Here is a 144,179-nt window from a genome sequence, read left to right as displayed (position 1 = left end):
ATGCCAGATTTTCAAACTGGTTTCAGAAAAGGCCAAGGGAGAAGTATCATTATTGCCCTTACACACTGGGAATTGAGAAAGCTAAAGAATACCGAAAAGAAGTGAATATGAGTTTTGTTGATTATAGAAAGGTCTTTGATCATGTCAAGCTGTGGAATGACTTCAGGAAAATGGGAGTCCCAGAACATTTCATTGTCCTTGTGTGAAACCTATTTACAGGTCAGAAAGCCACAATCCAGATGGAACATGGAGAAACCAACTGGCTCCAGGTCAGCAAAGGAATGAGACCAAGCTGTATTATCTCTCCTTATTTATTTAGCCCATATGCCGAATTTATTTATTTATTGGAATAAATTTAAATATTGGAATTGGAAGAAGATAAGTGTAGTTTTAAAACTGGAGAAAGAAACATCAATAACCTGCACCATACTCGATGCTACTTTGAGAGCTGAAAATGCAAATGATCTGGAAGCTGTAATAATGAAAATCAAGGAGCACAGTGAAAAAATGAATCTTGGAAAAGATATTCAGATGCCACGATGTGTCTATATTTACAAAGATCAGAATCATGCAGGAAATGTTTTTCCCTGTGATACTCTATAAAAGCAAAAGCTGAAGTAGGAAAGAGTACTGATATTTTTGAACTTTGGTATTGGAGAACACTCCTAAGAATATGAATATCATGGATAACCAAGAAAACAAACAAATGGTCATAGAACAATTAACTCAGAGTTCTCATTTGAGGCAGAAATGACCAGGCTCAAATTATTATATTTTGGACACATTATGCAAAAACCTAGCTCTCTTGAGAAGTCTATTATGTTGGGAAAGGTGAAAGGAAAGAAAAGAACAGGGCAACCAGGAGCAAGGTGGATGAACTCAATTACAACAGTAATGGACACATGTTGGAAGACCTGAAGGACCAGGTTGAGGGCAACTCATCCTAGAGAAGGTCTACCTTTGTGGTTGCTACGAGTCAATACCATATTGATGGGGCATAATTAATCAATTCTTAGTTAGTAATTGGAATACACCTGATCTGTTTGCAGCCAACCAGCTAGCATACCCTTTTCCTGGATACAACACTCCTCCACACTATTTAACAATTTTTTCCAGCTGACTTCCACCTGATGGAAGTAATGGGTAGCATATTTATGCATATTTTATTTATATCAGAAGTGAAAAGCTGGAGGCAGATTCAGTCCCCCATCTGTGCTGGAGAACTGAATGGTATTAGTGGCTGGGGATGGAGACTTTCCTAAGTCAAGCTCTACTCTTGAAGTCATCCATTGGTCCAAAGAGGTAGGAAGGGGTTGCTCTAGTACTAAGAAAAGTATTCTGTGTTTCACCATTATGCACTTTCTCCTTGAGAAAAATGCACAGTGGGCAAGCCAGCAAGAGCTGCCCACATCTTCTCCAGATGGGAAAAGCAAGGAATGTCTTCTGCAGGGAGATGCTCATCCATCTCATGCTTTCTCTTATCAGTGAAATATGCACTAGAAGAACCAGCAAGAGCCACCCTATACTTTACAATTTGGGGGATTCAGAATGTCAGAAAACGACAGACACGGGTTCGGTTGTCCAGTAGACAGAAGGTGGGTCCCTCCCGTAGCAATGGAGGAACCCCGAAGCAAGGTCTGACAGGTTTTTATACCCCCTATCTGTCCTCCCCCTCCTACGAGGGCTTGGCTCACAATCTCACCTTTTTTTACTGCCCCGGAGCGCCGCTAATTAACCGCAAAACCGCAGACATTCCACTTTCCAAATCCAATCAGCGCAATACACATTCCAATCCCCACTTGACCCGACAGCCGCCCCCTGCCGTTTCTCTTCACTCTGGTGCGAACGTGCCTCTTGCCTGCAGTCTTTCCTCCCTCCTGCCGTCCCTCTCCACTCTGGTGCGAGTGTGCCTTCTGCCCATCCTCCCTCCTGCCACCCCCCCCAAGGCTGCCCCATGGTGCACAGTGCTCTCCCCTAGCAAACATGGTTCGTTTGAGGCCCTCACTTCTCCCTGCCTTCTCACAAGAATGAGGACAGACAAGGGCTTGGAGACTTCGAGGTCAAAATGGACTTACTTTGACAGGCCAGATTAAACTCACAAGCCAAAGGCTCCCTGTTGGAGAAGCAGAGAAGGAGATCTAGGTTTACATGTATAGATATGGATGTATAGCTATATAAGTAGTTTAAAATATAAGTAACTGAAAAACATTGGACGATCAGCACCAGATGGTAATCACAAGGATCAAAATACAAAACAGGCCTGGAGAATATCAGCATCTCAACACAAAGTAATAGTTGTTTCCCCAGAATTATTAGATTAACATTAGAAATATATAAATGTCTAAATTTACTGCACCTATATGTCAGTTAGAAAATGGTTATTGGCATACCACTCCACTAAACATAGGCAGTATATAAGGATGTGACACTTGTTGCCAAGTTGAGTTTCATACCTGTTCCGAAGAAGCCAGCAACATGGCTAGCGAAATATCACCACTTACTGTATTTGTTGTCTTATAAAGCATTGCCCAGAAGTCTTTTTACCAATATAGATAGATATAGGTGATCTGTTATGTGCCCACAAAAGATGTAACCATCTATCACCTTGGCTGATTTTAAAAAAAAGCCAGATTGGACCTGGTCACACTCGACTGGGAAGCTGAAAAAAGCTCCCAATAGAAGGCTATGGTAAACCACAAGCATACTATTTGGACATAACCTTGAAGTCAATCCCAGAGACTCTGCACTTTTTCATACCTATATTCTGCTCAAAATCTCTTCTGCATTTCCCCTTTTCATTGCTTCATATGGTTCTTGAGTACATTTATTATGAAAATTCACAAGTAGTTAACGATTCTTCACTGTGTACTCCAGGGAACAGGCCTAGAACCAGGGATGGGAACAAAAGAATATGTCTAGTACTGGAAGATATATTCCGGTTTGTAGTGTTGTTCAAAAATGCCAGACAGCTTCTGCCTTCAGGAAAGACATATGAGCAGAGTCTGGTCACCAATCTCTCAGTAATGCTGTGTTTGCATCCTGCACTGCAGATCCTGCACTGAACAGTGGGTTGGACTGCACTGAACAGTGGGTTGGAGCTGGACCATAAAGAAGGCTGAGCACCAAAGAACTGATGCCTTTGAACTGTGGTGCTGGAGAAGACTCTTAAGAGTCTCCTGGACTGCTAGGAGGTCAAACCAGTCAATCTTAAAGGAAATCAACCCTGATTGCTCATTGGAAGGATTGATAATGAAGCTCAAGCTCAGATACTTTGGTCACCTAATGCAAAGAGAGGACTCTTTGGAAAAGACCCTGATGCTGGGAAAGATTGAAGGCAAAAGGAGAAGAGGACGGCAGAGAATGAGATGTTTAGATAGCATCACTGAAGCAATGAGCATGAAACTAAGCAAACTGAGGGAGGCAGTGAAGGCCTGGCGTGATATGGTTCATGGGGTCACGAAGAGTCAGACACGACTTAACGACTGAACAACAACAACAATGCCCAGCAACCTCAGCCAGCATAGCCAACAATACCCAACATGCTGGGAGCTATTATTTAGCAACATTGTGACAGCTAGACTTTGTCCATTCTTGATGATATCTAAGGTCCTTCCCAAGTCAGTGACTATGAATTTGGGATAAGGTTAGACCTCTTTGCCCAACAAAATGGTTTTTATAATCATTCTCCATTCTCATGCCACTACCTTGAATAAGTGTAAATGACATTTTCTATTCCATTTAATATGGAGTATATTATTATGGAGGAAATACCTACTTGGCAGCTGTGATGTGCTGAGGATGGAGATAAATCTTCTAAAATAAGAAGCATTCTTTCTGAGAGGGAGAGAGAGAGGCAGACAGGGAGAATCAGAGAAGCTAAAGGAATTGCCTAGAGCAGGGATTATAGTAAGCATATTGTTCATAATGAAAAACTCTCAGTTGGAGTTGCCAGAATTAATTTGGAAAGGGAAGAAGAATTAATTTAAATAATACTAATAAAAAACCACAAATGCAAGGGAGTGTTTAAAGAAAAGAAGAAAAAAAGACATGTAATTCTACAGAAACCACATATAAGGAAAAGAGGAAATCCCAGAAAAAAATGTCAGCTCTTGTGTTGGTCACTAGTAACAGGAGGAGGCCAACCATAGCCTGCATTAGAACATGGCACTTCTGAAATTTGGAAGCAAGTCATCAAATCATAAGTGGATACATTTCTTACTATTTGCTATGAAAACTAAGAAAATAAAATGCACTAATCCTGCAGATAAGATTGGATCATCTAAAAGCATGAGCGTATCCGCATGATTTTTGTTTGTTTCTTTTGTTTAATATGCCTCTAAAGTGATCCTGTCCACTGGGGTGACATCACTCCCCATCTTTTCAACCCCAGGAAGTGACAATATCCCACTCAAATGTTTGTCTTCAAAAAGTTTATCCACTTTTGCTTTGGAATATAATGGGAAATGAAGTTGTAGTCATTGGGATTCTGAGTACTGGGGCTTGGAAGAGGGAAAATTGAGCAAATTTGGTTCATAAAGTCCTAAACAGAAGACAGAGGCCTGTGTGATATCGCTGGGAAGGTCAAGGAAGACAGGCTGGTTTCCTATTTGGGAAGGGCAGAGAGTACAGAAGAGGAATGACTCCAAGGGGCTTTTTATAAAATAAAATGCTTCAAAGAAACATAGATACTCCAGCATTCATCCTGACAGCTATAAAAAGAGCTCTATTACTCACCTGACCAAAAACAAACAAACAGACAAACCCTAATTAAGGGACTTGATTGACAGTTTTAGCTGATTGACAAATTAAAGCAAAACAAAAAAATAAGCTGAAAGTTATGAACTGAAGAAAACTGCAGGCAGATTCTCTTCTTGTCCCAATGTATCCAGCTTCATTACTGCAATAAATAATATATCAATGTTATCCAAGTATTTAATATACAACAAAGATTTCTCTCCCTGAATAATGTTCTCTGCTATCTATTCCCTCTCTTGAATTAGTTGTTCAGCATTGACAGAAAAGGCAATAGCCTGTATCTCCAGATCTCTGGTTTCAGATGTGGTGTGATTTTCTGATCAATAAACTGGGAACACATCCTAATTCAGCATAAACAATTACGAGCCAGATCTGCAGGCAAAAGGCAAAACATTCTTATTTTCTTTGCATGATGACAGCAATAAAGATGTTGACAATGAAGACAGGCTTCCAAAAATTAATAGGATTAATCTAATTGTTTGCATCGATAAGAGTCTTGTGATAAAGAGACTACAAAACGACTTTATTTTAAACACACACCAGCAACAATAACCCTGCTGTTTGCAATGTAATTGTTCCATGGCCATAATGCTGGTCAGGAATTATACAGGTTGTAATCCAAAATGTTTGGAGAGTGTTAAGATTGTTTTTACTAGTTCACAATGATGCTGTAATTGTCAAATGGGAAGGTATGGGAAAGGGTCATTTTAGACTGTCCAGTCTACCCTCTGCTAAATGCAGAAAATCTGAGGGTAAAGCATCCCCCCACAGGTTTGACAGCTTCTAATGATAAGATGCTCAGCTACTCTTGTAGAAATTAAGATGATTGCCCTGTAAATGTATTGGAGCCAGGAAACATATTTTCTATGATGGCATTATATATTCATTGTTATTGCGCTGGTGTGCCCATCTGCACATTGCCTTGTCACAGTTCAAAAGCATGGTTTTATAATATAACCCACACAGGGATTATAGGTAATCTATACCACATAAACCACGGCTTTATTTATTTTGTTGCATTTCTAGGCCACTCAACCCCGAGACAACTCTGGGTGGCTTAAAACCACATCGTTAGCTCCCCCACCCATGCTCAAGCAAACCACATTTTGGATTAACAGAATGCGCACTCAGGCCTGAAGACTGCGTTTTTAACATAGGGACTCGCAGCCAGTTTCATGTCTTTTCAAGCCTGACTTTGCAATGATCGCACTTTCCACATTTAGGATGTCCTTTTGCTTTGCGCTCAGTCAAGCAGCCCTTGTGGTGAAAGAGAGAGGGGGAAAAGGCTTAAAGCTTAAGACTTCGGGCAGGTTTTGATTCCGCTGGAGCCGAGTCAGATGCCCGGTGCGTTTCCCCGCCAGCAAGGCTGGTCTCCCCCGCCTGCCTGCTTCTCTCCTCTTCCGAACTGCCTTCGCAGGCCCTTCGCCAGGCCTCGTTAGAGAAGAAACGGCTTCCAGGGGCTCTTATCAGACAAAAACACTGACAGCCCTTTGTTAAGTAAATCGTCTTTTTACCCGCCGAAAAGCGCCTTGAACGGCTCGCTCAACACCCTGGGCCTTGATTATCTCCGCAGCCTTTTGTCTCGGCCCTGAATGGCCGCTCCCCGGCTGCGGCTTCCACTAATGAATCCATCCAGCTTGAGGTAGCGGCAATCAGGCTGTCAAAACCTTGTCTCCTCCCCGCTTCCCCTTCTCTTCCCCCAGATTGGCCAGCCTGGGTTGGCGCCTGTCAGGAGAAGGACGGTCCGGATTTTACCCTCCCCGCTCGTCCCCCCCCCCCCCCGCCGCCTCCGCCATCTGGAGATTGCATCTCCAGGGCTTGTGAAGGGACGTGATTAAGAAGAGAACGGGACGGCTTCAATTGCCAGCCTCGTGGGCGCTCGGTGAAAAGCCTCTCAAACCGCCAATTTCCCCTTCATTCATTCCTTGCCAAGCGAGCGCGAAGCCCGCGCCTTCTGCTGATCGCCGCCGCTCCCCCGGTTCAGAAGGCTCCCGCCACCCCACCGCTCCCGGCCGCCGCCGCCGCCGCCGCGCGTCATTTCTTTGCCAAGAGACGCGACCTCAAGTTATTCAGTGTCTTTGATGCCAGGTTTGATTCCCCCCACTCCCCGCCGCCCTCCTTTTCAGGGGATGAAAAGCTGCCATTTTCTATTTGCATGTGATTTTAATATTTTAACATCTCTAATCGCCTCATTTACGGGTGCTGAGGGGAAAGTTTTTACAAAGAAAGCGAGGGAGAAAAACACCTGGCTATTGCCAAGCAGCCAAGAGAGAGCTGTAACTCAGAAAGCTGCTACAGCAGGCTGGCTTTGCCTGTAGAAAGTCCCCGGTGGGGTGGAAAATTAGCTCAAGAATTCAGCTCAAAAGACTATAAAAATGCACTCAGGAGCGTCTTTCCACAACTTGCGGATAGCCACCTGGGTGATTTATAATGTCACCCGGTTATTGCTCTGGGGTTGTAGCAAGAAGGCAGACCGGGACTGTAATGCTACAGCAGTGCTTGGAAGATGCTATCAGGTAAGTAGCGATTCCCACCTTGACAAGCCACTTTGAATGGCTGGATGTGAATGCCTGTGCCACCCAGTGGCATCCACAGGATCTTGCTACTTTCATCAGAATAACGAAAGCAGGATTGCAGCCTTGTGCTGCGAGCTCCACCCTATCGGGGGAGTGTGCAACATCATGACATCCAGTCAAAAGTGGGGGGTCTTGCATCAGGACACAGCGACATTGCTTTCATCAGTTGGACCCCCTTTGCCCTGCCAAACACCACTGCACTGATACTATCTTTACCCTGTTCCGAACCATGATGTGTGGCTTTTTTGTGATTAAATATATTTGTGAACCCAGAGCAGCCACCATTTCTGGTCAGCACAGATCCCAGTTTGAAACAACTACCGCAGGTTTCAAACTGAAATCAGCACTAACTAGAAACTGCAGGACTTCCAGGTTGGAATGACACACCTAGCAGTAGAGAAACATCCAGCCTTAGTGAAGGAACTGGACAGGAAGGAGGTAGAATGGCTGCACACAGATTCTCATCAACCACCCTGAATGGATTAGTAATGAGTTTTATTATTTATGTATTTATTTACAGGATGTATATGCTGCTCCAATCATGACTGACTGAGCAGCATACATTCCCAACACCTGTAAATCAGGTTAAAACAATACAGTAATTGCTATAATAAATAAAACCTGGAACAAAGTACAATAACACCTATACACCTTTAATATACTTATACACCAAGGAACTTAAATCATATTAATCAAACAAATGCCCCACTCTGAGAGAGAACAGCATTGCAACATCCCGGATCCTAAAGACTGCTCAAATAGACAGTTTTTATGGTTTTTGAATTCCAAGAGGGTTGGTGCCATTTAAATCTCCAGGGGAAGGCTGTTTCACAGAAGTAGGGTAGCAACTAAAGAAGCCCTCCACCATACTCGGGATCCAGAGGGAGCCTATCTTCTAGTTCTCATTGGCCAGGCAGATATAATGGGGAGCAGATGGTCCTGAAGATACCCAAGTCCTGAGCCATGAATAGCTTTAAAGTGACAGCCAACACCTTGAATTGCACCTGGAAACTATCAGGTAGTCATTGCAGCTCTCAAAGTAAGGATGGGCAAACTGAGATGCACTCATAATAGGGGAGCACAACCCCATCCATGACTAAAGGTAAAATCTTCATGGAATCAGATGACTTATGAACCCAAAGCCAACCTATCTTGCTGGGACTGAGCCTAAGCCTGTTTGTTCCTATCCAGACTCAGCTTTAGGGGCCAGAACAGCACCTGAACATTAGTTTGGCCCCTGATCATCTATTTCTTCCAGGATTGTCTGCATCTGTAGCTTTCTCAACAATCTTTCCACAAAAAGGGAAGACTGGAGGCAGGTTTATAATTGATTAGAATGTCTGGGTCAAGGAGTGGTTTCTTGAGGAGGGGCATACACTGCCCTCTTCAAGGCAGACAGCAACACCCCCTCTCTGAAGGATGCATTTATTGACATCCTGACCCAGTTGCCAGTCACCTCCTTGGAGGCTTTCTCTAAACAGGAAGGACTGGGATCCAGACTAGAGATGGCAGAATTGATTTCAGGGAGAATCCTGTCCGTAAGACTTACCATCTCAAATTCATTCTGGATGACCCAGCAAGATGTGGCCTTGATCACCTCACAAAATGTGGCCAGCTGGTATCCAATTCTGAGCAAATCACTGGGATGCTATCTTCCAGATGCCTGCAGTGTTCCTCAGAGCTGCCCTAGAGATGTTCTTCTGACCCATCCTTCCTTAAAAAGTTCTGGGTCGTTTTAAAAAGGGCAATTAGTCTGCATTCTGTACATGCAATAAGAGCAGAGAAATATTGACATTTAGCTACCATGTAGGCTTGAATATGAGTTCTTACCCATGTTCTGTTGGATTCACTCTTTTGCCAGTCAATGTTATGAAAGAGATTTGTAGATTTCTCTAAGTTATAATGGGGTTTTCTTGATTGTGGTTTAATGTGATGTATGATTTGAGCTACTGTTGTTTGTAAATTATAGTTTAAAAATTAACACTATATGTAAACAGGGCCAAAATGCCACAGTTAAACCATGATTCAGTACCTAATGGCATAGTATGACAGGTGAACCCAGTAGTTCCTTGACTGAGTTGAGGTAGTGATGAACTTAGATGGCTTTGAAAGGAGATTAATTATATTAATGGAGGAAAACAACAGTGACTAATCATGACAGATAAATAACAAGGTCCCCACATTTTACAGGGAATGGAGACATGTGGAATTTTGAAAGCACATAATGGGTGCTCTCACAAAATGGTTACCATGATAGATGAGGTCAGTTAAAAACACATACATTTACCAGGAGGCCAAAAAAAAAAAATATCCAAGGACTGTAACAATTCACCATTTTATTTTCTACAAATGTTTCTGAGATCTAAGCTAGGTTAGAGGCATTGTTGAAAATACATATTACGTTGGATAGTGGTGCTTTATTGCTATCATCATCATCATCTTGACATCATTAGCTAGGGCAGGGAGCTTGCCAGATGCCAGGAATCATGTTTGTAGGCCCACTGGTGCCCTGGGGGGCCAGGCTATATAATGGTGCCCATCTCAGAGGCAGCATGCCTCTCTGTACCAATTGCAGGGCAGCATAATTGGCCTGCTCTTGGTTATTTGCAAAGATCATTTGGGGAACAGCATGTGAGTCTGGATGAACCTTATGTTGGAGACAGTGGGGCTGTAATGTTCTTATTTGACAGTGAGCTGGTAAACCTGGAGGCTTAGAGGCTGAGCTACAAATCAGAAAGTTCCTGATTTGAGTCTTACCCTTCTCATGAATTCAACCTGTGACTGTAGGCAAGCTGTACTTTCACAGGTTCTGTCTGCTTTGAGCACCTGAAGCAATATAAGCATAAATACATCTTCACCGTTCCTGCATTCTATGAACAAGCAGTGGGACAGCAGACAGCCTCTTTGGGGCATGATTTGTGCTGCTGTGTGAATAAGCAAGCATATTGCTACAGGAAGGGTTGTTGGTAGCAGAAAAAGAAAGCGATTGAGTGATTTTTAATGCTAAGCTCCACTGTGTTTTGGTCTAGGTGTATCGGTTTAGCATGTGATGTAGAACCACTCATTGGGAGAGAGAGGGAGAGATGACAGATAGATAAATAGATAGGACAGATACAGAGAGAGAGAGATTATAGATAGAAAGATAGAAAAAGATCGGATAAAGAAAAGGGTGGCCGTGCAATATGTGACCTGCAGCCAGTAAATTACTAGGCAGTTGTGTATGTATCAGTTCAGATGTAAATCCTGTGTAGTAGACAAAATGGTCCTCATTGCCTCCTCCTCCCCAAAGCAATAAAAGCAGTAAAATGTTCTATTATGTGAAACCCCTTCTTAGTGGAGCCTCCAGTGCACACATTTGGGACACAACCAGCAATACACAACTGACAGAACATGGTTCTCTTTCATGACTGAAACTGACCTTCTGAGCTTGCATCTCTCTCCACGGACAGCTCGCCTGTTTGGCACTTGTTCCTTTTTTGCCCACTGAAAAGTTTTGCCCAGCAGTGAGTTGCTCGTGCCAACTGATTATGTCTGCTTCTTTCAGCTGTCTTGCACTTTTCCGCCCAAAATGAGTTAAGTTAGGGTTAGGGTTATTGATTGATGGTTGACAATTACTCTGTGAATGTATGTGCCCATGCTATAATCACGGCAAGGATATTGTGCCAATGAATTACATTCATGGCAGGCAAAAGCATTTTGGGTATGAGCTTTTAATACTCCTGGTGGGCAAAAAAGGAAGAAGAGCTATCTGTTTTTTAAATACAAGTGCAACAGCCTTTCAAAAGACTGTTAAACCCATTTTAACAAACAGGTCTAGCACTGTTTTCAAAGACTGATACCCATGTATATAAAGAGACCACATAAGACCTGACAACTGCTTCAGAATGTGCCAGTCAGGTTGTTGAATACTTGGAAGTATTTGAAGGAGGCTCAGTCCAAGTCTGGGTTCAAAATAAAGAAATATAAAGGGAGAAGCGGGGTTGTATTATCCTAGACCCTTTTCTTCCAGGCTGATACAAATGGACAAAGAGAATTGGACTAGGGAGAAAAATGTAACACAGAAGAGCCCCAGTGTGATAGAGTGGTCCAGGTGTTGGATTGAGAAGATCTGCACTAATCCATGAAGCTCATTGGGTGACCTAGGGCCTTCCGTGTTATTCCAGCCTGGCCTCCTTTGCATGGGAAAAGAACATGCATGCTGCCCTCATTCATTCACTTATTTTAATCACACGCATACATACAAGCTGCTTTATATTGGACATGTGAAGCTACATGAATAAGCAAATAGCTGCTGCCCCCCGTCACATCTGCTGTGGATCTGAGGCTGGATGTGCCAAGCTATTCCAGCACTGACTCCTGAGATACTTAGAACTAAGACTTCTCCTTCAGAGAACAAGTGACCTGAGGAAACACACAGCTTCTAGAACACTGAAGTTCTGTTGCTGGGGTAACACAATAAACAAAGGACTGGGGAGCACAACAGACCCAGGTGGGTGGTTTACATTAGGTCTATTATTTATTTATTGCATTGATTTAGACAAGCATTTCTGTGCCACCTAATCCATAAATTCCAGATGGCTTCCATTTGCCAATCAAGAACAACAAGGAAAGGATGATGAAAAATTGGGAGACTTAAAAGTGCTCCAGGAAACAAGGGAAGATCAAGCAGTGTTGGAGAGAAGCTATCCCAGGGGTTGCCAGAAGGGGCAGGTAAGCAGACAGGCTCCCCCAGCATGCATTTGGGCTATGTATTCTGTTTTTAAGTTCCTGGCTGTTGTTTCAAGTTATTATCATTATCTTTCAAGCCCTAGCTGCTATAGATCGTAGTGGCTAAAAATACTTTCTCATGGATGTATTCCTTAGGTCTGATCTTCTAAGTGCCTCTTAGATCAACTTGTGTCCCCTTGTCCATAGATGTCTAAATAATGGTGGCTGAGACTAGGGCCCTCTCTTTGGTGATTCCTGTGTCACAGAGAAACCTGCCCTGCATATCCCCTCCCAGTTTTTCCCAGAGAAGTCACTTTTTAAAGAAAGACTTTTACCCATTCATTGAAATGCTGGGTAGTTCTGTTTCCCTTGCTGTCTTAGCCACTAATTTTAGCACCTTTATTTTATTATGACATTTATGGTGAAATTTTGTGTTGTTATTATTAGATCAATGTCATAGCCATTCTAAAAGCCTACTATTGAAGAAAACTAGTGAGGTAGAACAGTTAGAATGAATGAATGAAATAATAGCTGTATTTTTCTCCCTTGGAGAAAGCTGAGACCCAGCCCTGGAGACTGGCAAGGAATCTGTTATAGCCCATGCACCATCCTGAGGCCCATCATCAACCAAGCCCCATCCTTTGATGCCAGTGCAGCCACAGATGGCATCCTGCTGGGTAGCAATGCTGCTTCGAGTCCTTCCTTCCTTCCTTCCTTCCTTCCTTCCTTCCTTCCTTCCTTCCTTCCTTCCTTCCTTCCTTCCTTCCTTCCTTCCGATTATATGTCACCCTGGACAAAACCCTAGGACATCACAAGAGATGTTGCTACCAGTGAACAGAGAACAAAGAATGGCTGATAGGAAAAATTTCTGCTCCACCTCCTACAATATTAAGACTATTCTGCACATGATAAGCCAAACCAACATTAGCCACTTTTTAAAGCTGTAGTATAATTGGGCAGGATAGTCCTAGGACAGGCCAACACTCACAACTCTCCCTGCCAGATCTTGCTTATACGCTAAACTGGATGAAAAACAAGGAAGCTTAATTTAGCTTGAAACAGATAAGGTATGATACTGTTCCTGGCACTGTATATGCATGAGTGGGTGAAAAATTCACTGAATATTGTGGAATTGTATGCAAAGTCTTTCATTGGGGATGTGAAAACTAAGGAAATGGGGAGAAAAGGGGGATGGAGAAAAGCACCAGCGGGGAAAAAGTGGGGGAAATGTTTTATACTAATATTTTTCAGAACTTTTTCTAGACGTTCATTATCTCCTGTGGTGTAGATCTGTAAGAACTTGGTATCCATGGACAGAAATGAGATGGAATAAATAGCCGGTTGTCACAAGGCCAATACTGCTATGTCATTCTAACCTTTCCATCTTGCTTTTTTGCTGTGATGACTCTAGTGAAACTTTTTGATTGAAAACCACTTTACTTTTGATAAAAGATCCCAGGTACTTTTAGAAAAATACATACAGTATACTATGTGCAGTCAGCCACAGAGCTGTGGAGGAGGACCCACAACAAGAAGACATTTGTTTTCTCTCTATTAGCTAGCATCCTGACTTCCACTTCTTTGACTTTTTCTATATATTAAATGTGGCGCTGCAGGCTTTCATCAATTTAATTGGCAGATTAGTAAACTAAGCTTGAGTTGATTGATTGGTGGGGTTGCAATTTTAATCAGGAAGGGCAATTTTTTTAAATGCATTTTCAGCTATTTTGATCAGCTGGTTTTAATAACAGGGACTGAAAAAAAATCAAAGGTTGAAGATGACCTTTCCATCTTGTAAGGAGCTCAGCCTTTTATTTATAAAATATTAAATTCTCTCATACTTCATTGTAGGCAGCCTACAATTCACTCTTCCATAATGTGCAAATCTATTTAAATCTAATTGATTAATCAACCAATCATTTTTAAATACAAATGCTTAAGGCCAAACTGGACAAAATTGCAGGTGTGTGGGTAGGTGGGTGGGCGGAATCAAAGGATTCAGAATGAAAAGTGTATAAGCAAAACTATAGGAAAAGTGTACCAGGAAACATTTAAACCTTCAGAGCTGATCATATTAATTAAAGATTTTTCCAGTTTTCTCAGAAAAAGATTTTTTTAACCCAAGACTAATGAAGAGAATTGTTTACAGCCTTCTCCTACACTGGGGCTAAGCAAATTGCTACCTGCAATGCTTATTCAGCTTCATTTTTGCAACCCCCAGAAAGAACCCAACATTGCATTAGTAGAATTAGCAACAAATCATTGATTTTAGGGTCTTAAGATTGGTAAGAGGGATAAAATAAACATGGTAAGCCTCGGCACATCTTAATGAACCTATTCGGCATTAAACCCTCCCTCTCCCAATACAAAAACACAATTTCCCCAATCCTAAAAAGGGTTAAAATTTCAATCTCTCTAAAGACATCAGCCTGGCACTGGCCATTACCCCTGAAGTTTTTAAATGCCTAATAAATAAATCCCAAAGAAAAGTGCTCTGAGACAGTATGTGAAATTGTAACTCTAATCCTAACAGAGATATTAATATTAACTGTACAGTATGTTGACTCAACAACAGTTAACAAAGGAAAATGGTTCCTGGCCAATCAAGTGATACCAGGAGATTCTTTTCTACTGGTTTCCTCGTTATTTTTTCATTAACATCCATTAAGAAACATTCTTTTGCAATTTTGTGTAGGTAGGTCAAAACTTTGTAGCATAAAAGTTATTGAACTGACAATCCTAATTAAAGCAGATCTGAATAACCATATGCCAACATTGCACAGCATCCTCCCTATGAAAAGTAATTTGCAGATTTGCACAATCGGCCTTTGGACATTGTTCATCCTTTGTGTGCCAATCAATGCACAGTTGGAATTAAAGTGCTTCAAAATGTTTAGATGCTGTGTGTCAGTGGAGAAGGGGAGGGGGAATGGTTATACCAGTCTATTCCAGACTTTTAGCATGCTGATGTGTTGGACTTCATCTTCCATTATGGGACTTAGAGTCCAAAGGATTGGTAAGATATCAGATCTTTTACAAATAGCAATATTCATATCAGTATGCAAGCCCTTGCTACCTACTGCCAGTGGGTGCTGTTATGTGTCAAGTCAAGCTCTGATGGATCTCATGCTTTATATACTGAGTGCTTCTGAGAATGGTTGCAGTGCATGGAGAGAGTTCGGTATGGTGCAGTGGCATTTCCATGGTGGAGATGGAATATGCTCTGGTTCCTGGACTAGAGATGGTAAAGGAATCTGGCCCCTTATAGTAGCTCTCCATTTAGCTGTTGGGTACTAACATTGCTCTCTCTATCCAGTAATGCTATGTTCTTTCAGGGAGCTGATATCAGTATGTGAGTCAGGTTCTAGCATAACTTCAAGCAGTTCTGCCTGGTTCTACATCCCACCCTCCTGGACTCTCAAATAGTGCCACTCCCACCTCAATAATGATTGCCAGAGGGGGCACTATTTTTAAGCACACCTAGATGATACCACCCTAATGGCAGAAAGTGAAGAAGAACTAAAGAGCCTCTTGATGAGGGTGAAAGAGGAGAGTGCGAAAGCTGGCTTGAAACTCAATATTAAAAAAACTAAGATCATGGCATCTGGACCCATCAATTCCTGGCAAATAGAAGGGGTAGAAATGGAAGCAGTAACAGACTTCATTTATTTGGGCTCCAAGATCACCGCAGACGGAGACTGCAGCCATGAAATTAAAAGACGCTCCTTGGGAGGAAAGCTATGGCAAACCTAGATAGCATATTAAAAAGCAGAGACATCACCTTGGCGACAAAGATCCGCATAGTCAAAGCTATGGTTTTTCCAGTAGTTATGTATGGCTGTGAGAGCTGGACCATAAAGAAGGCTGAGTGCCAAAGAATTGATGCCTTTGAATTGTGGTGCTGGAGAAGACTCTTAAGAGTCCCCTGGACTGCTAGGAGGTCAAACCAGTCAATCTTAAAGGAAATCAACCCTGATTGCTCATTGGAAGGATTGATAATGAAGCTCAAGCTCAGATACTTTGGTCACCTAATGCGAAGAGAGGAGTCCTTGGAAAAGACCCTGATGCTGGGAAAGATTGAAGGCAAAAGGAGAAGAGGACGGCAGAGAATGAGATGGTTAGATAGCATCACTGAAGCAATGAGCATGAAATTGAGCAAACTCAGGGAGGCAGTGAAGGACAGGAAGGCTTGGCGCAATATGGTTCATGGGGTCACGAAGAGTCGGACACAACGACTGAACAACAACAACAAAAACCCTCACTGTACGGTAACCTTATCTTCCTTTTCCTTAAGCATACTGGCACACTTCCTCATTCCCTGGGCTCATCCATATAAGAACAGGTTTGGTCAAGGAAGGGAGTCTTCTCGCTACAGTTTGCAAGGACAAAGAATGTCAATAGAGTGTACTAGATTAGTGCTTATAAAGCATTCAAAATTTGCATTTGGGAATAATATCCTATCTCTCTGACTGACATGCTGAGTTCACTGTACTACATAAATTTCCTCTGCTATCTCTTTGAGTCTTTAAATGCTCATCAATATCTCCTCCAACTTAATTTTATAGCCTTCCTTCCTATTCAAAATTTCAGCTTAGTATTGATCAGGATGAGCAATAAATAGTTTTGGAACAAGTCACCTTTCTCCTCACTCCACCAGGCTATTAAGCCCAGACCTGTAGATAACAATGTATTGAGTATCTTTGCTCAAGTACCAAAGGCTCTACTATGTTTGCTTCAGATAATCCCCTTTCCCTTGCCCGCCACCCTAAGCCTTTGTGGCAGTACTAAAAAACCTGGGCTTTGAATTTGGTGAGTGAGAGACGGATGCAGAAAAGGAAGAACACTGACTGCATAAAATCTTGTGTATTCTTCTGAAACATTGATCTTCCCCTCACTTCCTGGGATATTTTTCCCAGTACACTTTCTTGCCACTAGCAGGTTCCTTAAGGACCTTTCAGTCTCCCTTATTGTTGTGAGGGCATCTGCACCATTGCAGTACCAATAAAACAGAGTACTGTATGGCTAGTTCAAATGATGCTACTGGAAATCAAACATAGTCAGCTCACAAGACAAACTCTGGTTAGCTCTCAAACACAGAACGAGCCTTCATTTTGTCCTAGTGGGTATTGATCATGAGTTAATTTATATTTTCTGCACAAGTACGTTCTCTATGATTCGAACTCCCAAATCTGCCATCTTTGGGCATTCTCAGATATTGATTTCTGTAACAGAGGCATTTGGTAACAGCCAATCAAAGGAAGTATGTTCTCTGATGCATTACATTAGGATAAGCAGGGCAGAAAAGAAAACCGTTACAGATGCCGCACTTTCAGGATGCACTTTGGTGCACAAAAATCCATCATCATCATCACCACCACCACCAAAGATAATTTAAACATTTGTTTTAGCAAGCAGTTCTCACCCAAATGTATAATACTGGATTTGGAATGGGGAAGCCAACAGGAAATGATTATGTGATCCTGCCACTAGAATTTGAGTGTGTAAAATTCTAGCTCCCAATTAGTTCAGTGGCCATCAGAAAGACTCCGGCCTGCCCTCCATCTTCCTGCTTTTAACGTCTCAGCTCCTTTATGTCCCCAAAGTCACTCTAATTTTTCACCAGCTCCTTTTATTCCTTGGCTCTTCCTTCCTTCGGCTTTCTGGCTGCCTTTATGAAGCTACGCGAAGCAGCTCGGTTCATGCAGTATTAATTAATCTATTCAGGCTTGGGATTTTGAAGAGGCATTCTGTTTCTCTGTCTCTAATTGCTACGCCTGCGTGGTATTATAGCTGCTGAGCTCCAACTGGGAATGGCAGGTCATTTTGACTTCTGTGCTCCTTTTCTTTTCTTCTTCTTTTTTAAATGAATCCCCCCTTTTTCCCTCAGAGGATGGTACTTTTTCAACACATTACTGACTCTTTCCTGGACATTGTAGTGTTCTGCGGCATCACAGCGGTTCCGCTGATGACTTGGGGAGGGGAAACATTTGTAGGCACCAAATTCGAGCTGGGGTAGGGAGGAGGGGATAGGAGGCTTTTCACCACTTCTGCAAAAATACCACTCAAGGGGAGGGCAACATTTTGTCTCCAAGCAGATGCAGCGTCACAGTGGATTGGAAGCCATGGGCACAGCTAGTATGTGGCCTACTTCTCCCCCTCACACACAGGAGAGAGAAAACCTCCTTTTTACCATCTCTCCCTTATACACATGTACTACATGCATTCACACAAACAGAAAGAGGCAAACACACTCTGCAGAGACAGACTTGCAAACCCTGTTCTTCCTTCTGGGTTTCAGCATACAGGTCGGGAGAGACTGAAACCTATATCCTCACTATGCCTATAATATTCTTTTGAATCCCCCAGCCCACCACTTACTTACCAGTTAGACTTACATCCCATTTCTCATACAGGAGCTCATACATACTTAACATACATACAACTCCCACCTCCTGTTTTTCCCCACAATAACCCTGTGAGGGAGGTTGGGCCAAGAGAACGCGACTGGCCTCCAATCACAATTTAGTCCATGGTGAGAAGGATTAAACCTGGGCTCCCAGCTCCTGGTCTTATGAGGAGCGTCGGTGGTAGTGTGAATCTCCCTGCATGCTATCCTTCCATTCTGGAACTCCAGCCTGTCCATCAACTCTTCAGAAGGCTTGAAAGTGGAATTTATGGGAAGGAGGGGGTGGCACTCCCTGGCTTCCCACCTTCTCCTTTAAATTGGGCTCCCCCACAACTCACATGCCATCCTCATCATCACAGGTACTGTACACACAGCTTGGGCCACCCAAAAGCTGTGTGTTGGCCTGGTGCAAGCGTGTTTGCCCAGGGGAGCCCAGTGCTCAAGAAAGTAAATTCCCCCCACATTCCTTCCCATTAGTTTTGCTTCCCACTTCACAAGAAGGAGTTGACAGGCTGAGGCAAGGACAGTGTGGTACATTCAAGAGCTCCGAGGACTGCACAGGGCCTCCTCCCCCATTTTCCCACCGTTCATTAAACCTTCCGGCGTCATCTCTTCTGCCCTCATCTCTTGACTGGCCCAGCTGGGCAACTGCTTGCATTTGTACCATTGCCCATCCCCTCTTCTCTTTGTTATCCCAATCTAGACCACTGCGAATGGGTGTGGCTTCTTTTCATTCCTGGCGCTTGAGTGGGGTCCATTCATGTTTCAAGAGGGATAAATAGGAGAAAAGCAAACGAACAGCACAGAGTGAGGAGCCAGGATGGTTGACAGAGGGCCAGTTCCTCAGCATGGGCCCATCCACTGCTGCACCATAGTCGATCTCAGCAGTTTTGAGAACAGCTGAAGGAAAGCAAGAGATGTGGGAAGGTCATCTCCAGCCTCTTCCTTGCAAAGCACAAGAATGGACAGGCTGGGCAGGGCAAGGGGAAGTGTTTGTTTCTGCCAATCCATTGGTGTACACACATGTACACATGCATGGCGGCTTGCCACAATTGGCCAGGTTTAAATTCCACAGGGTTCTCCCACTCCTGGGCTCTCCCCCTCATGTTCCTGGTGGCGCTAGGCACCTTGATAGCATCTGGATTCCTCCACTTCAGAATCCTGCACTCCCAGGCCTGCCCTTTTATCCTACACCTTCTCCATCATGCCACTCTGAGCTTGCAGATGAAGGGAAAGCTATCACACTGCCCAGGAAAATAAAATGTAACAAAATGGGATCCACTGGGACTATGACTGAAGCAGCAATACCTTCTGGAGAACTCCTGGCTAAGAAAATGAGTTGCCTCCTAATTAACTGGAAATTAAATGGGTCATTAATGGGTCGTGATATTTGCACTCAAGGTACTCCTGGCACCAGAATCAAATGAGGAAGACAGTGGCAGGGTGCAACAGCAGGGTAGGTGTCAGATTGCAGGATGAGCCTATGCTTGTCAGTGCCTAGACCTTGGAAGCCAAGAGATCCCTAGCTCTGCTTCTACGTCTCCTTCTCTCTTAGGTTGAGGAGGTGGAGCACCAGGCTGCCTCACCAATTCATCGCTTCCATAAGCAAGCCACAACAGTACCTGATGGGGAAAGACGCAACCACCAACCTGCAGAATGTATACTGGGGTGGATTTAGGACCCCAGACACTCCTTCCAGCTTCATCTCGTTGCCTCCTCTGCCCTGTTGGCGAGTCAGCCAGAATTTGCCATGGGGGGGGAGGAGGTCAGATGGATGAGGCTGAGAAGGAAGAGCAGCCTATCTTTGTAGGGATCACCCACTTCCCTTGGAATTCTCCCCCACCCCCCGACAGCGAGGAGGCCTGGGAATGCAAACAGAAGCCTGAGCGGTTGAGTTTTCTCCAAAGACGGTACTTTTTATTCTTAATTGATATGTGCAAAATGCCTGCAATTGTCTTTGACCAGACTCTTTATGCCATGGAAGTGACGTGATTCATCGTATTAAGGCACAGAGGCATCAAGGTGCTTCCTATCCCTCCAGGCCTCATGCGGCAGCTCCGTTCACTGCACAAGAAACCTCTCCTGGTTCTTGGAATTGCAGGAGGAAGCCTCAGAAGTGAAGCGAGGTAAAGCAAAAGCAATGTGGGCTTTGCACGAACCTCTGTTAAAGCAAAGCATCCCTTTGCACAGGTCTAAGCATTCCTATACAGAGGCTGTCTCTTAAAAGACACATAAGAAGACAGTCAGGGCCCAACTAGATAGGGCAGGGAACAGCTTCAGGAATGGGCGGACATGCCTGTCATATCCCCATTGCAGGGTTTGCGTGTTTTCAAGGAAATCTGCAGAACAGCAACAGAACAGAGGAGGGACAGATCCAATTAGAGGAACTGATGCAATCGCACCGATGGCTTGCTTGAGCCCCCGAGGCCAAGCAGCCTTTCGCCATGTCAGTCTGCTTGTATTGTCACCCTGTCTGAGCAGTCTCTGGGCTTGGCCACAGTCCCTTCTCAATTTCCACCCAAATTTAATACTGTGTGTATTAAAAAGAAAGAAAGAAAGGGGCGTTTCTAAGAATCCAGGCACATCTTTGAACATTTCATTAATGTTTAATAGCCTGGCTTTGGAAGTGAAAAGCTCTCCAGATGACAGCAGGAAAGGAAGATGTAACACAGACTTTCATTTAGAACAATCTCTGCCTCTCTTGGCTTTTCTTTTCTTTTGTTTCTCCCCCACTGTTCCTATTAAGGGATGACATGAATGGGAGGAGGGACAGAAATGAGAAAGAAAGGTCAGAAAGATGGAGGAAAGAAAGGAGCTAGGGAGGCAGGAAGCTAGAAGTAACTTACTGTGTTCTGTTTAGCTCAGACATCCTACAAGAAGCTGAGAAGTTAGCCCAGAGGTTAACACCTGGATGCTTCTACTCTCATCCAGCCCCTTAGGGGAATGCCAGTTAGACCCATGTAGTGGGCAGGGGGAATGGCCTTGAAGGACAGGAGGAAGAGCTATTACCAAGGCAACAGAGAAGCGGGGCTTGAGCCTGGGCCAAGAAACCAATTTGAGAAAATATCTCAGACAAGCCCCTCCCTAGTTCACACAGAGATAAAGTGAGGGAGGGGGAAACACATTCAGACTTGCAAGTTTCTGTTACTATAGCTGTTACAGTAAAAGTAGTCCTGACCTATATGGCATTAGTTTCTTAGTCTGATCTACCTTGTAGGGCTGACAACCAACCACTGAGTGAATCGAGCGGGGGGAGGATGTAAACGATAGCCCTATACAGTATGCATTCAAGACATATTTATTATTGGTAATGGATTTATATACTAAAGCTTTGTCAGTGTACTATCAAACAGTGTTTCTTAATCTCAGGGGTCCATGAAATCAAAATTATTAGCCAGATATTGAAGATATTTGCAAAAATTTAAAACAATGTCACTCTTCTCATTTTTTATTTGTTAAAAAAATAGGGTTTTTTCATGAAAAAAATATGTTAATATCTAATGGGTTTAATATTGTTATTTTTACATGATTCAATAAATAAATATTCTGTAAATGCATCCATTTTAATGTTTAATATGGTAAATATCAGTAAATATAACCCATACAAACAAAAGTTCTTTTGGGGTCCTCCATAACTTTTAAAAGTGGGAAGGGGTTCTGAGAGCAAAAAGTTTAAGAAACACTGATCTAAACTATCTAAAAGTTAGGCTAGGTGGGGGGAAAGCCGTTTATCTCATGAGCCAAGTTGAAATCAGTATCACTGGCAAGAACAACACTTGAGCCACAAGATTACAAATGAGTAAGCTCATATTACTATTTTTTATTTTATTAATATATTCTATGTTTAACTTGGCCTTTGTTCAAAGAGTTCAGGTAGGTATGAACTATTTTTAGGTCTCCAGCTGACTTTCACAACAACTGTATAATGTTAGCTAGTAGGATGGGAAATGAGTGATCCAAAGTGTTTCTGTGAATTCTATAGCTGAGATTTAGAGAACTGAGAAATGGCAACATCTCCAAGTTGTTGTTTTCTCATGCCACATCCTAGAACATCAAGCTTAGCTATTTTGGCTGGCTTGAATCTGTGTATTGCCTTGTGTAGAATGATGGTGAACAGCTCCAATGTTCATATGAGCTCTAGTTGTATAACTGTTTTAAAACCACCATGCCAAACACATTTTAAAAGGTTTCAAAACATACATTTTCAAAAATCTATATAATATAGGGTTTATATCTGTTTAGCCAAATGGATGGCTTGCAGCCTTTCCTGCTCAGGCTTCCATTTGCCAAAAGGGCAAAATATACCTGATCAACCTTACAAAGTTGATGGAAGGATTAGTCAGGTGAAGTGAGCAAAATTATTTTTATATAAACGCTAGGTATCATGATTACTGAGACTTAGCAGTGGGATGGGAAAATTGTCCTTCTTGTAGCAGGATAAAAGTTAGGGACCACCATTGTTGAAAATCAAACAACCTTTCTATAGCCCTAGGAGATGATGGGGGAAAAGCTACGGTAACCACATCTATACTCAAGAACTCAGTCATGATTCAGACGGACTTCCTGCCCCAATACAGGTAGTCTTCACTTAACGACTGCCCTGTTTAGGGATCGTTTAAAGTTATGACAGCGCTGAAAAAGTAGCTTTGTGACTAGTCCCTGCACTTACGTCCAGCGCAGAGTCCCCACAGTCACATGATCAAGGTTTGGGCACTTCACAACTGGTGGGCGTTTATGACCATCGCAGTGTCCCTGCAGTCACATGATCGTCATTTGCAGGCTCTTCAGCCAGATTCCGACAAGCAGAGTTAATGGAGTAAAATTGAAAGTCAGTCACCTGATGTGTCGCTTAACGATCACAAGTGATTTGCTTAATGACCGTGTGGAAGTGAGGTCGTAAGTCTGTTGTGATCACATAAATGTCTCACTTAACTACCGTGTTGCTTAGCAACGGAGTTGCTGGTCCCAATTACAGTCGTTAAGCATGGACTGCCTGTATTCTGCTGTGTTGGCTTTGGATCTAAAGACTTCAACAATTCACAGCTTTTGTCCCCCATCATCAAACTATGAACTATTTTGTGCAAATCAATCTCTCCCTTGAGCCTGCCTCTCATTTGCCAATATTTAGAACTGTAAAAGGATAAAAATACTTCCTTGATGCCAACTTCTCCCACTTGGAAACCTTCATGTTTGGGCATAATTTGGTTTGATACAGTCATAGGGTTTCTAATTAGCATTTTTTCTACATAAATAGCGAAGAATCAAAGTAAATCAAGACAGTTTTCCTTGGATACCAGAAAGTTATCCAGCAAAAGACTCACCTAAATGCAGATGAATGAGGTGATTCATATCCAGCTCATTATGCCCATCAATACTTTAACACTGTATTTATTAACAACATTCATATTATTCATATTTATTATCTTTAATATTGCCTCTGAACAATACCAATGTCAAACATATAAAATCTGATCTGTACAAATCATCCTACAGCAGGTTTTGTTATTTAAATACATTTTATTTTATGCCCAGAGTCACCTTGTGTGAGATGGGTGGCCATGTAAATTTGATAAATAAAATAAAACACCACAGTAGGGAGGGAAGGAGGATTTAGAGGTCACTAAATGTCTCCTATAATCAGTGTGATCCCCATGTTTAGGATCAGGGTCAGCTCAGTCACAGGGAGTCTTAGTTTTCCTACTCACTCCATATAGTTCTTCCTATTTGCTGTCAGTCTTTCATTCTCAGCAGTTTCATATTAGTGTCTTTTCAGACCTGTGTTATGTAGCTGACCCTGGTCTAGAGACAGATTTAATGAAAAGGACCTGCAAGTTAACCCCTTGGGTTCCCCACAGCATGGACTACTATTACTACAAATCTCGTCACATATTGTCCCATAGCCAAGTTACAGGTATTTAAACAAGAAAGTAACTTAGCTCAAACAAACGGTATGCCAATTTTCTATAGATTTTTCTTCAGCCCCTCAAACCTCTGTTTTGCAAAGTCCTGCTCCGCTTCAGGGCTGAACTGAAGGACGGCCATTTCTGGAATTTTGGATCAGCCCCCCCAAACCAGATTCGATAGTCTCGGCTCACCCCTAATAAAAAGCCTAATGGAAGTATTGCTTTGCTATGCACCTCTGCAATGCAATAACATCCCATCATTTCAAACTCAATGTTTATTTTAGTTCTTGAGTTAATTTCCTCACTTGTCTACTGGCTGTGCACTGTGCCTCTCTTCAAAACTTCCCAATTTCCTCTGTCAATTTATTAAATGTGTATAGATGGGGGTTCACATACAGTATATATGCAAGCAAGGACTTGTAGCAATGCAGTACTAATCTAATAACTTAACCATTCCATCAAGCTAGCTCTCCCAAAATGGATTAGATTCTATCGGTTCAGCCATCCATCCTCTCCCCAGAAAATTGTAATCAGACCCAGCAGCTCAACAGAGCTGTGGCCTCCTCCAGGCTTAGAAATTATGACCTCAGTTGGTCTTCTGTGTGACCCTGCGTTGGCTGAATGTTGTCGCCTGTTGGGAGCAGGTAGTGGCTACCCAAACCAGCAAGGTCACAGATATGGATGGGCTGCCCTCAGCCCAACATCCTGCCTCACTGATTGCAAAGCCACCACCCTGCAGAGGCTTTCTTTTCCCCTGATGAATCCACTGCAGTAAATAGGCTTGATTAATCGCGGCTGCACCTGACAGGCTTTGAAGTGCGCTTTTTCTGCTGACACCAATCCAGCTATAGCTCCTCATTTGCCTTTGAGGTCTAATCAGTCAGAAAGGAGGCTCCAGAAGCTTTGCGAGGGGAAGCCAGGTGGCCACTCTGAAGTTCGGAGCTGCCAGCTCACAGCTTTCAACAAAGGACACCGATTCTTCATCCTGAGGAGCTAATTGCATGCGATTTCCTCCCAACTGATTGTTCTGGATCATTTGTCCTCTCCAATTAAGGAGGAAACAGAAAGATGCTATTGGACAGCCGTCGTCCTTCAGGAAATTGAAGAGTCAGGCCGTGAGGCTTCTTGAGCTGAAAGAAGGACATCTAGCTGCTTGGTAGAGGGAAAAGGAGGGGATATTCTGTAGGAAAAGATGGATTCAGAGAAGGACTCTGTATTGATTCTGCTCTGTTCCCCCCGCTAGGTTTACTGAGAGGTGTTTCTCAGGGGGTAGCCCGCATTTATAGAACTCTTCCTGAGTTCTATCAACTCTTCCTGATTTCTTTCTAACTGCAGGCTCAATCAGTTTGGAAATACTGCAAGTCCTGTTCATAAAACCTTCAGACATGGTAGTTAAATTAGAGTAAATTAAATGTTATCCTTTGATCTTCCATCAAATTTGAATAAGCTTCAGTTGGACAGAATACAGAATAGTAGATTGGATGAATGAATGGCTAGAACAGTAGGTGAACCATTATTCTTTTGGCCTCAGCCTCCACCAAGGGCATCTACAGAGGATGGGCAAAAAGTCAAGATGGTGGCCCCAACTGCCATCTTGGCTTTTTGCCCTGATCCCTCATTGGATGCCCGTGATCCCCAACCTATCAGTCTGTTTTACTGGACTTATTTTATTTCAATCTTTCAAATATGTTCAGGAAATTACAGAGATTCAAATCATTTCCTGCTTTTGGATACCCCTAGCCATAATAAAAACTAAATATGACAACTAGTGGAAATAAAGCAAGGTCCCCACAGTCAAAGGGTGTTGTATAATTTGCATACTTTTTACATTTCTTTTTTTAATAGTACATCTAAATTTGATACCCTTTTTTGGCTGGAGGCCTCAGACAGGTGGCCTTTCTGCCCACCCCCATTGCCCCATATCAATTTTTAGTACTGTTGTTGTATTGGCCCATAGACCTGCTTGTATACATCAAGATATTGTATAGAAAGCTCCATTTCTAACATGAGTAATACGTGTCATGCTTAATGAGATTAAATTCTGGCAACATCAGCTAAATTCCATCTGTAATTCTACCTCTTGTCCTGGAAGCAAAATCTCCATGCCCCAGTCTTATCTTCTTTTCATTTCTCTACTCCTCCCATCACCCGAAGGAATTTAATTGATTTTAATAAAAGAGGATGCAAGAAGGATTTATTTATTTTTTTTACTGGTTGCATGTTACTGTATATGGGTATTTTGTACTTTGGCTCAGTATTTAAAACTGCTGTTTGCTATTGCTCAGTGTTGCATACATATCTGTGTGTACAATTTTGAGCAGATTTGCCAGAAGAACAATGCCTCCAGGGTCACTGGTTCTTCACCTTTAATGCTAATGTTCATGGACAAACATGCAAACAGGTTCTTCTTGGGAAAGTGTGGAGTGAAAGTGTCTCGCAACTGAGTAAATGTGATAAATTAGTTTAATCTGAAGCCTCTGTGTTTGCTAGTTGTTTGACATATTGCCGAAAGGGTTCTATTGATGATTGCCTGAACCCCCTCAGCAGGTGGTGGCTTCTTTTTCTCTTGCTACTTGTTTACCCGCTTTGCCCTAAGACTGATATTTTAATTAATAGTATGTGTGTATGTATGCATGTGTGTGTGTGTGCGTGTATATCCATCCATCCATCCATCCATCCATCCATCCATCCATCCATCCATCCATCCATCCATCTCTCTCTCTCTCTCTCTCTCTCTCTCTCTCAACTGGAATTCAAACCTGGACATAGGTTACTAGTCAATTTTGCTGAAACAGTCATACATTATAGTAGAACAATACAAGTCCTGCACCCAAGAGAAAAAGAGGGGAGAACTTTCATCAAATTACAAAAGAAATGGTGGACCTCAAACACCTCCAAGGGTAATAATTTTGTCTGTTTCAAGAAGCATTCCAGTTATCTGTCACATAGTTAATTGTTTTAAGCAGTGTAGATTCTTTGGGGGACACCTCTTTTCCCAAGGAAGTAGGTTTTGGTACAGATTTTTGACTGGAGAAAGGCAGACAATGGCTGACTTTCTTCAAGGCCACAGAAAGTCAGTTTTGACAGATCTCATATAGTCCGTCTCACTGACCCCCATGGCAGATTCTCCCCTTCATTCACGCATCAGAAGTGATAGTTGTCTCTTGAAGAACTTTCTTTCTTCTTGGGGGTATTGAATGCTTTTCCAAAGGATACACTTTCTTAGGAGCCCAAAGCAGATCACTCTGTTTGAGAAACAGTATGCTAGACTTGTGCTGTGCAGTATGACATTGCAGCAGTTCTGTGGATAAAAATAGCACTGAGATTCATTTCTAGGGGAAATCAGCTTGCCCCACCTTCCACTGAATTGGTTCCTGCAAATCAAAGAAATTCACAGATCGTGGGGGTAAAAAGGGAAGCCAAGGGCCATCTATGGCTCATCAGAACACCTTTTCTGATCCAGAGCAATGTGGGCATTTCATGTTTTGCAAATGCTTATGGATTTTACCATTAAGAAAAAAACAAATCTCCCGAAAACTCAGGCTCATATTAGATCATAGCCCCACCCACATTTGGAATGTGGCCTTCAACAGTATTAACTCCTGGTATGGCCCTCAACTCGACAGAAATTACATACTTCTGTTATAGAGAATAAGTTCATAAGGTGTTTTTAGGTACGCTAAGAAAACGGAGCTTCCAGATTCAGAAGCAGTACCATTCCCTCTGTTTCTAAGGCTCAGGTTGTACGCAAGAGAGAGAACAACAATTCTGTAGGAACTTCAAAGGTCATTGAATTACTGTAGATACACATTTAGGGAAATAACTGCAGTTTAATGAGGACTGGGACTGGCTGATTAGAGTAGGAAAGGTAATGGAATACATTGTCAATATTCTGTGCAGCAACATTTTGCTCCTGGTCTCCCTTGTACTATGAAATTCCAATTGTGCAAGAGAGAAAAAGAAGTCACACTCCATCTGTTAACTTCCAGGAAGAAGTGCAGAGGCAAAACGCTAGGGAGGATGGGGTTTGGTCAGATCTAGGGAAGCCCTTAAAAAGAAGTTCTGAAGTTGCACAATAGTTTCATTGTCCCTTGAACTGGAAGAGGGCATGTATGTGAGCGTTCTGAGGGCAAATCCAGGCGAGGAGTTTAAAAGAAGCGGCATTAAGTGAAGTTTTTGGGAAAGGGCAGCACCTTCCTTTGCATGGGTTGTGTCCCCTCTCTGTCCCTCCTATTGCACAGTTGTTCCTGGACCCTTGTCTTACCAAGTGTCTGTTTTTCCTCCCGTTCCCCCCTCTTTGTTCCCAAAGTTCATGGAATTCTTTGTTTTACTGGGATTGCATTTGCTGTATTAACAACTATAAAAAGACAAAGGGTGGGTGGGTGTTGGAAATTACTGTGGATAATTTCCAGGTGAGTTTGCTCCCAACACACTCTTAGCCAATCCCTATATCAGATCAAAGCAAGCACATGCACCACGCATTAAAGCTAGCCAAATGTTATTTATTAAACATCAGCAAACATCAGAAACAGTTAACTGGCAAAACAGGAGAAAATACAGACGACAACAGGGAGAGAAAGAGAGACAAGAACAATGGGCGAGAAATAAAAAGGACAGAGGATGTAATAACAGCAATCTACACTATCTATCTATTTATCAAAAGGCACAGAACTTTCCAGAGCCACTGAAAGCAATAGTGTGGGTAATTAGCATGGATATTCCCAAAGGGACTTTCCTTAGTTCAGCCTCTCCCCTTTTATGTACACAACAACAGCAGGATGGAGATGGAAGGTAGGACTCCAGATGCTTCTTCCTCTGTCCTGCACCATGAAGAACACACTTTGGTGGATGGAGATGCTGTATCCAACAAGGGGAAGGCTGTGTACCTTATGTGCAGCTATGAATCTTCTCCATGGGAAGAAACAATTCCTCTTCAGGAGGATATTGATGAGATTGGGACTGAGATCTTTCAAAAAACTGTTTTTCTAAATGAAGCCAAGAGCAGGCCTCTTGGCACCCAGCTACTGAAGTAATTGTTTGAATAGACCATTTGGCAGATAAACTTCCTTAGGAGAGTAGGTACAGAGGCATAATTTTATTCTGCTGCAGATACTGTAATAGGCATGCTGGTCTTGGCCAAAAAAGCAGAATAGGACATCATTTAGGTTTTTCATATCTGTGAGATACCCACACACACCCTGACCCATTGAGAAGCATCAAGACTGTAAGCAACAAGGAAAATAAGAAATCAAAAGAATTTGCTTCCTCTTGAGACCCACTGTTCCTAAAAGGTTTTTTTTAATTTGTAGGGTGCATTTCAACCGAGATCCTGCAAGCTGGCATCCTCTAAATCAAACACTGTTTTGATCTATTACCTGACATTTGTGTCACCCAACTCTGTTTCCTGGATACAGTCTTAACTGGTGATAAGAGGGAGGTCTTCTCCCCATTGTAGGCATGTTGTGATTTGTGTGTGTACATGTGTGCATATACCTCTCTCCATATATATCCTTCTTCATATGTTGGAGGGGGGAGACTGCCCAAGGGCATGATAAGGGCATATGCTGTATCTTTCCTCCCATTTGTTACCTTTAATCTTTCTATATTGTCAGGAAACGTCTGTAAGGAGAGTATAACTAGATTTCAAGGAGCGATTGCAACCCTCCACCCAAGCGCAAACCTTGATTGTGCTGGGTTCATGCTCTTGAAGCAGATTGTACATAAACATGTTTTGCTCAAATATGGTTATGCCTTCCCTGAAGACCAGCCTATCGATATGGGGAAATGTAATACCCCAATCATTTGTTTTTGGTTTGTTTTCTCTTTGATTTTTCACAGAGTCACAGCAAGGGAGTGGGACTGTGGTAACACCCAAGGTTAAGACAAAATTTTAAACTTTTTTTTCCCAGAGGACAGGTCAGGAGATTAAATTGTCACAAGCCCATTAAAATGATCGGAGGCTTAATATAGCTTTGTTTTTGTTTTAATGCCAGCAAAACTCAGGAGAAAATTACAGTATCTTACCTAGCAATTTCCTGCCAAATTCCAGCTGGGTGATTTTGGAAGACTTTTGCTTTGATTTTGTCCATTTCCTCATGCTAAGCAAAAGAAGCCAAAACTTCAGGTGACCCAACAAGCAAATAACCTAGCACTTTACAGCAAAGACAGAGCTTTCTGTTTTTGTTTTGGATGGTGTCTATGTGTGTTGGGTGTGGGCAGTTTGTTCCCTGCCAGGACTCCCTCAAGCACAGATTAGTGGGAGCTGAACTTGAATGTCTTCATCACACACACACACACACCCCAAATTAAACATTTCAGACTTCCGGGGAAGAAATGGTGAACTGAAGGCAGCTCTTCTAAAAACGGAGCCAATGACTGCGGCAGAATGAAGAGCCGGAGAGTGGACCTCTTCATAATTCCTCTCTGAAGAAGGAGAGGACTTGAGATTGCCCACAAGTGCTCCAGACAGTTGCTCCTCGTGAGGAGACTGCACAACAGTGGTCTCCAGCGGGTTTAGAGCTCTGGGAGATGAGGGAATAGTCATCTTTTTGCTTAAACCATGGCCAGCACCTTAAAAAGGCCTCTGGGTTTGCATACTTCCTTTTCTAATCACTTTCAGAAATTGCTTGTTAGTTGCTTTTCATCTATTAGGAACCTTTGGATCAACATGTTTTACAGCACCAGGTGAGTTTCCTTCAATCCTTAGCGAAAGAAGTTTTAAATACAAGTTGAAGGACTTAAAAATATTATTTTGGAATAAACAGCAAAAGGGTGATTAGAACTTTGATTCTGGAAGGTTACAAATGGACTAAGGGTTCAGATGGATTTGAGATAATATTTTGGAATTAATTATAAGAATCCTTTCTGTGGGAAAATGCTTTTGTTTTGAATTATCTTTAAAAAAAAAAGATAGGATGAGACATTGAAGGATGGACACTAGAAAAAAACAGAAGGAACTAAAGATTAAAAGAGAAGAACACTTAAATTTAAGTTACTGTATTTATTGGTGTATAACATGCACAGGCATATAACATGCACCTTAATTTTAAGAAGGAAGTTTGAGTAAAAAAACTTAAATTTAAAATAAATGACTTGGAAGCAAAATAAAGTGGATGGGGGGGGGACAGTAATTTATTATTAGGGTATGCCTCGTCCGTTTGCAGTCTTTACTAACATCACCCACATGGTCCGGCACTCAGTGCATCAGAGCAAAGTGCCAGTGCTTTGTTCTGACTCATTGCTACACGCCGGAACACTGCAAAGAGAGGAGGGAAGCTCGTGGTACTTTAGTGATATCACCTGCACAGTCCAGCACTCAGTGTGTCAGAGCAAAGTCCCGGCACTTTGCTCTGACACACTGAGTGCCGGACCACGCAGGTGATGTCACTAAAGACTACAAACAGAGGAGGCATGGTTTAAGTGCCATCAATTGGAGGAGGGAGGCGGTGGGAAGCACGCGGTTGCAGCCCCGGTTACAGCCCTGGCTCAAATGAAGGCTCCACTCTCCCAGCCCTGCCTCTTGAGGTGAGAAGCTGCTGGGATTATACAGGGGGTTATACATCAGCATATAACATGCATATGGGCGTATAACATGCAGCTAGCATTTCAGCCCCAAATTTTAGGGGGGAAAGTGCATGTTATTTGCCGATAAATATGGTACTGTACTGATACAGAATGGAGCCAAATATTTTAACATTGGACATATTAAAGGATATTTTTGAAAATGGACCCAGAAGTTAATTTTAAGAGTGTCTGCCTCTATCAATAGACTATGTTTAAAAGATGTTATGGAAGAGGAACAAGTTTTACCAGACAAGACTGATCTGAACATGGATTTAACAATGACAGGCTACAAGGATGATATGAAAAAAGATGCTACACCAGACATACGACTGAAACCAGTTGATGTTTTAATAATTAAAAGGGATATACAAATAACAAACCAAAAGAGTGACATGGATAACTTTCCTATACTGCATTTACAAAAGAGACTTGTTAAAGCTTTGAAGAATTTTGTGAGAAGGGACAAAGAAAAAATGAAAAGAAATCAAGTTCTCAGACATTATTTGAAGGGACTAAAGAACAAGATTGTTAAAAGTAAACAGAAGGAATATAATGTAGATTTATTTGATCAAGGTTAAAATAGACATGTTATTCCTAGTAACCCTTAATGGACTTTTGCTGATCAGGACTGAATGATGAGGCTTTCAGGATTTGTTTATAGGTAAGAGATGGGATATGGGGAAAAGAGATCATTTGTTGTATTTTAAGAGAAGGTGATAAATTACTAAAATTGTTTATACTTGTGATGAAGGAGGAAGTAATTTCTTTATATATTTCTTTTCTTTTTCTTTACTATATTTTTTCTTTTCTATTTTTTTCTTTTCTGCACTTTCTATTTTTTCTTTTTTTTTCTTTTTTCTTTAAGTACGTATTAGTTTTTATCTTTTTAATTGTAATTTTTAATAAAATTACTATTAAAAAAAATTAAACATTTCAATTAATTGATTTAGCAACCTGAACATTGTCTAATTTTAATTGCTTGCTCCACTACTCAGGGGTCATTTAGTACAGGCACAAGAAAATCTAAGAGACTATGATTTGCCTTGGTTTCTTTTTATGTAGGACTTGGCACTACGAGACCTCTCTTGCCAGCCTTGATTAAGTTGTCACCAGAAATTTAAACTGAAATTGCATATTGAAAAATTAAATGGTACCCTACAGATTATTTTTCGGTTTATGTAAATGGGTGCTACCAGTCCTAGTCTAGAGCTCTTTTCATCCAGGATGTTGTATCTCTAAAGAACATCCTATGAACAGCCACATTATTACTTCTTTCATCCATTCTAACTGTATTGTGATTGCCTTCTCCTGCCCAATCAACTCCTTTAGCTTAGTCACTTTCTCCCAGGTGTCTTCAGAAAATGGTAGCCTTGCCAAAGACCAATGGTCAGATTTTTCTTGGCCAATACTGGAAAAAGAAGCTTCACAGGCAGTAATTCAAGGGCAATGCTCTTTGAGAAGTTATGCTTATTGCAACAACTAGAAAGGCTATTAAAGAAGAAATCTAGCAACTGCCAAGTATAAAACGCAAGCCCCATTCATAGTGGAAGCAAAGTTCAATTTTTTAACCTCTTTCTCCTATCTGGTGAAAGCTTTCTGCTTTTCAGCAGGAAGAGTGGTTGACATCTGTATAGCCTCTGTTTGCTTTTGATTTTGCCAGATCCTTTGTACACTGCCAGGAGTCTGGTGATATGGGTGGTATAAAAGTCCCGTCAATAAATAAAATAACAAAATCTCACACCAATGTTAGGGGAGCAAGAATTTAATGCACACTATATTGGACCATGGCATACTGTAAATCTATGCTGGAGGAGCAAATAAGGTAGCCTACTTATCCAATGGCCTATAGACAGATTTGCTGTTCAGTCTAACAATTAGGCTGTTTATTTGTTACTGACCTCTAAAAAGAGCCAGTCGGTGAAGGCTACTCCAATTTGCCATCAACATCCAATCCCAGCTAAGTTATTCCCAGTGGTATGGAGAGTTAGGGGAATCATATGTAGCAGAATAGTAACTAAGTCCATTGATGGGTGGAGTGGAGCACCAATTCATCCTTGGCTGTCCAGGTGAAACATGCATCGCCTCTGTTACCTTAAGGCTCCAATCCTACAGTATAACTGCTACCCTAAGTGTCAGCCCCCACTCAACTTTAGTTTACATGCATACAGTCACTTGGCAAATGAATGAAACCCTTAGAACCCACATGCAGTCACTTCATTGGGTATTTCCAATGCCTCCTCATTGCTGCCATACAGAACACAATGGTCATCCTGATCCCACTCTATTCCCAGAGCAGGGAAAATTCTGCTCAATGGGATTAGGACCCCATGATAAACTGCATTTTTTCTTCTGCCCACTGACCCTTAGGAAGGAGAGAATTGGGATCTAATACATATTGCTTTCAAACTGACCCCTGCTAGGCCTGGAAAATGACTTTGTGTGTGTGTGTGTGTGTGTGTGTGAGAGAGAGAGAGAGAGAGAGAGAATATACATCTTTGGTTTGAGACAGAATTTAATTATCATTTTATATTGTTTATAGTATCAAGACAAAACCATTTATAAATCTATATTTAATTATAAACCAAAAGAGAAACAGACCAAAACTGAACACACGTACACATACACAACAATAGAGATGCATTATTCTAATATGCTGAGAGCTGAAATAACAGAAGGAGGGGGGAATCACAGGCTTGTTTTGTTACAGAGATAATTTTCTACAGATCACCCTCACCCAACCAAGAAATCTGTTTTCATGCTCTAATTCTAACAGTCCCATCTCACACGATTTCCTTGAAATATATTGTTATCTTTTAAATTTACGTTGGTGAGTAAACACATTCCAGTCGTCTGTGCTGATGATAGTTCCCTGATCTCTAAGAGTACATATTTATTTGTAACCAATCAAAAGGGCTACAGCCCTCTTTTCTGATAAGCTATCGTCATATCTGGTGTTGAATTATTGTTTGAAGGCTCCAAGTTTAATGGGCCAATTGAACACTTATAAGAAGAGGCACTAATTGGCTTAGCAGAAAGCAGAAACAAGGCTGGGTTTCCATGCTAAGCTCATTCATTCTTATCAATTTGGTAGCGCTGACAGCAAAAGATGATTTGAGGCACAAAAGGCTATTAATCATAGCAGTTGCGGCTTTCACAAACACCGGGAAGGACCCAGCAGAAATAACTATCTCAGAAAAAGCTGAGAAACACTGTGACTTCTTTATTTGTGTTTTCTGGAATATTCCCTTCTCTCTCTCTTTCTCTCCAGGAATATTCTTAAGTTGTTTGCTGCTGCATTCGCTTTGTAGAGAAACGCACAGGGAAAAGAGAAAGCAGGATCAGGCACAGATTGTAGGAGAAATTTCTCTCACAATTTCCACAAGAGCTCATTTAAACTAAAAAACAGCATACAATTCCGTTGAAGCGCAGATTATTACGGTACCAGAGACAGCAAAGGTGAAATGTAAAGTGGGCAGGAATACAACCCCTTTATACAGAGCTAAGCAAATTACATATACAACTGATTGGGTACAGCAAGGTAATTGATTAGATTTGATTGGATATAGCATCATCTTATAAGTCAGTGAGGTCAGATATGGGGTAAATATTATGAGGTAATGGATGGAACTACAAAAACAATACACTGAGAGAACAAAGAGGGTATTCTGGGAACATAATTGCTTTCTAAAGAGTTACAGTTATGGGGTCTGTCTTAAACTGGCTTTGATTCCCAGAATCTATGTTCACCTCCTAATATCTTCCCTGAACTTTATCAACATTCTTTAGCCTTCTAATGTTTTTATAACTAAGCTGACAGGTTCTGCTGTTTCTCAAGTTCCTAGAAAGGTAATTAGGGGATGGAGATGTTTCTGCTTTATTTCATTTGTCCCAACCAATGCCATATTTTCTCATATACAATGTCCCCTCCTAACTTGGTTGCACCAGATTATCAAATCTCTTGAGATTTTACCAATTTTGCACCAGAAATTTCAGACTCCAGGGATTTCAGGCAATCTCAAAGAACTGAAAAATAAGATTTGGGCATGTTGCACAATTCCAGCGATTTTATTTTATTATTTGTTTTTATTTAATTTTGTAGGTGGAGAGAAACTGTTCTGAGCGTGTGACAGATATGCCACATGGATGTCTCTTAAAACAATTAAACAAGTCAAAATAATAATAATAATGATGATGATGATGATGATGATGATGATGATGATGATGATGATGATGATGATAATAATAATGTGAAATAGCACAGTCTTCAAATCAGGCTTTTTTTAAAAAAAACAAAGATCCAATCCAGCATTTTATCAAGCTAGCCATCCTCCTTTTCTCATTAATTCAGAGACCGAGCTGCAGCAGCTGAGGTTTAAACAAATACTTTTCCAACATATTTTAGCTGTCCTCCATTATATCAAGAGCCATATCTGGAACTGTCCAATTACTTTTTACAGATTGGACTTTGTAGCATGAATTACCCAACTTAAGGTAACAGATAAAGTATGATTTACTTAGGAAAATGAAAGAGAAGTTGAATAATATAGCATCTAAAACAGGTGAGAAACAGGGATGTCAAATTGGGGCTTGTAGTAATAGAGAGGATAAGGACCAATAAATGCAAACGTAATTTAGAAAAAGTAGAGATATTGTTAGTGTCTGGCTACTATGTCCAATAAGTTGTGTTCAACCTGTTCTGGAAGATATTGCACTCCCTCTAAGGAATCAAGTTTACAGTTTTTACTGATCCATCATTATTATTAGAAACAGACTGTTTCAATGACCAAGAGTTAGCGTTTCAGCTTTCAACAATGCTGCATTTCAGAAATCACTAAAGAATCTCACAAACATGCTCAAAATTAATCTTCTGAAGTCCTATTATAGATCAGAGTGTTATCTGAACAGGAACCCAGATTTATCTTTTAACTTTTCAAAGTACCCTTTATGCATTGCTGCGATATCTGAAAAGCATTCATGGAATCCCAACTTTCATATGTTCCCGAAGTGTAAGAAAAACTGAACATGATTTTTTTTTTTTAGCATTCATTATTATTTTTACTGTGTTCCAAAATGAAGAATAATCACTACAGTACCCCAACATCTATTCTATACTATTTGGATATGAAGGAGAGATTGAAAACCTGGCACTGACTTTCAGTTCAGTTCATGATAATCAAGGCAAATCCACTAATTACCATCTGTTTCTTTACACAGGTCATCAGTGAGGAAAACACAGAGTGGAACCCATTGATAAACACATTGTCCATAAGTCGTACAAATAGTTTTTAATTTCCTGATAAAATGATGTCAGGACTGCTTGATAGTCTTTCGATTCTGAACATGACTCCCAACCTAAACTCATAATCATGCTGTCTATTGTGCTTAGCAAAAACTCCTAATTCTTTTGTATCTCAAGGTGCTTCCACACAGCCACCATTTCACTCTGTGGACCCTCAGAAGCATTTTTCAAGTGGCTTATACATGTCCTCAGTGTCACCCTCCCTCCGCATGGAGAGCTCCAGAGGAGCACTGTCTCCTGGACATTAGCGGGGTGCAAAACTCAGCATCCAGCCAGATTCCCACCCTGCCCTCCCCCCTTGGTTCTTTCCATGTTGATTTCCTCAATGAGTTCAAAATTGTTCTGCTTGTTGTGAAGTCACGGTGAAATTGTGTCAATCTCAGCATAAAGGCAGGAGAACTGAGAACCCAGGAGCTGGGAAAAAGCAAGAGCTCGTGGCACTAGTCCTGAAGCACTAGTATGCACGCTGCAAATCTAAGCAGTAGGTGCACAGCAGAGGAACTGAACCACCTCTGATCCCCAAATGAGACAGAGGTTTCTAGATGCAGGTATAGAGTTGATCAAGAAGCAGCACAAATGCCACACATGGAGGGCTCTTCATTTCAACAACCTCTTGTGTTCCTTGCATGTTTTCATGGTTGCTATGGGCTGCTGACTTCTTCAGAGGAGACCTGAAACTGAACATGGCAACAGATGTCACGTCCTTATATGCTGCCTGTGTTCAAGGAAGCAGAACGCCCACAACCAATTGCTAACCGCCATGTAAGTGATCGTGATTTGGAGAGGCTTATACATTTCTATTGCCTCTCTAATCATTCTGGGGAAATCTCTGTTAGTAATTAATTAATAATTAATAATCAGTTGCTAATTAAAAATCTCCAGAACGAGAGGCAGTAGAAGTTTATAAACTCCCAATAATTTACATCTTCTGTCATTTACATGGCAGTTAGCAAGGGATCTTCTCTGGAGATGTGAACAGGACAGTGAGCAAAATGCCAGCTTCTATTCCTCACAGCCTCACCCCCAGGTCATTTTGCCAGTCTGTTATGTTGGTGTAATGTGATCTAAGTCCCCTAGAGAGATTTCATCGAGATCATTTCTTCCAATGGGATTCCTTCAGTGACAAAGCCCCAATTCATTATTTCTACTACCCAATTATTCTAACGCACTGCCTTTAAAAATACAAATTCAACCATTTGTAAGCAGTTAAGCAGAGTGTAAGGAGGAGGGATAATATTGTTTTAGCCCAGTAGAAGTTTTTTTAAAACCCTTATTTGCTGCACAGGTGTGCCAAGGCTGGAGGAGCTGATCTTAATTTGACGGACAATTTTGTTGCATTTGCACTTTCACCACCCAGTGGGTCAGAGGGTAACAGATAACCAGTGTCAAAGACTGCAGGCTCAAGAATTTCACTGAAGCGTATCAATCTATTTATTGATTCATGATGCCTGAAAATAATATTACCTCTCTTTGGAAATGGCAGAGGCCATTTAAAATAACAATATTTTAATAAAATAACAAATAACACCCTTACAACTTAGGAAGTATTACAAAGGGTCAACAGGCAGTATAAGAAAGCAATAGGGATCAAACCAACAAAACTTCAAAAAGGATTGAAGGTGGCATAAAAGTGATAGGAGAATGTCACTGGCACATTGAATGCTAACTCCAGGCTGCATCGCTTTCCTAAATGCCCCTCCAGCCCATGTAATGTATTTCTTGGCTATTTGGACTATTTAAGAGTGACGATAAACAAGAAGCATAATATCATGTAATAGCTACATGAGAGAATGGAGAAAATGTTGGAGAATAGAGAAAATCCAGAACAAAGAAGAACTAAGATACATAGTCCTTAGTCATAGCAATAGCTGGAAGGAATAGCAGTCCTTGTTTGTCTACAACACCTTTCTAGATTAATGTTTCTCCTTTTATGTTAATTTAATATGTGCCTATCGAACTGAAATGTGTATAGACCCTAAGATTCCATGATGGGTCAAGTGGGTGGACTTATGCATGAGTTATTTGGCATATTTCAGCACAGTCTTCCAAATAATCTAACAGTGTTTATAATTCTACTTCCTTTGTGACCCTGTCAGCCCTTCAAGGCAGTCCAGACCAGGAAACCAAATCATGAATAATAGTACTGCTTTTATTATAAGGTTACAGTAACAATCTTGCAAGTCTGAATGCACTTCTTCCCCTCCTGCCTTTACATTCCAAAGAACTAAGGAGGGTTAGTTCTGAGATGATTTCCACACTCTCATTCCTTCTGTGGGCTGAGATGTCTCTTATCTGAGCATTGTTTTGGTTGCAGCTCCTCCTGTCCCTCAAGGTTATTCTCACAGCTCATTACAGATCCTTATTTTGTGTGTTAGCCTCTTATTAGAGAGGAGATGTGTTCAGCATCACTAAGACTTTATCAGCACCACAGTGTTACCCAAGTTGCCAAAGTCTCACATTGACAGAATGATTAAGCACCTTATCCCAAAACAGAACTTTTCTACTATTTCCTTCTATTTTAGTCCAGCACACTTTTACTTATTTATATTTATTATTATTTATTATTTAATTATTAGGTGGCTCCGAGGCACAAAAAGTCCAAAGATAATATTTGAATTATCTTTCTTCCTTTCTCCCTACTTATTCTTGTTGATCTCTTTCTGCTCTTCCACCTCCCCCATTTCTCTGAAGTTCATACACCTCCCTCCAACGCCTTTCCTAGTTCCCCAGCCACAATTCTTGACCCAGTGCTCCTTCTCCAGCCATTCCATCACTTTCCCTCTCCCCACCCATCCTGCCACCTTTCTGCACTGTACTTCTACCCACCCTGTAACCTCTTACTCTCTCCCCCTTTACACCTGTATCACCATGTTTATCAACTCCTTAGTCCTATATGCTCCTTTCATAACCTCCTGCTCTTCTTTCCCAGTTGTTCCATCACCTTTCTCACTCATGTTTCTCTCAGGTTCCCCAGTTTATCAGATCTTGAAGCCTTCCCTGCTCCCCCTCCTACACTTTTTCTTCCTGGTTGGTTGTATCAGAATTTCAACCAGGAATCATCAGCCATTTTTTCTTCTTGAGATCTTTTTGGGGTACTATGGGACCCAGAGGACTTGTGGGGAAATGAAGATGACAGTGGCTGGAACCCAAATGTCTCTATGAAGCAGTTCCAGCCAACAAAGTGGGGAAGGGGCTATAAACATAGGTGTCCACAGCTAGTCATCATGATACCAAAATGATGAAACATGCATTGCAGGGTCACAATGCAAACTGTGCCCTTTCATAAATGCATCAGGATACCACATGCAAGACCTAAGTCTTTGCATCATAATATTGCTAATATTATGCATAATATTGCACCTTCTTTCACTTGTCCCCTTCTCCCCGCCCCCCCAATGGATGTTCTTGGCTACGAATTGTAAATAGCAGGTTGGGTGTCAAGCTCTCTAATAATAACTGGGAAAGTTAGATTCCTACAACATCTCATTAGCCAGGTTTATGGCAAGGAAAATGAGGGAGGTTATTGAATCTATCTGTGTGTACTTCAGTTCCCTTTTATCAGCAACAAGGGTCCTCTTGGATGCCTTTGATCCTCCTTCTATCTCTCTTTTGATTCTAGGCATTACTGGTAGCCATTTATGAGATACGAGCAGAATGGCCATTTGTGCTTGTTACAGCCTTCCATTCTCTTTCCCAGGGTCAGAGATCTCTATTACATTGGGTGCCTCGATAAATAAAGCAGGAGATATGCAGGGACAGACATGCCGGGGCTGATCTTTTTGAAGGACACGTTTGGTTTTTTTCACATTTTGTTTCACAAACTCACAGCTGAGCCACCTTGCAGCTGAAAGGCAAATATTTGAAGCCACCCACATTTATTGATACAAAGCTAACATTTAGGTACAAGCATGTCCTATACCAGCCAATGCAAAGCAAGAAAGCCAGACAAATACAGATTTGAAAGGCTTTATTACTGTGTCATAAACTTTCTGGTAATAACCAGGAACTAGGTGAATAATTAGCCAGAAAGCACTTAAGGCCAGAAAACTTGCCCTGGGAGTTGGGTAGCATATAGATTTAATTTAAAAAATTATTGCTACTGTTATTGTTATTGTTATGGTTGGTCGTGCAGTCAGCCACATGTTTAGACTCGATTTGGCATTTTTATCCACCTATCAAGTCCTTCCCAAGGACCTGGGATAGGCCGATGTTGTTGATTATTATTATTCCAACAATCCATAATTTGCCTTGTAACATGAGTTGTTGGTGGAGAGGCAGAGGCAGAGACATGAGAGTTGCCTGTAACGATCCAGGGGTTGGACACCAGAGAATTCCTTGAGCTAATTCAAATGTCAAGTCTAAGATCTAATGCAAGGAAAGGAGCAAGAGCAACAGGAACACAAGTGAGGAATCAGAGCTGTTTCCGATAGAAGGACAAGGAGGCTGCTCTTACACAGCCACAGGGGCTGGTATGACTCAGTCCAGACGTTGCATCTCTCTCTCCTCTCAAGGCGATATGCTGGTCACCTTTGCTCAGCCCTTCATAGTGGCCCGTGTGTTCTTGGGCTGCGCATCTTGCAAGAATCTGATCCCTCATTCTCTGAAACGGATCACACTTGCGTAGGCTCAGGGTCTCTCGATATTGCTGGTCCTTCAGGCTGACAGCCCAGCTGGCCTGCCTCTTCAGCTGACTCACTTGGAGGTTTCAGATAAGACCATAAGAAAGAGCAGCCATTATTTTGCTGATAGTTTCAACACCATGGGGGTGAGCAATCCTGGCATACAAATAAGGAAAGGGAAACAAGAGCACCAAGGGAACTATTATTCCCTGTTTGTTGTAACATGAATGTTTTGCCAGTTCATGAAGTAGCACATCCCAAAGTGCAGAGATAAAGCAGAGTCAATAAGAGAAAGAATAAAGGGCCTTTTTCTACTTGCATCTAAACAGCATGAATATGTCCTGTCTCCTCCTTATTTCTGCCGTGACGTTGCTTTCATCTCATCCCCAACCCGTGCCAGAGACAGTTTAAAGTGATCCTTAGCGGCATTTTCCTCTTTAATCAGGCAACCAACAATGGCATTTTTGTCATGGTTACAGTGCTTCGGTCAGGTGATCCATGGGGCTGAGATCAGCGTGGCACACATTGACCATTTTAGGCTGGCGTAGGCACATTCCTTCCCAACAAATTGCTGGATTCAGTTCCACATCCATTTTCCTTTCGGCAGCAGACAAATCTGGCTCTTTCAAACTGAACTCTCCCCTGGAGCTGCTCTCTCAAAGCTAGTCCCCAGCTTGGAGAACTGGAGTAGTCTGAAAGAGCAGCTGACTAACAGTGGTGGTGGTGGTGATGGGCAGGACTGAACATTGAAATGGGAGACGGAGAGAAATGGCTGCATGGTGCAACACTCCCTACATCTGCCAACTGTTGTTCAGCCTGCTTTTGGACACAGGTGAAATGCTCTTCTGGAATAGAGCTAAACCATGTCCCAAAGGAACCAGACTATCAGCTGATATCTAGAATCTCATATCACTAGTCAGATTCCTTTGAACACACCCACATAAAGTATTTGCATAAAATGAGAACTAGTTTCCACAGACGGCTAAACTCCCTGGTCTAGCCATCTGTCAAAACTCCCTTTCTCCCCAACTCCAGCCTGTACTAAGAACGATGGGTCAATGTCTTCCCACTAGCTGGTAATGTTTGGTGGGAGGGGAGGGAAAAGAAAGGCAGGGGAATGCCCTGCTCTCTGTACACCATAAATAAGGACAATAGTATTATGGAGTCCTTGGGGTTCACCTCTATTGGTACAATAGTATTAGTTGGCATTGAGCCTGTAGCAGAATATCGCCAGGAAGGGCAGCAAATGTTATGCCTTTTCTGCTAGTGCAAGGCCTGGAGGATAGCACTTTAACTTAACTGTGAGGAAGAGCCCAAAGCAACAGAAGTTGTCAAGAAAGCCAGAGAGAAGCCTTCAATTGGGAAAAGCAATAACAACCAAGAATGCCCTACTATTCTTTGGTCTAAAAATAACACTGAAATCAACCAATATCCATCCACCTGTAGCATTAAAATAATTCATTTTGCTTTGACAGGCTTCTGAATGTGTTGTTCAGCATTCATTATCCTGTCTCTGCATCTGATTCTGTTATAAATAAATAGTTTAGTTTGGGTGAGTAAATTGGCACTTCCTGATTAAAAAAAAACTAATGATCAGTCATGACAGCCTAGTTTTAAACCAGGGAAAGTGCTAAATTAATTGTGTGAAAGGATTGCTTCTCTGTGCAGATCTTGCAACTAAAATAAAGTAAGGGGAGGCTCAAGGATTTTTAATAGTAATTTTATTAAACATTACAATTAATGTTTAATAAACAGATAAAAACTAATACAAACTAACAAAAATTAAAGAATAAAAAGAAAAAATAGAAAGTGCAGAAAAAGTGAGAGCCAATTTGATCTAGTGGTTAAGACCTGCCTTAGGCATGAAAGCTGGCTGGGTGACTTTGGGGCAGTCACTCTCTTTCAGCCCAACTCACCTCACAGGGTTGTTGTTGTGGGGAAAATAAGAGGAGGAAGGAGTATTAGGTGTGTTTGCTACCTCAACTTATTTATAAAAATATTAAAGATGGGATAAAAAAAAAATGAAAGAAAAAATAAGAATGTAGTAAAGAAAAAGAAAAGAAATACATTAAGAAATGACTTTCCCCTTCATCACAAGTATAAACACTTTTAGTAACTTATCACCTTCTCTTAAAATACAACAAATGATCTCTTCCTCCCATATCTCATCGCTTATCTGTAACCAAGTCCTTAAAGCCTCGTTGCTCTGTCCTGGTCAGCAAAAGTCCATTAAGGGTTACCAGAAATAACAACATGTCTATTTTAACCTTGATCAAATAAACCAACTTTATATTCCTTCCTTTTACTTTTAACAATCTTGATCTTTAATCCCTTCAAATAATGTCCGAGAACTTGATTTCTTTTCATTTTTTTCTTTGTCCCCTCTCACAAAATTCTTCAAAGCTTTAACAGGTCTCTTTTGTAAATGCAGTATAGGAAAGTTATCCATGTCACTCTTTTGGTTTGTTATTTGTATATCCCTTTTAATTATTAAGACATCAGCCAGTTTCATTTGTATGTCTAGTGTAGCATCTTTTTCCATATCATTCTTGTAGCCTGTCATTTTTAAATCCACTTTCAGATCAGTCTCAGTCTTATCCAATAAAGCTTGTTTCTCTTTCATAACATCTTTTAAACACAGTCTGTCTATAATGGCAGACACTCTTAAAATTAACTTCTGGCTCCATTGTTCACAAATATCCTCAATACGTCCAACGTTAAAGTATTTTATTCTATTCTGTATTAGTAAGTCAATTTTAAGTGTTCTTCTTTCATTATAATCTTTAGTTCCTTCTGGTTCCCTCTGGTGTCCATCCTTCAAAATCACATCCTATCATTGTTGCTTTTTTTAAGTATTCAAAACATGGATTCTTATAATTAATTTCAAAATCTTATTTCAAATCCATCCGGACTCTTAATCTGTTTGTAACTTTCCAAAATCTATGTTTTAATCACCCTTTTGCTGTTTATTAAAAAAAAAAAAGAATTTAAGTCTTTAAACTTGTATTTAAAATTTCTTACACCAAGGATTGAAGGAAACTCACCCGGCTCTATAAAACTGTCATTCCAAGGATTCCTAACAGCTAAAAAGCAGTTAACAAGCAATTTCTAAAAGTGTTTCAAAAAGGAAATATGAGAACCCTGTGTCCATAGAGGTGCCAACTGCAGTTTGGGTGAAGATAGTGTTCCCTCATCTCCCAGAGCAATAAACCCTCCAGAGACTACTATCTTGTGGTCTCCTCATGAGAAGCAACTGTCTGGAGCACTTGCAGGTAATCCCACATCCTCTCCTTGTCTGGAGAGGAATCCCAAAGAGCCGGTTCACTCGCCGGCTCTTCATTCCGCTGCAGTCGTTGGCTTCACTTTCAGCAGAACTCTCTTCAGTTTGCCATTTCTTCCCCAGATGTTCAAGGATTTTGCTGTGTGGGCATTATGGACATTTTTAGAGGCAACAGGCTTTTCAGGCTCAGCATCTAGCCAGTTACCTGGTTGACTTCCATCTGCTGCCTCTGTGTGGTGTTGGTTATAAGAGGAATCTGATCCCACAATGGAATTATTACACTCAGGGAGACAGTGCAGCCCCAGGATGAAGAGCCTCAGCGTAAAAGAAGTCATTTGCATTTTTAAAGATAACTTACAGTATAACAGCCAAAGGAAACTTAGGAGAGATGAGCCCTTTAGTTTTTCCTTGTTCCAGACCTGAAACCTGATCTATCACAATCACTATCTACATATCTTTCACCTAATACTTCATTATGGTCTTCGTATTTCAATGATTTGCAAAGAGATATCTCCACCAGCTCTCTATTCATCCACTTTAAGTAAACAAAATAGGCAATCTAATCTCAGGGGCCTTCTGGTCTCAGACCTCAGACTACATAGCCATGAGATACAGTAATACCTCAGTTCACGAACGCTTCTGTTCACGAACAATTTGGTTCACGAACAGCAGCATTCGCAAAATTTTGCTTCTGTTCGCAAACTCCGCATCGGGTGATGAACACGGCCCGTGGCCATCTTCCCTGCTCTGACATGTGGTCGTGGCTTCCTCTAGGCGAGATCGTGGTCGCAGACAGACACTTGCTGTGAAGCTTTTTGGTGTCGCCTCAAGCAAGGTTAGTGTTCTCTCTCTTCATACTGTACTGTACTGTACTTTGTTTCATGTAAAAAAAATACATATGGTTCAGAACGGATTAACCTTATTTACATTGAACCTTATGGGAAAATTTGATTCGGTTGGCGACCAATTCAGTTGGTGACCACATTCGTAGGGGTCAGAATGGATTAACCTTATTTACATTGAACCTTATGGGGAAATTTGATTCGGTTCGCGACCAATTCGGTTCGCAACCAGAATTGTGGAACGAATTAAGTTCATGAACTGAGGTACCACTGTACTCCTTTTTTGTAAGTTCTTTTATACCTTGATGGTCCTTTAATATACTGTAGTTCAATTTTCTCCAAACGAATTAGGACTACAAATCCCAGAATTCCTCAGTCAATATAGCAGTTGGAGATACCAGCTGGGTATTCCTTGAACTTTGTTGTTCCAACACACATTGATGGAGAAGGTTACATCACTGTTAAACTACAATGATCAAGAAACTCAAGTAGGTATGCACTACATGCTGAACTGTTGAACCAGGATCTTGCAGACATAGCCATCTTAGCCTTTCTCAACTTAGACACACTCTAACTGTATCAATATCAACTGTCACTTTCCCCAACCAACATGGCCATTGCTGGCAATTCTGAACATTGAAGTCAACATATTTGGAGGGCACCCAAGTTGGGGAAGGTTAGACTTGCCTTCTAGGAAATAATTAATTGATCTGCAAGACTAACAAATGGCAAAGTCTCAACTTGTTTTCCCATTTCTTTAACCCCAAGAGCCACATCCAACTTACTTATCCTCAAAAGACTGTATGAAGAAGGATCATGGGAGTTGAGTTCCAACAGGGCTATGCTGGAGCTTTATATGAGTAATAATCTCATATCTGAATTTCTGTATCCATATCAGGTTACTTTCTGGAAGTAGATGCAGATGGATTGACTTGAGCAGACTTTGGTAGCATAAGGAGTTAGGGAATCCTTTGCTGTTGCTAAGTAACTGGAAGAGAAGGTTTGCTGATGTATTCCCCATGGTTGCTAGGCAATCACAATGGACCTCTCCCACTGAGGTGGTCAGGTCTGGTTGAAGATGGCAAAATAACAAGAAATAATCCAATTGTGTATGTATGTAGTTTAGAAGGAACTGGTGGACTCAGTTTTCAAATTTTAGGCACTTTTATATTGAAGAGCCACTCCAAAAATTGCTGCTACATTCTTAGAATCAGAGTATTGGAAGGGGCATTGAGTTCAACCCTTTGCTTACCGCAGGAATTCAAATTAACACATCCCCAACAGTTGTCTGACCAGTGTCTGCTTGAACACATCCTGGGAAGGGAAACTCACTATATCACTTGGTAACTGGTTCCACTGCCAAACTCTGCTTACTGAAATTCAGCTAGAATCTGCCTTCCTATAACTTAAGAGCATTATGACGTCTTTTCTTCAGGGGCCACAGGGAACAGGTCTTGAATCTCTGGATACTTGTAGAGTACAACTGTATCCCTCTTCATCCCATCAGCCTTCTTGGGACTATATATTCTGAGTTCCCTCAATTTCTCAATATAGGACTTAGTTTCTTGCCCCGGTCATTCTCACTGCCCTTCTCTGAACCTCTTCCAGTTTGTCTGAATCGTTCTTAAAAGGTGAGGCCCAGAACAGGACATAATACTCAAAGTAGAGTCTGACCAAAGCTAAACCAAATGGAATTATTACTTCCTATAATTTGAAAACGAAACTTACCATTTCTATTGGAAATCTTGATGTGAGAAAAAAAAGTATTAAATATACAGGAAAGAATCAGATTAAATAGGATTTAACTTTTTAAAATAAACGAAATAAAACAAACATTTATTTAGAGATTTATTTTTTATCCTGGAACGGCCTACTTTCTGGCATTCAGCCCTTTGCTGAAATTTGATTCAAAGGTTAAATGTGAGCCCTTGGCCTGAAAACAATGATGTACTCATGAAATATCTTTATATATCTGCACCTGCTAAAAGTATGTGCCATCTGGCTGTGCTTCTATGTATTCCTCTTTTCCTCACATGTGGAAGTGCTTCCTAATTTTTTTCAATTTTTTGTTTTGCCTTTGGACTGAACAACTTTTGCTCCTCCATTAGCATTGAAAGAGAAGCCCAGGGTGGGTCTCACAGTCTTATCACCTCTTACCCAAGTAGCTTCAGAGTCCCCTGAAGCCCATTCAGTTGCCTGAGGCCGCATAGTGATTAAGAGGTATTTGAGATGTAGCAGAGAACCTCTGCTTCTAAAATCAAGAGCATAAACACTTGACACACTGACTCACTACCCCTTTAATAGTACAACTGTGGTCTCTTGAGTGATGCATGAAATAACACATGATCTAAATTCTGTAGTTACCTACTTCTGCTGTTCCCTTCTTAGGTTAATACTGGAGGATTGAGAAGCTAAGCTTCCAAACTCAATATATTGTTTTGTAAAGTGTTCTTAAGTTCCAAAGATATTTTGAAAACGATGAAATTATCACTTCAAGATGAGGGGTTCAGTTTTCCAAATCTTGAATTATACCATCATGCATACCTTTTGACTAGTACCAAATTGTGGACATCTTCACTTAGTACAAATTCTCCTACCAGGGCCCTTATAGAATATTTGCATATAACACATTTAGTTAATTGAACTGTTTTGGATTAAAAATTTAATTTCCTATTTCCTATTATATCAATTTGAATACTGTGATATATTTCTGGAAAAATGTGATTTAATCCTTTTTTCCATGCTATACATTGCTACTATGGGGTAACCCAGATTCAAAATTGATTTTAATAGTTTTGTGGATTCTGAGATCTTTATATTAGATCAACTACTGGATGGTCACCATGAGTTTTTAGCATTTGATATGTCAAAAGATAAATATAATTTGTCAGTTGCCACCAAGTGGAATATTTACAATTACAACATTTATTGATATCTTGATTTGGACCAGTGGCATTTTCAGCCTCAGGGTCATGTAAGTTATTACAAAGGATCATTACATACTACAACACTAAGAAGCCCACAATTAATCTTTATAAATATGTTATCAATAAATGAATTTGATATGCAATTATTGAAGAGTGAATAGAATCAGGAACTGGAGACACCCATTTTGTCAAAATGATGGGAAAATGTTTGAATTTTAATACCAAAACCCTCAAAGTGTTAGACAACTTTTTAGGGAAGGTGATTGAAAGGGTAGTTGGCGCTCAGCTGCAAAGGGCCCTGGATGAAGAGGATTATCTGGACCCTTTTCAGGCTGGGTTCAGGCTGGAGTACAGGACTGAAACAGCATTGGTTGCACTTGTAGATTACCTTTAGAGGGCTCAGGATGGGCTTGGTGCAACCATCTTGGCCCTCCTGGATCTCTCAGTGGCTTTCAGCACCATTGACCATGGTATCCTTCTGGACCAGCTTTGGGGGTTGGGGGTGAGAGTCACTATTTTGCAGTAGTTCTCCTCCTCCCTCAATGGCCAGTTCCAGTCAGTGTTGGGGGAGGAGAGGTCATGCCCTAGACCCCTGTAATGGTTATTACCTTTAAAGCCCTACATGGCACAGGACCAGGCTATTTGCAGGATCTCCACTCCCTGAGGACATCTGCCGATCCCACCAGATTGAATAGGATAAGCACACTTCAGGTCCCTTCCCTTAAATGCTGCCATCTTACAGGACCTAGAAGTGTGCCCTTTCTGTCGCAGACCCTGCCCTATGGAACACCCTCCCCCTGAGGTCCACCCATCCCCCACCCCTCTTTAACCTTTCAAAAAGCACTCAAGACCTGGCTTTGCCCCCAAGGGAATAGGAGGGAATTAATTGGCTTGGGATGAGTGTGTGGTGGGGTGCATCGGAAAGTCCAGCTGTGGCACCAGGTCTTTTTGTTCCTGGTTTTACTGCCTTTATTTCATTATTTGTATATATTGCTTTTATTTTGGGGTCGTGAACTCCCAGAGTTTGGTTTAAGATGGACAGCCATGTAACTGCTTTAAATAAAATAAATAAATAAACTCAAACTTTGATGACAACTAACACAACCAAAAAAACCTGTATTTTGAACTTATTCAACCACTATTGCTCTTATGCAGAACAGGAGTGAATAAATCAACATGTTGCTAGAGATGCAACCAGAATAATGCCTTATTAAGATATATGTTTTTGCAATGTCCTAAAGTTATTGGGTTCCAGGCAGGAGTAATTACATATATTAATCTGACTTTGAGATAAAGTTTAGTATTTCATCTGAACATATTCTTCTGGACTAGTTATCTATCACTTAGAAACTGGCAGCTAGATTACAGAAATGGATTCTCCATGCCTTCTTGTTGCCAAGAGATTTGTTCTTCAACATTGGAAAGACAAACGTATGGCCCCCATTACCCAGTGGATTAAACACTTGATGTTCCTTGCATCTGATGAATTAGTTGCCAAAAATAATTATATTTTGTTGAAACATACAGGTAAAAAAAATAAGAGCATGAGAAGCTCTTATATATACCAGTTAAGTTGTTGCAATGTTTTTTATCTCATTATTTTTTAAATACGTTTGGTCTTTTTCTTTCTCCATTTTGTTTTATTAAATAAAGAGGTCTTTTGCTGCACTCCACATTCCCAAGGGCAGCCTGTAGTTCCTGCCCGGGTAAAAGAAAACAATGAAGAAGCTAAAGAGAGAAATAAAAGGAATCTGCCCCAACTGGCACACAAGGGGATGTGTTGACCCACGCAGAGCATATCTGTAGCTTCTCTCCTCCTTCCATAGAACCAGCCGGTGCCGTGAGGAACATTGCCAAAAGCTTGTGCACACTGAGCTGCCGTGTGGGTCAGCGTCCCACGAAGCAAGGCGTCTTCTGGAGGCATCCTGAGAAGGAGGAGGTGACCTTCCATTGAGGGTGTCACTCGCCCGCCCGGTAAGTGCTCATAGGTCATGCCAGCCTAATCTACATATCACCGATCAGCATTTCAAGGCAAGCCACGTTTTGATGCCCCTTTAGGCTTCACCTTTTCTCTGCTTTCCCACCTACCGCTATTCAGCATACTTCGTTATTGAAGTCTTTCTTGGCTACCAGAGAAAAGTTTCCCAACGGATCCTCCTGGGCCAATCAAGAAGCACTAAACATTCTTCAAAGCAAGTGTGCTTCTTGTGCAGGTTTGGGTTTCTTTCAAATCACGCATTCCCAGGCTGTATTTGGAGCACACTGAGAGGTCATGGGACGGGTGTTAGAGTGTCACAGCAAATAAATAGATTAAGTAGTTAGCTGCAGCCAATCATGACTTTCAAATTGAGTTAGCCATGGGATATGCATTTGTCATCCTGGACATGTTTACCACATTACTATTGAACTAGTTTCCATAACCTTTAGTCATCATGGTTGCAGTCAGGAGTTACCAGGAGTTCAGCAATGTCTGAAATGATAAAACTGAAAAAGCCCCTTTAGAGTGTAAAAGGGTTGAGAAGATTAAACAAAATGGACTCTGACTGTAGCTATGATCTGCTTCTCGGCTGAAAGGAAATTGGTCCTAAGCTTTGATTCATGCAGGGATACAAACTGACATTTATATTAGAATGGTCAATTCTAATGTAATTCTGATGTTTCAGTATCTTAACTCTTCCCTACTGCCCCCATCTGTAGAAAACACCATTTCTGATCAGGAAGCTTAACCAAGGCTAAGCTGGCATGCAGAAAGGAAAACACAGGGAAGGATACGATGTAATTAGCAGGCAACTTCAGTACAAATGAATCTGGTACTCTGCAATCCAGCTGGTGAATCTAGACATAATCCTTAATAAACCACACAGGGAGAAGCCAATTCAGTAAATTAGATTGGCTGATGATCCAATTAAGGCTGTGTTTGTAAGGGCCTTGGAATGCACCAAAAATCCCTGGATGGACAGGACTCCAACCAACATTAAGAGCCGGCATTTCAGTGCCGCAAGATTCCTCTTACTTGGATGAAAGGGGGAGACACTCTTTTGTTCCCAGTTCTATTGAGTTGGATATGCGTTATGTGCTTCCCAAATCATGGTTGGGTAAAAGGGGTGTATGACCTAACAGGTTTGCCCTCTGCCAAATGTCTTCTTCACTTATCCACAATGCAACCAGAGTAGTGTACACAGTGTCAAGTTCTTGCTTTTTAATCAGTATCTATAGTAAGAAGTTGCCCCATGTTGCATCAGGTTCATATCTTCCTCATCTCTGGGTCTGATGAAATACCTTTGACTGAATTAGTCATAGAACAAGATGAGCACTATAACCATTGTGATTTGGGAACCACTGATGACTCATTGCCTGCTTTAGATGACTCCTAAAATAATGGGGGGAAATGCAGAAGAATGTTTCTCCAGAGCAATCAGTAACAAAGGCCAAATGAAAACCAATCTCCTAATATAAAAACAACACAGCAATGGAGCATGTGGAATCTCAACAGTGATTTATCCTTCCTCTGATTGCACCTGCTTGGGACAATTATATCAGAAGGTAGATGGATCTGAATTCTAATTTAGAACTCTTCATGCCAGTCTTCTATATTACAGTTAACAAAACAACCAAGTTAGTTTCCACCAAAGCAAACCAGGATTGTAGTCTCTCCTTCTTTTAGAACCCATCAGAACTATGACCAGATAGCTGTACCAACCTTTGCCAATTTGAGACATGATTCCAAATCCCATGAATTAGACCTGTGTTCAATATTATTATTTTTATTTTTATTAATTGGATGTATTAATATGTGCAAGAATTGATCTAAACACATAATCAAAACTCTAGCAGAAATATATTTGTTTATTAATTTTTTTGCTTTTGAGCAGCTGGGAAGTTATCAAGATGAGACTCTCTGAAGAGCTTTGATAGGACTTCTAGGTTCCTGATAAGTAAGTTTTAATTAGCAAATTCTCTTTTGCCTTTTCACTTTATAGCTAGCTGGCCATCTGGATTACTCTCTGATTGTTTCTTGAAATATACTCAGTGGGCACTTACGATTTTCTTCTAGTTCTTCTGCGTAGCATAAAGTTGGTCTCATTCACATGTTGGACAGTTGGCAAAAGAAATTCTATAAAGGGAATGTATCCTTTTCCATTAGTGCAAAAGTCTGAACCTCACAAGAAGTCCTATTTTATAGACAGGTACTAGATAACCTGCGACCTGCTGGGTCATCGTTTAAGAAATATTTCCTTACCTAAACAGAGAAACAGCATGACCAAGAGCAAAAGAGCAATGGGAGTGAAAGCAACTTACAACTTCCTGCCAGCTTCCCCATTGACTTTGCTTGTGGGAAGCTGTTAGGATTTGCAATGTCTCTGTGATGATGGAAGGGGGAAAGCCTGGAAAATCTGTTTGAGAAAATTTCAGAAGAGCATGAGAATGATCATGAACAATTGCCAGCAGCAAGAGTAAATTGATGGATATCACTTCTTCCTTCCTCCCTTCCTCCCTCCTCCTCTCCCCCATCCTTCTCATGTCTGTAACCTTCAACTGGGTGAAATGGTGCATCATAGGGCAACAGTTTTTGAACTAAGGTACCTCAAATGAGCTAGCTTACAGAATGGGTCCAAAATCTGGAACCCATTACTCCTGTGGGATTGAAATTTGGGAAATTTGTGGCCACTTCAGCACTGCTGCGCTGCCATGCCACCATGTCAGCCCAGGTCACATTATCATCATGGGCATATCCCTGACCTCTTTCCCACCTCCCTCTGTCCCCTGCACCCATTCAGCTGGCAGCAAGGCCTGACTGGTGAGCAGCAAATGGCTGCTTTGGAAATGAGGCAGAAATTTGAAATCTCAACAGCGGTGGCTGTTGAGGGAAGAATGAGGGAGCAACCTGGATGCCTGCTGGTGAGGTAGGGCTGGCAGGTGGTGGTGGTGGTCAATGGGTGAGCCTTCTTCCTCCCTCAAGGGAGATGACCCTTGGGGACACGCCCAAGGGAATGGGGAGCGGGGGTGCAGTTTTCCTCATGGTCCATGGCTCCCTTTGTTCCACCTTCCCCCAGCAAAGTGGCAGGTAGTTCTATGGGTCAGCTGAGGAGGAGGAGGAGGAGGAGGAGGAGGAGGAGGAGGAAGCTTCACCAGGGTTCTCCTGAGGGTTGTGAAGGGAGGGCAAATGGTGCAAGCCTATATTAAAGGGAGGGAGGGAGGGAGGGAGGGGTCTCTGACCCCAGCCTGCTCTTTCCTTCTCCCCATCCCCATATATAAAGATTCTCTCATTATGGATCTTAACTAACATCTTGCTGCTTGATTCCAAGCCCAGAAAAATCAATGGAGGAACTGGGGAAAATTCATAGTGAGAAGAAAGTGTTCATCATCCCTTTTGCAGAGTTCAGAGCCCCTCTTGAGGCCCTTCCGGCTTAGCTTACCTCAAAGCATGGCCCATGGCTAACCATAGCATTACACTGTAAGTTCAGAAGTAGGGTTATCGTAGCTCAGTGATTAAGTATGATACTATTTCAGTTGAAGAGAACACGTTGGGAGCTGGACTGTCATCCCACTTGCCTTCACAGATCTTGAAGACAGCAACATGACCGTCTTGTTCTGTTCCTGGCCCAAAGCAGACCCTTTAATTGCTTTCTACAGCATCTCAGCCTGGCATTACCTGCAGAAGCCTTCGCATTCTGAGACACAAAAAGTAAATCCCTGCAGGAAAGAAGTTGTAAATTTTCCTTCTGTTTCCCCTTCTTATTTGCAGTCTCTAAATGCTTTCTTGGAAGCCTGGGGTAATGAAGGGCAGGGAGGGCAGAAAGAGCAAGAGAGCATTCTGTAATATATAAAGCCATTTGCACAGACAGACAAAGAGGTGAATCATCCTGGTGTTTATACCCCCAGGAGCCCCATCGACTAACAGGAGCAATATTCCACCTGCTGTGATGATTCAAGGCCTGAGACCTCCCTGTGGAGTTTGGTATGCAGGCTTCCTCCCTGTTACAAAGTTTGGGGGCTGAACAAGGCTTGATTTTATTATTGTGGCTTGCAATTACTCACTGGAACCAACACTCAGCTATGCTCAATGTGATGGCTATGAGCCAAGGTTGAACCATCTTGAAACATACAGGATTGTCCTGAGGCAGAAGTGTGTACATGTGAGTCCTGCCCCCCCCTCCTTCTGTATCAGACAGTAGAATGCATAAATAAATGATTGGCTGGAAGGAGAAGGGGACAGATCATGTCACGGAGGTAGGGGGTCTTAGAAAGGTGGGCTAAATCCCATATAAGGGAAAAAGTAGAGTTTGAGCCAATTGTTGCTCATTTCTGTGTTCTCTTGTTTTGAAGTGGTATAAAAGGCTGATGTAATTGGTGTTCGGGGTCTCGGCTCCTTTCGCTGCTGGGACCCTTTTGCTGGAGCGCTTCAATAAAAGTTTTTTAGAATACTGCACCTTGTGTCTGGATGTCTTAATTGGCTTCGGCACCAGGAGAAACCCATTTTGGGGACAACAGATGGATAGTTCCCTCCCTGTGCAGATCTAGCCTTCTCCAAAAATACAGCCTTGTGGTCAAAGAGACATGCAGCAGGTTATATCTATAATGACGAAGAGCAAGGAAAATGCTGCACCCTCAGTCCCAGGTTGTGCTGTCAGGTCAACCGATCTGTTACCCTGCCAACAACTTCCAGGGCCCATAAAGGATGGAGTGAGCAGAGGGGAGGCAACACTGCTCTTGCTAGCTATCTCAGGAGTTTTTGATATCATCAACTACTGTATCTTCCTGGATTGGCTGAAGGACTCTCATTTGCAATGGTTCCCAGCCACGCCTATGCTGAATAACACCTTGACCCAAGTGCATTTAATATCTATATGAAGCTGCTGGGTGCAGTGATATGGTGAATTGGGGCATAGGGTCATCCCTGTGCTGATGATACCCAGCTCTATTTCTATAATGTAATAGCGGAATTGAGAAAGATTAAGGCTGTACTTGAATGCAGTGATGGAGATGATGGGGGTCAATAACTGTTGAGGGCAAAGCAGAAGAAAAGGGCCTGAGATCAGACCGGAAGACTGCCAGAAAGGGTACTTTCTTTCCTCCACATACAAGTCCAAGAAATGAACAGCAAAAAGTCGATTGTTGTCTAAGGGCAGGAGGAAGATCTAAGATTTAAACCCTGGGGCTGTGAGAAATTGAGGTCTTGATTGCTTGACTCCGTAGTAGCTGATCTTTATTATTAGGAGTTCTTGTAACTGGAATAAAAGCAACATTTCCATCTGAGCCTTGTCCTTGACCTTTCCACTGTTAGCTCCTGAATGCTGGTAGAATTTCTAGAAGACTGATTTATTGCTGTGTCCTGGTTGAAATCTTGTCAATAACTTGAAGATCAATCCCAATAAGACAGAATCACTGGGATGAGTGGCTACTGGGGTCTGGAAATGTCGAGTTCTTTGAATAAGGTTTTCCTGAAGGAAAAGATTCACAGTCTGAGGGTTCCTAAAGCCATCATTTTTGTTGGAGGTCCAGGTGATGTACATGGTTAGAAGTTACATATTGCCAGTGAAACCTGCTACGTCCCATGCACCCATTTACTGGACAGGAAAGCCTTGCTCATGGTGATTTCTGCATTGGTAACTTCAGGACTAGATGACTATAATGCACTCTATGCGGCTGCCTTTAGGGTTTGCCCAGAATGTAGCAGTCAGACTATTGCCTTTCCAGACACTTTTAATCTTTACTAAAAGTTCTACATCGTTTGCCAATGTCCTACCAAGCCAGATTGTTATTAGTAAATAAAGCTCTAAACAATTCAGGATAAACTGCCTAAAAGAGTGTTTCCAATTACATTTTGATCCTGAATAATTATTGTTCTTGGAGGAGATCCTGCTTTCTATGCCTCAACTAGCAGACTACTGATTAGTCATGAATCAGAAATGAGCAGAACCTTCTATTCAGTGGCTACCAACCCTGTGGAATGACCTCCCCTTTTGATACACCAGCCCCAGTGTTAAAGTATTTAGGTTTTTAAAAAAAAAAAACTTTTTATGATTACCTTTCCCAATCTACCTAGTATTTTATTTTTTTAACATATTGACTTTATCAGCTTTGTGATATCTCAGCTAAATATGGAACTTTGCAATATGCAACACTGATAGACTGCTGGTATGGTGGTTTTATGAAAAGGAACAAGCTATCTTAGAGGATGTTAATGTATATGTATGTTCCTGTATCCTTCTCATGGACATAAATATGCTGGGGTACTATATCCTGAAAGTAAGGAGTGAAAAGAAATCAGGGGTCTGGCTAACATCAGTAAGGGAGCTAATGAGTTGAGGTCAAAAAGGCATGGGCACCTGAGATGCCAAGATGCATCTTCCCTCTCCACCAGTCATAGGGCCCACAAAGTTGGAACACTCCCTGAAGGAGCCAATCCCAAGACTAACAGCCTGGTCTAGCAGAATAGTCATGGCGAGGGTGGACCAGAGTCAATTAGCACCAAGCTAATGGGCTTTGAAGGCAACAAGAATGTAAAACTGCTTTATTTCCACTCTCTGACAGAGGGACATTGCCATCTAGCTCCTCCTGTTTCACCCTCTCAGCTGGAAGCTTTTTTGTCTATCACTTCAATCTTTCTTTCCTAGTTAAGCTGAAGGCACTGGATATAGGCCACTTGACTCCTGGGTATATTCTGATGCTTGTAACATTTCTTGCTGTGGCCTTATAAGTTGCATGCTTGCTTTGTAAATCCGGCAGTTATTTCAGAAAGCTAAGAAGCGAGTACTTAAATGTGTCCTTTGCTTATGTCTTGCCATCCCACTGCATCAAGGCTTAATACAAGGGAGGTTCTACTGACCACTATCTGAATATGTAGGAGCATGACTGCATGTATTGGGCTGGGAGACAAAGGCACCTAAGAGCCAGAGACACCTAGATATGAGCTCTGGAACCTAGGAGTGATGTCATCTCAGATGATCTCTTGCATAAGCATTATTCACAGAAGATACAGGGTGGGGGTATCAGGGAAGTTGATTCTTATCTATATGACTGATCAGCAATAAATGGTGAAAACTTATCCAGACCTAACAGATTGGTGTAATAGAAGAATACAAGAGACTGGCAAGCAAATTGCACATCCAGTGCTGGGATCAAGGAATTACATTCTGGGTGCAGGTAATGTGGTACAGAAACAAAATGATTGACTCAAAAACAGAAATTGCAGTTCCCACCTTGTTAAGGAATAAAGAGGACGACTTTTGCCAACAAACTTTAGAGTCCTTGGGATGCCCATCCTGGGGTGATAGAGGAAAACTGGTTGCTAGGTTACAATCACACCAGCTGTTGTTTAGAGAATATAGCAATGAACGGAAACCATCTGAAAAACAAAATGTGACCTCCCTCACATACTTGTTCCAAGCTTTTGCACACAGCTTGGAGCAATGGCGTGAAGAGAGCTTGAAACAATTGATTTGATTGAAAGGGCTCAGGATTGTTTCTGGGTGGAAAGGTAAGATGTCAGAAAAAAGATTTTAGAGTCAAAGGAGGAAAAAGTGAGTTGTTTGCAATAGCCTTGCCCTGCTAACCCAGTTGGATCAGATCAATAACTTAGAAGCACACGTGCAATGGGACAGAGCTTTAAGCTATACTGCCCAATTGGAAAGGGAGTTCAGGAACTTTAGTAGAGAATCTGACATTGAGGGTATTAGGATCTGTGGAAAAGATTTGTGACTATGATTGCATTATGGCTACCTTAAAAGAACAGTGCAACAGAAAGCTTGTCAGGTTGCATGTATCACACAGGTGCCCATGGGAAAAAATGTTTTGGGACTTTGTGATGAGGAACTGTGGGAGCAGGATCACTCTCATCCAGTGGTCCAAACCTCTGATTATTGAGGGGCTGTGAGATGAAGCATTCTATCTCAAATGGCTGGAAAAACAATGGTATGATCCAGTGTTGTCCAAACTTGGCCACTTTAAGATGAGTGGACTTCAAGTCCACTCATCTTAAAGTGGCCAAGTTTGGACAACACTGGTATGGTCCACCACAGATTTTTTTTAAAAGTACAAGAAAAAATAGGAAACTCAAGGAAAAAAATAGTAATTAAAATTATTTTTGATGGGTTTTGAATCAACAATATTTTAATCAGAAGGCAAGTGTTATAACCATTATGTTATCATAGCATTCAGGATAAAAGGTGGCTCTAAAATGTATTACTATGATAAGCACTGTCTCAGTTGAAGGGAAGTTCTTGCCTATCTGAAGTGATGAATGAATTGCTGGGGTTAACGTACCACAGACTGAATCACACTATCCAAACTAGATACTCATAACTTCTTTCCTCTCTTGGTTCATGGGAAATAGTGAAGACCCAGAACCCTCTGATCCAGGAGTGCACAACTTTTTCAGACCAATAGCAAAGTGTGAGTTTTAAAGGGATGTGTGGAGAGCACACTCCAAAATGTAGGCAGGGCCATGATAGCAACCTCATTTGATTACATTTTCAATTAAATTTAATTAACATTGAATGAGATTAGTTAAGTACAGTTACAATGGTTACTCCTCATATGCTTAATAATTTCCCCCTTCTTTTACATTAAAAATTGCAATTTGGTGACACCTTTTGGAGAGGCTTTGAGGGCTAAATGTTAGGATTTGCAATGTCTCTGTGATGATGGAAGAGAGAAAGCACCATTTGGAAACCCTGGAAAATCTGTTTGGGAAAATTTCAGAAGAGCATGAGAAGTATCATGAACAATTGCCAGCAGCAAGAGTAAATTGATGGATATCACTTCTCCATGTTTCCCCATTATTGGAAGCTTTTGCTGGATTGAAAGCCCTTGAAGGTCCACCAGATCAATTTTCCAGCCTTCAGAAAGAAGAGAACACAGGGGTCTCTGTTATGTTTGTACTATACAGTACCTGCTGAGAAAGTTAATGCTCTAACTGGTGTATCCTACAACACCTTCAGACTTTTAGTGATGCATTTAATAATTCATTAAATTAGAGATGTGACGGGACAGAGGAAGATATATGTGGAGTTTTGTCCTCTGTATGAATCTGTTAGCACCGTTTCATGGATATTTTTCTTGGCACTTTCTCTTTCTTTTCTCATTCATATAAGAAAAAGTGCCCAGATTACACCAGTAAAACATATCCTGTCTTGATGCCTAGTGCTCCACTCTAGGACACCAAAGCCCAGGATGGAGTTATGGATGGATCCAAAAACATACATATTGTCTAATCACCTAGGATGTACGCTTAGAGAAAAGGCAGACCTTGCTCCTCCTTTTCGGGTAAATTACATGAAAGAGAATTAGTTCTGAAGCTGCCCCTATACAAATGAGGAACACTAATCCAGATAGTCCAGCCCTGTTGACTCGAGCGGCATTCTCTCACCAGCATCTAAGCCAGCAGTCTTTCTCAAGAGCTACTATCTGATCCTTCTCGCTAAAGATGCCAAGCATATAATCAGGCAAATCAAAACTGTATCTATTGGCTTTCCCACCCTGTGGGGAATTCCCTTCTCTTGCTCTTCACTGCTTCAAAAAGAGGCAATTTCCCAATGTGCTTTTTTTCCAATTTCCTTTTAGATCAGCCAGTAAATTCTACAAGAGGCTCAGCGTGTGTTTTGATGACATAGGTCTCTGGACCTGAACTCAGACAAAATTAATTGGATGTCACAAATTCCTCATGTTAGTAATGGTGCTGCTGCCAGTGAAAGGAATAACAACCTTGAAGTGTATCTTAATCTTGCTCAATTAAGATGAAAGCAACTCCATTTACTACCAGGCCTTTGGAGTGAAGTTGGTGGGTGACATGAAAAAATTGAGGATCGGTTCCAGAAGGGCTGCAAATGCTCCTTTCTATGAAGTTGGTTGAATGGTATAGTCAAAATGGCTAAACCCACATCAGAAGAGAAAGCAAAAGATTTGCCCTCTAAAGGTAGTTGTCCATGTGGGAAGCTACTGCATTGCAAGAGAAAAGACCCTAAGTTCAAATCTTTGCACCTCACATGAGAAGGATCCGAGAGAGGGTGAGACAGGGACAAATCTCTCACTGGTCCTGAAGAAATTCTATCCAGGCAGAAGATAAGGTAGACTGGGGTGCAGAGTGTTTGAGATTGGGGGATATTTCAGGGTGGCATGCTAGCTCTGCCCTCATGCCAGGTAAAAATGAATTTTTCTACTTTTAATTCAATTATTATAGAATGAATTAAGTGCAATACACATCATTACTCCCATGTACTGATTTCCATTCTGCCATAGTAACAATGATAACTTTCTGGCAACTTCTGGAGGAGTTGCAAAACTATGAATTGTATGAATACTCCTTTTTGCAACTCTCAATCCCATCACGTTCTCTCAGGGAAACGATATTTACTTAGATCAGTTTCCTAAATCAGTTAGGAATGACTTAGATGGGTCATGGAACTACCTTGGTTCCCAAAACTGTGGATATAGGAAATGTCTGATAACATCATTTAAACTCTTAGTTTCATTGCATCCAAATAGCCGTTGATTAATGTGGGTTTTCAGAAATCCAGATGGTGAAGTCTAAGGTTTTTACAGACTCAGACAGTGTTTAAGCAAAAAATCAATTCCCTCTGTCCCAAATCTATAGTTGTACCTAAGGGGACATGCCATTAACGTTCATCTGATGGGACACTGTGATGCCGCAAATTACTTCATCAAAAGCAGTATATTTTTCTTTTAAAAAGGCTTGACTACCTCATTTATAAGACATGTCTATTCTCATCTCAACAGAAAGTTTTTAGATTTGGCCTGCCTCTGAAGATTAATTCAAAATGGTCTGAATAAAATGCTTCTCAGTTCTGGACAATAGCCTTCAAGAAGAGAATACAAACCTATTATTCAGTGTAGAGGAGATAACCACGAGGAAGAAATGCAAGTACCATTAAGTAAATGAAAAGTCAATCCTGGAAAGGGAAAGTGTGAGAAAGAAATTCAGAACAGCTCTGCCTAGAGAGATATTTAGGCAGGCTTTCAAGATTCTGTTATTACACCCTATAATAGAGTTCCAATAATCCTTGTCTTGTCTGTTCCATGACCTGGCCCAATGTAAGGGTTACTAATGCAACTGTAAAGGCCTAGCAAATTCAGAAAAGTATGCCAGGATGGTCCTTATGGACTCTGGAAGTTTCCAGGCTTTTATGTTTTGTGAATGATTTTCCTCAATGATCTCTATTTTACTGATGCAAATGTATATAATTTCGTTCAGGGATTTCTGCCATGGGCAAGATGGGGCAGTAATCAGAAAAATCAAGATGCATGTGATCAAAGATGCCACCTTGATTTTTTTTTACATACATGCATATAGATGCCACTAATTCATTGTCACCAAAGGAACTGACATTGAAAGTTTGGTTGACGTGGTTGGGTCCTCTGAGCTTTAGGAGAAAAAAGAGGAGGCATTGGCTCTTGTGTTAACTATTGTGGAAACAGGCTAAAGGGAAAACAAAATTCACCCAATCTTGCTAGTCTCAAGGCCCAAATACTTTGGATCAATTGGTGGACAAACAGCCAAGGCCTGAATCTGAGTTCAGAGTTTATTTGAAGAAAGATTGCCCACTATGATCTTTAGGAGACACTTGGTGAATATGGTACCCTATTCCAGGCTGGCCTACTTCCTGGCTTTTCTCAGTCCAGAAAACATAAGCAAGCCCTATACTCTACTTGATTCTATTTATTTATTTATTTTATTCATTTACTAAATTTGTATGCCACCCATCTCCCCCAGTATTTGCTGACAGCAATAGTAATACTTCCTTAATCTGTCACATCCACAGTCTTCTCTTCTCCAGATCTTTTACTGAATTTCTTTGCTTTTTATCCAAGCTCCCCCAAAACAGATTGCCATATCCTGAGAGCTTAATCATGTGGCTGCAGCTGATCACAAGCCATTAGAAAAAGACAAGACCTTGGCTCAATATTTGTGAGAACAGGGGCTAAGGTCCCAGATTGTGGACATCTGCATTGATTGAACATCTGCCAGCATGCCTGGCTTTTGACAACATTAATCCAAACGTTGGAAGTTCTAGTAACCAGTATGTTCATAGCTAGACCACAAAGCCCTGGGGGAAGAGAGGCTTCAACATAGAAAAAATGGCTACCTGAAAGTTTACTTTTAAAAACTGAATTGGGTTGCTAGTCCTTGTGATAGAAAAAATAAGAATAATATTTTTTCTATTATTAGAAACTAGATAATGAATGGCTAGATTCTATATTAGTTCTTGAAGATTGAATAGGATGAATGCTTCCCCTTTCTGAGATAAAAAGGCTCCATAGCAGGAGGGAGTAAGAGGGAAAGGGACAAAGTGTGTGTTGTGATGAAAGCTCCACTTCTTTATGTACTTGTGATTCTGTGATACAAATGTGAACGGGTACAGCTTGTGTTGTGACTTTGTAATGCACATTGCAGCACTCTGGCATCATTGTGGCTACCTGAAGATGCCACTGCTTCATTTGCTGAGATTCAAACCTGCTCAGTCAGATTAAGACACTCTCAAAAACACCCAGGAGTTCTGAGTTACAACTTGAATAGCAATTGGTGTCCTTCTGTTACACCACCCAGCATTGCCACCATGTACAAGTTATGTAGCACTTTAAAGTGTTTCATGCATAATATTTGGATTATTCTTAAAATACTCCTCTAAAGCAGGAGTTTGAAAACGTGGACCGGGACTGCCAGGGTGACAAGCAACTTAGAGATTACATTAAAAAGAAACCTGATCAGGCTGGCACAGACAAAATTGGAACACTGTCAAAACTCTCTTTGGGCTTTGCTCCCCATTTTGCCTGATCAAGCTTATAGCCAGCTTGCCCAGGCAAAACAGGAGCGAGTTTTGTCAGCACTCCCACTTTTCCTGTGGAAGCAAGGCAGGTGCACTCTAACAGCTTGCCTACAGGCTTTGCTTCTTCTTTTGCCTGTAAAAGCTCCAGTGGGATGTTATAATATGGCACAGTCTGAAAGCATCTGTGATTGATTGATTGATTGACGGATGGAGAGAGAGAGAGAGAGAGAGAGAATTTGTCCTAACCCCAATGAAATAGTTTTATTCATGGGAAAGTTCACACAAACCCATTTATCATTTTAGGGCCTTGTGGTACTACTGTAAGGGTTGGTATTCATGAGAATGTGTCAGCCCTTCAAGGTAGACCAGACTAGGAAACCCAAGTCATGCATGCTAATACTACTTTTATTATAAGGTTATAGTAACAGAATCTTTGTAGAGTCCTTGGTGTTCTTTGAACTTGGTTGTTTCCTTGCAGACATTTCGTTACTCAACTTAGGTAACATCTTAGATGCACTGAAGATGTTACCTAGTTGGGTAATGAAAGGTCTGCAAGAAAACAACCAAGCTCAGAGAACCCCAAGGAGTCCATAGTTCAACCCTGAGCTACACATATTCGCTTCTGTTAGTAACAGAATCTTGCAAGTCTGAATATGCTTCCTTCCTCCCTCCCTTTATCTTCATGAGAGCTCAGGAGGGTCTTCTGAGATGTTTTCTTCTCCCCAGACTCAGGTTTCTTTATCTGACCATTATCTTGGTAGCAGCTTTTTAAAATTGATCTTTTAAAAACCATTCAAAGAAAGAGAAAATCAGTTTAGGGAGTGAAATTAGGTGTCCCAGAGGCTGAAGTACTGTGCTGTCTTTTTTAAAAAGCAAGCATATGCCTATGTGTGTGATGTCTTGTTTTCCTGCAGTGTATTGTACAGCCTTGGTTTTGTAATGTGTACTTTCTAAGGCTTTGTGTGATATTTGTGTTTTGTCTAGGACCATTCTTGCCTAGCTCCATCCTCTTTGTGTAGTTAGCTCCCTGGTTCTCCCAATGTCACAAGTTCTGTTTCGTAGAACCAATATTTGGGGTTCCAACCCCGCAAGGTAGAATTTTCCAAGTTCCTTGTCTCTAAATTAAATTACCTTCTGTAAAATGGAGCAGAAGATTATGGGTTCAGGAAACTGATTTTGTGTTTTAGAGGACAGTCAAATTTAATTTGTCAACCTTTTTCACCAAAAGTCACAAATCTGTCTTCCAGGAAATGTGACTTGCAACTTACCTTGCCCACCATGGCAGACTTCATGCAAGATGACCCAGGAACATTCTGTATTCTAAAGGTATATTTCCTCACTAGATTATCCTAACAACTTAAAAATTATACCCAGCAGAGTGATTTCTGAACCCAGATCTGATATTTGATGTATCCCCAATGGTGCTTATATTTTTTAAAAAGAAAAAAGAACATCAATAATATGTTTCAGATCTAGAAGTGGTACAAGTATACAATCAATTATTCAGTTTCTATCTTTATTTTTATATTACTTTATTCAGATGCTAAAAATTCTCTTGTTTTGCCTGCATACAAGTGACGCATACAGGGAATACGCCTTTGGAGTTAAAGTTATGAAAATACAGCTCATATAAAAATGATGCAGTTAATAACATTCATGATCCTAAGAAGGATTTATTACTATTGAAATGGGATTTAGATCCTTCTGCCCAAATAATAATATAACTGATATGAAAATATGTGACTCAGGCTGACCCAAAACTAGAACATACTAGTTTGGTTATCATGGAACAGAAACTGGGAACTTGATGTTTGTTACAAGAAAACAAGGGCTTAACATGCCACAGTGGGGGGTGGGGGGTGGATTTGCTAGAGAAATTATTCCAGCTGTCCTCACAAAAGCTTCAGTAAAAAGAAAAAGTAAGATATCCTCAAGTCCCTATTTTTCAGATTTCTGATAAGAGAAATGTTTTCCCCCCTGCATTAAAAGTGGGGGTACATTATCTTTTCAGGCCCCCTAAGGACTATTTTCTTAGTAAGGAAGGACAGAACTGCTCAGTTTTGAGATTTACTTCTGTTTGAGATGGGTCATTTTACAATACTGTGGCTTATCTTCAATAAAACTAAATGTCTATTTTGGGGGGGGGGGGTGGAAAGCTGCATTACAAATATTCTGTTTCTTTCTTTGTCCTTTTTCCTCCCAGCAATATTTCCTGGTTTTTCTCCTCCCCACCACAGCCTGCTCCTTTCCCATTTTAAACCCAAAATCATGAAAGGGGGGGCAAAAGTTGTGCCAAGACACTCTTGATTCAAGGTCACCCAGGGAGTAAGGAAAGATCGTGGTGGCTGGAGGGAGGGCTGTGAGCTGGCATAGATTTAGAGAGCAGAGGGAAGGGAGGCATACCCTGGCAGCTTTAAAAGGAGGGGGAGGGCAGCTGCCCCCATGACAAATTAAGAATGTGGGTGAGCCTGACAGAGAGAGAACAGGAAGAATGAATGTGATTGGGGAGTTCTTTCATCTCAGCCCTAAATATCAAATTAAGAATTAATCAACTGCAAGGCATCCCACTGCTCATACTTCTGCATCAGCCACTATCTCAAGGATGTCTCCTATGCCTCATGCAGAGACACTATGGGCAACCTCCCTTAAAAGCTGGCAATCCTATTAGATGGTTTCTTCCAGTAGAAACAAACAATTAAGGGGGCAGCAGGATCAGCCAGCTCCGCCTCCCACTGAGACAGATTGGAGGGAAGCAAGGCAGGGGGCAGCCAATCACAGGAGACCCAAGGGAAGACCTCCTTTGTGGGAGGAGATTGGGGTCTAGCTGTGCATTATTTCAAAGCACAGTAAGTGTGGGGATTCCAGCCTTAACCCATGCTTGTGATAAAACAATGTACAACAATGCCATTCCTGTATGAGTATTCTTTATATTCATTAAAGGTGGCACTTGGAGACAACAATCAAACATAGCTATAATTTCTAGCTATGTTTGATTGTTCTTCTAGGTAGCTTGGCAGAGACACAAATAATCTCTGCAATTTTCATGTACAACCTGCACCCTGACTTGTCGTTCTAAAGATACTTACATCCCTGTGCACTGTTCCTTTATCTTCAATTCCTAGAGCAGAAACGTTTTAAACAATCACACAGACCATGTTTTCTCTTTCTAATTGGAAAATTATCTGCCACTGAGCCCTCATTGTGTCTGTGCTGAGAGGCCAGTTTTATCCTGATCAAAGGCTAAAACTACTTTGCATGCATGCCTATGCAAAGAAAATGTATTGGAAGCTAAAGTCAGGCAGCCAGAGACCCCTCAACTGGAGAGAAAGCACCAATTGCTCTGCTGTGTTAATGACTGACGGAAGCAATTGGCTGCTTTCTCTCCAGTTGAGGGGTCTCTGGCTGCCTGACTTTAGCTTCCAATACATTTTCTTTGCATAGGCTCTCTTATGAGGAAACACCGGAAGCTGCCTTATTGATCAAGGTCAAACTGTCCATCTAGAATTCTGGAAGTTAGAGGCCCAACACATCTTGAGGAACACTGGGCTAGTTCAATACTATCCACATCACATCGATCTTTCTTTCATTGTAACTTGGACATGCTAAGAACGAAACCTTTGATTTTCTCTGTGTGATAGACACATCTACTACTGACCTATAACAAAGAGAAATGCATGTAGGTACCATTTGAAAGAGAATGTATTCAAGTCACACAAATATGTGAAACCAAACACAATTACCTTTTGGTATTGGAATAGCTCCAAATTTTGCAGTGCCAGTTTTCCATCAATACATATCATACTGAAAATAACACGCACACAATATGCATATATTAATACACCTATTAGGAGGAAGGCCCACAAACATGTACGAATCTTTGTGTGGACCTCTTTTTTTATTGCCAGCTGATATAGAAACGGAACAACCTGAAGATAGATGAGGAACCAAGATAATCCCAAACTCAGATTTGTCCACTATAAGAATCTTGACCTTTGATATAACATTAGTGATCTACTTCTCTTCTCTGAAATGTTTATTACTATTTTTTTTAAGACAGATAATCTGAAAAGATTGGCAAATCTTGTGGGCTATTGGTGCTTGTGCAAGAACACTGAATTTTAGCATTTCTGGAGTATTTCAACCATTTACATAAAGTTGAATTGTTTTTATTCAATTTTAGGGGTCCATGCATGCCATCTAGGGGGGCTGTTATGAAAGTGCTCATATTTTTTGTTTATCCAGAACTATGAGAATTTTGCCTCCACCACCCCTGAATATTATGTATGTCTCTAGGTAGGGCTCATCCTTCAATTTCTGAGAGTGCCGCAGCAATCTCATAACTGGGCAGAGTCACTGATGTCATGCAGCTAAGGAGAGCAGCCCTTGTAATGTGCTATTGACCACTGTTAGAACTGGAATGACAAATAAATACACTCAGTGTGATAGCTCTAGACAGAATAAACTCAGGTTTCAGTCCTTTCAGTGGCCCAAACCTGATGTGAGAAGAGGCTCAAACAGAAGTAGCTGTGGTCTGTCTAAAATCAAAGGTACTGCTGGATCCCTGAGACAGGCACCAGTGACACCGAGTCAGATAGGAAGGCTGAAACAGGAACTTCAGGCCTTTGATCAAAACAGTTTTAAAACCCCCATGGAACTGAAAATGAGGTTGGTGCAATTCTCCCAACATGCAACATTTGAACCTGGTCAGGTTTCAAAGTTTAGCCTGTCTGTTTTCATGCTAAATAAGCCATCAAGGGATAAATCCTCACATAAAAACTCTCTACAGTTAGGGCAGCAGAATGAAGCCAAGCAACAGAGGTTGCCATCACTTAGCATGGACTCTAACTCTTATTTCACAAAACACACCACTTCTGCCTGAAAACCTCAAGTGAATGGACACAGTGAGAAGCCATCTCCCTTCCTCCTTAACAGGAAACGAGGGCATTTTGTCATGCAGGCTTGATAGTTGGGAGATGCAGTGCAATAAATTCCCCTACTCCTAAGGTGTGCAGCTTGCTCTCTCCTTTCCTTCCCTCTTTATGTAGAGATGCCGAGACACGTTGACAATGCAGTCTCATAGAAAAGCTTCACAAGAGTTAGGTGAAGAGGACTGATTTGGGAACTAATGGTCTTCATCCTTTACTTTATCTAAATTTTCCACAGGTGAGGTTGATGGAATCATGGTGGGATCTGATCACAAACCTGTTTTTAATAAAAATGGCAACATCAGGATGAGGCTGCCTCACTTCCAGGGGAACAATGGTGGACTGAGGAAGGCTTCGTTTTCACGGAGCCAACAACCACGGCAGCTTAGAGAGACTGGCGAAAGGTCTGGCTCTTCGGAACATCTCTGGACAAAGTAGATGGCTGGATCACCCACAAGTACTCCTTACAGAGGCTCCCTGTGAAGCGATCTCCAGCGGGCTGAGTGCTCTGGGAGCTGTGGGAAACATTAAGCCCAAGCTGCGGCTCAGAGCCTTCAAAAGGTTACTAGATTTGCTTTCCCTTCCTCTTTTAATTACCATCGGAAACTACTTATTACTGAACACTAAAAGCCTTCTGAAAGGCAAGTTGCTGTACGCTGGGAGGATTTCCTTCTGTCCTGGAAGAAAGAAGATTTAAGCAAGTTTAAAGATTAAAAGGAAAATCTTAACTTTTGGAAACAGTGAAAGGGAGTTACAAATGCTGCATGGGGACAGTTGCCAGATGGATTTGAGAGAAGAGTTCCCCCCCCCCCCGGACTGTTTTAAATTTTATAAAAATACAGCAGATGATTTTGGATTTAACTGTTAGGATACCTATTCTGGGAAAGTTTGGGCTCTGAAAATAAACAAAAGATAGGTCTTTCACTTCTAACCCAGTATCCTAACCATGTTCAGGCAGTGTTTGGTGCTGATTTCTCCTACTGGATGAGGCCCTAGTATGGGTAGCCAAGAGCGATGCAATACCCAATGCATGTAGTGTAGGAAAGTGTTGGGCTACACTAGAGAGAACCAGGCTCAAGTCCATCCTTAGTCATAGAAACTCCATGGGTGACTTTGGGCAAGCAACTCTGTCTCAGTCCAACCTACTTCACAGGGTTGCGGTTGTGTGTATAAAATGAAGGCAGATTCCCATGTGAGCTGCCTTGAGTTCATGGAGAAAGGTGAGAGAGATTTTTTAAAAATCCTTGGATTGAGGTAGGCTCATCAATGGATGATAAGGACAAAGTTGAACTCCTGGATGCCTTGATGCAAAAGCATATTCCCCAAATGGAGCAGGTGATTCTTGATTCTGAGTTGGTAGCAGCAATTGTAGGCAGTTGGATAAGAAACATGGGGCTCAAGAAAATGGAGTACAGTAGTGAGGAATACAATGAGTAAGGCCAGCAGAGTTGATATTCTCAACAACAGTACCATGGGAAATCAGATCACTCACTCCACAAGCTGATCACTTGTCTTGTGGGGACCAGCGTTAAGGTTCCAGAGACATTAAAGCAGCCCACAGAGAGGGGGGGAGGCAAGACATAATAGAGTGCAGGACTTGAGGGGACTAGCTGGAGTCTTGAAACAAAAGCCTACGCTATTGAAATGGAGGAATGGGGGCAGAATGCTCCTGTATTTTGCCCTTTGAAATAGGAAACCTTGCAGGCTGCACCTCTACAGTGGCTTGTAGGATCCAGAAGGCAAGGTATCTACACCCAGGGACAAGGTAATTGTAACTAATCCACAAGATTTTTTTTTCTCTTTTTTACTACAGTATGGTCAAGTTCGGATGAAGTAGAATGTTTTAAAGTCATCCATCTCTTGCCAAAAAGCCACTCAGTGTTGAATATCTGAACAGCTCACAGATGGAGATAATTGTGGTTGGACTCAAAAAGCAGCCTGAGGTCAATGGTCATGTGAGATACGATCAATATTTTAAACATAGCAGACAATGTTTCTTTGGACTTAGAGCCTACAGTCTTCAGAATCTGTTCCAAATCTACCAGGTGCAATAAATATCTTTGAAAGGCTTGCTTAGTAAATACCTAGCAATATTTAAGCCCACCATGTGCCTAGTTCAAGGCATAAAAAAAACAAGCCTCTGTGTGCATCAAAAGTAGGAAGTTTGCTTTTACAGTATTGATACTCACATGGTGGCCTTCAAGGCCTTGGGATCAAGAGCAGTTTTCTTCATGTTTGTGTTGTCCTTCTCTTTTTCCTTAAATGTTCAGCAATGGTAAGGTGAGAAAATTGGAAATAAACGTAATGGTAAGGAAAAACTCTAAAGCAGGTAAGAGGAGCCATATGTTGGAGCAATCATGGCATATGGAAGGGGAAAATTCTCACCAAAAATCTCCAAGCTCTGGATGGTTCTGAATGATACTGCATGGCAACAGAACCCATATGTGTGAACCAGAGACCATCATGAAGAACAAACAGTTGTGTGGAATATGTTTAATAAGTGGTGAGAAAAGGTAGAAATATAATGGGTGAGAGAAGACAGTAAATGCTAGCCAGTTACAATTAAAGCTTACTTTTCATATCAACTCCCACCCCTTTTCTGTGCCTATGAAGCAACAGAGCCAAATACAATTGTGAACAGAATTCTTAGCCTGAAAGAAACCAGGTTTTACTTTGTAGTGTATGTGGATTTCTAAAATTCAAAGGTGCAAGTTTGATGGGAAATTCTGAACAATCAGGGCTGAATGTTAACTTTTGATCATTAAGTAACAGAGAATGAGGTTAAAATAAAAATGCCTTATACCAGTTCAAACCATTGATCCTCCTAGCCCATTATCATTTACTCTGACTTGCAGCAGCTCACCAGCTAAAAGATGTAAATCTGCTGAAGAAGGGAGTACACATTTGCTCCAATTTTCTGTCACAACATGAGAGATTCTACCAGCTTCCCAACCATGTACTTGGCAGGAGTGTTAACACCCACCATGGCTAGGAATTCTTAGAATCCCAATGCATTTATGGGGTCAGATTGAGGAAGGCCGGTCATCTTATGTAGCAAATTGCAGAGCTATGGTAATAACAAATGTTTCTCTCCTACTGAAGGACTCTTGTCCTAGTAACTAGGATTGAGTTTGTAAACTCGGTAGCAGCAGCAGCAGCAGCTGAGAAAAAGTCCTGGAAGCTTCTAAGAACTCTTCCTCATCTTTCAGAGGTGCTTTATAAAAGCGTGCCATTTGAATTTCCACTTGACATTCCTTTCAGTGGGGATTGCTTATATGCAAGTTAAAGAAATGTAACCACTAACTTTGAAAGAAAGTTTATCCTACTGGATAGCAAACTCCATCAAATATCCAAAGATCAGCTCCTTCTAGGAATGAAAATACATTCATAACCTACTTTTAAGGAATTACTCATCTTCCCATTTAAATCTGCCATTGTTTAATGAAAATCTTACCTTAATTTTCCTTCTCCCTTCCTTTGATCTTATTCTCACTACATCATGCTCATTTGGGGATAAATTTTCCTTTCACTTCCTTCCCTTCCCCCATGTTTCACTTGCTTGTCACCCTGCATTCCAGAGATTTATATTAAAAATAAAGAAATCAATGTGTTGCCATGGAAACAAACTTTCATCCAATGTAACTATCTCATTTTCCCTATGAGTTTGGCTGATGAAAGCAGAGGTGAAAATGGATAATGGAAATATCCCATGTTTTGAGCAACCATCCAGTTCTTTAACACTAGTTCTTTTTCAAGTGCCTTGCATATGTTGCCAAACACAATGGTCATTTTGACATAGTGAACAGACATGGCTTTACCTCTGACAAATTCATTGGGTGCCCTTAGGCAAAGCACGCACAGGCTTAGTTCAGCCTGTAAAACATGGCTAGTATTGACCCAGTACAAATTTCTAAAGTGTCTCCAGTAAGTCTTGCACATACAACAAAATGAAACACGAGACCTTGTCTTCTGGTTTATAATCCCAGCTCTATTTCTCAGCAGTGGATATGGTGAGGTAAGATCTCTTTTGCTCCCGCTGCAGATCATTCTCGAGAGCAAGTTCTCCTCCTTAAACATGTCTCCTTTTGAGGAAAGATCAATGGGAATTTGATTCTCATGCAAACGGGTAATGGACAAAAAGCAACTGACCACACAAGAAGTGGGGAATCTGCAAAGGTCCACTGCTCTTCCAGAAAGGAAGGTAATTATCCATCACCACTGGCTGAGCTAGAACAAATCAGCAAAGCAGACTGGAGGAAAAAGGAACATGCCAGAGGGAAGGGTTAAGCACTGAGAAAGAGATTTTAAAATAACAGAAAAAGAATGCTAGTTCTCTTTATTAATGCTTTTTTTTTTTTAATCTGCACTCAATCATTACCGATTCTGCGGCGACTGCCTGGGCGAGTCCCTGCAGTTTTCACGGCAAGGTGTTTCGGAAGTGGTTTGCCATGGCCTCCTTCCTAGAGCAGAGCCCAGCTGGCGAGCGCAGGAGGCAGGGGTCCCGTTGCTTCCCGCCTTTTTTGGGCATGCGCGGCTTCCGCGTTACCAGCAACTGCTCCCGTCTCCTTTGCAAGGCGCCGCCAGCATTTTTCCTCCCACCGGGGTGAGAGTCCCCATTTATCTACTCACGTAAGTTTTTGAGCTGCTGGGTTGACAGGTGCTGAGGAGGAAGCAGGAGCTCGCTCTGCTGCGCGGAGCTGGGCTCGAACCGCTGAAGTGTCGACCATTTCTGGCTGGCAACTTTCAGTGTCATTAAGCCGCTGCACCACCACGTCCCCTCCCTTATTAATGCTACCGGGCATTTATAGTAGGCAGCCAAAAGGCAACTGCCTCACCATTTTTCATTGGCTACACCAAAGGGAGTAACCCATAGTCCAAGATCCATGTGCACCCTCCCAGCACCACTGACATTTGGTGTCAATCTGGCAGCACCACATGTGGAAGCCAAGTGGATGCTTAGCACACCTTCTGATTTATTTTTTTAAATCCAGATTACAACAAGCACAAAAAGGGGTAAAATAAAGTAAAAATGCAGCCATGCCCCTCTGATGACTTCAACACACCACTGCTAGGATCTCATTAAAGGCTGATTTTTTTTTTTTAAGTGCAGCTCCTGGCCTCAAAAAAGTGTTGTTTTTCTGTTATACAATAACCTCTTCCATAGCTACTAGGCAGTCTTTGGTCTTCCAAATTCATTTTGAAATGACCCTGAAGAAATAAATTATTATAGTGTAGAAGTTAAGATACTATGCAGAAAAAAGCATTTTGGTATTACTGGACCTCTTCTTGAGTGAAAAAAGTGCAACTATTTTAGAATTCAAGAGCCAGTTATATACTAGAAGCTTCAAAATAAAACCCTGTTTAAAAATTAGAGGGCATAAACAAAAATTTTGTTTCATTTAAACTAAATTGGGTGACACATGTTAAATTTTCAAAAACATACCTTCTTTAAAAAATCAAAAATATCCTTCAGAGGGTCAGAACTTGGAGTAGAAAGATCTAAAACCAATGTGATAGTTGTTTCCAGTGATATTTTCCAACAATTATTTGAAACCTGCTCAAAACATCTCATTTATTGAAAGACACCTCTAGCTATGCCTATATAGAACTTTATGATGAGATATTACATAGGTCAATACTTATCCTTAATATTTACTTCTTTTTTCCAATACTTTTCTCATCACCTGAACAACATGTGACCCATCAAACTGAGAGGGATGAATGTGGACCAATCAGGTTTCTTTTCCTCCATCCACCCAGCAGTGCTCAAAGCAGATGGTTCATCAATGAATTTGAAGGCCACAGTTTATGGGCGGACAAGCTGCATTTGATCTGGTGATTCGCAAGTTGTAAGTCTGCACTAAAAAACTGAATCCTAAGTTCCATTTGACTGATCAGAAAGCACATTCAAATAAAATGTATACAATGACACTTTAAAAATAGTAATGAAAAATAACAAGATCAAAACTCTGATGATGATAGTTGGCAGGGAATTTTTTTTATTTTTATTTTCTCACATAAGAGAACTGGAACACTCTCTCTGTACATATATATACACAAAGCTCATTTGCATCAGATCAAAAGCAAGAAACGTGGTGGGACTCTTATTGATTTTACTAGAGAAAAAGCAATGCAGAAAAACTGAAAGTGATTTTACAGTGTTATCTTAAACCACAAATGGATCGTGACCAGCTTCTGAACAAAGAAATAGAAAACAAAAAAGAAAACAAAACACAAATCAAAAAACTTGGAAGCCAACATCTAAATGGTCCTCCCTTGGGATGGTATTTCAGCATTAAGAACCACACACGAGAATGATTAACATGTAATATATCTTAATGTAATTTTAGAGGGCTATATAAACTTGGGGAGGAGCTGCACTGGGAGAATGTAAAAGATAAGTATTTGCCTATCCTAAAAAGGCATCAGCAAGGTTTAATTAAATGTGAAGACATCCTGGAAATCAGCATATGGCAAATTTATATTCAGCCTTCTGACAGCAGAGTCTGGTGTATGCTCAGGTGACTCCAGAGAATTCCTACCCAACAACATCACCTCCAAGTCCCTTTGCAACTACTGAAACTCAACCCTCGATGGAAGTGGGTTAGGGAAGCCCAGTGGCATTTGCACGTTATCGTAAATGAGGGATCTGTACTCCTAAATCTACTAAAGTGAGGCTACAGAAGGTTCTAGTTTTGCATCCAAAAAAAAAAAATTATCAATGATTGGCCAAGTTAAAAACTGAATGCCACTGAATTGTGGGTGAGAGAGATAGGGAATGGGGTGTTTTTACTTGTGAACTTAAACCAGGACAGATCCTGGCAGAGGAGATTTTTATTCTATTTATACACTGAGAGCTAAATTCTGCCACCATCAGTGCAGCCCTATAATAAATAACTCTATTATAAGTTGGATATGGAGGGAAAGCATTGAAGCATGACCCTGTAAGCACAGACATGTCTCCTGAATGGAAGAAACCGTCAATATTAAACTCAAGCAGCTAGAGATTTACTTTTTTTTTTTTTTGTTAAAAACACTGACAGTGTGTCTATGAAAGATGCTACTGTCTCTTTGTTTCAATTGTTTTCTGCCCCAGCTAACATGCATCAATACAGGTGGGGGAAAACATTTCTTCAACATGTCAAATAAGGTACTGAAATATGAAACAGGGATACATATGTGTGTGCATGTATGTGTGTGTGCTTATTCACACACTTGTTTATATATATAAACAAAAATAAAAAATAAGCTAGATATGAAGTTTGTTCTGGGATAGAGAGCGTACCAAGGGTTGGAATAAAGGTTCTCTTGTTCCTTTTTTCCCACCACCCTTTCTTTTCCAAGCATGTGGTGCCAAAATGCTTTCATTCTGTACGCAGGATTATATGGATCCCTGAATCTGTGAATACTGGCCCGCTCATCTCACCAGTCCTCAGCGCAAACGAAGCATCTTCAAAAGGTTTTTGCATTTGACCTGCCAGATAGAAAACAATTTTCAAGTCAACAAGTGGAAAAGTGACAGCCACCTAAAGAGCATTTTGAATTAATTCCAAGCATGAACATTTAGAAGTAGCAAAAGTTGTCCTCACTGGTTCTTCAGAATGCAAAGCTCAACAGAAGAAAGTCAAAGGCAAACCTGTAGGAGCTATGAGGATGGTCACTTTTATAATCACACAAAAATCTGTAATATAGGATTCCATATTCGTAGACTGGACCTCTGTACATTTATGGCCAGAGATATGTATAACATTGGTCTGATTAGCTTATGAAATTCAAAAGTCTAAACATTTGAAGACATACTAGATGATTTTTCTGAAAAACAGCACATGAATAGTAATTCTATTTCAATGCTGGATAAATATACATATTTTCCTTTCAACAAATGAGTGTTTACAGTGATAAAATGTTAATTAAGCATCCAGCTCTGTGCACACATTTTCTAATATTTGGAACATCTGGGACTGAAATGGCAGGCTGTCCCTTCTCCGACACATTCTCCATCCCCAGGGAACATGTCGGTCTTCCTCTATCTCAAATGCAAAAGAGCAGAGAAAATACATTACAACCTACATGCCCAGTCAAGCTCAGATGTGTTTGAACCAATGTTAATACCTAGAGTATGTGCACATTTTGACTGCAGAACCCTGAATCACTCCTATCGTATCTTATTTGCACTTTCTTTGCTGCCCAACCTATCCACATGATTCATAATCAGGATGGGTCTGCATGTGTAGAACTAAGCAGCAGGGTGGCATGCATCACCATGTACACAGATGGGGGAGTCCTACTCTTCAATGCTCTCTTACCATATCGAATAATCTACAAAAATAAAGTACAACAGAGAAAAGGATTCTAGCCTAATCTTCTTGCTGTTGTTGTGTCTATTTTCTAGCTGCAGAGTCTCTCCAGAAGTTACTGCCAAATTGTAATTTTTAAAGTGATAAAAGGAAAAACATGTTACAGGGAAGAAATCACATTAATTTAGTTTAATTAATTTTAATGACATTTACATTTTAATCCATTTCAGTTTTGTCCTGCTCCACCACATCTTTGACTCGATCCTGCCAAGTTTTTATTAGAGAGGAGCCTCAGGAGACTACTCAAAGACCAAATGCAGCTTCATATAGCACTAGTCAAATTCAAGCTAGCAATAGAGGAAAGAGGGAATGGCCTTGAGGGACAGGATGAAGAGCCTACTAAGGCAACAGTCAGATAAAAGAGGTCTGAGTCCAGAGCAAAGAATGTAGCATGAATAAATATCTCAGACAGGCCCCTCCCTAGATCTCATTTGAAAAAGGAGGGGGGAAGCGCATTCACACTTGCAAAGATCGATGTCAGCCCTTCAAGGTAGACCAAACTAGGAAACCAGTGTTATGTAGGTCAATACTATTTTATTATAAAGCTATAGTAACAGAACCTTGCAAATCTGAATGCGCTTCCCCCGTCCTTCCCTTTATCTACATGAGAGCTAGGGAAGGGCTACTTATGCTAGCAGAGCTACATTCCAATCATAAAGTTGACCCTAAATATTAAGCTACAATGACAACTGGTAGGGAACACTCCTCTACTGGGTAGATAGGCTATATTTGCAAGCTTAACCCTAATCTAGCTCCCTTGGCTAGTGATTCAGGAGATTCCAGGGGGTGGGGGGGACTCTCTCAAAATTACCAGACGCATGTGAGGCTCCCCTGCTCATCCAAATTGGCCTCAGTCTAAGAGTAACAAACAAAAGCAGGACAGGCTTATTGCCAGGCTGGTCCACAGAACTAACAACTACACTGAAGATGGCTTCTATTCCTGGAATTAGCTATCCTTGTTCTGTGAGGCCAGATCTGGTCCCAGACTTCCTTTGTCTCCCATCTGACTATATTGGAACCATTCTGCAGAAGCTGCTCTTGACTCAGCCTGCCCAATTGCCCAGGGAATTTGGTTTGCAAACAACAGGGAAAAAGAACAGCTGGGAGAAAGGCAGTTACCAAACTGCTGTGGCCCACCAAAGAAGAAATGGGATTAGTATTAGTAATTTACAGATACACCTTGATCAAAATAATGAAACTTTTAACTGTTGCAAAAAGGCACCAACTTTCCTTAAAGATCTGAATATCAGATATCCAAGGGTGGAAAGAAAAAGGAGAGAGGCCCTGCTGACTGAACTCAGCACCAAAAATCTTCCCTAGGACTTGGTGTCCTAAGATGCCAAAGTAAAAAGGAAACTGGGTAAACCTCATGTTATTGTGGGACCTGTGAATTAGAACTGCAAGCCACTGCTATAGAAGATGTATCTAGAAAGCTTAAAGGCAGCATTCCAGATGAATCCTGGCCAGAATTTTGTTTGTTTTTTGCATGTTCTCTGCATGCTGCATGCATTCCAGATGATCTGTATGTCTGAGAGATTGGTACAATTGATCATTTACTTGTGGCTTGAAATCCATCTGCAACTTTTTATGGCTGTGATGCCAAACTTCTTCCAGGACTAGTCATAATGGCTTCAGCCTGATATTTTCCTCAGAGTTTTAGCTCATAAAATGACTGGAAGGGGAAAGGAAGAAAGAATGTAACAATGCTGGGTACAGAATTGTGTGGAAAATTTTAAAATCGCACAAGAAAAACACTTCTCTTTTGAACTGAGCTTGAGAATGGACTAGATCCAAAAATGGGAGATCTTTTTAAACAAATACATCTAAGCTTGTGTATGTGGTTGCAAATGCACATGCTACCAAATTGCAGTACCAGTTTTGCTCATTCTTCCACAACAGCAATATGAAGGGTCTGACCACAACAATGTAATTCACTGCTATAGGATTTCTTTTTTAAAAAAGAAAAAAAAAAGACTGATTTAAAAAATGCAGGATGCATTAAATTTGAATCACCATCACCACAAAAAACCAAAAGAGTAATTAAGTAATTCAAGTCAACTACTTAAATTGTTTCTCATTTCATAACTAAGTTTATAATAAATTGTAATTAAGTATTCCATTTTTTAAAATTCATGCATTTCCAGAAGAAATGTGGATACTAAACAACTGTAATAAGATGTGCTTTAATGATTTGGATTTCTCCATACAGCTGTGTAGCACATGATAACTTATAACCTTCAAATAAATGTCTAGATCTTACTTTTTAAAATCAATGTTATTCTCAGTCCAAAAGTTCTTAATTTCAGAATCGGGGGGGGGGGGGGGAAACCTCTCAGACTCCTCACCCAGAATTTAATAAAACTAACAGAGATTTTTTTTTTTAAAGAATGTTTATCCCACTTTTCTTATTTTTATAAATAACTCAAGGTGGCGAACATACCTAATACTTGTACTATTTTCCCCCCAACAACACCCCTGTGAGGTGAGCTGGGCTGAGAGAGAATGAATGGCCCAAAGTCACCCAGCCAGCTTTCATGCCTAAAGTGGGATTAGAACTCACAGCCTCCTGCTTTCTAGCCTGATGCCATAACCACCAGACCAAACAATTGCTTGTTTTTTTAAAAAAAAGTTAAATGGGAACGCTTATGTTTTTTCACTTCTGAACATATCCAGAATTCATAGTTCTAATAAATTATGGTTTGCAACCCCATCAAATGAGTTCAATAAGACAGAAAGTGGTATCACAGAAGAGCTGCTTGTAGTCCTAGTCCCACCTAGTGGACAACAAAATTCCAGCAGCTTTGTTTCTGCATCTTTGAGCTGTCTCATCTAAACTCTCCTTCAGTAAGTCACCCAGGACCACAGCTGAACTGACAGTTTCTAAATGAGACCCAACTACCAGTCACCAGCAGCCTATGATTAATAGCTTTTTCATTACTTTCCAATCCATAATGCCAATATCAGCAATCATCCTTCTCTCTTAAAAAAAAAAAAAAAAAAAAACAGGAAATATTTGACTGAGGAAGGAATTGCTGCCATTAAACAATAAGGCAGAGTTCGTGAAGATAAAGGGCAATTAAAAAGCAGTGTCTTCATGCAAATTAAGAACTGATTCCCAGCAAAAGAAAAAAAAAGGTTTTGACCAAAGTTAGCAGCTTTATTCATAACTGGAAGGAAAAAAATGAACACTATCAAGGGGCAAGATCTATTATTTCAAGTAGGAACTGAGGTCTTAGATGATACAGTAGCTCTGCTAATTATTTCACCTGTCTTGCAAATTAATGTTCTATTAATGATATGAATTCACATGCCTTATTTCTTTAAAAAAATAGCCTTGTGATAATATTATTAAATATTTTTCTTTAAATTTCTTCTGCCGCTACTGATGGGTCCAGTTTGGAATCTCTGTTTTGGGATTGTTTGAAGGCCACAGATGCCCCAAACACTTCTCATCCTTGGAACACATACAAATATATTATTAGAAGCTCATCAAGAGCACAAAATTGCTCATAATGCCAATAGGGCCCTCTTCAGCATCTGCTCAGTACTGCAAGCCGCCATAACCTCTTCTATACCAAAATCCCATGCAAGTTGAACTGTGTGGAATATTCCCATACGATGAGGGCCATTGAACTCTCTGCATGTATTGTTGAGATGCTAAAGCTTTTACAGAATTTACATGGGAAAAAATGGAGAAGTTTTGGTGGATGCTTAAAGTGTCATCTATCAAGTCAGTTTCCTGAGCTTGGAATATATCTGCTTGTTTTGAAAATATAAGGTGTCATGTTTTTTATGACTGTAATATCACACACACACACACACACACACACACACACACGTATTGCTGATTTCTCTAAAGTTATGTATTGTATGTTGCTGTAAACCACAGAGTTAGATGACAGCAGCAAACAAAATGTCTGCAAGAAAACCACCAGAGAACACCAAGGACTCCACAGTTGAACCCTGAGCTACATATGTTCCTTCTACTGGTAGCACATATTTTTCTCTCTGCAATTTCTGATCCACTAGAGTCAAGGACTCAGGCCAACTAGACTAGCAGACTAGAATACAACTAGTGTACTTTATTGTAGCTTCATGCATATTTACTAACATGTAATTAATTATCTTAATTACAAATTAAAAATGTTTTTAACATTTAAGAATTTTTTGTGCATGCAGTATATCAAGCATTAATGGGAACACTGCCTCACACCAGGTATTTTGTGAGCAATCCCACTGCAAGCTCTCACAATTCAGCGTGCCAGCTCAAAAAGATTGCCACCCCCTGTTCTAGGTAATAACCTGTGTTGTCCAATCAGTGGAATTAGTATTGTTTGTTAGATTTTCAATCTCTTCTAAAGAAATTATTTTTGTAGGAAATATTCAAAATACAAACTTAATGACTCTAATGATAAAGCTGCTCTATTTCAAAGAACGAATTATTCCCTCTCAATAGCTCCTTGATTCTGCATTTGCCATCTCATTCATTCACTCTTACTCAGAGTTCTCTTATTTTACTTCCACTGGAAAATATTTCTAAGCCATGTTTCTCCCCATACTACTTCGCTTGCAAACTGGTGAATCATGTTCAACAATCAGTCTCTTGAAATTTCCAATTTCAAAGAAAAGGAAGTTTTTAGCTTTTAAAACTAGAATCATACAAGCAACAGCTAGTGAAATTCAGAAGTTTAAGGCTGGATTGAGACTGACAAAATGGGAGAGCTTCAGCACATTAGATAGATTTTTATTCCTTCCCAAATGAGGAACAGAGGCAGAATAGATAATACAAAGTAAGTATCTGCCAATATGATTAATTTGCAGCATTTAAGTAGTGGAATTCCAGTGATCTTGGGATATGTATCAACATCTCAATATATGGAGCTGCTTCACGCATACCACTGTTCTAGAAGTACTGTCCAGATCTCAGGCAAGGAGAGGCCCTTCCCATTACTTGCTAGCTGCAACTCTTGTTCACTGTCACTGAGCTTCAGCATATTTTAATTTTCAGACAAAAACAATGGAGTACTAACTCATGAAAGCCAGAAGAGACAAAGCAACAGAAACATTGCTAGGCCATTTCTGGATCCTTCATTATTTTCCTATAAACTTCTTTTTGCAAGCCTGCAGGGTATCAGATTTCAGAGAATCTGAATTTTTAAGTGAATGACCCAGAAATGGATCCAGTTGTCCTGGGTAGCATACCTGAGGGCAAAGAGATTATCCATAGTCCTCCCGAGGTGCATTATGCTGTGCCCAAGGCTAGGAAAAATGTGTAACCAACCTTTACATGGTAAAATTGTTTAACAAGAAAGTAACCAATAATATAAATGTATAGTAGAAGCTAGAGGGAAAGAATCATGATTCAGCTAGTCTGATAGAATAGGCAGAAAACTTAATCATATGCAATGAAGCATACAAACAATGCAAACGTACATGCACACAATGCAGCATCCTCACCTATTATAGCTTAGAATGCTTTTTATTAAATGCTACAATTGTTTGTTCCAAAGCAGAGTCAAGATGCATGACAGACTCCATTTCCAAAGATTCCTTTCTTTCAGTTTTAAGAAGACAATCACACATTCAGTAACATCATATAGTCCAAAGAAGAGATCTTGAGCAGTATAGACAAGTATCAAAATGGCATACTCAGGCTGAAATGAATACCCAAGCTACAGAGCTGGCAGCATTCTCCAGTAAGTCACCCGTTCATAGGAGATGTCACCAGATAAGGGGCATTCTATCTTGTGACAGTTATCATAAAGGGCAGTATTTCCAAAGGGAGCCACAGCACAGATGGGCTTCATGGTGGCACTATTGGTTTGGCCAGAATTGTGCAACGCTGTTATCATCAGCATAAGACCTCTCAGCAACACATCTGTCTCTCCATACAATTTTGAATTCCCTTCAACAACCTTAGGAGTACAATGACCATTTCAGCCTGTTTTTTGGCTTATGTGGAATTTAAAGGTGGCAATAGTTCACCTCCTAGAAATCTCCTACTCCTATCTAGAACCCCCCCCCCCTGCAAATCAAGCCAAAAAAACTCAGCCATAACCCTTCTGGTGATATAACTACCACATGGGAAGGCCTCCTGAAGGTTGAGAGGCTGAGTTGTGGCTTCTGACTTCTTAGAAGTTGCCCACCCCAGGCTTATGGCCATTCTGATACCCTCTATCCCCTCTGTATGTGTGTTGCTATTTGTACTTTCATGTGTACTCACATTTTATACAAAAAAAATAGTGGAAGTTGGTTCTTTCAACCATGCAAACTGTAAAAAGGGCGTCTCTTCCATAGCATGATCTGATTAGCAAAAGGTATGCTATTATTAGGTACATAATCTGTGCAAGCTGAGCACAGCGCTATTTTCATAATAGCCTGAACTTTTTCAAAAGAATGATCCCAGGACTAAGCTTGATTACAGCATAAAAAAGAACAGCTTATACCAACCCAGACAACTTCCAGATGCGTGGATTTTCATTTCAAGAATTCCTGCAATAGTATGGCCATTGCTGACAGGTTCTGAACACCCTCAGTGATTGTCCTCCAGCTGCGCTGTATTCAAAACCATCCATTTATTCTTCTTTTGTTTTCTCTTTAGCATACGCTTCACAGAAAAGCCATTTCTCCATAAGGAGAGGAAACTTCAGTGTTCCTTCCTTTGGCAACATTGATGGATATCCCTAACCTGCTCAGGGAGCAGGACTGCAGCCCCATAAAATCAATGCTTGACTCACCTCTTCCAAAAGTACCCAGGTCTCCCCCTGCCTTGGCTGAGCTGCAGTCACTGAACTGTGATGCTAAGGATTCAAAATCTTCCTCTCCAGATTTAATCTTCTGGATGTAGCCTATGGAGAACAGGGAGCAAAGGAGTTGAGAATCAGAAGTCTGCCAAGGAAAGATAACTTAGGTCATTTTTAGTTACACACATAGCTACAACTACTTAGATCTTGCTGTCAATCCTACATCTAGATTAACAGCAGGGTTTTCTTTTCAACTTTGAGGAGGGAAAGTTCCACAAAACCACATTTTCCTTTCTACAGAAAAAAAGTATTCCCACATAGAAAGCTACATATCATAAAGCACACTCCTAACCTTACTTATTCTCTAGCACACTTGTTTTTTGTGCATGGGAATTTGAAAGGCGGGTGGGAAGGGGAGGCATTCTCTTACTTGTATTCAAAGTGGCTGAACCTAGCTAAGTTTCGCTGTGGATACCAGACCCCCTTCTAAGCCATTCACCGCTTCTGTTGCCATACTGCATGTCTTAAACTGCCTGCAGCTCCAAATCATAAACGTCTCCTTTGAATTTATTCTTAAAACACACTGAGTTATCAAAATCCACTTCTTCATATGTTGTTGTTTTGCTAAAAGCAAGCCCTCCAAATTGCAATTCATTCTTCTCCTATCTCATCTTCATCCTATCTGGTTTGGATTTTGCAGGACAACTATATATATTTTTTTAAAAAAGGGCTGAAAAGCAGCATGTGTGAAAAAATTACCCATGTAATTTTCTATAAGCAGGAATGATCTATTTATTTACTGTGGTATGGAGGACAGCCAAGACAAGTGAGCTCAATTTCAGTGGGAAATTATAATAGAGAGAAGCCCTGTTGGGGATTCTCCCTTCCCAAATACCATCACTGCTAAGCAATGGGAGAGCGAGGACAGATTTGCCTGCCCCACATCTTCACTCCTTCAGCTTTACCTGTTTTGGGGACTGAACAGGGAGACCTCTCTATAATTAAGTAGGCTCCCTGTGCAATTTAAAACCTAGAAAATCTTACTTGCATGATGATAAATTGAACGGGGTGGGGGGTGGGGGTGGGGAGTCTACACACTGTTTGGTGTTACAGCTGATTAGGTTTTGTAAATATTAAACCTCACTAAGTTCTGGCAGTCATGCTTTAAACTGCTCTCAGCTTACCTTTACAATAGTGTAATTTGCCATGATTTCATGATAATTTTTTATTTCTTTAATCATTCCCTTGTTTCGCTCCCTGCTGAGCACACTTGTGTTCCGGGCCTCTTACCTCCTATTTGAATAAAAGCAGTTTGCTTTGCAGTTTAGGAAGCATCTTTTCAAAACACATAGATCTTGAGTGCAAAGCAGCACTTGTTGGGTTCCTAGCCTCTGTATTTGCTATATATTCCTTCAGTTATTTAAAAATCCCCTGTATTTCCAGATTCCATGGCCACTATGTTACTTTTTGTGTAAACTTGTTCCATATTTGTATCCTTTTCAAAGTGCTCAAGTGTTTTATAATTTTATCTTCCTGCTAAGATTGCAGATTTGGTTAGGTTGTTGAAAGTCTGCAAGCAGCCAAAGGGTACTCAGTGAGTCTTGAGGCTGCAGTGAGACTTGAATCTAAATCTTCCAGATCCAAGTCTAATATGCAAACCATTTCAGCTCCATTATATTCTGATACATCCCATTTCCCCACTGATCGTTGATAGCATTTCTAACATCACCCAGTTTCCAATGAGGAAATGTAAAGCCTATTTTTACTACTGTTATACTGGCACAACGATGGTTAGATGAAGCTAGAAGACAGTATAAGTGGGGACTCAGGAGAGTCTGAACAGAAATGCCTACACTTGCTTTGTATGCATCACAGTTAAGGAACAGAGTCAATGTTCATCTCAACTACATGCTACAACAGATTTACAGATGCTGCTGCTCTTTGATATATTGCAGGCTACGCTTACTGGAAACTGGGCAATTCTCCTTCTGCCCTTCAAAAGTATTGAGAGTACAACTTTCAGAATTCACAGCCTGTATGACTAATGTTGTCCTAGTACACCTGGAGAGACTGCTCTAATCTATTTATAACAACAAAACCTGCTTACACTGCAGCCCAGGCAGGAGGAACTGTATGATAGAGGGTCCAGTGCCTCCTTAATGACACTATTTAAGCATTATTGTGTTACTTGCAAGACAGTTGAGCAGATGTTAGCTACATATGAATAAATTTATGGAAGTATACTGAAAACCAAGATCAAATAAACTATTTTCTACAAAGACTAGCTAAGCATTCAAGCAGGATTTTGCAACTGAGCACTCCAGAAATGTATTTCTGATTTCTTTCCTGCAGTGAGACGTGTTTATGCAGATCAATAGCACCTGCATAGAAATCAAATGACACCTTGGTATTTGAATTGTCCAAGAACTGTTGTTTTGGAAGGGATTGGAGGTAGTTGGTGACTATCAATTCACCTAAATAAAATGAGCAGCAACTTAGGGCCCTCTTCTGCAGAAAATGGGATTTAATTCTGAAGAAACAGATTTTGCACTCTTGGAGGCCACTCTTTTTTCCAAGGAGTATTTATACAAAGATAGACTTACAAACAGCGTGATAAAGCCTTTGAGAATAGGCAGTAGCAGATACAGAGCCAGATACCAAGTTTAATTCTACCTAGTGTCAAATTCATGAGGGAACGACACTGTGTTGCAGGCCTAGTTTCTCCACTGGTGGCATCGCATTTGTAGAATAATCTCAAGCCACAATTTCCCTGTGATCACATTCAGTCTCACTGGATCTTCTGCCCATCCTCAGTCTATAATTCCAGAAAAATTCAAGAACAGAAGACAATTTCACGCTGAAAAGTTGTGTAAAGTGGGGTCTCTCAGGGATCAGTCCTTTCTATGTTGTTTATAAACAGTTTGAGGTTAGGATGACAAGTGAGGTAACCAAGCTTTCTCATGAAACCAAACTATTATGGGTACCAAAATGAAAAATGAATCTGAGTTCCAAAAGGATTTCTCCAAACACAATAAATGGGCCTTAAATGCAAGCAAGTGCAATGTATGTGAATTTTAAAAACTCAAATCTCACATATATAGATCTGAGCAGGCAATAACTGATCACAAAAGTTATTCAGTGAAAATGTCAAAAATATCAATGGGTAGTGTTAAAAGAAAAGGCAAAACTCGATATTTGAAATCACTAGGGAGTGGACTGAAAATAAAACAACAACACAGTAATGTGCCATCAAGTTATTGTCAACTCTTAGTGAACACACAAATTTTCTCCATGACAGAAAATTTTCTCTGTCCCTAACCTGGTCTTTCAGGTCTTCCAACATGGAAGACAGTGCACTCATTGCCACTATAACTGAGTCCATTCACCTTGCTGCTGCTTGCCCTCTTCTTCTCTTTCCTTCCACCTTTTCCAGCATTAGAGCCTTCTCTAGGGAGCTAGGTCTTTGCATAATGTGTCCAAAGTAGAATAACTTGAGCGTGGTCATTTGTGCCTTGAGTGAGAATTCTGGGTTGATTTGTTTGATGATCCATTGGTTTGTTTTCTTGGGTATTCATGGTATTCTCAGGAGTCTTCTCCAACAACAAAGTTCAAAAGCATCAATACTCTTCCTCTCCTGCTTCTTCAAAGTCCAACTTTCACTTCCATAGAGTGTCACAAGGAATACCATGGCTTGCACGATTCTGTTCATTGTAAGTATAGAGACATCACTGCATTTGAATTTTTTTCCCAAGGCTTTCATAGCTGCTCTACCCAGTGCTAGTCTGCAGTGTATTTATTGACTGCTGGTTGCTTTACTATTGATAGTTGATCCTAAAAGGTGGAAGCTATCCACCACTTTGATATCTTCATTGTCAGTTCTAAGGCTGGTCATTCTACCTGTTGTCATTAGTTTGGTCTTCTTTGTATTTAATTTTGGTCCCATTTTTTTCACTATCTCCTTGACCTTTATTACTAGAGTTTGTAGATCCTTTGCATTTTCAGCTATCAGGGTAATTCTGCTCACCATGCCTGAAAAAGGATGTTGTAGAGCTGAAAGAGGGCAAAAAAAAGCACCCAGAATCATTTGGGGACTAGGGCCAGCAGAAACCACAACTAGGAGGACAGAGGCAGATAGAGTCCCTGAGGAAAATCTGACCAACTTGGCTGGTGCTCATCCATTAAAGAGATTACTTCCTCCCTCTCTGTCCCAACTATAGAGAACATAGAAGATTCCTTTGCCTGTGATAAGCATCATTAATTTCTCCACTAGGGGTTTCAGCAAGGCTAATTTAGTAATATTCTGAGGGCATTCATGTCCATTTCTGAAATAATAGAATTGCTGAGATGCCAAGAAACCTTTCTCCAACACCTTTTTTCCTGCTGCATGCAGGTTTTGGGATTCCATGGGCTTCTGTTCTGGTAGGATCCAAATTTAATTTATGTAACATTAAGTAACTGAGGCAATATAATTCAAGGAAAGGGAATAATGAGTAATAATTTGGAGAATGGAAGAGAATGAGACAAGTTCACAATCCAGTACTAAGCCACTTAATTTCATTTTCCTTCCATCTAACAAGAAACAAAAAATCAGAAAGACTGATGCAGTAGAGAACACAAGGTGGTAATACTTGCAAGTCCAGACTTGGCTCTATAGAAAAGCTTTCAGACTTAATCTAGCTGCCTTCTTATGAAGAATCTTCATGGTGCACATAGGTTTGTTTCTAAACATAATTGTACATGTCAGCCAAAGTTAACAATATAAATAGCTCAACATAAGCAGCAAAATATCTGTTAAACAATATACAGAGGAACATGCCTTACACAAAATCAGATCACGGGATCAAATTACCCTAGCTATCAGTGGCTCTCCAAAATCTCTGAAAGGGATCTTTCAGGAATTCAAAACTGTGATCCATTTTGTTCCCATGCAAATCAGATAGCAGGTGAATGTTTTCCAACAGGTTGTGAAAACTAACCTGCCCAGTGGTAAATGCCACCATAGGTCTTTCATAGCTTTTAAATCAGCTGCTTACACATATCTAAATCATAACTGCAACTGAGAGTAACCCAAAACAGACCCCCAAAATCTGGCAAATCAGGCAAGTGGTCATTTATGAATCTGGACAATCACTTTAAACAATTTAACACATTCACAAGGCTTCTGACAATTTCCATCCCCCATAATGGTATTTAACAAACACACAGTAATAGCAAAGTTAAAATCTTCTAAACAAATACATGAAAGGCAATGACGATACACCTGTCAAACTGATGCCTCCCAAAGGATCTATTTAAACAATTCTGAGCTATAATTATGTTCATCAGGTATGATACGTCTCTTCATAGAAATTCAATGAGGCTCAGCTGTTTGATTGCGACTGAGGTGGGCATTGATGCAATACATTTTTTTGAGAGATGTTGTTGTTGTTTTTGTTTATAATTTTACTTGTTCATTTTTAGGAAGATAATAACAGACTGTTTTCACTAGTCAATAGCATAAATCTCTCTTTATACCTTTATCAAGCCAAAGTACATACCATCACTTTTAAATAATTATATGCAAGCACCTATGACCTGTGCAGCAAATGGCTTTTTTCAAGGGTAGATAAAGGTTTTAGCAGAAAATGGATTTCCTTCCCTCCTGACCATGGTGTTTCATACTTTGGAGAATTAAAAAAAAAAAGATAATAAAAGTGACAAATGAATAAATTCCTAACAGTTTTATCAGCCCTGCAGCAGGATAGTTGGATGAAACAATCTTTAATCACATCCTTCCTTCTGTCCTTAAGTGACACAGAAGATTGCTCTAACACAAAAATTATCAGATGGAGCTTTTGTCTCAGGGGCTATCAACTGATACTTTAATACATTTTAAACAATGGTTGAATGTAAGAATTACATCTGGATCTCATATAAAACAAAATTAAAATCTCTCTCTCTATAACCTTATCAGATGATGGCGGCCACCTATTGCTGCAGCAGCAGCAACTTTTCATTTACTTGGTATTCTACCTGAAAAAGATAACAAGCAGAGAAAAGTTGGTCTCAGAATTTCTATTTGAAAATGTGGTTCTGGGACTCTGGGTGGCAGATAAACAGCTGTGCAGGTCTGCACTAGTGACCTCAAGATACCAAGTCTGTTCAGTTTTAAGAAAACATTGACAAAAGTGCCCATCTTGTACAACAGTGAACTGTTTTTATACTCATGAAATTCAAGAAAATCCAAATTCTATAGCAGCTCTATACCAAAGTCAAAGTGCTTCAGTTTAAGGATGCTATGATGGGTCCATTCATAGACTAAATAAGGTTCATAACTTCTAATCATGCTCTGACAGACATGATAGCTTTTTAGAAGTTTAATTACATCTCATGTACTGGGTAAGAGAAAATCTAGAAAGAGAAATACATGCTTTCATCTACCTATCCTGATGGATGCCTTCTAGATGTGTTACACCATTCTCCTAGGCCACAATGGAAGTTTTGGGAATTACTATCCCAACATATCTGGGGAACACCACATCCAGGAAGACTGAACCAGCCAGTTATTACCATTCATTTTATCCAAAACTTTTAAGCATAGGCCATACTACTGTAAAGAGATGACAAATACTGTTTTCTTGTCTTTCTCAAGTCTCACTAATGTAACAAAATTGACCCAATGCTAAAGTATATCCCCCAATTTCTGACAGGTGAAATTATTTTTTATATGGTAGATCGAGGACTATCAATACAGTATACAGTCTACCAAAAGTTACTGTGTTAAAACTAACCAGCATGGCTGATAAAAGGGATTTTAGGGAGCTGAGGTTCAATAGCATCTGGAGGGTAATTTGTTGCCTGTCCCACAAGGTTACAATATAAATGTTCACTCTTTTCACTGAATTCAATTGTGACTTAATTTGAGGCTCTTCTTCACAGCCTGCTAACCATAGCAGGAAGATAACCATTTAAAAGTTAGGATTAAATGACATCATATTTAACTTATCCCTGATCAGTTTGTATTCATATTTGTCTATTCCAGGTTTAAAGTGGTGTGTTTCACCTTCTACTTACTCAAACCTTGTGGTTCATATAGTCTGCAATGCTTCATATCAGGATACAGTTTGGAGTGGGACCTACTACAGGCAGCTATGGTTCCTGGTCTCCGATTTCCAGAGCTATTTGCCTTCTAGCAGTGGGAGAGTCATGGCTCTTCTATTGTGCCAAAGAGCTATCTCTCCCACTTTTCTTGCCAATCTTGGAAGGATGGCACATAAACTATGAGCTTGGAGGAGGAAGCAGATGTTCAGCCACCAGTTCTTCTATCTTATGGAGGTCTTCTATAGGAACAGAGAATTCTCTGGGGAAGGGATGCGTGAGTGGCTCGTTAGCTGCCACACCCTAGGGTAAAACTGCCCAGCCATCTTTGGCAGAGCAGACACTGCAAGAACTGATCCATAAAGTTGTATAGATGCACTTTTTGACATGAGTCTAGCAGTCTTCCTGAAGGCAGCTGGACACATTTTGATAACTGCACAAAGAGACTGCTGGCCATGTGTTAAAAACATATCCCCATCTGCAGATTAGGCACACTCATCCTCCACAGCTTCTTTGCCCTGCCATTTCTCTTACTACCCAGGCAAGGAAAATGGGAGAGAGGAGAAAAGACAGAAAGCATTTTTGGTGCCACTTCTCTTGGCACTTCCCCCACATTTTTCCATGCAAGAGTGACCTGACTTCTATGGGGAAAGGTAAGTGGGGTGGAATGGTTCTTTAGCTGGCACCTCCATGGTGAAAATGATCCAAAATAGGAATGGGCAAATGGCTCTTCAGCTGCCATTTCCATGTAGTAAAGCATGAAAGAAAAGGTTCTTTTGGTGTCACGAGAACACATACCAAAAATAACTTATTGTCCCCCTATTATTGTAGAGAATAAGGAAGATGACTTGATGGAGATATGCTAAAGTATTTAAATCTAGAACATCTAGATAACATTCAGAAATGGCTCAGATTAGACATCTCCCTAATTTACTGAACTAGAAGAAGGGATAGAAGGTACAGCACAATCAGACTTGCAAGTTTCTGTTATTATAGCTAACTCCCATAAAAGTAATTGTAGACATCCTATGGAGTTGATTTCATGGTCTGGTCTACCTAGTGGGGCTGACAATTTTCCTCCCTCACTTCCCTTGCCATGGGTGGCAAAAAGAAATGGTTCCTCCTGAGGAAGGATGGCTCCTTGGATTCTGTTCTCCAGTAATCACTCTAAGGAATTAGAAAACTGATTGAAGATAAACAGGTATTTATGAATACCCCCCCCCTTGCTTCTGGAGAGCCCCTATTCTGCCTCATTGCTGAAGCAGAATAAAAGTTGGAAGTGCAGGTGGCAGATTTTTATTCCTACAACCTTTCTTGCCAGTTCACACAATGAAAACAATCTCTTTAATGCTGCTGTCTAAAAGAGCTTTTGGTAAGTTAAGAAATCAGTAGCTAACACGAGTACACACCATCTTTATAAAGGGCAGGAAACAGTTTTAAATCCTACCTTACTTGAAATTGATCAATCCATATATGCCTAAATACATTATTACAAGCTGCTGACAGTCCTTTGTTTTGAAGAACATTTAAGGTCCATTCATATTGCCAGGAGGGTAGAAAGCACTGCCTATCACTGCAGTAGATAATCTTTAATAGTACTTACCTGCCAGTATAATGGGGAGAATCATTTTATCCTTTTGAATTTTAACTGGTAATGAAAGCACAGGCTTTTTAAAGCTGGACCCTGCCTGCCTTTATTTTTGGGCTCACGGGGTTGCAAGTGCAAGTCCAGGTGCCAGTACCAACAAGGACTGGGCCAAAGCATCAAGCTCTTGTGACTGAGTCTTGTTTTTAGAAATAGGTGTTCTAATCCTATCAGACATTTGGAGCATCTCTTTAGAGGCTTATTTTTGGTGTTGAAATTCAGGTATTTGCCAATAAATTGTGACATGCAATCAGGGAGGGGGGGAGGATTCCAGGGGCTACAAAAAAAAAAAAAAAGGACTGACTGCTACATGTAAGCCATGGGTTCCATCACCACCCTACTGTTTAGGAGCTCAAGAGATATAACTGATTTAAAAACCCTGCTGAGGTATTTTTCCACAGGGGCCTTTTGACTCAGAATTACCAGAATTTGGGGGAAAAGAGAGTGTGAGGTAAAGGTGTAATCATTGAAAAATAGAGCATACAAAGTATTTCACTGGGGGTGGGCAAAGAATAATATGTCTAGACCCTCCATACTAATGAAAAATAAACTCACCAGCAGGAGCAAAATTGCACTGCCTACCCAAAAAGAGTTCGTTTATACATACATTAGAGCTGCAAATAACAACAAATCCAGATGGACTGATTCTGCCAGATGCTGAGAGCCTTGTAAGACAGCCATGCTGTTTTTGGGATCCAGAAAGCTAAAACGTGAAGATTTCAATGCTACAAAGGCTTTAAACCAGTTCTTAACTCCATCATTTAATCACCTCTATTTGCAACAGGCACCCTACATGGAAGAAAGGAACTTAGGAAGCAGACTTGTACTCAAGTCCAACCACTGATCCTTGTGGCTCAGTGTTGTCCCCATTGATTGGCAACCTATTTCTAAGACTTTAGAGAAAACTTATCTCTGTCCATCTGCATACAAAATGTATACTTTCCCACAGAACTAGGAATTCCTTGCTCTATACCCATTTCAATTGTACAGTAACCATTTCATTTGGCATACATACACCACTAAAAGGAATACCAAAACCTCCCCACTGCTTAATTCTGGCAATCTGGGCAACCTAGTTCTTATTCAAAGATATAAGAGTGTCAAGTGGAAAGGAAAAAGCCAGAAGCTTACTGCTACTACTACTTTATCCTCCTCCTCCTCCTCCTCATCTTGATATGTATTTCATCTTTCCTCTAGGAGCATAAGGAAGCACACTAAGCAACTCCAACTTTATCCCCACAACAACCCTGTAAGGCAAAGAATTTTGCAACAGTCCTGCTTATGGATCAGCCTGTACTGTCTCGATACTGGTTCTGATACGTTAAAACACTTACCCTGTAGTCTACAATTTAATTTGAGTAAAGATACCTATTCTCAAATTGTAGACTACAGGGTAAGTGTTTTAACGTATCAAAACCAGTATCGAGACAGTACAGGCTGATCCATAAGCAGGACTGTTGCAAAATTCTTTGCTTATTCCCAGGTCTAGTAAAATTGGCTAAAATGGCTGGGGAAATTTGCTTAATTCAAACAATTTCAGCAGATTACAGCTTTTAACTGTTCTTTTCATGAAATATGGATGCAAGGCTTTAGTTCCTTCTTAGTGCAGAATGCATCCAATCTTGCCTATAAAGTTCCTCAGGAAATGAAAGACGCCTCTAAGACTGACTCCAGCATTATCAAGTAACAGCTCGTATTCAAATAGCTACTTTTCAATTTGGCTGCCTAAACTTCTTGCCATTATCACCCAAAGCATACTCTTCTCATTTATATTTCGGCTAAGATATACTTATGTATTGCTATTGCAAATAAACATATTGGATTCACTATTTAACAGCCATTATCTACATCCCAATCCTGAATTCTAAGAAATAAATTCCACTAACTTATTTGAGACTGCAGGATCATTTTAATCACCTGGACATATAGTGGTGTGCCATTTGCATTTCAGAACTAGACTTGCTTCTAAAAAACAAAGTGAAAGGCAACGGCAAAATTAATAGATTTTTGCTTGGTTTTCTATACATTTGCAAAGAGCCCTATCACAGCTAAGCAGTTACAGTTACAGACAGAATTTTTCTATTTGGTTGGCAATGTCAAATATTCATAAATCTGAAGGCACACTGCAGAACTATTACAAAGTATAAAATAATCTAAATTAATTTAGGTAGGTTCAGTGCCCATGCAGCAATGTGGCGGTTACTGAGGATTTGAAGACTTGAAGGCTACATATTTGGAAGACATCCAAACTGGGGAAGGTAATCTTGGCTCCTCCTTCATGGGTCTAAAACAGTGTTGTCCAAACTTGGCCACTTTAAGATGAGTGGACTTCAACTCCCAGAATTCTGGGAGTTGAAGTCCACTCATCTTAAAGTGGCCAAGTATGGACAACACTGGTCTAGCAGGAAGCCTGTAATACTGAACCTACACTGCTGCCTCACAAATCAAGTTTTCACTCCACCTATTCCAAGTTGTATACCCTGTTGGAAAAAAAAAAATCCTGTGTTTGACAGACTATAACGATGGCATTGCGAGCAACATCTTTTTAAGTGTTAAATGGACAGTTTAACAAAATACATATTCCAACTGATTTTTTAAATGTCCAAATTTGACCTACTTAAAAAAAATCCCTGTATTTTGACATAGATTTTTCACAACTCTAATTACAAACAACATTGTTACTGTTTGACTTACATCTCTTTGGCAACAAGCAGAGCTAATTAAATCATAATGACATGTCCACTTTTATTAATTGCATTGTGTGAAGTTACAGGCTGAGGAGCCACATGTAAACATTTTTATTTTTTAGATTTTTTATCCTGCCTTTTATAAATAACTCAAGGCAGCGAACATACCTAATACTCCTTCCTCCTCCTATTTTCCACACAACAACAACCCTGTGAGGTGAGTTGGGCTGAGAGAGAGTGACTGGCCCGAAGTCACCCAGACAGCTTTCATGCCTAAGGCGGGACTAGAACTCACCGTCTCCTGGTTTCTAGCCTGGTGCCTTGACCACTAGACCAAATTGGCTCTCTGTAAGAATACTGTTCAGTCTACTAACAGAAAGGTAGCATGTCAGTGAAAAAAAGTTAAGCCTGCCTCTTCCAACATACAAGTCTTGTATATGCAACATGCAATGCATGCGTTCGTTCACAGACACACAGAGAGAGGAGGGTATGGGAGAAAATCAATATAGTACTAGAAACACCAAGTTAATAATTCTAATTAGACTAAATTTAATTAGACTAACAAAGGAAAGAAACAAAATTTATCAACACTATAAAATATGTATTTGTTAATCCAGAGAAGCACAGGTTAGTGGCAGAGCACATACTGTGCATACAGGTTTGGAAATCTACCTCCCACATTTTCTCTTTAAAAAGTTACAGGGAGCAAGGCTGAAAAAAGAAAGACGACTCCATGAGATCTTGCGGAATAACTGCCAATCAAAGTAGTCAATACTGAGATAAATGGACAAGTGATTGAATAAGCTTTAGGCAGCTTCAGATATTTTCAAGCAAAAGAGTTTAATAGGACCTATGGATTCCACAAGGGAATTTTTTTTTACTCCAATAGATGTAAGTTCAAAGCAGTGAGAGATTACTGTCTTCTGTTGCCTTCCTCTTTTGAACCATTTTGGTTCCATGTGCTACTGGAGATTGTGTGTCATGAACTGAATGAGCTCCTTATAAAAACTGTAAGGAGTTTATGTTTCATAAGCAAAGTCATCCAACACTCAATGTGTCAGTGTGAAAAAGTAACTGTCCTCTTAGACTCAGCGACTGGTTTGTAGTAACAGCAACCAAATGCTTCCTGTAATTCTTTTTCAGTCTCACGTCACTGTGTTGGAATTTTGGCCCATTCCTCCATAGCAAATTGCTCAGTAATATTTGATGGTTTTCTAGCATGAACTTCTCACTTCAGGTCCAACCGCAACATTTCCATGAGATTAATATCTGAACTTTGAGTTCGCCATTTCAGAATCTGCTTGTTCATTTTCTTATAGACTTGTTTGAATGTTTGGATTATTTTGTTGTATGACCCACTTCTACTTCAGCTGATGAATTTATATTCTCCTGGAGAATCTCTTGATACATAGAATTTGTGCTTCCTTCAATGATGCCAAATCATCCAGAGACTGATGCAGCAACACATACCCCCAAATCATGACATTAGTACCCTACACTTGACAGTTGATACAAGTTATTTCTAGAATGCCATGTTTGGTTTTCACCAGATATACAGTAATACCTCGGTTCACGAACGCTTCTGTTCACGAACAATTCGGTTCACGAACAGCACCGTTCGCAAAATTTTGCTTCCGTTCGCGAACTCCGCATCGGGTGACGAACACGACCCGCAGCCATTTTCCCTGCTGTGACACGTGGTCGTGGCTTCCTGTAGGGAGGGGGACTCTCCCTCCAAACAATAACCCCTCCCCACCTGCCTTCCTGTCCTCCATGCCAGAAGTCGCCTCAAGCAAGGTTAGCGTTCTCTCTCTTCGTACTGTACTGTACTGTACTTTGTTTCATATTTTTGTGGTTTTTTAAAAAAAAATACATATGGTTCAGAACGGATTAACCGTATTTACATTGAACCTCATGGGAAAATTTGATTCAGTTGGCGACCAAAATTGGTTGGCGACCACATTCATAGGGGTCAGAACAGATTAACCGTATTTACACTGAACCTTATGGGAAAATTTGATTCGGTTCATTACCAATTCGGTTCGCGACGAGTGTCGTGGAACGAATTAAGTTCGTGAACCGAGGTACCACTGTACGAGCACACACGTAGCCCACAAGTTCCTCTTTTGACTCATCTGTCCTTTGAACATTCCTCTAGAAATCAAGAGGGTCATCCCAGTGCTTTTTGGCAAAGAGACAAGGATCAATGTTTTTGCGAACAATAGCTTTTGCCTTGCTACTTTTCCGTGAATCCCAATTTCACCAAATGCTTTTCATATGCTGGGGTCATGAATACTGATTTCAGCCAATGTGAGAGGTTTGTAGATTCCTGGATGATGTTATATGGTTCTTTGTGACTTTCTCAAATGGTTTATGCTATGCTTTTGGGAGGGATTTTGCCAGACAGCCAGTCTTCACTACTATTTTAAATCTTCTTGATGTCAAGACTATATCCCTGACTCAGTGGCTCAGTGGTGCTTCAGAGCTTTAGAAAGGGTTGCCTAACCTTTTCATAACTGATAAGCGTCAACTTATTTACAGAGGTCTTTAGAAATCTGAGTGGGCATGATGTGCCTCTAGAAACTGTGTGGTAAGAACTTCAGTGTGATAACAGGAGCTAGAGTTTGTGAGATGTATACAGAACAGAGCTAACCCAACAGCCTTGATTTTTTTTAATAAAATACACATCTGGTCCTTGTTAACTCTTTAACTGAATTACTGAATTGGGGGGAAGGGAGCAATTACTTTTTCACAGTGTCACATCTCATATTGAATGATATTGTTTATGAAACTAATGAAATAAGCATCAAATCTTATTATGTGTTCATTCAGACTCCCTTTATGTATCAGTAGGACCTACACAAAGCTTTAACTACATTCAAAAGCAAAGATAAGCAAAAATTTAGATAATCCAAAGAGGGGCAAATACTTCTTCACAAAAATGTAAACACAGTTTGTATTCATATTTTTTCCCCCAAAGAGTTTAATTTAGCTCAAGTTCACCACTTGATTTCAGTGGAAGATACTTAACTCTCTCCCTTTTGTAGATGGATTATGTTCAAATGAAGCAGAATTACCACCCCTTCTCCCAATTCTACTTGCTATTCTTATGGATAAGTGTGGAAGAACGGATCGACAGCTGTTCACATGGTAAATGCATTTACTGTCAAATATGCTAACAGAACATTAGCAGCAAGTTTGTCCCGCAGATTATGCTAGAAGCCATTACTTGTATAGCCAGATCAACCTCCACCCATAACAATATGAAATAGATACTCTACACTTTTCTTCCCCCACAACAGTTGTGTTTATCCTGCTGCTGCCCACTATTCCTTGCAACACAGAAGCTACAATATGTTTTTCCAATCTTCTGATAATTACATGGGCATCTCTCTACCAAAATATGATCTATTCTTATATATTATACATTCAGTATTTGGGGTGTGTGGAAGAGCAGGCTGCTTAGCAAAATTGCAGGCACCTGTGTTGTCTTCTTCCCCTCCTACTTGAGCCTTCTCCCCAGTGTCAGCACAGCAGAGTGGCCAATAAAGCTGCAACCTTGAAACAGAGGTGGGAGAAGACGGGAGGAGAATAGAGGAGACACGTGTTTTGGAAGCTGCAAACAGAGTAAAGCAGCCATATAAAAGAAGGTATTTTTCCTTCACAGAGACTGGATGGTCCAAAGGAAAAAGAAGAGGCACAGAAAAGCGAAGCAAAGCACAGTGTGGGAAGGTGTAAGTGCTTTACATGCTAGCCTTTAACAGAGAACAAAAAATAGAAGAAATTCCAGAGAGAGGAATTAAAGACAGAACAGGCTCTGTAAGAGGAAAACATTGCTATTGTAATAGTAATAGTAAAATTGTAATTGTATAGCAGCAATAGTAATAGAAATAGAATGCTGTATAGGATAAGATAGAGACAGTAGGAAATACATATAGATTTGTATGTTTCACTTTTGTATCTTTTTTTTTTTTTAAATAAAACATCTCCCCAACCCTTATAGGGAGACATAAAAAACTAGCTGTCCAGAATCCAGTGCTTTTGTGGATCTTTGGAGTCTGGGTCAATCTTTAAATCTTTAAAAAAAGAACCCATGACAAGGGGAGGGGAGGAGAAGGAAAATAAGTGCCTTTCTAAGTGAGAGAAATATTACAAGAGATAATGGGGAGGGGAAGGGATTTGCTCAATTGGAAAACAGCTCTGGATATTTAATTCTGTCAGATTCTGAGCATTCATAAACAGTTCAATTAGGATATGTTTTGTTTGTATTTTTAAAAAACAAGATTCTCAATTGTACTTCTGTACATTAATCCGGTGAAATACACTAGAGGCTTAATGAAGAGACATGGCCTATTTTAGGTAAGGCCTGGTGCCACTGAACTGTGTCACCATCTCATTCAGGAGGAGCTGGCCCTGATGTACAATTCTGAATGACATGAAAAGAAGAATCAGGAAATATACAAGAGAGATGGGAAGATTTGCATTTACCATTAGAGGACTATCAGGAAGGAGTACTCTGAAGAAAAGTAATTTCCTTCCCTTCTTTGGTTAGCCAGAAGCTTCAATTGCAAAATGGGAAAATTACCACCAACTAACAAAAATATTGAATAAGATATTCCTTGCAAGGCATGTTTTCCACTATCATAATGTTGTCCAACACCACCAAAGATGTCATGCCAGACCAGACTTGGAAGCAAATACCCCAGAAACTCCATAAAATAAGGGGAAAAAAAATGGTTGCACAGGTTTGGGTGAGATCACTGGGTGACACTCTCCCGCCTCCTTGGGGCCCTCAGCCACCAAATATCATGGGGAAAAGTGTCTTCCAGCACCTGCTTCTACACTAAAATAGATTTAATATTTTAAAACCAACTTAATCACATATATGTTGAAACTGAGAAGATTAAGGTGAATGCATAGAATGTGATTTCACCTCAGTAGATAATCTGGCCTGTGGTATCTGATTATCCCACACTAGTTTTCAGTTTTATTCTCCTACACTCCACCAATGAAATAAATAAGGAAAATGTGCTAAAAAAAAAGGGTTTTGACTTTAAAATGAAAATTTTATTTTCAGTATAAAATATACATTTTTACAAAGAAAATACAAACAAACCCACAAGTGGCTTTACAAAATGAAATGCTAAATGTGAGAATTAGAATAACTGAAAGATACTGAATGTGGCAACTGATTGTTCAGTCACTGAGATCTGTAAGTTTTTCCCAAATGGTTGAGCAGTATAGGGGTCCATACTAAATTCATTAATTTCATGACCAACTTTCATTTTATTAAGTCAAAACGTTGTCTGAATTTAACGATGTTTTTCTCTCCAGGGCTCTACTGACTCTAGACAGGGCTCACCAGTTTTGATCAGCAGCAAACATTCTCTTTCTCCCTTTAAAGCCTTATGTATTGCTGGGGAGGGGAGGGGGGAATGTTGCAGAAAGTCTGACCTAGCTCTTTCCACTTTCAGGTGATACTGCAGTTTTCTGCAATTCTCTGTCTAACAGCATTGGAGACAGTAACAGTTGGAAATGGAAGGCACCCAAACATTGTTTAATAAAGATTTCAAAGTAATCATGTTTCAGAAAATAATGATAAACTAAAATCATATAAAATAGACAACAGTTCCTAAAAAGCCTCCATCAGGCCACAGGTAAGGGAACTGCAGGACTGAGCATTTTACATGCATGCAGAGACTTCACTGAAAGTCAGGATTCTGCCGAATTCTGGCTTATCAAGAGCAAGTCAATAAAGAAGCAAATAAAAACCAGGTAAAGTCCACCCATACCTATTTAGCACTCCATATGAACCAAGATCCCTGGTATGGGAACTCCTAACAAGCCAGAATAAGAACAAACCCTCTAGATTTATTAAGAAATGAATAGCACAATTTAGACACAATATTAAAGAAACCTTGTTTATCTAGCTCAAAGGTGGGGATTTAATTATTTGTTTGCTCTGGGGACTTTTTAAAGATTTTGGTCTCTGAGAACTGCAGGGAGGGTTTGGCTAATAACATGATATCTCCAGAGTAACCCAGTCCAGAAATTTTTAGCCCTCTTTCTAATATGGGGGCTGGCTTTTACACAAGGTACAGTGGTACCTCTAGTTACGAACTTAATCCGTTCCGTGACTCTGGTCGCAACTCGAGTTGGTTGCAACTCGAGGTAAATTTTCCCATAAGGTTCAATGTAAATACATACGGTTAAACAGTTCTGAAACATATGCATTTTATTTTTAAACCACAAAAACATGAAGAAAAGTACAGTACAGCACAGTATGAAGAGGGAGAATGGGGTGGGGAAGCAGTTATTGTTTGGAGGGAGAGTCCCCTTCCAAAGGGACATCGGGGAGATCTCCTTCAGGGGTTTCCTCTCTTCTTTGCCTCTTAGCTGCAGGCTCAGTTCTGGGGAAAAACCTGTCTAAATTCAGTTGTTTTTTCCTGCGCTGCATAACCCTCCGGAAATGAGAGAACACGTTGTCGTTCATCATGTTCAACACTCTGGTTGTCACAGTTCTGTTGGGGTGGTGCTTCTCAAGGAAATCCTGGCACTCATTCCATTTCACCATGATGGATTGTATCACTTCACTGCTCACCTCCTCCCCGTCCTCCTCTTCCTCAGTAGAATGCTCCTCGCCAAGCACTTTCTGTTGCTCACTCTGGAGCTCAGCAAGTTCTTCCGTGGTCAGCTCCTCCTTATGGTCCTCAACAAGCTCCTCTTGTCTGCATCATCGACAACCAGACTCATGCTCTTGCCCATGGACACAATCTCCTCCACTACCTCTGCATCAGACCCTTCAAAGTCACGTTCAGTGACACATTCTGGCCACAGTTTCCTCCAGGCTGAGTTTAAGGTGACATCTTGCCAGGCTTTGTCAATGAGGCTGATGCAGTGGAGGACATTGAAATGTTTCTTCCAAAACTCTTTCAGAGTCAAGGATGTTTCCTCAGTGACACTGAAACACCTGGTGAAGAGCGCCTTTGTGTAGAGCTTCTTAAAGTTGCAGATCACTTGCTGGTCCATGGGCTGCAGAAGAGGTGTCCTGTTGAGGGGGAGGAACTTGACCTTTATGAAGTCGTACTCGGCGTCCATATCATCCACCAAGGCTGGAGGGTGTGCCGGGGCATTGTCCATCAGAAGAAGGCACCTTTCAGGCAGCTGGTTGTCAGAAAGGTATTTTTTAATGCTGGGTGCGAACACCTCATGCAGCCATTCCATGAACAACTGCCTTGTGACCCACGCTCTCGCATTGGCCCTCCACATGACAGGCAGTCTGGCCTTGTTCACATTGTGTTCCCTGAACGCACGAGGGGTCTGGGAATGGTACACCAGTAGCGGCTTAATCTTCAGGTCACCGCTTGCGTTCGCACACAGCAAAAGGGTCAATCTGTCCTTCATGGGCTTGTGCCCTGGCAGTGCCTTTTCCTCCTGCGTGATGTAGGTTCTGTTTGGCATCTTCTTCCAGAAGAGCCCTGTCTCGTCGCAGTTGAACACTTGCTGAGCAACGTATCCTTCTGCCTTCATGAAGTCCTCCAATTCTTTCTTGTAGGCTTCCGCAGGAGCTTTGTCAGAAGTGGAAGCCTCACCATGTCTTGCCACACTGTGGATGCCACTTCTCTTGCGGAATTTCTCAAACCAGCCTCTGCTGGCTTTAAATTCCTCACTTGCTGCGCTGGTAGAGGAGTTTGTCCGCAGTAAATCACTGTGCAGTTTCCTGCCTTTTTCACAGATGATAGCTTCACTCACGCTATCACCTGCCAGCTGTTTCTCATTCAGCCACACTAACAACAGCTTTTCCACCTCTTCCAGCACTTGTGTCCTCTTCCTCGTAAAGATCGTTACTCCTTTTGCCACATCAGCTCCTCTGATGGCATCTTTATTCTCCAAAATAGTCGAGATGGTCCACTTCGCCATCTTGTACTCCAAGGCCAGATCAGTCCCACGAATACCACGATCGTGCTTTTCTATAATGTCCTTCTTCAGTTCGATCGTCACTTTTTTCTTCAAAGCCTTATTCTTGCCAAGCCTGCTCTGCATTTTCTTTGGAGCCATGCTGACAAGCACACCAAAAATCTTCCAAACACCACAAAACACACAAGCCTCACCAAACGTCTCCTTGCTACCGCGATCTCACCCACAGGAAGCCGCAACCGCGTGGCAGCAGGGCAAATGGCCACGGATCCAGTTCGTAGCTCGAGGCAGAGTTCGCACGTCGAGGTAAAGTTTTGGGGCCAGAGCTGGTCGTATCTCAAAAAATTCGTAAGGAGGGGCGTTCGTAACTCGAGGTACCACTGTATACCAATTTTAAACTTAAATCTTTAAAAACATAAAAAATGCACTACCCAAAATTTCCATTTCTTCCATAGATCTGCAGCTATGCAATCCTATGGGTTTTGAGAACTGAAAGACAGGACTGGATGCCCAGTGCCAGAGTTACCCACCTCTGGCAAAATAAAGCACGTAGGAGCAACTGAGCAGTATGCAGCTGCATTTGCTCATTCCCGGAGCGACATGCCAATTGGACCAATATGATCTTCTGCTTATTAAAAGAAATGTATGCCGGAAAAAAAAAAGTCTTCCCTCAATATTTTTCTCCCTCAATATGTGTATTTGTGTATGTGTTGTGTGTGTTATGCATAAACATGTGACATACCTGTTTGGAGAGCTAAAATGGTTTCTGTAATATTCTCCATTAGCAGTACGAAATGCTACTGTTTGGGAGAACGTTTCATCACCTCATCTTTTATATGGATGTAATAGGTTTTAATAACCTAGATTTCTTTAGAAAGATAACTAGTAATATAATCAGTGCAAAACAGTTCATGCTTCGGACCAAAGCTTCTGGTAAACTCCTACTAGATGTATTTATTTTGCATAATCTAACTTATTATACTTTATATAGGACACAATACTGTGTGGCAGTTGTGATTCTGGGCAAAGAGTGACGGATGAAGTGATAGAGTTATGTAGGCCAGATGGATAACAGGTAGCTTTGGTAAGTAGCCAAGAAAATGGAAGCCTTTCATAGATCCTCCCCATTTCCAAATGTATTTCACAATTATAAGGTCTAGACGTATTAACATAATTAACATAATAATAAGGTCTAGACGTATTAACATAAGACACCCTGGAATCAGCCCTCAGCTACATACCAGAATCAGTATGGTCTTTGGCATATGCAATTTGTAGAACTTTGAATGCCTCCCACAGAAACATAAAACTCAAAACAAGAGGGGTAAAGAATGAGCAGGAGGTCCCTTCTATTTATAAATCTATTAGGCTCCACAAAAATATGAAAGAAAATAATTGCATGGAATGCTAGGTGGTCTGATGCAGAAAGGAGGATTACAGCAGGTTAAGCTCTCACTTTCCTTTGCTTTTACTTGCCATTAATTAGCTCCAGGGCCTCCTCCTTGCTTCGCGTGATTTTGTCCTCCCTCCATGATGAGGGTCGCCTAGACTGATTGTGTTTCACCAAGAGATGTGAGCATCGCACTTTTGTCGGTTCCCCTTGACCATTCTTGCTATTGCCAGTGGGACGCTCCCATTGGCTGGCATTTGTGATGTGGTTGAAATAATAAACACGCCCTGCAAAATAAAACAGAATGATGTTAGTTCTAAGGCAAAGCAGATCATTAAGAGCTTCATTCTTTCCTAAAACAAATTCCCCATGATCCTCCTTTCCCATCACGATACTTCAGTTTCAACTTCTCTTTCGAGCATTTAACCCACTCCCACATGCTCTCTTCCATGTTAGCAGGTTGATGTATTTCCTCTCAAACTTGTTCCACCAAGTAGTCCAAGGAAAATACCTCCCAAGCTAGTACCAGGGTAATATATAGGTACAGACCCACTATTATGTTATTTTGTGATTTCACTGCAGGTGCAAGCTGAGCATGTATGAAAGAATAACATATCCCAGGTAAGTTTCAACAAACTGTTTTTGGTAATGTCAAGAATGAAACTTTAGAAAAAAAAACAATAAAGAAAAAGAAAAAAGTAAAAAAATACCTAGAGTGAAAGTAGAAATGTCTGATGTGAAAAAGTATTAGACACTAGATTAATCTCCCAACAGAATGAATGGGAAATGGATATAAGGAAAGAACATGTAGAAGCTACTTGAAACAGAATGCAAAGACTTACATTACAGAGTGTCACGGATGTATATGTAGTTACACTAATGGCAAATATGAAAATATAAATTTCCAATGCTATAAATATAAATTTCCAAGAAAAACAATAATGAAAAGGAAGTCATACATGCTGTGAAAATGTTAAAAATGATAAGGCTGAAGGTGTTGACTGGAGAAATTTTAAAATACAAATGTGAATTACTTATAGAGTGCCTGTAGCAAGCAAAAGGAAGCAGAGGTAGATGCAAAAACAACAGGGGATTAGTTTATTAAATGTGTTTGGGAAGGTGCTCAGCTGAATTCTGATTGGAAGTGTATGAAATGTGATACTGACCAAAATTTGTGAAGTGCAATCAACTTTATGTTAGACAGGGGGCATGTAGACCATATGTGTTCCTTTTCACCATGTCATGAGAAATGAATGTGAGAAATAAAGTTTCTTTTATGTTTGTTGACTTAAAGAAAGTGTTTGATAAAGTGAATAAGCTTAAATGATTAACTGTTTTATGTGAATATGCAATTAAAAGTTGGTTGCTGAAGACAGTAAGAGATATATATGGTGGAAATAAAACATGCACAAAAATAAATGGAATGTTTAACAAATAGTTTAACACTAAACATGTATAATGTTCCTTTGGCTGTTTAATGTGTTTAGAATAAATCTTGAAGGAATTCTTGTGGTGGTGTTAGCACAGATATGTTGATTGGGAACATGAATATACATGTACTTTTGTATATAGATGATAAGTTGCTGGCTAAGGACTGATGCTTTACAGTAAATGTTAGACAGATTGTATGACATAATGAGAAGTACAAATATGAAAAATAATGTAACAAAAGCCAAGGTAGTTGTGTTTGACAGGGAAAATGGAGTGAACAGTGGCAAGTTATATATACATGAAGGGCAAAATCAAATAAATGAATTTGTGTAGCTTGTTTGAATGTTTACTAAAGATGGGAAAATGGATGAAGGTATGTTTTAAAATATAAACATGCTGGTACAAAGGTACTGAGTACTGTGTGCTCTACTGTGAAGAATGAATGATGAAAGAAGCACAAACAGCTGCATATAAGAATGTGCTTCTGCACACTTTTTACAAGGAAATGAGAATTGAGTATGAAAAACATAAAAGTAAGTTGAATGCAGAGGGAATGGAGTATTGAAGAAACATGCGCAGTAAAACAAGAAGAGATGGGATCAACGGAAAGTATGGACTGAACACAAAAGTATGAGCAAAAAGAAGTACATTGAGCTGCTCTGGTCATATTGAGAGAATTAAATGAGAATCAAAAACAAATATATGAAGGAAGAGTGAATCAGTCAAGAGAAAAGGGAAGTCCAAAAAGTTGTGGATGGATGGAGTATATGAGATTTTGAAAGAGAGGTGAGAAGTTTGAAGAACAAAATGTAATGAATAGAGCATGTAAGTGGCATGGTGGAAGCAAGGATGCTTTGCAAGGAGAGAATGGTATGAGAAAGTATAGTGAGTGGTACTGGTGTAAGCTAGTTGTAGCTAAGTTTCTTTTTTTCTTTTTTTTTTTTACTGCATGCCCTTAATGTCTTTGGCTTACTATTTTTTTACTCCTTTTTTCACTCTGCATAATATTGCTTATCATAAAAAAAGAATAGTGTTATGGTTATGTTTCATTGGAAGTGTTATTGTTATACTGCCTGGCAAGATCATTACCCCACAGACATGATTTGTAAACAACAACAATCACATTTCTATCACTAAGATTTGGCAAGCTTACCTGCTAAAAGAGATGTAATGGTTATAAAAATAAACTCACAATACAATATGTGTATCACACACATAATATGCAATTTCACATAGTACATTCTGGCTACTGAAGATTGATCAGATTATAGGTAATGTTAAACTTTGCAACTGTACCTCCTGAGTCACTAATGAGATAAGAAGAAAACTCTGTTTTTCTCTGCAAGACATACACTTTAAAGAAACTGCACCAAACTATCAGGCTGGATAAGCCTTAATAACCTAATATATTTTTCTCATTTTTTAATCACTGTAGTTAAAATGTAAGAAAATGCTAAAATTGTTTTTCGGGTTAAATGATCTGAAAAACAGCCTGGTTAGAATGAAAATCTAAAAATAAACATATTTAAAATCTCTTCAACTTCAATCTACACCCTCTGTCAAACATAGGTGAGCCTAGGTGAGCCTTTTCTATACAAAAAGAAAAATCCACAGAGAAACTATTGACTTCCATTAATTATGATCTTATACTATTTTCTATTTCATGTAAAAATGTTTAACCCACTTTTCAACTATTCTGCTCATAAAGTACAGAAAAGCTAATAATAATGGAATAGCTAACTCTCCCATAACAGCATTAAAATATTCTCAAATTTCATATAGGAAAAAAAAAGTTTTAAAAGAAGCTGTATCCTGAAACTCAGACAAACATTCACAAATCAGGGGGCAACATTTAGAGTTACTTGTAGAAACTGACGGAAAAAGATGGAAAAATATTATCCTTCCAGTACCCTAAGTATAGCTTGTATAAAGCGTAAAAAAATTAAAAGGCTCTGAACCCAAATTTAACTACCCAAACTTTCAGATGAATACTATCATCAAAATAATACAAATTCTGTAAATCAAACTACAGGATCAAGGAGGTAAATCAAGAAGCATGATCTTCCATGAGTAGACTTTTGGAAATCAATGGAACTATGATCAGCATTAACTTGCCCCCTGGTCCCAGTGATTCTAGTTTAAAAATGACCAAGTGTGAATCCAACTTACTGACTTTCCATCTAATGTAAGCTTACTATTGTACTAATAGCTATCAACCTTTTTCTGAAAAAGTCCTTGACACCTATTTTCACAAAGGGTGATTCTATGGAGAGTTCTTCCATATAAGCAGATCCAGTTCATATATGTTTTGTTACCAATCAGTATTTCCTGACAAAATGAATATATGAGTAAAAAATGAAAAACTTGATTTTAAATTAGTCTGTTTCCCCACCCACATGACTATAATCCAATTTATTTTTTTATTTAAAATATGTATTGACCATCTTACATACATAACCCTGTGTACCTAACAACTACCCACAAAATAATAAAACCTCTAATCACAAAACAAAGTTAAAATAACCATAATACAATAGCTGAGGCACCATAAGAGACTCACAACACAACTACATTTGGCTCAGCTAACATCACAGCCAAGCACCTGGGGGAAGAATCAGGCCAGAAAGGTCGGGCACCCCTAATCTTAGGAGGGAGGCTATTCTTAGAACACACATAAACATAAAAGGTATTCAAGGGTTACTCATCACAATTAATTATTCTTATAGCTTCTTGCTTATCTTAGCAAGTCCATGAGATGCCAGACTTTCCAAGTGACAAAGGCTCAAAACTTGAAAATACTATATGGTCTAGAACAAAATCATGGCAGTGTAGGTATTTATTCTGCATACGCAGATCTTCTCTAGCCCAGTTTCAGAAACATACAGATTTAGGGTCTCTACCTATCTCTATTCCTATCAAAACTATTTCTCATTCCAAAGCAAGGTCTGCAGTACAAATCCTGATTTTACCTAAATTACTACTGCTGGGTAGTTACTATTTATTTATATAAAAGATTTATATGGTTGCCAATCTTATATAATATAACCCTGGGCAACATAGAGAAATGAAACAAGAACCCCACAAAATTAAAAACATCTCACACAACCAACATGCCATAACACTCCCATGCCAAGTTCACATCTGCTGGGCTCAACTCCCATCCTGGCCCAGTGCCTGGAGAAAATACAGGTCTTCACAGCCTTCCAGAAGGCCAAGAGGTCTTCCAGGTCTCAGATGAAGGTTGTTCCATAGGGCAGGCACCACTACAGAAAAGGTCCTAGAATGCAGCTCATTGCTTAGTGTATGCCAATGAAGCAATTCCACTTTGATTACTTAGAAGCAATCAGAAGGCTACTTTGTAGCAAGCAGGCCATAAGGAAAAGATAGTAAGAAATTGCCAAAAACACAACAGCTTTATCTTCTGCTTTTTGTACATGTTTTTAACTATCCTCCTCATACGCAAGACGTCAATTTGTTAACCATCGAACAGGATGCATCCCTACTGTATTAATCTGGAGAAGGCTGCCAAGCAGTAAGAATGCAGATCTTGAGCTTATTAGAATGATATGATCACAGCTCATCTTCCAGAATATACTATTAGGAAATAACTATTTTAGGCCTGAATTATATTTTAGGCCTTGAATTCACTCCAAGATCAAAGAAATTCACAAGAAAAGAGGCTGGAGAGCATGGGCATTGCAAGAACTGATACTGTACTTGCTTTCTAAAAGCACTGTAGTCAACTACAGAACTTTAAAGAGCAAAGCTGCTTTCTTAGCCCAATTAAGGCCAGGAAAGGCCAGAGCATCAATTGTCTAGTGTAAATTTTCAATTTAGTGCCTAGAGATTTGAACCTGGTTGTAAAATTCCATTTCAAAACTTAAAAAAAAATGTTAAAATAACATACAAATCATATCCTCTTTTTCTAACTCATCTTTGAGAACTTCAACATATATGCTATATATATGCTTCCTATAAACACCCCCAATAAAACTGATTGAATTGGTTGTTTGTTAATCTATATGTTTTTCCTAATCTAAGGCCTACTTTTCAACTCACCCACTCTTGTTCCCGATGCAGTCCTAGTTTTCTTCCTCCAGCATTTCCTGTCCTCAGAGTACCAGAAATATGCTTTTACATACCCATCACGCTATTCCCCTTCAGAATAAACAACATTATGTAAAGCAGAGAGTAATGAGTAATAAGGAAAATCCAGCTAAATCAAGTTTTCATGAATATCATTCACAATCTCTCTCCATACCTTCCTATCTTTGCAAACAATTCTTGCTTCTACCATATCCATACAGAGTCATCAGTTGCCTTTTGTTCTTTCAACTTTTCACCTCTCTCTTTTTGAGGATCTCATCAACTCCATCCAACTATGACTTTCTCAGCCTTCCCTGTCCACATGATCCATTCATATACTTATTTTTAAAATTCATTCATTTTCTTTATATAACCAAACCACCTCTCAGGGTACATTTTTCCACTAATCTCTCACTTTTGACTTCGGTCCACATTCATACCTGACACCAATAAAGTTTTACCTTTGAATTTCCAGTGCTTCATAAATAACTGATGTGCATTTTGATGGCAGGCACCTTTAAAATTTTGTGAACTAATACATGTTTGTGAATTCATATGCATAGCTGTATTAAATCTTAATTAGAAAAAAGTAGCCCTTATTTTTAAAAACATCAGAACACATGAGTGTTCTTATGTGCAAAGCAGGTTATGGTAATGACAGTCACTTGCTAGCAGCAAATGAAATATCTGGGGTGCAGATGAATACAGAGTTATACGCTGACCAACTTGCCCCCCTCTCGTACCCAAGCAAAGATAATTATTTAAACAAACAATGGAAGCAAAAAGTTATGCGTTTTATAGCCTGAACCTAGCCTAGCTGCATGAAGGGGCACAGAACTGACCGCAGCAAATAAGTAACAACAAGGATTCACCTCAACACATTCCATGAAAAATGTAGTAACAGCAAAAGTGCAGTATTCTGGCTACTTAGTCAAAGTGTCTTTCTAATGAAAATGCAGAGCACAAACTTCAATCTGTTTAAAAAGCTCAACAAAGGAAAATTATTTTTGCATGTGGAGACATGAAAACTTTAACAGCAGGGCAATGCTATCTACAATACATTTGCGGAGTGCGCATTTTTGCAATGGCAATCTGACTGAAAAAGAAGACACAGCTTACACAAAGATAACATTATTAATGCATAGATTTGAAATTCCTCATTTCAGATAATTTTGAAAAAGCAGTACACTTACTTACAGGCAAGTGCAATATTTTTATAATGTCCAAAGTTTATTATTATTATTATTGTTTAACTCTGAACATGTGCTAGCTTCTTCATGCCCTTCATTCAACTAGCTATTGTCAACGGCAGCAGAGAAAGAGCCTGTATCTGCTATTTTAATGATCAATACCCTCTCCAAGTCTCCACTTAAAATCATGGAATGATGGAGCACACATAATGTGGAATGAAGTATGTGGAATGAAGCCCCAAGTATGAGAAAAGGAGTCTGGCACATGGGATGTTTCATTCTGCATTTGAAACATTCAAAATGGTGGTTTTGAGCTTGAAACATTCTGGATAAGACATATTTTGCACACATCTACAGGACTCAAAGGGTTTGTACCAGAGCATTTCAGGAGATATGCAATGTAAACCAAATGAGATTACATCACAGTAGCCAGCTTAGAAACTATAAAAACAGTAGCACTATTTAGTAAGAAACTCCTTCACAAATACTACTGGTCTTTAAGCCAGTGTCTTCAGCTGCTGAGTGAAATGTTATTTATTTTCCCTGCAGGAGGAAGTGCAGGAGAAAAGGCAGAGAGCAAAATAATACAAATAATTTTGTATCTTATTATCTCCCTGAAAGAATCTTATAGATTCTAAGTCATATCGTAAGATCACTCTAGCTTTAACCAAATTCCAAGAACCGTGCCTTTATCCATGAAATCAGAAGATAAATGCCCATGGATCTCAGAATTTGTGGGAGGAGAGAGCAGACACAATTTTGGACCATTTTCATCTCTGTAGGTATTGCTATTTTCCAACTGTTCATTCCAAAAAACAAATTCAACTTAAACAGGGAATCCATCCTAAATACATTTTAAAGGAGTACATTCTTAGCTTCTTCTCCCTTAAATCTTGAAATGAATATGGGAAACAACTTCTCAATGATTTTGCCTTGTTCCAATGTATAATTTTATCCTAGTACCTATACAACATCATGTTTTTGAAGGCAGCACCTCCATGATTCTCAGAAGTTGCTATGAGGTCCAACAAGGGACTGATGAATGTATCAGCTTTGTTTTCTTCCCACATTTATAAATATAAAAAACTCTAATTCTTCATATACTGCTCGTGAATAAATTCATAAATTTTGGGCAAGTTCTTATACTACCACACGTACATATTTAGGGACATTTATGAGAGAAGTTCATTGTGCAAGCTCAAGGAAGTCCAAAGGCAAGGAACCAAAACATACAAATGTGCCTGCATAGTTCGGGCAAAGGTACAGAACTCAAGAAAACAAAGCTGCACCATTAGTGCTAAAAGCTTAAGAACAAGGCTCATTATGCATTATTTAGTTTTTTTAAGTATTTACGAAAAACAAATAACAAAGTTAGAAGCTACCAAAGGCATGGGGACTATGTCATATTATCAACAAAATTATTTATGCATGATTATCAGCCAGCCAGCAAAAATTAGATGGTATACTCAATGCACTGAATGCCTAACTCTTTGGAAATCATGTTCACCTGGAGAAACAATGGAATATATAAAGTTTTTCAAAGCCACACCATCTACAATTATCTGCTCATGACAAAGCATGAAGGTCTCTAGGTACGATTCCTTATACTGAGGAATTAGTCAGCAATTTGCTATTTCTCAGTTGAGATCTGGACAAAGTTCTAGGAATATAGTGAGGAAAATCCATCAGCAATTCCAGACTGAACAATTAAAAACACAGTCCAGTTTGTGACTGGGATTAGATTACAGCATGACTTGCTTTCTCTTATGCAAAGACTGTGACTATTGCGAACTATAGGAGGAGAGCTTGTAGGGCCCTAATAACACTGAAGATACAGTTACATTCTGAACATCTTAGTTACATAGCTGAAATGTTACAATTGTCATTACTAGGAAGAACATTGGTGATTAAAATGAATATTTTGCCACGAATTTTATATCTTTTCCAGACAATTCCAATATTGACTTCAGAAGCACCTTTTAAACAATGGCAACATGACATCTCTAAGTTTATATGGCAAGGGAAAAAACCAAGAATAAAATATAAAGTTTTACAAGACGTGAAAGAAAGAGTGGTTTGGGTCTTCCCGATTTGAAATTGTACTATGTAGCTTGCTGTTTAGTATGGCTTAAAGAATGGATCACCTTGAGAAATGAAAAATTATTAAATTTGGAAGGCCACGATTTGAGATTTGGATGGCATGGATATTTGTGGTATGAAGTTAAAGTTAATGTGGACTTTAAAAATCACTATATTAGAAGATCTCTATTAAAAGTTTGGAATAAATGTAGACCACTTTTATGCCCTAAGATGCCGATGTGGACCTCTATGCAAGAAGCTTTCTATAGAACTGAAACAAGAGATAAAGATAAATGGATGAGATAACAAGACTTATTAGAAAAAGAACAAAAATAATACAAAATTAAATCAAAAGAACAATTGGTTTTAGAAGGATATACCTTTCAATGGCTTTCCTATATGCAATACAAAGAAAAATTTAAAATTGATAAAAAAGAATTTGAACAGAATAAATTGGAATTTGAAATCCAATTATGTGAAACAGATGAACATTTAATAGCAAAAATGTACAAATTATTGTTGAGAGAAGAAATGGTTGAAGAACAAGTTAAAGAATGCATGATTAAATGGGCAAAAAATATTGGTCATAATATACATATGCAGCAATGGGAAAATATGTGGTCTAAAGGATTAAAAGTTACTTTATGTTATACCTTGAAAGAAAATTTCTATAAAATGATGTATCGATGGTATATGACACCCCAAAGACTATCAAGGATGTATGGGACAATTTCCAACATTTGTTGGAAATGTAACCAACAAGAGGGGTCATTTTACCATATGTGGTGGACATGTAAAATTGCAAAGAAATTTTGGATTCAAATACAAATGTTGATGCAGAGCATTCTACAAATACAGATTCCATTTAAACCAGAATTATCCTGTTGGGGATAATGGACTTTCAGATAGGAAAACATCTTATTAGAATTATTCAATACATGATTACCACAGCAAGACTTCTTTATGCACAATTTTGGAAAACCCAGACACTACCAACAATACATGAATGGTTGTTAAAACTGATGGATATGGCAGAAAACAAACTGACTTGCTTATTAAAAGAAAACTCAAACTACTACTACTTTAAAGAATGGAAACCATTGATGGACTATTTGCAAAATGCAGGTGGGGTGAAGCTTACATGGGGATTTGAAGATTAGATTATAAATATAATGAGATATATTTAGACAAAGAATTATTCCTATTTAATGTATTAAAAACTAGCACTTATGATAGCCTTATTATTCCTAAGACCAGAGATAGATTGGAAGTTATCTATTTTTCATATCTTTTTTTTCTTTTTCTTTAACTCACTTTTTCTTTTCCTTTTCTTTATATTTTGTATTTCAATTTTTTTTTCATTTCTAACTTTTAAATATGTATCTTTAAAATCTCAATAAAATATTTTTTAAAAAAATAAGTTACATAGCTGAAGCTTATTCTTTCCTATCCCACTCAGAGGCAGCGAAAAACTAAAAAATCTCAGTGTGTGAATAAGACAATTTCATCAAGGTGTTAGATATTGAAAAATATTTTTTTAATAAGCTAAACTATACTTCAGCTGTAATGGAATCAGATTGTACTGAACTAAAAAAAAAAAAGCCTCCAACCAGCTTTTAACCTGATTTCTTAGGAAAATACAATATAAAGTGTGGGATATAAAACTCTGGATAGCTCAACCATTTTAAATGTAGATAGAGCAGAATCTGGCAACAAGCATAACTGTATATATGACAATCAAATAAAATAGGAATTATGGTTCATCTAAACCAGGAGTGCACAATTTCCATTGGTTTGCAGGCTGCAGGAAGCTTTCTATGGCATGCCAGATTTTATGTTCTAAACTAGGTGGACACAACTTGATTTTTAGAGGTTTTAACATCACCATTTTGCTCTTTAACCCCCTTCCAAAACTCAAAAAAGAGGCAATTTTTTTAATTCTATGCACTCTGGAGGTCACAGGAGGGATGCCACATATTTTGCATTCCTGACTTACACAATACATATGCTTTCATACAATAGTGCCAGAAGATTCTGACCCAAACAGGAGAACTTGGTAGATATATAACAGAAATCTTGCAAAATAGGAAGCATTCTTGGGATATTATATTCAGATATCAAATGTATATATAAACAGGGAAGGACACAGAATGTAGTACAGCTGTATACGTATGTTTCCTCTACAGAATCACATTAAGATAGAAATACCAGCCTAAGTATCATGTTACCTACCCAGTACAATATTCCCACCCCGAACCATTATAAGATGGGGAAAAATGAACTAGACAGTTAAAGAAAAATCCTGTAAACCTAGGTGCTATCCTCCTCCCACAGACTATGAAGGTAAATGGTCACAAATAAATCATGACATTTCTAAATATGCTAATTGCTACACAACAGCTAATTATAATTCTAGCCATAGTGGTGTCATGGACCTGGTGCTGAATGTAAATTATTTTGCTATCAAATTCATAAAATGAAAGCTGCAGGAAAAGCCCAGTGTGATCATATTTAACTTCAAAAGTGGCCATCTCAAAAGAAGTGTATTTGTTAAAACACAAGTCAAAGCAGTCTTACTGCAGGAAGTTTCCATTTCTCTGAAAGAAAAAAAAGGTTATTTACAACATAATGAATGCAAACTGTCATAAGCTACAAGAGATACATATAGGTTTAAGAAGATGTCACTGTGGTTAATGAACAGTCATGAGACAAAAAGGCTTCCTTTAAAAAGTGGAAGTCTAAAACTAAGATGAACAACAACAACAAAATACCAATCCCAGCAAAAACAAATGTGACTTTTTTATAAAGTAAATGAAAAAGCAGAATAATTTGAAAACCTAAGTAAGACCTTCAGCAAAATGCTGCAGAATGGAGTGCTCCTATTCAGAATTTTATTTATCCAGTATTTGACATAACAGCTCTCTGTTTCCTGTTTCTCTTTTCCAACAGATAGGGCTGATTGGTATGTTCAGTCATCATTAATTTGGGGGTAGGGGGATAGATATCCCCTTGAGTTCTCTTTTTAAGTATTTTGTGCTCCACAAATCTTCATTACATCCTACCTTTTCCTTTTTCATCCTCCATCTCTTACCAGAGTTTTCTTCCTTCAATATGAACCTGCCTTATGCTCCAAGAACACAGCTCCTGCTGAGAACAAGTAGCTTGGCTGAATGGCTCTTTACTTCCTGATTTGATCTGTAGTCCTTCACCCTTCCTATTCTTTCATGTGACTACATACATGTAAGCTTTGCTATTTCTGTCTGGGGAGAGGTTTTACCATTTGTTTTCTCAATATTTTTCCTATTTCTGCAAATATTTAAATAATTTTGGGCAAATAGTTACTCTCTGCATCTTTCTGAGTAATGCAAATTTGGCTTATTAATAATCAGCAAGCAACCTCAAACTTCAACATCTTTAGATCCATCAGAAGTGGGGGAAGGAGAATCAGAATAGCTACCCAACTAGATGACAGGAGTGAAAGGAATACTAAACAAAAATACAGAGCAGCTGAATGCATTTGCCATTACTGTAGAAAATGCATAGTTAGCAAAGTCTTATTTTTCTAAGAGGAGAAAGAATTAAATCAAATAAATGTAACAAAAAATTAGGTTCTAAGTTTAACAGACATACTAAAAACTCACAAGTGTCTGAGTTGAGATGGCATATTGTAGTTAAAACAGCATCAAACTAGTACTGGAAAGATCCAGCTTCCCATCTATACCCAGTTACAGAATCAAATGGATGACTATCTCTCAAACTAGCCTACCTTCTTGTGGAGTGGTTAACAAGATAAACTGATACAGGCAGGAACCCTGCCTCCACCTTTAACTCCTTGGATGAAAACTGGGCTAGAAATTTATTAATGCAATGTAGTTGGAATAGTTGTAGCCACTATTCCAAAGGTAGCATACTTTTTTTCTTTTTATATAAACAATACATGATAGATCCAGAAAATGTTTGTTCAAGATAAATTGGTTGAAATCAAAATTCAAGGCTGAACTAAATACCTAAAAACAGCACCTTGCTGAGCAAGAATCAGTGTACCTTCTATAAAGGAACATCTTGCCTTAAAACCTTTTAGAATTCAATTAGGATTAGAAAACATGTATAGGGTGGCCAATTGAAATCCCCAAAAGCATGAAAAACTCATTTACCAAAGGCTTCTGAGACTATAAATTATGTGAGAAGAGAATAAATCCTATTAATCAAAAATTGTTTAAGTAGGAAGTTGAGAGTAGGAATAAATGGCCAGGATGCATCATGAATGTCTCCCAAAGGTTTGTCACATGTTTTAAGTGGGCTTGAGACCAAGGTAACAGATAAAATAACTAATCTGTAGAAGACAACTATTTAGCATAGTGAAATCTTCAAACAGTATACCTCCAAACTGCTGAGCAGGCATGAAAATGGCAAATGAGATTCAATACATTTATAAAACCATATCCTCCAGCAGGATAAGGCCAGCTTGGTAGGTAACAAATCAAAACTAGCTATCCAAAAAATACAATCATGGTGGAGAACTCAATGTAAATTAAATCATTATGCAACAGCAGTAGGACAATTGATGTTAGGAATAACTGTAAAATTTTATAAAATGATATATATGGAGAAAATCAATAGGGGCATTTTCTGTTTTTCAGAAAACGAGATTTTGAGGTCACACAATGATAGAAAATTGCTACAAGAGAAAAGTAAATGCTTCACAAAATGCTTAACCTAGGGAATTCAGTTAAAAGACACAGAGAGCATCAAGAATTTTAGGAGGGGATTAGGCAAATTCAAAGTGAACATATTGTGTCTTTTTGTTAAAATAAATGAGAACTTCCATGTTCAGAAATGTATTAATGCTGGATACCGTTTGCATATTTGGGAGGGGGAATAGTGGGAAAGAGATAAATGAACAGCTTCAGGTTCTGCTGATTTGTTTCCTAAATGCTTCAGGATGGCCACCATTGCTACTATTCTGATTACTGCAGTGGAGGAACCCTTCGTCTGATTCATCAGGGCTCCTTCCATGATTTTCAGAGCAGCTCCTCCCCACTCCCACTCCAGAAACGCGTATAACTCTTATTTCAATACACAGTATCTGGTGAAAATGTTAACTGGGACCTTTACAGACACAGCGTGCCAAATAACATTCACTTGTATAATTCGGACTTTAGTTCTGAAATTACAAGGTTCATAATGAAATGGCCTATGGGTAAAATTCCTTACAGGCAGGTAGGGGTGGTGCTTATTTCATTGAAACGAATAAGAAAAACGATGGTAAAATTAATTGGAAGTTTATTGTTTATTGTTTTAAAACACCGTCAAAGAAAGGAATAGCTATGGGGAGAGTAAAAAAAAGGATGGAGTAAGCGGGGGGGGGGGCTAAAGAATATTGAGACAAACGGGAACAGATTTTAAAAAGAATGGGAAGAGAGGAAAAAGCGACATACATATACCAGTTTTCAAGAGCCTGCGCTGTTTTTCGGAGGAGCCGTGGCATCAGGCATGCAGCCCGCCCTAGCACGTACGCCTTACTGAATACCCCTCAGAAAGCATTCCATCCAGAACTCAAATGCCTCTGTTCGACACCAGGGGTTTTCCCCCGTCTTCAACCCTCTTTTCGCGGGAGCTCTTCCTTTCCAAAGGAAAAGGGCCGCCACTCCCTCGGGCAAAAAGACCTCATAGACCCCGCCCCCCCCAACGTGCGTCAGGCCCTCTCTCGCCGCTTCAGACGGGGACGTGCACATACAACCCCCCGGGACGCCCACAGACCCACCCCCGCCCCTTCCCTCCGTGGCGGTACCGGAGCTGCGGCTCATGCGCTTCTCCCAGCCCGCGGGGAGCTTCTCCTCCTCCGCCATCTTTCCTCCTCTCACGGCAGCAAGCGCAAAGCCAGCCACGCCCACTTCGCCTGGCAACGCCGCCACCGCACGCGCTCTATAGCTCTACCGGCCCCTCTCGCGACAGCAGCACTCCTCCCACCATTGGCCGCTCAGACGGGAAGCCTCGCTCCGATTGGCGGGCTTTGTAAAAAAAAAAGAAAAGAAAAGAAGGCGGCGGTGGAATCCCGCCCAGAGAGAGGGTATCCGACCCGTCCGCTGTCTGAGTCTCATTGAAACTATTGGTAGAGGAAAGATGTGGTGGCGGCAGAAGGTCGAAAGGAGGATGAACCGGGGCGAGGGTGGGGTCGGCTTTAAAAGGCTAGGCTCTTAAAGTCCCGTTTTGGACTCCATCCTCAAAATCTTTTATTATTGAATGTATATACCATCTTATTCTGTTGTGACTCTGGGCCTGTGGTACTATTGCCAATGTAGCTTCCATTCCTGGGTAAATTTTTAAGCGATGTGTGAGTCAGACCATTTCCACATTGGGGGTCTAGCAAAGATCATCCTCAGCCCTGCTACCCTGAAACTACATGGAGGCTTAGTCTCCCATTTTAACAAAAGCAGTCTCAACCTCTCCCTCATATATGGGCTTGGACCACGTAAGAGTGAGTATATTGTTGCACATGCCTAAAATGCCCGGTTACTTTGGGCAGGGTTGCCTCAAAACCAGAGGGTTTGGCTTTGGGAGGTACAAGAGGCCTGAAATGGGGAGACAAAGAATGACCAGCAACTGTGTGTCTGTATGCTAGGATATTTGCTATGCTGCTGGGTAATAAGAACATCAATTGCCTAAATCCAGTATGGCATAGTCCAGTGATCTCAAACTAAAGTCACAGGTGCCATAGGAGGACTAGGTAATTAGCCCAAGGGCTGCAATATTGAAGTATTTCGTGCATTGACACAAAAGTCTCTGGTAAGTAAAAACTGAAGTGCTTTATGCTATGCAACTGATCATAAGGTTAAGTTAAAAAAATGGCAAAATATGGAAATATACAGAAAATATTCATCCATAGCCCTTGTCAAACTTAATTCTATGTCTTCTTTTTATTTTCAGAGGATTTAAAGGCAAACTTTTCTATCCTTCATTCACCCTAACCCTAAAATACAAGAAGTATACTGATTGTCAGCACCAGGATGGATGGGGAGGAGGAGTGTTCTATGGGCTAAAAAAATGGATCTGGACTGGGGCTGCACATAACCAAGGGTAGCCTGTACCTGGCAGAGGCTCACAAAAATCTCTCCTTGCTTGAATACCTGAAATACCAGGTCCCATCTATCAAAAATGTCATCTGGCTGGGCCTAGGAAGTGGGCCTTTTCTGTCACAGTGCGTACACTCAGGAACACCCTGCCTCTCCAAGATCCAGTTGGCTCCGACCCTGCGGGCACTTCATAAAAGCTTTTAAAACATGGCTGTTTGCCCAGGCAAGGGGGTTGGGAGGTTGTAAGATTGATGCGTCATCTGCTGATTTATGTTTTGTTCAGTTGTCATTATATATAGATATCATTGTTCAGTTTTGAGGTTTTAACCCTGTTAGCCACCCAGGGTTACTGTTTTGAAATTAGTAGCCATATAAATTGATTCAAATAATAAGTATATAAATAAGCCTTTTTGACTTAAACGTAGAATGTCTGGTTGCAAAGAACATGTTCTACTACAGAATTTGTTTTTGTGATCTTTTGTGACAGGCTGCCATGTTTATGGGTTACTGTGTATTTGTTGTGGTAGTGTGGCATTGTTTCCAATTTTTCTGTTTCTGTTTTAACCACCCAGAATAATGGGAGTCAAGCATACAGAAATACATATTAATAAGTACTGGTCTAAAACCCGCCCTCTAAAGTTAGGTTATACACTATATGCATACAGTTGTCAGTCCCAGCAGTAACCACACACCCGCATGCAGTACATCGTTCCCCTGTAATCAGTAAGAATGTTCCTCAAGCATCTATTAGAATATGTTTTGGTAAATCCAAGGCTTAGTTTTTCTCAACAATCCCCATTTAAAGAAGGGAAATATGCTAAATGATTAATATACCTGTGTTTAGGCAGATGAGTAAACAGGTTTTTTGCAGTCTCATTAATTTCTGTGGATATATTACTTAATTGGGTAATTTTAAATCCAGTAATTAGTTTATGAGCATAATGTAAGTTATTAAAATAAAAATAGTAAAAGCACAGCAGTAAATTAAGAGATAGTAGAAGAAATAAAATTATATATGAAATCACTATCCCAATATAATGAAGACATTTAAAATTGAAACTAGATTATTAAATTTTATTTTTTTCATAGTTTTTATTAAAGTTTTAATTACAGTAGTAAAAGCAACAAACTGAACTCGGAAAAAGAATAAAAAGTGCAAAGAAAGAAAAAGAAGAGAGAGAAATATGTAAAGAAGTGACTTCCAATCTTTATCACAAGTAAAAACAAATTTGATAACTCTTCACCCCCTATAACCCTCTTCTTCCCATAACCCAACCCTTATCTATATGCAAATCCATAAATCATCACATTTTCAGTCCTGGTGTCAGCAAACCAACTTTATATTCCTTCCTTTTACTTTTAACAATCCTAATCTTTAATTCATTCGGATGTTGTCGTAGAATTTGGTCTCTCTTCCATTTTTCTTTTTCCCATTGCAGAGGTTTCTTCAAGGCTTTAACACCCCTTTTGTAAATCCAGTAAAAAGTCATTATCCAGGTCATTGTCTTGATTTGTCATTTGTATTTCCACTTTGATTTTCAAAGCTTTAACCAGCTTCTTTTGTATATCCAGTAAAAAGTCCTTATCAGGGTCATTCTCTTGGCTTATCATATGTAATTCCACTTTAACTGCCTTCTCTATTTTGTAATCCACATTTTTTTTTATTATCCAGTATTTCTGATTCTACTATTTCTGCATCAGATTTAACATCTTTTGGACATAGTCTATCCATAGAAGCAGACATCATTGCTGACATTTCTGATATTATTGCTACTAATGTCTGGCCCCATTCTTTGAAAATCTCCTGAAGTATTTCTAATGTTACAGCATTTTGTGTCATTTCGTAAATCCCCACACTAACTGAAAACCAAAGACATTTACACTTTTTTTTTCCTTTTCTGCCTGGAATCTTTAGTCCCCTCTAGTGTCCAATTTCTCAAAATCATAGTCTCAAGTTCCTGTTTTGACTTTAGACAAAACATTCTGGTTCCAAGGAGATGTTGTTTATTTATTTCCAAAACCTTATAGTAAAAGTCTCAATGTTCCAAAGTTGTCTGGATCCTTAATTTGTTTATAACTTTCTTAGTTCAAAATCTTATTTAGCTTTTTGCTGTTCTTTAAATTCTTTAACTTAGTTAATTTTTCTTTTGTTCAAAAACAAAAGTAAACTCATCAGGTGGCTTTTCAAACTTGTAATTCCAAAGGTCTCTAATAGCCTTAGAATAACAAATAAGCAATTTCTGAAAATGATTAGAAAATGAGGTTAGCAAACTCAGTGTCCTTTAAAAGGCTCCACCACAGATGTGAGCATGATGGCTGATCCCTTCTTGCGAGGAGCAACCATCTGGAGCATATGTGGGGATCTCCTGTCCTCTCCTTATCCAGAGAGATTCTGAAGAACCAGTCTACTTGCCAGTTCTTCAGTCTTTGCAGTGGTGGTTGTCTCCATTCTGTCAGAAATGTGTTTAATTTGCCATGCCTCCACTGGAAATCCCAGATCATCACATTTTAAAATGCCCAGGAAATGAATGTCTTAGCATGTTGTTGAAAAGACAATATAAGTGTTAGATATACCTTTCCAGGGAGACATTCCACAAAAGGGGACCCTAGTGCATTATCTTTTCTCTGTGTACAGATTTGCTGCTACATCAATACAAGATGAAAAGTGAGATAAAGCTAAGTGTCATCTCCATCTTTATTACCTCACAGCAGTTTAATATTAAATGGGATGCAGTTGAGCCCTGAATACTCAATGATTTCATTGCCAAAGAGCAAAAATCTCCAGCATCTCTTCCTAGAAATAACTAGCCAAGTCACAGGATACAATATATGCAATGGAGACAGCTGGTTCAGAAAGATACCATCCAATGCTCCCAAGGTCCAAGAGAACAGAATTACATTCCTGATTCTCTCTCAGCTAAGATCATCACATAGTGACCAAAGCAGTCTCTCTCCTGTACCAGACCTAAACCCAGACTAAAATGGAAACTGGCACTGCTCCATCTCTCAGAGAGGTAGAGGAACCAGCCAGCCCTCTCTTTCCTATTAAACATAAGCTATTGGTGAGTGGCTGGCCTGCTTTCACAAGACTGCAATTTCCTCACTAACTTCTCATACCAGCTGCCAGAATTCAGACTTCCCCAAAATACATCTACATGAGGAATAGTTGCATACCTTGGGATAGGTAGCAAATAAAGATTCCCTCCAATCTTCCCTTTCCAGGTTAAAGAGCTTTTGTTCTTTTGAAAACCAGGAGTCAGAACTCTAGGAAAAGGGGCAAGAAGTTGGGAACAGAAGCTGAGAAAAGAAACAGGGCACCTTCCACATCCACAACAGCCTCAGAATTAACTAAGTGAATCTTCAATAATCTGGAGGGAGTCAAGGAAGAGTGGAGCCAGAGGGGACTGTCAGGAAAAAAAATGGCTATTTTTGAAAGGATAACAAACATTTAAGATTTTCCTTATGATTACTGTATCTGGCATTTATAATCTCTGCATAGTAAATTGTGTGATTTTACTCAATTTGGAGCCTATAGTAGAGTTCCTCTAAATTAGGGGCAAACCAACATTTTTTATGGCCAAAAGTTTGTTTTGTTTTGCGCTGTCTGTGATATTAGCAGAACTATATAATTCTTCCAATACCGTTTTTACATGCTACTACTTAAAGATAAAGAGGCATTTTTACACTTCTTTCTTAAGACTGGTTTTAATTATCTCTTGTGAGATTGATCTAACTCCCAGAAAATGGGAAGACAGATTTTCTTTAGCTACATGCTTCAACACTTGAGCCAGGAAGTAGCACTATAGAATTTATTTCATTTTTTTAATCAGCTACTTTCTCTTCTACTTGGCACTTAGTTACATAATCTCTATCAATCTCACATATCAGGGTTAAGGAGAATGCCTTTAGTTTATTTGAAGAGAAAAAAGACTGAACTACCTGGAAGAGAGATTGTGTCAACAGTAACTATAGTATATAAGTGGTTGCTGAATTTGTCCAAGAATTGTGCATCCTCAGATAATTGGACAAACAATACTCAGTAACATAATGACACTAAATGTGGAGGTCATGTTGAAAACAAGTGATGGTAATTTTTTGCAAGTTTGTAACACCAAGCCATGGAAAGTTTAATTCCTTTTCAGGATTGTCAGCTAGACAAAACTCTATGATGGAGGGAAAAAAACCCTTCTTGCTATCTCCTGAGAGTTGTATTTTCAAGGTCACATTCACCAACACCATGGTTAACATTTTTCTGTTTTAAGAAACACTGAGCACATGTGTCAATCACATTTATTAAATACAAATAAATGAAAACAGAGTTTGAATACAGGTTTCTTGATTTATTGCCATCAAGGATAAAATATTCCTGACTCAACATCAAGCCACAAAGTAACCCATCCATAGACTGAGAAATTCAGAACAAGGAAACACAACATCATGACCAAAACATTACTGATAATATAGTTCCAGGTTCATACCATCATGGATTTCATCTGAAAGTAAGGAGTTAAGGTGAATTTTTACAAGAAAATAATCATGATTAGTAATTATAAATAGGCTTGACCTTTAAGTTTGAAAATAATGTCATGTCAAAGTGACCATCCTTTGGAAATACTGTCAAAGTTGTCCAAATATATGCGAACATATATATTTATAATATGACCGTATATCTATTTCTATAATGCCAAAAACAACTTTTTTTTCAGTTACTCAGAGATTTAAAGCCCAATTCTATTTTCTTGAGACAAAGAATGATAGTGTGCTTGCCAAATAGTATTAAGATCTACTACTTCAATTTCTTTCCAAATTCAAACTTTGCAAGATGGGACAGAGAAAAAGAATTATGCAGGGATCAAGCAACAGGGTAGGCAACTCCTAAAAATGACAAAAAGGGGATAAGAGGTCCTTCAAACAATTTATATCTCAAGGGCTTGATAAAAGATTTACACTGCTGAGGATTCTGACCTCATAAAGGAAGCATACTGAATGGAAAAGGCTTGGAAATGGAAGAGCCAGAAGTCTAGAAAGCCTTACCTTTCAAATTTAACTGCTGAGTACAAAGCCTCATGACATTCCTCATTTTGAACATTTTAGAAGTTGCTTATGCTTGGAACAAAGCTGTTTCACATATGTGAAAAAAATGCCTGATCTGCAAAATTTAGTGCTCAAAACAATTCAACACCTTTAATTTCAAGACTGAAACATTCTGATCTCAAAACAGACTGCCCCGTATGTGCCAGAAGTGGTCCAACTTCAGAAACAAGGGCAAAACAGTCAATTTGCAACCAGAACACTTTCAGTATACTTGAAATGGATGTTTTGATGGCACAGATTTTATTTATTTATTAAACAAATTTATATGGCTGCCCAGCTCACACACACTGACTCTGGGAAGTTTACAGAATTAAAACCCATAATACAAAAAACCAGTAAATCCTCCAACCCCCTCCCCCCCAGCAGCAACCGACACATTCGAATTAACCATTTGATTGGCTCCATATCAGCCTGGGGTCGCCAGGTCTGCTGACAAAACCACGTCTTCAGGGCCTTCTGAAAAAGTATCAGGGTGGGGCCAGTCTGATCTCCCGGGGAATATTCCATAGGGAGGGAGCCACCACGGAGAAGGCCCCTTTTTTGGTCCCACTAGATGTACCTCCCTCATTGAAGGGACCCACAACATATCCCGCCTCCCTGCTCTGGTGGGCCAGGTAGATGTAACTGGGGTGAGGCGGTCCTTCAAATAACCTGGCCCTAAGTCATGAAGGGCTTTAAAGGTGATAACCAGCACCTTGAATTGGACCCAGAAGCAAATCAGCAACCAATGCAGCTCCCGCAAAAGAGGTGACACATGCATAAATCTAGGCTTGTGCAAAACTCTGCAGGTACCGCATTTTGAAGCAGATGTTTTGACAACTGAACAAGACATTCTGAGGTTGGAATATTTCAACATCAAAACATGCATACCTCTGTGTTTCACTATATTCACAGGATGGTTATTTAGACTTCTACTAAAGCTTAAATGCCTTTCCAAAAAGTAACAACGCATACAAGTAAGACAGAGATAATTATAAAGAATTTTTAAAATGTCACATTTTCTTTCTCTAGTCATCTGGCCAATCTCTTCATTATTGTTATCATTTAAAGGATACAGTCTGCCAGCATCACATGGTCCTTGAAAATCGTATACCTACAATATATAAATATGAATTTTAAAAGATAGCTGTAGCTTTTACATAGTTCAGTAAGAATTAAGTAAAAAATTATCACAGTCAATACAAGTACATCACAATAAAATCAAGGGCCAATTGTCATTATAGAACTGGTACTGTGGGGCCCATCAGAAACTTGTCCCAGTCCAGAAAGTAAAGGAGCTCATCAATTTAAACACTTACATAGATTACCAGTCTGTTGCTAGTTACAATTCAAGGTTCCTCTTTCAATATGAACCACAGACACTAAGATTTGTTACAATTTGTTCCATTTCCATCAACTAGAGACTGCAGCAGCTTCCTCCTAAGCTATTAGATATCACTTCCCTGAGAGGAATTTGAGCTATTCCCTCTCTTCCTTTTAAGTAGGAGAGAAAAATCTTTTTATTTTGTTATGACTTAATTGTGAAGTAAAATCAATCAGCACAGCATATCACTGGTAACCATTCTGTTTTCTCTCTTTTGCCATTGCTGGTTGATAAATTTATTAACATACTGGTTGATAAACTCTTGTTTAATCATCAATACTTTAATCATACTATTATTATTGTGGATTGTTTTGAGAATCATTATGATGAAAAGCAATACAATAATTTCATCAGGAAACAAAAATATAACATCTGCCCAGCATTTTAAGCCATACATACAGAGCCAGTGTGGTGTAGAGATTAAAGTGCCGGCCTAGAAACCAGGAGACTGTGAGTTCTAGGCCTCCCTTAGGCATGAAAGCTGGCCAGCCAGTCACTTTCTCTCTGCCCAACCCACCTCACAGAATTGTTGTGAGGAAATAGGAGGCAGGAAAATTAGGTATGTTTGCTGCCTTGAGTTCTATATAAAAGCGGAATAATAATAGGAGGAGGAGGAGGAGGAGGAGGAGAAGAAGAAGAAAATAATGAGCAGGTTAAAATATTGTGGGATTTCCAAATACAAACTGATATGGTCTTGGCACATAACACACCAGATTTAACTGTGGTTGAAAAGAAGAAAGTGTGGATAATTGATGTGGTGATACCAGGGGATAGTAGAACAGAAGACAAAGAACTGAAGACGATCACAAAGCATCAAGATCTGAAAATCAAAGTTGAAAGATTGTGGCATAAACCAGCAGTGGTGGTCCTGGTGGTTATCAGCACACTGGGTACCATTCCAAAAAACGTTGGATGGCACTTAGAAATACTGCGCATTAAGAAAATTTCCATCTGTCAATTACAAAAGGCCACATTGCTTAGATCCACATGTATACTATGCTGATTCATTACAGCATTCTAGGTTCTTGGGAAGAACTCAATGTGAATGAAGGCCAACATCAGCTAAAGAACTGGCAGCTGTGATTTCACATTGTTAATAATAATAATACTAATAATACATGATGACCTGACAAGTGCAAAGCCTAGGGACTCTTGTATTCAAAGCATGAGTTGTGGCTCTAGAATAAGTTGGAGAGACTACTTACCATTTCTTCAGAACAATCTTGTCCCAGCGAGTACCAGTTTGGGCAGCAATAAGCTTCTTCAGGTCCCTGATGCAATCATCAGTGCTGAGCAGTAATATTGGTTAAAGAAATGAATGAGAAAATAGGGCCCTGTATATCATAAGCACTAAACAAACTATTTTTTATGACACATCTTCCTGTCCCAAACAACTGAACCCCTTGCACCATATGAAATGGGGGTTGGACACAGATACATATTGCTCAAACCTACACACACAGAAACCAAAAGACCTGTTACTTGCACTTTCAAATCTATTAACAAATACACTTGCATGTACATTGACTGTTACAAGCTACTCTACATCCCAAAGCTCAAGATTATAACTTTTAGTCACACAGACATAAAACACTTTTTTAAAGCCTTTAAAGAACCCTTTACTTTTACATCTGGCCATAAAAACAGAAACAGGATTTTACCTATGGATCCTTTCCCCAGCCATCCAAATTCTTTAATGCCCTTTAAACACTTTAAATGCTTTCATTCATTCTCCTGAACCCACATCTAAAATAATCCTCATGATGTTGCTTTTCTTTGTATCTTAGCATTTATCTTGTACAGGTGCACACTCCATGACCCACGCAGCACCTCTCATGCACTCCCTTGCACCAAGTGGGAACTGCAGTCCAACAGATCTGAGGTCTTCTTAATAAGCAGCCATCCTAGCTCTGTGGGCTCTATGGGACTCCCTGAGATGAGGATGATGACATGCATCTTGAAGAAGCTCTTCCTTGCAGCCTTGGCTAAGGTTAGACCAGTCTTCCTCAATCTCAGTTTAAATTTAAATCTCAGTTGCTCTATCCAGCAGAGTCAGATCAGGAGGTCTGAGTTAAATGAAATATTTGGTACCTAATACATATCCACAGTACAAACTACAGCTTTAAGCCTGCACAAGCAGGAAAGATGATTATGATACTAAATATCTAGTTTCATGTTTTGGGGGTTTTTTGTTTTGTTTTCTTAGGATATAACCTTATATTTTGCAAATGAACTGGATTTATTAACTGAACAAAGATCTTTTGAGTTTCTTTTTTAGTACACAGTGCTCTTGTATACTTAACTGGTTCCAATATTTTCAAATAAGTAGCCCTGCAACAAAACAATTACAGAATCAAGGGGGAATACTGAGAAACTCAACTGAATTTAAAAAACTTATAAGAATACTGAACACTTTTTAGGCATAATTTATTAGTGAAATACAACTAGATCTGAACAAGTCAAAGAATGTACGATTAAATGGATGCTCTATTTGAATATAGTTATAGAGATGAAATAGTGGGAAGTTCAAAGGAAAAAGATCAATCATACGTTCTTTCAAAATATACTTTAATGGCATTGTATTTATCAATGGCTGCCATGATTTTAGACTTTTTTTTTTTTTTTTAACTGGAAAAGACTTTTGATTCCTCAATGGAAGAATGACTAACCAAACTGTGGAAGCAGATTTCAATGGCTAGAATAACTTCATATTTGAAAAGTAAATATGATGTAGAATTCAGTTCCATTTGGAAACCATTTTACACTTCAGTTTTATACATAGAATTGTGCTATATCCAAAATTCAGGTTGTAGAGTTTATATTCTACCTTCATATACAATCTAAATATAATTTACAGTGTTATCTTACAGTACTGTTCATCACCTACAGTCTTTTTCTCTTTTTTTTTTTTTCAATTTTCTTCAGTTGGGTTAAGCAAGTTCCTCTAAAGTTTAATAGAAACATGTTTTGATTTAAAAATAGATAAGTTTTCAAATAATGTATTAGATATATTAGTCATGATATCTTAGATTTGTTCACTATCTGCCAGTACTTTACTGTTTATATTTGAGGTTTTTATCTGTTATATTTTATATTCTTTTAAACTTGTATTTGTAAAAAAACAAAAAACAAAACAAACCCCAGGGGACAGAAAACAGGGAAAGCAGAGCCAGGACTCATTGATTTTTTTTATGAAAGCTGCTAGATTTTTCATATACATAATATAAATTAATAGTGTGTGTATGTGTATATAGTCTATATTTACAATAAATACATATATATACACACACAGTACTATATACATACATATATATACATATAAAATATTAATTTATATTATATTACATTCTTAATCCACTCATGCTAGTGTAGCAGTCCAAAACACAACTGCACTCTCCATTCACACAAAGAAAGGACAGTATAAAGGATGCATCAACCCCCATGAAGAATTCTAACACTCCCTCAACTTCCCATGCTGATAGCACAACGAAATGTTCATCTCCAAATTGAAGACTCCTGTAGACTCTTAAGATTCCCATCTCATCCTGTGGGTTATGCAGTGAAAAAGATGTCAAAGCAACAGTTCCCTGTGTCTCCCCTGCTTGTCTGGGCAAATATGCATAATATCAGAGAGAAGCAAAATGGGGAAGCATCTATTGAACCTATATTCACACCCAAGTAAATGGTACACATAATAAATGTTTCCTATCTAGTATCCCTTTCTTGTAGCTTCACAGCCAAAAAGATAGCTAAACACAGAAGGGAAAAATAAGCCATCCAAAGGCGGTTTCCTTAGTGTCGGATACTTGCACTTCACTCTCACTTTCTTGCCCAGCCGATCATTGCAAACTACTTCAATCATCTTGATCACGGCTTCACGTTCGGCTCTGCTAGAAAACTAAACAAAACAATGTCAAAAAAAAAAGTCTTCCAGTCTGATGTAAAGCACTGAATATAGTTAAAACATATTTTCAAGGGGAGGAAAGGGAGTTCCCAAGCTAACAGCCACTATCTAATGCAGTGTTTCTCAACCTTGGCAACTTGAAGATGTGTCGACTGCAACTCCCAGAATTCCCCTGCCAGCCATGCTGGCTGGCTGGGGAATTCTGGGAGTTGAAGTCGACACATCTTCAAGCTGCCAAGGTTGAGAAACACTGGTCTAACGTGACGTATACAGCTTGAAACTCTCCCTCAGCAACTGCGTACTTAGACACAGAAGCCTAATAAAGTCCCAGTGCAGGAGGCGTTCACAGGCGCGAAGAAACGTCTCCTACCACGCACTTAAAATTCCCCGATTCTCACAGCCATCCTCAAGCCCTCAACGACTAGGCCTAACCACCAACACGACTCGAAACCCGTTCCCCACGAGCCACCCTCACCGCGGAAGAGGCTTCCTTGAGGGTGGGAAAGCCAAGAGGCCACAACCCCTCAGCAGAATACGCAACCCCTCACGGAGAACAAACAATCGAGGCCCGCCAAACCGGAAGTGGGTGGTCACCCCGAAAACGGAAGTTGTACAACCCCTTCCGCCAACAATTGCCGCTCCTCTATACTGTACCTCCGAAGATTAGGCCGCGGAGAAACGCGGTGATAAATAATGGCCGCGCTATCGCCCTCGAGTCTCGCCGCTCTCCCGGACTCTCTTCTGCTCCAGATTCTGGCCTCGCTGCCGCCGCGTGACCGAATAGGCGTGGCCAGGTAGGGGTCGGCTCCGCCTCGCCCTCTCCAATTTCCATGGGAACCCGCCTCCTCCTCTCAACGTCAACAGCGCTGTCGGGTGGTCCTGCATTCCCAGTAGGATCAGCCGCGCGCAGCGCTTTGTCGAATGGCGGTTGATGTCCTCGTGCGGACGCTGCGCCTGTGGCGCGAGGGCTAAATTCGTCACGACGCAAAATAACGTATCGATGAAAAGATCCCGCGCCAGGGGCAAGCGACGGACGGATTCTCGCCCAGTGCCTGGAGGAGGAAGCAAACCGTCAGGGCCGTCTTGATCTCTTCCTTTGGGGGAGATGAGTGTTTGCTAATAAAGGCTAATCAACCTTTTCTTTCTGCAGAGTCTGCAAGCGGTGGCATCGTTTGGTGCGGGACAAGTTGTTGTGGCGACACGTGGACCTCTCTTCTTGCAGGGTCAGAATGCTAGCCTATAGTCACATGCGAAAAGGGCGGCTATATAAATTTACCAAATACAGTGGTACCTCAGTTCACGAACTTAATTCGTTCCACGTCTCTAGTCGCGAACTGAATTAGTTGTGAACCGAATCAAATTTTCCCATAAGGTTCAATGTAAATACGGTTAATCTGTTCTGAACCATATGTATTTTTTTTTAAAACCACAAAAATATGAAACAAAGTACAGTACAGTGCAGTACGAAGAGAGAGAACGCTAACCTTGCTTGAGGCGACTTCTGGCGTGGAGGACAGGAAGGCGGGTGGGGAGGTGGTTATTGTTTGGAGGGAGAGTCCCCCTCCCTACAGGAAGCCACGACCACGTGTCACAGCAGGGAAAATGGCTGCGGGTCACGTTCGTCACCCGATGCGGAGTTCGCGAATGGAAGCAACATTTTGCGAACGGTGCTGTTCATGAACCGAAGTGTTTGTGAACAGAAGCGTTCGTGAACCGAGGTATTACTGTAAATAGTTTCTGTTCTGAAATGTTTTTGGGTAGATGGCCCAGATCAGATGCAGTACAAAAGATATACTCCAATTTAAGAGAGAGAGCAAGAGAGAAAAGACATCTTTATAGTGATGTAATTCAGTAGCTTTTCTGACAGTATGAATAGTATTATTTTAATTTGCATAATGCAGCATACTTTATAAGCAATGTTTTATTTATGTTTTATTTTAGATAATTTTATTCTGGTTTTGTTACAAGTAAATAAAAGTTAGGTACATTCATAGGCAGAAAGGCTTACCAGACAAAAAACTTCTAAACTCATAATGCTTAAAACTAGAGTACAATGCTGTCTGCGCAAGAGATTAAAATCTGCAAGATGGCCAATGGGGTATTGCAAGGCAAGCCCCATCCTTTTTGTACATGCATCAGTTTCACATGAATGTTCAAAAGGGGCAGGGCTTGCAATGCAATGCTTTGTTTGCCATTTGGCCGATACTGACATTACACACATCACATGGATGCCACTGATAATAGTGTTTAAAACATCTGGAATAACCTCCCACTGAAAATCAAGTTGATTCTAGGCCTTCTGGAGACTTTTGAAAACGGAAGTATTTTGGAGGCCTGTGATGAATGATAGAATATCCAGTGTTTGATTTTTATTAGATTTTTATTTATTGATGTTATTTGTATATTTATTGTTTTTAATTCCTACTGGGGATGTTTCAATTTGGTTAATGCTTACTCTGAATTACTGTAATCCAATGAGAGTCTGCTTTAATTATGGCTTATATAAGTTTGATAAATAGTACATTAAAATAGTCTTATATTGTTGGTCAACTGTCCTTCGGGTTTCTAAAAGGCATTACTAGCACAATTTTAAGTGTATATGTCATCATAAGAGCAAGGACCATGATGGTGGATTTTTATTGTACATATAAGAATATGAATTTTTCAGCTAATATCATTACTGCTGGAGCTGCTCATTTTGTGGCCATCCTGCTTTCCAGCTATATAACCAAAACTGGAAGGGGGAATTAAGCAGATGTTTGCTTCTGCATGTGGCTTTGGACATCATGCAATACCATTATCAGATCTGTGTGAGGCTGTGGGGGTTCTGTCTCAGTGTTGAAGCCTGTGGGTGTCTAGATGGGGAAGGCTTCAGCTCAGCCCTATAAAAACTGAATGGCTTGGGGTTTTAGGGCCTCTTGGATTCTGTGATTTTCTATCTTTAGCCCTGGATGGGGTGGCAATACCGTAAACAGAACTGATAAACAATTTGGAGGTCTTCCTGGATGTACGGTTCTTGTCTGAGGAACAGGTGGCAGCTCTGGCCAGGAGGGCTTTTATACAACTTCACTATGTGTGCCAATTGCTTACTTTCCTGGATTGGGAGATACTGCTCATGGCCACTCATGCTTTGGTCACTACCCAAATAGACTGTTGCTATGTGCTGCCCTAGAAGAACATCCAGAAGCTGCAACTGGCCAGAATGTGGCAACACAGGCAGTCATGGGCATACCTGAGTACATCCATGTTGTACCTTTGCTTTATGAGCTGCATTGGCTCCCAATATGTTTAGGGTGCAATTCAAGGTCTGGTTGTCACCTAAAAAGCCCTTCATGGCATGGGGCCAGATTATTCATGGGACTACCTTTGTCTCTAGATTGTTTCTACCCACCCCATCAGGTCCAACAGGAGGGGCATGTTCCAGATAATGTTGATTAAAGAACATCATTAGGCAGGACTGAGGAAACAGGTCTTTTGTTTCAGAGTGCCTGCCATTTGGAACATTATACACCCTGAGATTAGGTTGGCCCTGACCTTGCTGGCTTTTCAGAAAGCTTTAAAGACCTGGATGTTTTCCCGGGCATGGTGGTCAGAAAGTTACAGCAACTATCATGAGACAGGTCTACTCTATAATCATGAGCCAGCTTAACTATCAAGTAACTGTAATTCTGTGATTACTAGATGTGTTGTCCAACTAAAATATTTTCCCACACATTAGCTAAACTACAATTCTCAAAGATTTTAGGGGACCCACATTTATTTCAAAAGTTATACAAACAAGGTTTAGACTAAACATTTGGGTGCTGTCAAGCCTAATCCTAGCACATCTATGTTAGAAATAGGTGTCACTGAACTGAACCAGCATACCTGGTTTGCAGTCATAGGTTTGCAGCTTAGGTTTGTTTCTGTGCCAATTATAATTTTCAGTAATTATAGGCATCCCCATATTTTTCCCTATTGTCAATTTCATGTGTTTTTTCCCCCTTCCCTTTAGATATCCTCCAAGATCTTATGGCATCTTCTGCGGAACTATCTCCGAGGCAGCTTGCGGACTCTGAAGCTGCGAGGATCCCTCCTGTCCTTTCGGAAGCAAGTACTTACCTCAGCACTGATGCAGGCTTTGGGCAAACAATGTCCCAAACTCCACCAGTTGAGCTTGATGGAGACAGACCTCTGTTCACTCCAGTATGACTGTATGCCCTCCTCTCTTACCACCCTGGAGCTGAGATACTGCGAGATCCCTTTTGTGTGGTTCCAAGTGCCAGAGACCTCCAAGATCTGCACTTTCCCAAGAATCCAAGAACTTGCAATCTGGAATGTCCCTTCTTTTTCCAACCAGCACCTATTCAGTATCGCCACCCAGGGCACTCTCAAGACTCTTATCCTTTCAGAAGTGTACCGTGTAACAGATGTGGGGATCCAGACAGTAGCACCACATCTGAAAGACCTTGAGCACCTTGCCTTGCTCCAGTGTAGCACTGGTGATTCAGCCATGCACTTCATTGGGCGCCACATGAAGCAACTGCACCACTTAGATCTCAGGAGCAATTCTTTGACAGATGTAGGTCTTCTTTGCTTAAGTGGTTTGCCAATCTTAGAGGGCCTTTGTTTGAGAGACTGCAGCCAACTTTCTCCAGAAACCATTTTAATTGTTTGCCAGTCACTCCCCAGCCTGAAGCATCTTGATTTAAGTAGGATAGACTTTGAAGACAAAATGCTCCAAAAGATCCAGATGGGTTTGCCAAGCTGCATAGTGGCAAACACCATCTCTTGCACAGATTCCAGTGTAATATCTTAGACAATAGCAAATTTTCCCCATGAATGTTATTCAGAGGTCAAAAGATGGCAGCTCAGGGATACATCTCAGCAGCTTTTTATCCTTACAGCCCAAATGTTTGTAGTAGGCTAAAAATGGAACAGATCAGACAAAACAAGTATCACATCTCAAAGGCCATTAGTTTAATTGTTGTGCAAATTATATGGCCAATGTTTGTACTGCAAATGTCCTGCTTTTGACATAATTCAAGCATAAAGAATCCAGTGCCTTCCAAATTTTTGATATACCCCCCTCCAACTCCCATCAGTTCCAGCTAGTACAGCCAGCTGTGAACCGTAATGAAAAATGTATCCAAAAATACCAGGAGGGTCCTAAGTTCTAAACTGTGGCATAGAAAGTGAGTAGGAGAGATTAACTATTAAAAGAATGTGTGTACTGCAGGCATAAGATGTTATTGGACACGTACCATTTTAAAAGCACTGAGCAAATCTCTGAACATCTAAACTAGGATACAGCCTCTATTCTGATAGAGTCCATTCCTCCTCCTGGATGACTCAAAGAGTTGATATCTTTTAACAAGCACAAAAGTTATATCTACAAAATTGGTGCATGACTGCCAAGACTGCCCACATTTTATTGTTTTTAAACACCAGCCTATTTACCTGAAATCTGGCACAAGAAGTTTGGGTTTTTAAAAATAAATTATCTGAAGTTTGTATTCCACATTATTTTTTCCATAAATTCGGACATGGATTAGCTTCCAGACAGGAGTTATGTTATGGATATCCCATCAAATGCTCCATAAAAAGGGTATACATGTAGTACCTGACGTCTCAAGTGCATGCAGAAGTCTTGGGAGCAACCTGTAGAGCCCACTCTAAAAGTTGGAATGTGTGGTTAGGCTTAAGGTGACAGAATGGAAAAGTTATTCAATACTTAGGAAGTAATGAAATTGTGTTGAATTATCTTTAAATTTAGATTTAATTTCTGTTCTGGTCCCTTGGTCTCACCTACCTTTTGGGATACAGCCTGGGCATTTCACTCAAAAGCCAAATGTGATCCTCAGATTAAAGAAAAAGTGGACCCTTGTACTATCTGACCTGAAATTAGAACAAATAGAGTGAGCCATCATTTTATATTAACTATATTTGCTGTATTACCCATGAAATGCCTTTTGTTTTCCCATCTTGCATTTTCTTTGTTCCCAACCACCTTTGCAGCATTGTAGTACTGATCCAGCTTCCCCATTTCAGTAGCTTGGCTTTCATTAGTGTTACTGCCAGCAGATGATAGAAACAGCCAACAGCCTTTGGCTGTTGTGGACAGTGCCTGGAACACATTGAGCCAAGCAGAGGTGGAAAAATTCATAGAGATACCACCAGAACTCTTATTTCCTGCATTTCTTAACCCTTTTCTCCCATTAAAATCTATGAGTAGCTATAATCTTGTCCAACGATTTCATGCAATAACTGATGCTATACTATTCTGTTCTTGTAGTTCTTGAATGGTGATGGGAACCACAGATACAGTTGGGTTTTCTTACATCTCCTTCTAGATTCCAGCTTTCATTTTGAACACATTAAACTATGCATTCATAAGCTTACTGAACAGAATGAATCCCCAAATCTTCACATTAGTTGTATCATGCTTGTACCATATTCACACTGTCTTTGCCTTTCTTCATTCTTTCTTTTCACTGCTGACTGCTGTGTCACTAACTTTTAAAAAATAAAGTCCTTCAAGTTGAACTGGACTCCTAGTGATTTCATGGACATGTCCATATAGGGTGTTGGTTTTAGTTTTGCTTAAGGCACCAGGCTAGAAAGCTGGAGACTATGAGTTCTAGTCCCTCCTTAGGCATGAAAGCTGGCTGGGTGACTTTGGGCCAGTCTCTCTCTCTCTCAGCCCAACTCACCTCACAGGGGTGTTGTTGTGGGGAAAATAGAGGAGGAAGGAGTATTAGGTATGTTCGCCGCCTTGAGTTATTTGTAAAAATAATAAAGGCAGGATAAAAAAATCTAAAAAATATATAGAATTGGTTATGTCAGTGCCTTCTGGCATATATTCTCAACTAACCAATCTAGCCTATAATCCTATGTTTCCCTGGTAGTCTCCCATCCAAATCCTAATGCTGCCAACTAGCTGAGCCTGAATCCTACATTCTCATAAAAAGTTCTTGACCCCTTCTGGTCATGTTTGTAGCAGTAAACTTTGCTCAGTTTCTGGATCCACCTGCAGCTGAGTAAAATAAACACGCACAGACATATCTGTTTATCTAGTTAACATGTCTATGGGACCCTGAGTGTTTATTATCTTGAGAAGCTGTTGTCTATGATGCTTGGATGCTTGCTTAAGTCACATTTCGTTCTTGGGAAACTATATGGCCGGTTTGAAACACTGTTTTAAAATTATTTAGTTACATTTATTGAGAGTTTTACATACAGTAAAAGTCAAATCTAAAGAAAAAAGAAGAAAAAGATGTAAGAAAAAAAGTAAAGAAACTAAGTTATGAAATATGATGACTTCTGACCTTCAACAGATAATTACAATCGTATAATTGTATATTTGTATAACCTCCCTCTTAGATGTTATACAAACCCCTTCAACTCCTCACTTAGTCCACATCTTTTTTAATCCTCAAACCCATTATATCATGCTTTTCGTCTTTCAGTAAAAAGTCTATATAAGGTTTCCAGTCTTTCAGAAAAGTTTTTGTTGTTTTTTCTCTGACCAAACAGGTCAACTTTGTCATCTCAGCAAGTTCTGACATTTTCACAATCCATTCCTCCACTGTGGGAATTTCATTATTCTTCCATCGTTGAGCATACAATAGTCTTGCTGCAGTTACCATGTAGAAAATCAATCTGCCATGAGTCTTCTAGTTCATTGTCCATAAGCCCCAATAAAAAAAGTTCTGGTGTCTCCACAATATTTATCTTTAAAATCTTTTGCATCATCATGTGAATTTGTATTCAAAATTTCTTAGCTTTCTCACAAGTCCACCATGCATGGTAAAATGTTTTTCACATTTCCAACACTGGTTTGAAATACCTTTGTACATTTTTTAATAATATTTATTACTTTGTAATTAACAGAAAAAGAAAAACAAAACACAAAAATAAAAGTGATAAAAATACAACAAAGAAAATAAGAAAACTTAGCATAATATTTATTTATTTATTTATTTATTTATTTATTTATTATTAAATTTCTCCCCCGCCCATCTCCCCCCAATGGGGGACTCTGGACAACTCACACAAAACATTAAAACCATAAATACATATAAATACATAAAACATCAAAATTTTAAAACATTACTAAAAAAGAGGAAAAGGAGGGTCCAAGAAGATGAAGAATCTGGGGCTGAAGACAGCAGGGCTAGCCACCCCCACACTTGAAGTATTCCCTCCCCACCCCAGGCCAAGTAACAGAACCAGGTCTTATCATTATATATGTCATTATAACAGTAAATAGTTACAAATCTATATCTATCTATCTAACACAATTATTATTCAGATGCATATATATTTCCAATACATTTATGTAACTATTTTTTTTTAAACCACTGTATTTTGTATAAATGTGTCCCATATTTCATTATACTTGTCCATACAAAGTCTACATCTATAGGCAATCCACTCATAAGTGGCAAGTGCAATCAGGTCTTCAATCCATTGAATAAATTTATCTACTCTGTAAATCTCCCAGTGTTGTCTAATAACACAAGCCAAGGGTTTCACGCAGATATTGAAAAGCAAGGGTGAAAGCGGGCCTCCTTGTCTACTCCCTCTAAATAATGAGAAACTAGCAGAAAGAATACCATTAACCTTTACTTTAGATGTGGGCGACTCATATAATATCTTAATCCATTTTATAAATTTCAAGGGAAATCCAAACCTATTTAATATAGCAAACATGTACTGTCTATATATTTTGTCAAAACCTTTTTCTGCATCTAAAGATAGAATTACAAATTAGTCTTAATTTTTATTCAGGTCAATTAAATCTACAATCATCCTAATGTTGTCGGCTGCTTGCCTAGTTTTTATAAACCCTGCTTGATCATTCTTAATAATAAGCGATATCACTTGCTGTAATCTATTTGCCTGCATTGCTGTTAAGATCTTTGTATCAACATTACTCAGAAAAATTGGACGATAGGTAGCACATTGAGTATGATCTTTTCCTGGATTTGGTATAATTGCAATATAAGCCTGATTAAATGCTTCTGATAATATTCCGTTATCAAGTACCTCATCATACAATTGACAGAGTTTTGGCACTAAAAGATCTATAAATGCTTTATACCATTCTATAGGAAATCCATCCAATCCTGTGTTTTACCACTTGCCATTTTTAAAATTATTTGTTTAATCTCTACCTCAGAGAGTGGAACAAATAAAGGTTGTTTTTGTATACCATCTAGATGTGGTAGATTTATATTATCTAAAAAGGCCTCTGTATCTTCATTCAATATATTCTCTGGTTTGCTATATAATTCTGAATAAAATTTTAAAAAATGACAATTTATATCCTTTGAAATTGTATATATTTGGACTCTTTCACCTCTAATAATTGGAATCATAGCTCTATCTTTCTTTTGTGTAAAATGATTAGCCAAAATTTTACCAGATCTTTCACCATTCTCCCAATATCTCTGTTGTAAACAGCATGAATTCTGTCTGCTGTGATATTATAGTATTTAATTCATATTTCTTCTTCTGTATTTTTCTATACAAAGTAGTAATGGACTTCTAACCATCTGTCCCCATAAATGTTTCAATTCATCTTTCAAATTATTTTCCCTTTTATTTTTAATCTTATTTTTATATGAGGCATAAGAAATAATTCGACCTCAAATATAAGATTTATATACTTCCCATTCAAAAATCTGGGCACTTGATGTTCCTGAATTCAAATCAAAGTACTGCAAAGTCTCTACCCCCGTTTGTTGTACAAATTCTTTATCATTCAACAGAGAAACATTGACATACCAATTTCTCAATGCTTTAGCCGGTTTCTTTGTCCTTACAACCCAAAATGTTTGCAGTAGGCTAAAAATGAAACAGATCAAACAGAACAAGTATCATATCTCAAAGGCCATTCATGTAACTGTTGTGCAAATTATATGGCCAATGTTTGTACTGCAAATATCCTCTGACATAATTCAAGCATAAAGAATCTACTGTCTTCCCAATTTTTGATATACCCCCTCCCAACGCCCATCAATTCCAGCTAGTACAGCCTTGGATGGGGGTGGAGTAGGGAGGATGTCTACCTGCAGAGAATATATAGCAACTTTGAGCTATCACTAGCATCAAGACTGGGTCAACAAAGTGATAATCATGAATTGGTAGTTTAACCTTAAGGATCTCTGATATCTTGCAACCACAAACAGTCCTGTTGCAGTCATTATTTTATCAATAATGTGGTAACTGCTTTCAGATTCCTGGAAAGTATTTGTGGGAAGAGAGCCACAAAAACCACTTTTTGCACATATTGTAAGCATTTGTCACCACCTCTTAGCTTGTCACTCAGGATAAGCTAAACAAGTGGTGTTTTGATCAATATTGTTCACAGCAAAGTTCTTATGTCTGTTGTAGTGCTTCTATCTCTCTGCTTTATTAGATCCGAGACTAAGCATTCAACTTTGAAAGACAGGGTAATATGGAAAAAGGAGGTGCATATTATATATGGTTCATGGTTAACTGTAGTTATAAATCTGATAAATGTATTTCTCAAGTCCAAGACAGTTGTTGAAACAAGATAGCTGAAACAATGCAGCATTTAGTAATTACCTAGAATAGGGCAAGAAATTAGGCTGAACATATTGCAACCAAGTTTTGGTGGTAGAGATGGCATCTCAACCCCACTTGGGCAGATAACATATATTGCAAGAAGTTTATTTGGACCATCAAACCCAAACCCTTGCTCAGGGAGGAGTCCAAATCCAATACAACTTCTACTTAAACATATCAGGAAAGGGCTTTACCAGAAAACTGGTGTTTATTAATTTGTATGTGTATGTGTATGTATATTTATTTATGTATTTATTTATTAAATTTGTATGCCGCCCATGCAGGTAGTCCTCACTTAATGACCACAATAGGGTCATTGAAATCTGGTTGCTAAGTGGGGCAGGCATTAAGCAAGTCACCACAGACCTGATTTTACAACCATTTTTACAATGGTCGTTAAGCGAACCACGTGGTCGTTAAGCGAATCCAGCTTCCCCAATGGGCATTATTTGCCAGAATTTGCTTAACAACCATGTGATTCACTTAATGATCATGTTTTGCTTAACAACCACATGATTTGCTTAACGACTATGTGATTCGCTTAATGACTGTCATAAAAAAAGGTTGCAAATCATGATCATGTGACCGTGGGGGGTGGTGTGATGGTTTACAATGGTTGTAACTGCAAATATAAGTCGTAAAGCGTTTTTCTGAGGCCACTGTAACTTTGAACCTTCATTAAATGAATGGTTGTTAAGTGAGGAATATATGTGTGTGTATGTGTGTTTGTGTGTATATATATCCAGTTTCAAATGATTTTGGATGCAGATGAGTTAGCACTAGAAAGACTGAAACTGGAACCTGCCTCCCTTTACTTTAAGGTCACTATTTTGTCCTGATTCACATACTTCTTACAGTACATGCAACACCATTTCATGAACTTGAAGCATCTTTTCATATCAGTCAACTTCTGTTAAGGCTAAACATACAAATTACCTCAACTTTCCTCCCTGATTTTCAGTCCCTGATTATCCTTGATGCATCAATTCTAGTTTGCCCTTCTTAAAGTGTGGTGCCCAGAACTGGACGCAGTACTGAAGATGATACCTAATTAACAGATTTTTTTCCTGTGATTTGGAACCTATATTGTATTTCTGTTTTGTTTTGTTGCAGTTACATCAAACTGCTGACTCAGATTCATCTTGCAATCAATCACAATTCCCAGTTCTTTTTTACATGTGTTATTACAAACCCAGATATCCTCTATCCTTATCCTATTTCTTTTTCCTAAGTGAAGAACTTTTAGTTTTCGCTGTTAAATTTCATTTGTTTCTTTTCAGCCCACTTCTGTAACTTATCAAAGTAACTCAGAATGTTGTGTCCAGCATTGGGATATTAATTATCCTACCCATTCTTATTTCATCCAGTAATCCAATAAGCATGTTTTCAATATTGGTGGTATTGGGCCCAGGATCAAACTTTGTGGCTCCCTATTACATGACTCGCTTCATTTTGATGAGAAACTGTTGACGAGCACTATGGATTTCCAGGCCCCTTGTGGAGTAAATAGACATGACACCTAGACTATACATTAGCCTGCTAATCAGAATAAGGTACTTATAAAATTCTTTGCTGAAAGATATATTAAGTCCACTGCCTTCCCACCGCATTCACTAAATATGTCAACAATGAAAAACTGAAATAAGTTGTCTGACAAAATAGGTCCTGGTCAAATCCCTGTTGATTTATTAATTACTGAAATATTTTTAAGGGACTAAATCTTTATGATCTGCTCTAAAGCTTCACTTAGAGAACGGCATGATTATATGATAGGAAACAAAAGATGGAGAGGTGCATCCTGTTAGCCAGGATAATTTCAAGTGCAGTCTGTGGAACAGATCATGAATTATTGTTGTTAAATATATAGGCTAAATTACAAAATTAAAAAACAGTATGTGTGTCAGATAATTTGACCTGGAAGTCCTATATTCAGAATATAAGATCAATGTAATCAAACAATTCAATAAAATTGACATACAGAAGAAAACCTTAGCTTATACATAAAGACTAGGGGAAGAAATGAGAGACATTGTGAAAATCAGAAGAGCAAAACAAACAAAATTTCAAAGGACAGATCCAAGTGATTTTCAGAACAAGCTATCATGATAGCTCAACAAAAAGAAAGGTACACGTCAGCCACAAGAGGGCAACAAGAACGAAGTGTGGCGACTGAACAATGCCAAACAAGATGGGATATGGGATGATAATCAAGAATGTAAAAAAGAGAAAGGCTGAGAATAGCATGAAAAGAAAAATTAGAGATATATTTTTTAAGAAGATCAACAACATCACTGGAAATCTACAGCTAAGGAAATAGTATTCAACAGTAAACACAGAAGAGATCTGACAGAAGCAAATGAGATGAAAGGAAGCTGAAAAGCTTTACTGAAGCCCTTTACAAACAGAATGACAAAAAGACTTGCAGAGAGAAATAATATGTTTAGGAACTAATGAGTGAGGCGGACAGGCATAAGGACAGCAGGCAAATAGGAAAATACCAATTGTGATGAAGTGCCAAGCTGTTTAAAGCTGCAGGAAAAGAGGCAATTAAGGGACTAGTAGGTCTACGTCAAATATGAAGCAAGGCTGTATGACCTACAAACTAGTTACAGAATGGTACCAAAGAAGAAAAACAGAGAAAAGTGTAGAGATTACTAAACTATTTAAAACCAATCACCATTGTACTGATTCCTCACATAAGCAAGGTTTTTCTTCCGTCCTTACAAAGAGGAATAGAGCCACAGATAGCAAGAGAAATGCAAATGAGCAGGTACGTTTCTGAAAATATTATGAATTTATAATAAAAACCTTAAAGTATTAGCATGAAAAGCAAAGAAGAAATGACAAAAGACTGAATGATTTGATAATCACTGATAATAACTGGGTTAGAACAGACCCACACAGGATCCCAGAAATACATACTAGTTCTTGCTCTCCTTAGAAAAGTTAATAATTTAGATATATAGAACATTCATAAATT

At 39.8% G+C, this 144,179-nt stretch overlaps 3 protein-coding genes across 5 annotated transcripts; 1 reads left to right on the top strand and 2 right to left on the bottom strand.

Annotated features, from left to right (window-relative positions):
• Positions 1–74,564: 74,564 nt before the first annotated feature.
• On the bottom strand, positions 74,565–119,114 carry PIN1 (peptidylprolyl cis/trans isomerase, NIMA-interacting 1). 2 transcript variants are annotated; one of them, XM_007421407.4, is made up of 4 exons: positions 118,982–119,114; positions 104,491–104,691; positions 83,683–83,793; positions 74,565–76,062 (listed from the first exon to the last, which is right to left on the bottom strand). In XM_007421407.4, exons 1-4 carry the CDS (start codon positions 119,037–119,039, stop codon positions 75,953–75,955), a joined length of 480 nt encoding a protein of 159 aa, XP_007421469.1. In that variant the 5' UTR covers positions 119,040–119,114; the 3' UTR covers positions 74,565–75,952. The 2 variants fall into 2 exon arrangements, with proteins under 2 accessions (XP_007421469.1, XP_025027587.1); XM_025171819.2 differs by lacking the exon at positions 118,982–119,114 and adding an exon at positions 116,253–116,330.
• A 5,474-nt stretch (positions 119,115–124,588) lies between these two features.
• On the bottom strand, positions 124,589–131,418 carry UBL5 (ubiquitin like 5). 2 transcript variants are annotated; one of them, XM_007421410.4, is made up of 5 exons: positions 131,279–131,418; positions 130,527–130,618; positions 127,926–128,009; positions 126,413–126,450; positions 124,589–124,756 (listed from the first exon to the last, which is right to left on the bottom strand). In XM_007421410.4, exons 2-5 carry the CDS (start codon positions 130,580–130,582, stop codon positions 124,713–124,715), a joined length of 222 nt encoding a protein of 73 aa, XP_007421472.1. In that variant the 5' UTR covers positions 130,583–130,618; positions 131,279–131,418; the 3' UTR covers positions 124,589–124,712. The 2 variants fall into 2 exon arrangements, with proteins under 2 accessions (XP_007421472.1, XP_007421471.1); XM_007421409.3 differs by lacking the exon at positions 131,279–131,418 and adding an exon at positions 131,100–131,253.
• On the top strand, positions 131,281–137,149 carry FBXL12 (F-box and leucine rich repeat protein 12). The gene is made up of 3 exons (XM_007421408.4): positions 131,281–131,418; positions 131,775–131,847; positions 134,619–137,149. Exons 1-3 carry the CDS (start codon positions 131,318–131,320, stop codon positions 135,420–135,422), a joined length of 978 nt encoding a protein of 325 aa, XP_007421470.1. The 5' UTR covers positions 131,281–131,317; the 3' UTR covers positions 135,423–137,149.
• The last annotated feature ends 7,030 nt before the right edge of the window (positions 137,150–144,179 follow it).

The sequence above is a fragment of the Python bivittatus genome, unplaced genomic scaffold (assembly GCF_059951505.1).
Source record: "Python bivittatus isolate LINGU-HERP-01145 unplaced genomic scaffold, Pbiv_v1 ctg000220_np1212, whole genome shotgun sequence".
NCBI lineage: Eukaryota > Metazoa > Chordata > Lepidosauria > Squamata > Pythonidae > Python > Python bivittatus.
The sequence above is the reverse complement of the archived record's forward strand: the minus strand, read 5'-3'. Positions and strand labels throughout refer to the sequence as shown.

Coding starts and splice junctions, on each gene's coding strand:
- FBXL12 (XM_007421408.4), top strand. CDS start 131,318: ATGGCCGCGCTATCGCCCTCGAGTCTCGCCGCTCTCCCGGACTCTCTT. Junction 131,419..131,774: donor GACCGAATAGGCGTGGCCAG/GTAGGGGTCGGC, acceptor TTCTTTCTGCAG/AGTCTGCAAGCGGTGGCATC. Junction 131,848..134,618: donor TGGACCTCTCTTCTTGCAGG/GTCAGAATGCTA, acceptor CCTTCCCTTTAG/ATATCCTCCAAGATCTTATG.
- UBL5 (XM_007421410.4), bottom strand. CDS start 130,582: ATGATTGAAGTAGTTTGCAATGATCGGCTGGGCAAGAAAGTGAGAGTG. Junction 128,010..130,526: donor AAAGTGAGAGTGAAGTGCAA/GTATCCGACACT, acceptor ATTACTGCTCAG/CACTGATGATTGCATCAGGG. Junction 126,451..127,925: donor AAGATTGTTCTGAAGAAATG/GTAAGTAGTCTC, acceptor TATATATTGTAG/GTATACGATTTTCAAGGACC.
- PIN1 (XM_007421407.4), bottom strand. CDS start 119,039: ATGGCGGAGGAGGAGAAGCTCCCCGCGGGCTGGGAGAAGCGCATGAGC. Junction 104,692..118,981: donor GCGCATGAGCCGCAGCTCCG/GTACCGCCACGG, acceptor TTTATTTTGCAG/GGCGTGTTTATTATTTCAAC. Junction 76,063..83,682: donor CCTGGGTACTTTTGGAAGAG/GTGAGTCAAGCA, acceptor TCTATCTGGCAG/GTCAAATGCAAAAACCTTTT.